Source organism: Alligator mississippiensis, chromosome 1 (assembly GCF_030867095.1).
Source record: "Alligator mississippiensis isolate rAllMis1 chromosome 1, rAllMis1, whole genome shotgun sequence".
NCBI lineage: Eukaryota > Metazoa > Chordata > Crocodylia > Alligatoridae > Alligator > Alligator mississippiensis.
The window spans coordinates 474,046,074-474,188,551 of NC_081824.1; the positions used below are offsets into that span (position 1 = coordinate 474,046,074).

General features: G+C 52.3%; 3 long non-coding RNA genes and 3 other non-coding genes across 19 annotated transcripts; 3 read left to right on the top strand and 3 right to left on the bottom strand.

The window, feature by feature from the left end:
* Positions 1-22,357: 22,357 nt before the first annotated feature.
* Positions 22,358-52,470, top strand: LOC132248750 (uncharacterized). Of its 7 annotated transcripts, none has more exons than XR_009460117.1 (5): positions 22,358-23,598; positions 26,347-26,455; positions 39,873-40,023; positions 43,053-43,130; positions 51,092-52,470. It is a non-coding gene; the product is annotated as an uncharacterized LOC132248750 (long non-coding RNA). The 7 variants fall into 7 exon arrangements; XR_009460116.1 differs by having other exon boundaries at positions 22,358-22,962; positions 23,453-23,598; positions 39,873-43,130; XR_009460115.1 differs by having other exon boundaries at positions 39,873-43,130.
* TRNAT-UGU (transfer RNA threonine (anticodon UGU)) lies at positions 31,716-31,809 on the bottom strand. Its single transcript has 2 exons — positions 31,772-31,809; positions 31,716-31,751 (listed from the first exon to the last, which is right to left on the bottom strand). It is a non-coding gene; the product is annotated as a tRNA-Thr (tRNA).
* LOC132247791 (U2 spliceosomal RNA) lies at positions 45,496-45,686 on the bottom strand. The gene has a single exon (XR_009459230.1). It is a non-coding gene; the product is annotated as a U2 spliceosomal RNA (small nuclear RNA).
* Positions 52,471-52,557: 87 nt separating the features above from the next.
* On the bottom strand, positions 52,558-77,683 carry LOC132248747 (uncharacterized). 8 transcript variants are annotated; one of them, XR_009460103.1, is made up of 4 exons: positions 77,079-77,683; positions 76,443-76,588; positions 73,586-73,694; positions 52,558-60,172 (listed from the first exon to the last, which is right to left on the bottom strand). It is a non-coding gene; the product is annotated as an uncharacterized LOC132248747 (long non-coding RNA). The 8 variants fall into 8 exon arrangements; XR_009460106.1 differs by having other exon boundaries at positions 52,558-56,992; positions 60,022-60,172; positions 76,443-77,683; XR_009460109.1 differs by having other exon boundaries at positions 52,558-54,884; positions 56,915-60,172; positions 76,443-77,683.
* On the top strand, positions 54,359-54,549 carry LOC132247792 (U2 spliceosomal RNA). Its single transcript, XR_009459231.1, has one exon. It is a non-coding gene; the product is annotated as a U2 spliceosomal RNA (small nuclear RNA).
* An 8,112-nt stretch (positions 77,684-85,795) lies between the features above and the next one.
* Positions 85,796-88,416, top strand: LOC132250308 (uncharacterized). The gene is made up of 3 exons (XR_009461987.1): positions 85,796-85,988; positions 86,584-86,649; positions 88,133-88,416. It is a non-coding gene; the product is annotated as an uncharacterized LOC132250308 (long non-coding RNA).
* Positions 88,417-142,478: the final 54,062 nt, after the last annotated feature.

Consider the following 142,478-nt stretch of genomic DNA (forward strand, 5'->3'; position numbering starts at 1 on the left):
AAAGCCGGTTGCCTCCGCCGCGCACAGACCTGCAGGGGCACAAAACCAACCGTGAGTGGCTGTGGTGCAGGACAAGGGCACCTGGAAGAAACCAGGGAGCCATACTTCTGCAGCCCACCAAAATTAATGATAAGAATAATATAATAAGTCAGGAGTAAAATGGAGATAGAAAGCCAGTAGCCTCACGTTAACAGGGCCATGCCCACAAAGTGGAGCTAACCATGGTAAAAAAATCCAAAACAGGCCAAATGTCAACAACCATCGAAAACAGCAAGCCTCCCTCTTTTTTCTTTCTTCTTACACAAAGTCGTGGCAGCCGACGCTGCCTGGATGTGCTGAGTGAGGACCTTCATTCAAAGATTGGCTGTGGCGTAGCAGCCAGCACGCTCCAAAATCTTGACTGTTCCGTCACCATAAGATCAAATTTGAGTAACAACCCCGCTTATCTGGACCTTTTAATTGGTCTCCTGTTTCGATTTGGATTCGGAGATTCTGCCGCTGAATCGGGAAGGATCTCCTCCAAATTGAATCAGCTACCAAAGCTTCACACAGCCCTAGGAATAGTGCCTGCGTGTGTGGACGTGTCCTAAGGGTGCAGAGAGAAGTGGAGCTCCCAGCTGTAACTCAGAGCAATGTTTGCAAAGCGGTCTGAGTGACAGCGTTACCCGAGACCAAACAGAAAGTCACTGTTGGTCCCGGGGGTGGGGATCTAGCTGCCTGCTGGGAGCCTGCAAGCAGGTTCCTACAGCAAGGGCCAGGCTCTGTGCAGTGTTGGCTGTTTCAGCATGGCAGGGGGGAAAGGAAGCGCAGGGAGCTCGTTCTTGGGGCTCCTCAGCTGGTGCTGAGGGGTGGAGTGGGGGAACTGGAGCCCCCCACCTTGGGAGGCCTGCAATACACTGGGCCCAGCCTGCAGAGGGGGGCTGCAAAACCCCAAGACTCAGCTCCTTCTGCTCCCTTGTCCCCTCCCACTCTGAAAACACCCACAGGCTGGGAGCCCCAGCACACGCACGTTACAGAAGATGCCTCATTTTGAAACATCTTTATCTGACACCACATGCAATGAGGGGTCAGATTTTCACCCAGTGGGCCACTTGTGCTGTTTGCAGCCATGCACTTGTGTTTGGTCACAGCTCTGAACAGCTTTCTCGGGGACAGGAGTAAATACTGGATGTGGAAAGTCTATTTTCACATAGAATACAAATATCGGCAGTTCCGCATACCCTTTTCATATTGAATACTTGGAACAAAAGCTTCCAGACCATACCTTTTTCTGAGGCTGGACTCTGGGCTGGTCCTCAGGCAGGTCCCCGGGCTGGTCCTCAGGCAGGTCCCTGGGCTGGCCCTCCAGCAGGTCCCTGGGCTGGTCCCTGGGTTGGTACTTGGGCTGGTCCTTGGGCAGGTGCCTGGGCTGGCCCTCTGGCAGGTCCCTGGGATAGCCCTCTGGCAAGTCCCCGGGCTGGTCCCTGGGTTGGGACTTGGGCTGGTCCTTGGGCTGCTCCCCAGGCTGGTCCTTGGCCTGCTCCCCGGGCTGGTCCTCGAGCTGGTCCCTGGGCTGGCCTAGATACACCAATTATTTGGAGCTAAATGAGGCGAGTGAAAATGGCTGGACCAGCCTTAGTTAAGTGTGGATATTTGATGAAAAGAAGCCACAGAAATGACATTTTATAACAATTGTTTACAAAAATCTTCTCCCCGACAACTGGAATCTCTCCTCTCGCTCTCTTTATCTTAACTTTATGGAGTCAAATCACATCTGTCAGAGCCCTTTGGAATATCTCTTGTCCCAGCCTTGCAGTCTAATCCACATGGGTGGAGGCTGCATAGAGTCGTCGAGGGGGTCTGTAGAGTTCAGGCTGCATATAGAAAGCTCCGTCTACATGTTTCTCACTAAACAAATCCCTTACAACAATGACTCGGCACCGAGTCTTTACATGTGCTCACGGAGAAGCATGATGAACTTTTGAAAGAATAAATTGTTCAGCTTTGTATAAACACAAGCAAACCTGATGAACACATAAAATAAGTGATCGCTATCAAACTGTTCCTATCGCACTCGCAAATGAGACACTGACCTGCCCTCTCCGCACTCCCTGGCACACAGACAATTTAATGTAATTACTCTCCGTTATTTCAAGATTTGGATCATTTCATTCTCATTCAAGTGAGGTGTCTGTCGCTCAAAGTTTAAGGACCTTTTTCAAATATGACTACAAGAAATAAATGCAAGAAGAACCCGGCTGGAAACTTGTGCTCACTTTGAGCAACAGTTGGATCTCAACGTAGACCTGAACATTTTCTTGGCCCACTGAAACCAAACCCAGGACACAACCTCATTAGACACCTATTAGCAACCTTGGCCATCTGAATGTTGGTAACATTAACCCCCCAAAATGCAATTCTTTAGTGAGGTTTGGGAGATTAGGTAGTGATAGCTTGAGCAAAAATATAACTTACTCTCATTTTCAACTTGTTCTCGCTGAAACGTAACCAGCAGTTGTTCTGCCTCTTTTAATGGCTGGGAGGCAGGCATGTTCCTTTCCAGGTATGCCACAACTTTGTTCAAGGTATTAAAACTTGGTGGCTCCCTAAAATCCTCCGCAAAGTTGTGCAGCCACATGGAAAACAGCAGGGCTAGTGGGCTGAAAACAAATACATTGACAAAATCCCGTCATAGTCAGGCTTTATCACAGTGATATTTGTCATTCAAACCTGTATCAAGTAGATGAATATATCCCTTCTGCTGTGAGCCAGCAAGGAATTGTGATCTGGGCACCGTTTTACCTAATCATGGTCTGATCTCACTGACACCCGTTTTACCACTCCTAATTACTGATCCAAACTAGGGAATGAATACTGAATTGTATCCTCAAGACGCAAAATATAGGACAATTATAACTTTGTTTAGCTATAGCAGCATCCTCCAATTTGGGCCAGTATTATGGCAAACAAGTAGAGGAGACACAGGCAAAACACAAACATCCTGCCCCAAACCCAACCTTTACACAACACAAATCGCCTGGCTATTCTCGCTTCCTACTTTTCTTGCTTTCTTTTTTCTTGCTACATTTGGGCCACGTTTATTAGTGTTGAATGCTTTGTTTGCTCTCCCAGAAATGATGGATCCACAAATAAAAGACTACATCTGTTCAGTTTTGGGGCAGCATCCCAGTCTCTGGCAATTCGTGTAGGCATCATACAGTTAATTCTTTCTTTATACAAATAAGGCTGGCTGTCTCTCTCTCTCTCTCTCTCTATCTAGATAGATAGATTTCTAGATAGATAGATAGAGCCAGATAGAGAGAGACAGCCTATGTAGATAGATAGATAGATAGATAGATAGATAGATAGATAGATAGATAGATAGATAGATAGAGCTGATTAAGTTTACCACATCCTCTGCATCCTGACTGAGGTTTTGCTGTACAGCAGAAAGCCACACTTACTTCCCAAGTTCTTGTCTGGCCTGGCTGGCATCTCCTGCTGCTCGTGGGATCTCCAGGTGCCCATGCCTAAATATCAAAATGGATACTTTCAACATTTATTTAAAAAACGGTCTCTGTCAGAAGAGTAAGACGGTCTACGTCAGAACCTTGCCCAGACAATGAAACATGAAGATTTCTCTAGTCAAACTATGTTAGAGAAAAAAGATGAAGAACATCGTTGTCTTTCATCCCCCTCGTCCGGCTCAACCAGGGTTTTCCCTGAAAACCAAAGCTGTCGGTCTGCTGTCTCTCCACGAGAGCAGAGCTGGGGGAGCATTGTGGCGCAGGGGGAGGAAGGGACAGCGATGCTTTGTGCCTTTAGCCCTGTGAAATCCCTCTCCTGATCCAGCAGAGCCCGATTCATGGAGCAAAGAGTTCTGCGGAGGGACAGTGACCGCCTGCATTGGTGACCGCCTGGTTTTTCCAGCTGTGTGTCCAGCTGTTCGGAGGACTGCTTGCCTCCAGCTGTCCTACCTTTCCGCTAAAGAACCAAACCGTCCATTTTACTTCTCGGTCTCCTTCTTTGATAAAGTGCTTGGATGGGGGAGGCATTTTCAACCCAGTTTCAACTGAAACACTGAATTTGTCAGGCTTGTGAGAAAAACATCCATATCATTTGGCTTCTTAATTACGCCTTCTTCAAAACTATCTGACATCATTGCTCGCAATGCCCCACCTCTCAAGGCTATTACAGCTTCCTCCACAGCTCTTGGCTCTTACCTGCTGAGGAGAAGGTCCAGGACTTGGCCTGGTGGCAGGAAGGCCCGGTAGGATTTTAAAAACCCTTCAGCATGGGTCAAATCCCTGAGGATGAGAAAGATGTCCTTCTCCAGGCTAGCTCTGCAGTCCCCCGCAGCCTGTGAAACAAAAGACCAAAAGCTTGACATGAATCAGAAAACAAGGAGAGTCCCCACTCTGAAACTCTAATTCAGTTTGGCCGTTTGAGAACACAGATGATCGGAGAGCACAAATTACAGAAGTGTCGTTATTTTGATGGCCGGTCTAGAGATGGCACCAATGGTGAACAACCGGCTCTCCTATTGGACAGTATTACCTTGACATCCTCCCTCCCCATCTCCGTAGCTAACTGCACCCCAGAGACAAGCACATCTCTCCTCTCCCAACCAGACCAGCGCTGGGACGCGCTAGCGGGGAGACACACATCCAGGACAGAGGAACCAGCACGAGTCCACAGTGGCCTCCTTTGAACCGGTGCCAAACCCCACGTCCACCCAGCGCTGGAGCGGGGAGCTCTCTTATCAGAAGTGCATGTCGGTAGAGGAGACAGAAACTAAGGCTTGACCAAGGGGAATCAAACTCGTCTTGTGAAGGAAGGGTGTTAATCCCACGAGTCCAGGCATATCCCAGAGGTAGCAATGTATTTTGTCTCCCATTGTCCCACTTCCAGTTTTACATCTAGGTACAATATTTCTTGGCACTTTTAGACGTGCCCTTGCACTGGCTGGAGCCTGATCCAAGCCCAGGCAAGTTAATGGGAACAAGCCATCATTATTACTCGAGAGGCAAATATATGTTATTAGTGGAAAATGGTCCCTGGGAGTGATTCAGTGACTTGTGTGCGACGAGAGCCGGGGTGGAAAGTTCGAGATTGATAAAAGATAGTCCCTGCTTTGGTGATGGACAAGAGGGGGCAGCTGGGAGTGCCCGTGACTGCCCTGCGAGGGCCATCCGGGCAGCGGGGGAGCCAGCTGAAGTGCCACTGGCACTTCTGGGAGCACCGCAGCCACTTCTGAGAGTGCTGCGCCCACTTTCCAGTCAGCACAATCGGCCATGGGGGGTCTGCCCCCAGGCAGCGAGATCGGCCACTGACTGGTCACTGTCGGGGCACGTGCTCCCCCTGACTAAGGTGGCACCAGTTGCATCTCCAAACTTCCTTTTCCTTTAAGGAAATTCCTTAAAGATTTTGAGCGTTGATCCGAATGATGTTTAAGTACCCTTGTGTCTATGTACCCAACTCCGTACGTGCGCATTGCCCTTTACAGAACTCGCACAAACAGGCAAGGCGACTCAAAAAGTTGGGACGTGTGGATCCACCTTTCAGGTACGAAGACATGCAGGGTCCGAATGGGAACAGGACAGGGAATCCAATCTGGAGCGCTTTGGCACTTTGTTTTCAAGTGATAAAATGACAGAAATTGCTTCGCTTTTTGTGGAGATTCACAACACATTCATCCTTGACAAATGTTGGGATAAATGGACTTCACGTCAAACTGAATAAGGCAACTAAAAATGTTATCAGGTGATTCACAAACACGAATTATAAAAATAGGACGTTTTATTCTCAGAAAACAGGTATCAGATTTACAGCTGTAAATATGTATCGGTCAATTAAAAAGAAAACTCTTTAAAAGATCATTCTTATTTTTAAAAAAACCAACCATCCATAAAGAAGGAGATTCGAAGCCAAATTTCCATTTTAAAAAACACTCTGGGGGGTCTGTAACCCCTACGGGCTTTTGCCTACTCTCACAAGTTGCTCCCACCTTTTTCTCTCAAGGCAATATTATTCTCATTGCTGGGAACGCACATTTGGAGCTCTTAGAACTTGCTCCTCCATCCTTTCCTTGCTGCCCACAAGGCCAACGTGTTAGAAACGTCCAAGAAAAGCTTAGCTCCTGCCAGTAAACTGCCTACCTTCCTCCTGAATGTAGAAAACCTTAGAGCTGCTGTAGAGAGGAGGAGAAGACGGCGGGGATACTTCCTAAGTGCCAACAGGAGACAGCAAAAGAAAAAAGAGTTCCCCGGGAGCCACGGTTGCAGAGCAGCAGCTCCGTAACACTACAGCAGCCTCACAAAGGAAAGGACCCAGATGAAAACAAGGGGCGGAGGTCACGAGTCCAGGAACCTGGGAGGACAGGCGATACGGCCGCAGCAGCAACGAGCCAGCAGCCAGCTGGCTGGGAAGCTCGCAGGAGCTATATTGAGCCGGGAAAGACCAGCTGAAGAGGCGTCTCAGGGAACACCAGGCACCAACCGGGACTGCGGCAAGGAGCTGAAGGGCTTGCCGGGGAAGGCGGCTCAACCCCAACTGCAACAAGTAGGCTTTTTTTTCAGTTTCTATTGTTTAAAGGACTTGTTGTGCCGGCGGCTACACAGAATTGCAGACTCTCAAGTCAGAACAACACGTGCACTTTCATAGATTCATAGATTCATAGATGTTAGGGTCGGAAGGGACCTCAATAGACCATCGAGTCCGACCCCCTGCATAGGCAGGAAAGAGTGCTGGGTCTAGATGACCCCAGCTAGATACTCATCTAACCTCCTCTTGAAGACCCCCAGGGTAGGGGAGAGCACCACCTCCCTTGGGAGCCCGTTCCAGACCTTGGCCACTCGAACTGTGAAGAAGTTCTTCCTAATGTCCAGTCTAAATCTGCTCTCTGCTAGCTTGTGGCCATTGTTTCTTGTAACCCCCAGGGGCGCCTTGGTGAGTAAATCCTCACCAATTCCCTTCTGTGCCCCCGTGATGAACTTATAGGCAGCCGCAAGGTCGCCTCTCAACCTTCTCTTGCGGAGGCTGAAAAGGTCCAGTTTCTCTAGTCTCTCCTCGTAGGGCTTGGCCTGCAAGCCCTTAACCATACGAGTTGCCCTTCTCTGGACCCTCTCCAGGTTATCCGCATCCTTCTTGAAGTGCGGCGCCCAAAACTGCACGCAGTACTCCAACTGCGGTCTGACCAGCGCCCGATAGAGGGGAAGTATCACCTCCCTGGACCTATTCGTCATGCATCTGCTGACGCACAATAAAGTGCTGTTAGCTTTTCTGATGGCTTCATCACACTGCCGGCTCAGAGTCCACTAGGACTCCGAGATCCCTTTCTGCTTCCGTGCCACCCAGCAGGTCATTCCTAGGCTGTAGGTGTGCTGGACATTTTTCCTCCCTAGGTGCAGCACTTTGCATTTCTCCTTGTTGAACTGCATCCTGTTGTTTTCTGCCCACTTGTCCAACCTATCCAGGTCTGCCTGCAGCTGTTCCCTGTCCTCCGGCATGTCCACTTCTCCCCATAGCTTTGTGTCATCTGCAAACTTGGACAGAGTACATTTGACTCCCTCGTCCAAGTCACTGATGAAGACATTAAACAGTATCGGTCCAAGGACCGAGCCCTGCGGGACCCAACTGCCCACACCCTTCCAGGTCGAGACCAACCCATCCACCACGACTCTTTGGGTGCGACCCTCTAGCCAATTCGCCACCCACCGGACTGTGCAGTCATCCACATCACAGCCTCTTAATTTGTTCACCAGTATGGGGTGGGATACCGTATCGAAGGCCTTCCTGAAGTCTAAGTATACGACATCCACCCCTCCTCCTGTGTCCAGGCGTTTCGTAACCTGGTCATAGAAAGAGACTAGGTTGGTCAGGCACGATCTGCCCGCCACAAACCCGTGCTGGTTTCCCCTCAGCATAATTTGCCCTGCCGGGCTCTCACAAATGTGAGCCTTGATAATTTTTTCAAAGACTTTACCAAGGATGGAGGTGAGACTGACTGGCCTATAGTTGCCCGGGTCCTCCTTCCTCCCCTTTTTGAAAATGGGGACCACGTTGGCCCTTTTCCAGTCCTCCGGGACTTGGCCCGTGCGCCACGAGCGTTCGAATATTCCTGCCAGTGGCTCTGCAATGATGTCGGCCAGTGCCTTCAGCACCCTAGGATGGAGCCCATCCGGGCCTGCCGACGTAAAGGCATCCAGTTCTTCCAAATGACTCTGCACCACCTGAGGGTCTACGCATGGAAGTCTGGCACCTTGCTGCTGCCTCTCTACAACCCCAGTGAGAGACTTGTCGTGCCCCTCGCTTAGGAACACTGAGGCAAAGAACTCGTTGAGGAGTTCAGCCTTGTCCCCCCTGTCTGTCACCAATTGTTTCTGCCCATTTAGCAGGGGTCCTATTCCTCCCTGGGCCTTCCTTTTACTCCCAATATATCTAAAAAACAATTTCTTGTTGTTTTTTACTTGGGTTGTCATCCTCAGCTCCATGGTAGCTTTGGCCCGCCTAACTGCCTCCCTACAAGCACGAGCAGAGGAGGTATATTCATCTTTAGTGATCTCACCCTGTTTCCACTTTTTATGTGCTCCCCTTTTGGCCCTTAGGCTGCCCTGGATTTCTCTGGTCAGCCATGGAAGCCTCCTGGCCCCTTTCCCTCTTTTGCCTTGCTCGGGGATCGTCTTGCTTTGTGCCCGAAGGATCGTTTCCTTTAGGCGCAGCCACCCTTCTTGGGCTCCCATCCCTTCAAATCTCCTACTCTGCAGTGCGTCCTTGACTAATCGCCTGAGTGCATTGAGATCAGCTTTCCTAAAGTCTACTAGTTACTTTACCCACTCGCCGTCTTATGTTGAATTCTATTATTAGGTGATCACTGTCTCCCAAATGGCTACCGATCTGGAGGTCCCCTATCATGTCATCTCCCGTTGCCAATACCAGATCCAGTATGGCATTCCCCCTAGTGGGACCACGCACCTCCTGTGTCAGGTGGAGGTCCTGTACACAGGTTAGAAACCTGCGTGAGCGATGGGACCTTGCTGTCTGCGTCTCCCAGCAGATGTCTGGGTAGTTTAGGTCCCCCATGACTACTGCCTCTTTAGCTTTTATGGTCTCCGAGAGTTACCCCAGCAGCCCTGCATCTATTTCTTCCCCTTGGTGTGGGGGTCTGTAGCAGACCCCTACCACCAAATCCCTTTCTCCTTGCCCCCCATGTAGCCTAACCCACAATCCTTCTACTTCCTCAACCTTGGATTCTGTCTTGATGAGGGTTGATGTATATTGCTCACTGACATAAAGTGCAACCCCCCCCCGACTTTCTCTGACTTCAAGGGGAGTTAGAGAGGATACTGCCCAGAAGGGCTACAGCCCAAGTTTCTGGTCGGGTAGTCTTGGTTTTTCTGACTTGGTAAGGGAGACTGGAAGGAAGACGTACCTGAATTGGACGTGGCCGTCGGATTACCTGGGGATATTTAATGAGCTCCAGGTCTTGTGCCCAGAGATACGTGAGGTCCTAGAATAAAGAACAAGAATTGAATAAATACAAGCTAATTCTGAAAAGAGCGAGACCTGCGAGTTTCAGTTTACATGTAGGACTGAAATCCCAGTGTCACTACGAGGGGCTACAAGGGAAGTTCGGAGCCATAGGATTCATTGTCTCTATGACCTGATGTTTAGTGGTGTCTAGAATTCAATCCTCCTGACAGAAGACTTCTTACATCAAGACGTGGCAGACGATAGTCAGGGTCACCATATCCCCGCATCTGACTGCTGGACATTCGACCTAATCTAGAGGGCTTCGAGCAGTCACACCTTCTTTCAATAGTCCAACAATCCTCACAGCGGCTCATGCTACATCTTCAGCGTTTGCAATCCCAGGCACTTGCTCTCATAATAATGTCCCACGCTTGATGTATAGTGTGTACCAGCCACCCACTGGTCACATGAGTTCCACCTACCCAAACTACCAGATCTTCCACTTTCCTCTCTCTTCATGGGCCACCTTCCCACTATTAATCAAGAAAACACCTTCAGACCGTCGTATGCGCTCTGTATCAGCTCTACACAACATTGGCTTGTATCTACCCTCCCACTCTATGCCACAAAACACACGACATATACAGCACATTACACAGATCTTGTTTCCTTGCTTAACGTCAGGCTGAGACACACTCCCACTTCGATACTATCAGATACCCACCACGGACCTTCCCCTGTACAAACACCAACCTCAGACACAAGCCAGCCTCAGCTAAAGTGCTCTAAGCACCGGCTGCTCTCCTTAAACCACCTTAGTGAGACACAAATATCACAGGAACTGGTTTTTCTGTTCAGCAGACTGAAAGGCAGAGAAGGGGAGTGCACACAGTCACTAAAGGACTCAGTAACACAATTCAGAACGGAGCCAGAGCCCAGACGCTGTATCGCCACCTGAGCCAGGTTCTCTATCCCAATCCCCCTGACACCCCAGTCTACCCCTCTGCTCCACCAACAAATGGAGAGGACAGGGGACTGGGGGTTCAAGAGCCCAAATCCACCAAACTCTGCAAGCCCCTGCACTAGACTCCTTGTTTCCTTCACCACTACACCCCCATGCCCCCTCCCCGAGTGACCTCCTACCACACCACCACACCCCCACCACTGCCCTCCCCGCACTCCCACTCTCGAGCCCATGTCAGTAAGGGAGAGGGTTTGGGGGAGGGGGGAACGGGAGTGGAGCAGCACTGGCAGCATCCTCCGTTCCTCTGCCCTGTGGGGGGAGGCGGAAAGTGGCAGCAAAGTCACCGATTGCGACAGCCTCGTGGAGATTTCCAAGTGCTCCAGCCAGGGGCCACTGCAGGGGCCGTGCAATGTCCTGCGGTGGTTCCCTTTTTGAAACAGCCCCAAGCCAGCTATGCCTGGAGACATTTCAAATGTCATGTCTGCCTGCACCTTAAGACTGAGATGCACTGTGTCATGCGTGACTTGATCTGAGTGCTCTCCACCTCGTGCATGTGCTTATATTTTAGCTGTGGAATATCAAACCGATCCAGAAGATGTTCCATACTTCAGGAGCTATTCTCTCTGATAACGGGAAGGAGCATTTTCACAGCATACAAGTTTTACGCTATGTCCACAAAATTGCCCACAGCTTACCCTGTGAGAGCACGTGTCAAAGTGCACACGTTCTAGATCAAGGATTGGCAGTCGGGGTGCCCCAGGGGACCTTTCAGGGGTGCCACAGAGGATGTCTCCAGATCACAGCTGGTAGTCATCTCTAGCAGCAGTCCTCTGGGCAGCAGGCACCAAAGAGGTGTTACTTTTAATCTATGGTGTTGGTGTGCAACAAATGGCAATGAGTTGTGATGCAAAGAAGCACCCCATTTTTGTAGCTATGGAAACGAATGACAAAAGTCTCTGTGAATAAAGACAGCATCCTTTGCAACTGCCTCCTCAGCAATCATCAAACTCAGCACTTTGCATTCAAAATGGGGCCTCAACCCTCCGCCTCAGGATGTCTCCAAATACAACTGGTTTCTGATCAAACAGGACGGTCGTGGGGGACGGCCAAATTCTGACGGCTTCTCAAAGTCTGCAACAACTTCCGATCTGGATGGGTAAAGACAGCCCCGCCGGTACTAGCTCAATTTGCCATGTGGTTGTGATGTTGAAAGAGTAATTGGTTTTCTTACCAGTTAGGCTACAAATGGACATGGTGAGTTTGGAAAGGGTTCTTCAAAAGGGAGGATAACATCTAGGATTTTGAAATGGAGGAGGTCCCAGAGTGGGCAGACAGGGGTCTAACTACTCATTTTTGCCCCCGGGGCATAGAAGGGAGGGTGGGTTGTGCGTGGGGGAGACCGAGCAGTGGATGGTCTTACCCGCTCCTGGCCTGCCTGCTGCAGCCGCAGCTGCTGCCGCCACACAGCGTCCCAGGCCCTTGACTGTGCTGTGGCAAACATCTGCTGCCCTGTCTGGCTGCCTGCTTCGGGCCTCAGCTCCTGCGTGCGGCAGTGCTCGAGGCAGGATGGCAGAGGGATGCATCTCCATCCTTGTCCCTCCTCCTGAGATGCCCTGTTGAGGAGTTCAAAACCAAGTTAATTGGAAATTATTACTTCTACTGGTGTAAGGAGCAAAGGTGATTAGGTGCTAAGCACATCTACACCGTTCGAAGTAAAACCAAAATAAAACAGAGAGAAAAAAAGAGAAAAGAATTCAAAATGCATTTGTGCCGTTTCTTTGTATGCATAAAGCGTGGCCCGATGAGCGTGCACAAACTGCGGAAAGAACAATGGGGAAGATCCTAAAGTTAAAATTAAATAAATGTATGTCCTTACTTTAAGTTCAAAAGCATGCCGTCATGGAGACATGGACCGTGAGCACACTGGCACAGAGCCATACCTCTTCACAAAAAAAGGAAGCAGGAAGGCAAGAAGAAAAGTGTTATGATATTAAGTAGGAAGTTTTAGGAGACCGTTTGCATCAACTCATTTAGAAACTGGAAATTGAAATCCAGGAGAAGCCGACAGAGCGGGTCCAGCCCCTGCACCAGGCAGGACAAGACACCGGGGCTCAAGCCACCGCGGCAAGGTGACCGTCCCGTCTGCTCCTGAAGATTTCCAGGGGAGGTGACTGCACCCCGCAGGGTCACAGTCAGGGCGGCCAGGATCTGGAACCAGCTGCCAAGGGGAGCGGTGCTGGCTCCTACCTCGGGGGTCTTTCCAAGGAGCCTGGATAACAACTAGCTGGGTCAGATGAGCTTCAGCTTACCAGGGCTCATATGAGCCCAGTATTCATTCCTGCCCAGGCAGGGGGTCGGACTCGATGATCTGCTCGGGGCCTTTCCCACCCTGCATCTATGAACCACCACTGCGGGGAGTTTATTCCAGTCTGGACACCCAATTAAATGCATAGAAATACATTTTTAAAATAGATTAAAGCAGGAAACTTGTAAGAGAAACAGTGCATCGATGGGACTACTAAGGCATTAAAGGAGAAGAAGACCCCAAAGAAGACCCTTCAAGGCTATCATCCAACACAAAACACTTTAATAATCAGGGTTTGGTTATGTAAATCCCCCAGAGTCAATGGACGGCAACCAATGAGACTGGAAGCAGAATTTCGGGGTCAGTTCAATTACCAAAAAAAGCCAACAGAAAAACTGGTATCGCTGGGTTGAGCACTTGGCCCTTTTCCTCAGCGCTCAACCAGGGCAAAGTTAGCAGCAATAGCATCTTCTCCTTCCCTAGAGTAAAGACGGGAATGGAAGTGAAGTAAGGCGTAGTTGCGTGTCTGCGGGCCTCGGGGCTCGGTCTTTCTGCACGAGCTCTCTCCGAATCCTGCGTGGAGTATATTGCCTTTTCTGGCCCTGCTCCAGCGCTCACTGCACCGCTATGCGCAGAGACCTGGCTGGGCCGTCTCCTTTCCAGCGCAGCTCCCTGCCCTTCCCCTCCCCTCCCCTCAGCACTGCATTCTTCAATTCACACCTGAATCTCTCAAATTAGACAGGGCAAAATGAGTGTGTGACAGTGAGAATTGGCATCTCTATTTGATTTACCTTCCTCTCTTTCCAAAGGATCCCATATTTTTCTCCCGGGATAAAAGACTGTCCAGTCTTCTGTGGCTGTATGAAAGAAATATTGAAGAGCAAGTTGAAACCACAACCAGTCATTCCCAGTTACTTGATGTCTGGAGCGAGGGACAGCGTCATGGCCGGGGGGCAGGGTACTGCAGTTTGGGGTGAGGGGCACTGGCAGGCTGGGGTCAGTGGGTTGGGGGTGAGGGGCAGCAGCAGGGCTGGCGGGGGCTCTGGCTCGGCACTGAGGGGCAACAGCATGGGCAGGGACAGGGCACTGGCATGTCTCTGCCCCCCACTGTCATATCCCCCGTCCCCCCTCCGCCATGTGACAGGTGTCCTGCATTTTGGACCTGGAAATATGGAAACCCTAAAGCAACCATCCGCATCCTCACTGCCTGCTCCGCTGCACCCCTCACCTTGCCTGCCCAGCCAAATAGCATCGCTCCAAGCACTCCCCCCGCCTCCCCATGTCAGGCCAGCACACCTCGTCTTCAGCCCTTGGCTTGTACTGAAGCAGACTGAAGTCATGTTTAGGAAAGAAACGAAAGCATAAAAGTGACAATTCCCCCAGCCACAAGTCACCCACCCCTAGGACGCCCCAAGTGTGGGTGCAAACACCCCCTCATTTGCCCACACTTACCCTTGCGGTCAGGGTGACACCAAGGACACAGGTGTGACCTGACTCCAAGCAGTGTTGGCTCGGGAGCAGTCCAACTGCTGTGCGCGTCTCCAGGAGCCGCACGGCGACGAGCCGGTTCTAGAAGGGGCCATTGTGATGCGCGTCACCTTCTCCGGGTCTCCCCGCGTGCACGTCTCGGCCGTGTCCGGCCGCACCGCTGCATCAGCCTCCAGGTGTGAGACAGGGCTGGGCTTGCATGCGGCCTGATGGTGCTCACAATGAGGGACTTCGCACAGGACTGGCCCCTGCCAGGGTTTCCCTCCAGGGCACTGTGACAGCGGGTGAGGAAAGGGACTCCAACACCAGGTCCTAACGAACACCATTTCTTGTCTGTGCACAAGAACAGACGGCCCAGGTCTGTCTCACACGTGCTCCCTGCGGTGACTCTAACCTCTATTTCTGGAGGCCGGGGGCTCCCGCTGCTCCGAGCTCTGCACTGGGGAATACACTGTATTACTTGCTGCCTACTGTCAGCCCTTTGACCGTGTGGGTCCTCCCAGTGTCTCAGCGTTGCACCGCTTTCATGGGCAACTTCCCCCAGTTTCTCTTCAAGCCTTTTCCCTTTCTGGAGGGAGAACTGTTTAACCAGATCTGTGCCCTGGATCTCCCTCTTCTGCCTTTGGTCAAACAGCCCTTGCACCAGAGCTGCGGCTGAAGAGGCTCTTTCATGGATATCAGGTGCTTACTGCGCCTCGAGGTAGTGCTCCTTCTCTGCCATCCTCATTTTACCTTTCCTGCCTGGTTCCTTAACCATAACCGCGCTATCTCTTTCGTTTTAGATGAACGGATTGGAAGAAGGACGGATCTTGGTTGAACGACTGTGTTGTGAGATTAGTCCTCGAGAGCTCGATGTCTTCAAATCCCTGAGCGGTGGCCATGGAGAGGACGGAGACGTGTCCTGTTTTCTTCAACCACAGAAACAGACTCAGAGGAAATCAAGAATTGCAGCAGGGGACATTTAGGTTCGATACAAGTCCTTTCGCACTATATGAGGGCAATTTTTTCAGGTATTTTTGAGCACGGAAAGGGGCTACCCGGAGAGTTGTGCAATCTCCATGCTTGCCAAGGCGTGAGAGCAGGGTTGATGCTTGGCTGGCCGGGTTTGTAGGGGTGATCCCGCCTCGAGCAGGGGTGACTGGATGGCCCCGACGTCTCTTCCAGTCCCGGGTTTGATGATTCGATGCCCTCTCGGTGTGCTACTAAAGGGACAGGAGCAGCAGCATAAGATCAGATCAAACCCCTTTTGTCACAGAAGACCCTGCTGGGCTGGGGGTGGGAGGCACATGCCCCCCTCTTCTCCCTGCTACCAATCCCCCCTCCCCCATTATGGCTAATACACACACACTCACACACAGGCGTGCACACAGACAGGCACACACTCTACTTAGCACAGGGGCGATGGCAAGGCACTGCCCACACTGCTGGCAAGGTCTGTGGGTGGTCGCTGCCCCCTGTCCAGCGCTCGCCACCTCCCCCCACCCCCCGACGGATGCCAGCGCCAGTGCCGTCTGAGGGAGCTCCCGCTTAGCCCCGCCACTCTCCCACTACCACTGCCCCGCTCCCGTCGCCGCCGTGGGCACGTGTCCTTCATGACGCACCATCTCTCTGCACATGGGCACACAGGCACAAGCATATTCTCCCTGCCATGAACACACACACATACATGCAGGCACACGCACGCACAGACACATGCACACAGAGACAGAGATGTGTGTGCGCTCTACTCACTCGCTCTGCACGTGCACACATTAACACGCTCTCCATGCCATTAACACAGATGCATGCACACGCACACACATGGACAGACATATGCACACATGTAGGCAGGCATGCACTCTACACACTCACTCTCTGCACATGGACACGCAGACACAAATACACTCTCCCTGCCATGAACACAGACACACATGCACAGACAGGCATGTGCACATGCAGAGAGGAGCACACGCACAAACACGTGTGCACATGCATACACACATGCACACAGACACATGCACATATGCATACACGCATGCACACACACTCATGCAGGCACTCACGTGCACACAGATACGTAGACATGCAGACTCATGAACAGACACACGGAGGTACATATGAATGCACACAGACATCTCTTAGCCTGACGAAGGGTTTTTGAGCCCGACAGCTTGCTTAATAACTAGTCTCCAACTATTTGGGTTGGTTTCATAAAAGATATCCAATTCACCCAAGGAACCTTGTCTGCCTGGGTCCTTAGACCAACACAGCTTCAGCCTACACCCCCACAAACATGCACGCACACACATGCACACATGCACGCACAGGCACATGCAGGCACACACACATGCACACAGACACATTCACATACGCACACAGACATGCACACATGCACACAGACATTCACACACATGCACAGACATGAAAGAACATACATGGATGCACAAACACATACACACAGACACGCACAGACACATGCATGTAGACATGCACACACATAGATACATACACCTGCACACACATGTGTGCAGAAACCCAAAAGCACACTCGTGCATGCAGACTTGTGCGTGCACACCTAAGCATGTACAGGTGCACATGCACACACACATGCACACATATGAATGCACACAGACACATGCATGTGTATGCATGCAGACATGCACGCACATACATGTAGGCACACAGACGCATGCATGCACATACATGCACGTGCACAGACACACCTGCACACACACCTGCATGCACACAGATATGTGCCTGCACACAAACACATGGACGCGCACACATGCATGCATGCAGACATGTACACGTGTGTACGCAGACATGCATACATACGGATGCAGACAGACATGCATGCACAAACACATGTATGCACACACACACACGCGCGCGCGCGCGCACAGGATCCCGCCCGGCCCTGGGGCAGGCTGGGCTGCGCAGTGGGGGGAAGGGCCGGAGCCCCCGGGGGTCCGGGGAAGAGCCCGGCAGCGTCCTGTGCTCGGAGGGGGGCTCCTCCAGCCCCTCCTCAGCCACGTGAAGGTAGGAGACTGGGGGGTCAGGTGCTAAGGCCCCTTCTCGTAGCCCTGCCTGCCTGGACTTTACAGCCAGCACACAACCGCACCATAAAACCCAGCTGCGCTGAGGGGTCGCTGCATCCAGTGCTCCCCTGGGCTGGGCTGGGCTGGAGAGCAGGTCCGTGCCGGCTTTCCTGGATGCGCATCGGGGGAACGACGCCTGTACTTCGCCACCTACTTATTCCTGTTCACCTGACGGCTCGTAGTTCCCGAGTGGTTTGCAGGACAGCACCTCCTTTCATCCAGCCCCTTTCCGTGGATGTCCAAACGTCCCTGCCCTTCTCTTCCGCAAGTGGGTTTCTCTAACCCGGGGTTTTCTCCCCCTCCTTTTGGACACTGAAGCCTGTCAGGTTCCTCCCAGAAGAAAGGTGCAGGGAAAGACTCTGGATCTGCAGATAAAAAGTGGATCGGTTTTCTAGGATGAACCTGCGCCGTACTCTGGCTTGTCCTTTGTAGCTAGGTTGGGCTGGTGTAAATGGCAATCGCCTCTTCCTGGATCTGTATTGAAGTGCAGTGTCCCTCCAGATCCTCCTTGTGAGAGATCCTTCAGGTGAGGAGTTGCTTGGTTTATCCCTGGCAGCCAAGTGTTTCTCTTTTCTTTTCTTTTCTTTTCTTTTCTTTTCTTTTCCCAGGCTGGGAGGGGTTTGCAAGCCTGGCTTGGTAAAAATCAACCAGAAGCTGTGCAGCATTTTAGCAGTGATGACTTGAAACCACGGGGGGGGAAGGAGAAGGTGGTAAGCCTCAGAGCCAGTCCCGGGACGGCCCTGCCTGAGCCTCAGCGCCCCCCAGCACAGAAAGGATGGTCCCCAGGCGCCCGGCCTCAGCTGCAGCAGAGCAGCGCGCACAGGGAGCAGGGGCCTGCTTCCCCACGTCTGCTCCCACCAAGTCACACACGTGCTTTCCCCCACACTCGGGGCCCTGCTTGAGCCCGGCCTCACGCAGGTGGAGCCTGGGGTGGGGGCAGCTGGGAGCTCAGAGCCCTAGCAAGTGCTAACAAGGGGGTCCAGCCCCGCAGGCCAGGGCATGGCCCCTGCTCCTGCCCCACGGATCCAGCCCCAGGAGCCGCTCCTGTTTCCACATGGCCTTGGATGTAGCCTGGACCGGAGCCACATCCCGGGCCAAGGACAGGCGCTGTGTCCGGGCAGCACCCACGTGTCGGGGGGGCCGTGGCACCGGGCAGCAGCACCAGGGCCCAAAGCTGCTCGTGCCAAGGGGCACTGGGCTGGGCTGGGGCCGGCTGCAGGGCTGGGCGTCCCCGCTTGCAGGGGCAGGACTGAGCCCAGGACCGTGCTGGGGAGCTGCCACATGGTGCCAGACCCAGGAGGCCCTTGCCCGGCTGCTGGGCGCTGCCTCCCCAGGGCAGCAGGGGAGAGGCCCCCCGGCCGTGGGGGTGGGCACGAGGCAGGGGCTGCCCGGCGTGGGGCTGGGGGTGCCCCAGGCCAGCTGTGCACAGACCAAGAGGGCAAGGGGCAGCCAGGCCCAGCTTCCCCTCACCCAACCACACACCTCTCCCCTGGGTCCGGACTCCCTCGGCCCTTGCACATGCAGGGCACACACCTTCTCTTCTCCAGGCCTGGACTACCCCGCCTCTTGCACACTCAGATCACACACCTTCTCTCCCCCAGGCCTGGACTCCCATGCCCCTTGCACACCCCTCCACATGAGCACAGAGCCCTGCTCCTCCTCTCCAGCCTCAGTTTCCCCAGGAGCAGGGGGTGGTGCCGGCGCAGTGGGGCTTGCACTGGAGGCAGCAGGAGCAGGCGGAGGTGACGGTCTGGTGCCCAACCCCTGCCCTCTCCCTCAGCTGCCCTTCCCCTCCCTCGGCCCCACTGTCCAGTTGCACCCACTCAGGGGCAGTCTGTGGGGGAGGGGGTGGGTGTGCACCTGTCCAACCTCCTGCACGGGGTGTGCATGTGTGTGTGCTTGCCGTCCTGCATGTGGGGGGGTTGCCCATCCTCCTGCACAGGGGTATGCACATGTGTGCCTTCCTGCACGGGGGGTATATGCATGCACACATGCATCCTTTCTGCACAGGGTGTGCATGTGTGTATATGCCCATCCTCCTGCATAGGGGGTGGGGTGCACACTGTCCTGCATCATGGAGTGGGTGTGTGTGCACACCCTTTCCAGACTGCTGGAGGTGGTGAGCTGGGGCAGAGAGGGGGAGCAGGGCCAGTCTTCCCCTGAAGTGGGGCATGATTTCTACCTGGCATCTCCTGAGTTCATCTTCTGCCACGCAGCTCCAGCAGGGCACTACCAGCCCACTCCTCCTCCTCTTCAGCCTCAGTTTCCCCTGCTGCAGCTGGAGCCCATTGTTCCTAGTCCTGTCCCTGACAGCCACAGAGAAATGCCTGTCTCCATCTTCTCTGTCGTTGCCCCAAGACTGGGGTCAAACCCCGCTCAGTCTTCTCTTCTCCAGACTCAATCCCCTGAGCTCTTCCAGCCTCTCCCCCCCACCCCTGCCTCCCAGGCCCCTCATCCTTTGGGTCCCTCTTTGCTGGCCTCTGTCCACCTGCCCACCTCCTTCTGGAAGTGCGGGGTCCCGAACCGGACACAGGACTCCAGGGGAGTCTCCCCAGTGCTGGGGGATCCCTGCCTTTGGTTTGCAAGGGGCGCTCCTCCTCATGCTGCTCAGGAGGATGCTGATTTCTTTTACCACCAAAGCACACGGCTGGCTCGGATCCAGCCCACGGCCCCTGGTTCCCCCCACCTCATCTCTGCAGGGCTACAGCCTGGCTATGCGTTCCTCAGGCGAGATCGGTGAGTGCAATTATTCCCTCCCAAGTGTGGGGTTTTGCACTGGTCGCCCACGACTCAGTTTTCCTACTTTATTGGCCACGGGATCCTGATCTGAGTGGAATGGGCCAGGAACGCATTTGAATGTGAATTGTATAAATGGGACTGACACCACAACAGGCTCCATGTGAACTGTTACCACACAGGAAAGAGACCTGGGAGTGATTGTGGAGAGTTCAATAAGAGCATCAGCTCCATGCCTAGCCACCGTGAAGAAAGCAATGGAAAATGTGAGTGCTGATGAGGAAGGGAATTGTGAACAAGATCGAAAGCATCACGATGCCCCTTTATGAACCCATGGTGCACCCACACCTCGAATCCTGTGCCCAGGTCTGGTCCCCGCACGTCCAGCAGGATCTAGGGGAACTGGAGCAGGTCCAGAGACAACGGTACGGAGGGCCTTCCCTACGAGCAGGGACTAACGAGACCGGGTCTGCTCAGGTCAGCGTCCCCCAAGGTGCTGTTCTCGGACCCGGACTCTTCAATGTCTTCATAGACGACCTGGACACCCATCCCCCTACCCCATGACAGCCCCGTCCTGCTCCCAGGGTTAGCAACAACCTCTGGATTGGGGTGGATCATTTAGAAAGGGAAGGGGCTGGGAAGTCACACAGAGATCTGCCCTGGAAAGGTTGTGGGCCCAGGTCTGTTCCCACTGCACAGCTCGGGAGAGGACACAGAGATCAACCGCAGCGGGGGCACGTCCAGTTCTGGGCTGTAGTAGCAGGGGATGCATGAGAGAGAATCCAGCGAAGGGGAGGAGGGCAGGGGAGCAGCACGCACCCCGTGGGGCACAGCTCTGCACAGGCGGAGAAGCAAAACAGGCCAAAAAGGCTCCGGGGGTGGCAGAAGCAGCTCCTTGCAGACCCCACTGGGCATGGGCAGGTCTGGGAGAGGGGTGATGTGGTGGTGAGGAAAGGCGAGGTCAGGGAGGAGGGTAGGGAATGCACTCCTCCCTGCAACTCAGGGCTCATACACCAGACCCCTGGACCAGGAGGAAGGAGAAAGCTGGGAGGCAGCGAAGAAAAGTGCCCGGGTGTCACTTGAAGTCAGCTGTGTGGGGGAGGGCAGCCTAGCGTGAACGCACTTCTTCCCCTGGGAGTACTGTTAGAGACTGATGGGGAATGCACAGGCTCCCAGGCTGATGCAAAGATCACCTCCTCCTCCGCTCCTTCCCCTCCATCGGGCTGACCTCTGCCTGAGGCGTTTCCTCTTCACCCCCTTCCCCCACAATGACACCTTGGGGGCCAGCCTCTGGGCTCGGGACTCCCGCTGTGCCCTACAAGGGACAAAGCCTGGGGGACCTCCTTCTGCAGCCCACCAGCATGAGGGTGCTTGTCTGAACGCAGCCCTGCTGGGTGCTGAGCAGGCACACATCTCCAAGCCCTTCCTGCACTGCCGGCACAACTAGGGATGCTTCTGGGTGTGGATGTGCCGGTTCCAGGCTGGGTGGGAGAGGCGGGTGACGCCTTTCCAATACTCAGAGCACCCATGTCACTTCTCCCTGTGACATGCACCGGTGCTCGGCACAGGCTGCAGGAGTAGGTGAAGCTCTTCCCACGCTCAGAGCAGTGATGTGGCTTCTCCCCTGTGTGGATGCGGTGGTGCCGGGCCGGGCCGGGCCGGGCCACGAGGGAAAGCTGCTCGAGCCCTGCTGCAGTGTGACACACAGGACACATCGGGCTCTCTAGGGGCCAGGCTGCAATGACACACACCCCCGTGCCCTGCCCGCTCCTACCCCGCGGGATGCACACCCTCTCGCAGCCCTGCTCCGACCGCCCACTACCCCTGGCCCCGCCCCTCCGCGCTGACCCGCCCCCCGCGCGTCCATCGCCCACAGCACACGACGGGGCTTCAACAGCCTCTCCGCCCCGGCCGCGCTCAGCCCGCCCACCTGCGCCGCGGCCAATGGGGAGCTTGCGCGTCACTACAGCGGGAGGGGGGCGGGGGGAGGAGCAAGGCGGTTCGCGCGTGCGCAGCGCAGCGCCGGCTGGGCGGCGGGGACGGGCCAGAGCGGCGGGAGGCGGCAGTCACGTGCCCGCGCTCAGGCCCCGCCCCGCGCCGCTGCCGGTAGGGCCGGGACTGCGTCCGTCGGCCCGGAAACGCGGCAGGAGCGGCGGGGGGCGGCGGAGGCAGCGTGTGGAGGCCGCCTCAGGCCCGCTTCCACACCCCGCCGCCCCGACACGAGGGAGGCCGGGTCTCTGCACAGTGGGGGGGGGGGGCAGCGCTGGAGTCCGGGACCGGGACTGGCCTCGTGAGAGCGGGTCGTCCTCGGCTGCGAGGGGTTGCCCACGGGTGTGTGTACGGGGGCGGGGGCGTGGACCTCCACATATACACTTGTACACGTATACACATAGGTGTGCATGTCAGTATACATACATGGAAAGAGTGCGTGTGGCAGTGCACATACATGTCTGCCTGTTTGCGCACACCTGCATGCACACACACGCAGTATGCACCTGCAGGCACGCTGTACCCTATGTGCTACAGGTGCACTGTGTGTATACACCTACACATGCAGATGCGTGTGCATGCATGTACACACACACACACGTGCATGCATGTACATGGCTGCACGGGCTCACACACCGAGTGCGTGAGTAGGGGTGGGAGTCAGTCAGCTCTGTGAGGCATGTAAACACCTGCATGCGATTCACGAGGTTTCCGGCAGGAAGCCGTAGCATCAGAAGCTGTTCGTATCTGCTGTGGCAAGAGGTAGGGGTGGGAGTCAGTCTACTATTTTTCATAATGAAAAACAGTGAAATTAATTTTTGAAAAGCAGGTGCCACAAAACTCAGGCCAGTTGCAGACGGGCGCCTGGAGCCGAAAGAGGCTGAGAAACCCCCGTACTAGGTACAGGAAGCCACGATGATCGCTTTCTCGACAGCATCTTCAGTAGCACCTGGGTATATTTTTCATGCCTGTTAATGGGGACTGATTTCAGACACGCTCCAGTGAAGACATTAAGTAGGACTGAAATTGTCTCCTTGTTTCATTCAGCGTAGGCCTAAAGGCCTCAAGTTGCAGTTAGTTGGTTACTGAACAAACTGCCGGTTTTCAGGGAGTCTCCAGCGCTCGACGCTCCTCACCTCCCGCTCCAGCGCTCGGCGCTGTCTCCCCCGGGCACTGACGCTCCTGGTTATGCCTCTGGCTTTGCTTACACAAAAAGTTGAACCAGTTTAACTCTGGTTTACTCAATCTGGTCAATTTAAGTAGTGCACACCAATTCACAGGTGGTTTTCTTGGTGTAGCTTGTGTTGATAACTTTTTAAAACCAATTTTATTTAAATAGGCACAATATCTGGCTAGGTGAGGGTTGAAATGTCATTTCCCACACCCTTTGCATAGTCATAATTCACTAATTGAGAAATTAACTTTTTTTTCTTCTTCTTTCAGCGCTACGACTTGTTGTGAAGCATTTACAGCTGCTCCACTTATGCATATTTTCCAACAGGCAGGATCTTTTGAAAACGATACCTAATGTTATGTTATTAAAATGGCTATCCATACAAGGCAGAGTGTAAAAATGAAAATGCTGACAGGTATTTTTTAATCTTTTGAGATTTTAACTAACATTTCATTGATATTTATGTTTTATTAATTATCTCTGTAAGCAAATACAAATTGACGTATTATGCATCTACGAGACAAGGGTTGCTCAATTTCCATCCCCTGGGCCAAATGCAGCCCCATGGAGCCATCACATCTGGCTTGTGGGGCTCCCCATGGGTCTGGGGAATTGGCAGCAAGCGAGTGGTGGCCATGAACACAGCCTCCCCACCACTTCCCCTGCCAAATCCCCAAGCCCCAGTACCTGCATGGCTGGTCTGAGCCAAGCTATGCCTCTTTCCCCTGTGGGCCTGGGCCACGTTCCCCCACTTCGGGATCAGGGTTGGACCGTGTCCCCTTCCTTTCCTGCAGGGCCGGGTTGGGCCAGGCCACGCACTCTTTCCCTCCCTACGGGGTCACCTGGCTAGCCTTCTTTCCCTCTTGACAAGGATGGGTCAAGCTCCTTTCCCCATCAGGGCTGTGTTGAAGCCAGTTTGTCCCCCACCTGGCCAGATGGTGCCCACCCACGTGCCAGAGCAGGAACACCTGGATCCAGCCCGTGAATGTATTGGCCACTGGCAGTCTGCCCTGCTGTGTTGGGGCTGCACTGTACTATCGGTGGTCCATTAAACCAATTTTAAAGAAACGAGTCATGGAATCACAGATTATGCGATCATAATTTTATCACTACTTTATATTTTCCTTTCAAAGGAAAAACTAGAAGTACTCTGTGACAGGCTCACAGCCACAGGGGCTGCCATGACACCCCTAGCGGCCTTGCTGCTCCTGCCTGGCTCCAGCTCTAATGTCACTCTCTCTTCATTGTTCACCAGCCGTGCCTTGCTCTTAATATTACAGGTTGATTCAAGGAGGCTGCTAGCAGGCCTTAGAGTGAGCCCGAATCCAGTAAGTTTCCCCTGGGTCTGAGGCCCCATTGGCCACTATCCAGACATCCAACCTTGGTAGGTTCCTCTCGGCCTGACTACAGGTGCCCTACAGGGACCTAGCCTTAAGGGCAAACGGTGTGGTTCCTTTTCCTCCCCTACTCCACGCCCTAAGCCTCAGAGATGTTCTCCCTTTGATTTTCCTTCTTATGCACTCTGCCCCCTTGAGCTCCCAGACCCCTCCACCGCCCAGCCCTGGACACAGGTGGCTCTGGGCCTCTTGGACCTCGTGATCTGGGTCTCAGCCTTTTTTCAGTTCTGGGACCCCTCCCTGGGTCCCACCCTCAGTGTGAGGGCTCCTGGGATACTGGCTCTCTAAGCAAGCCTTGAGTCTGCACCCCCAGGGTTCAAGGCTAAACATAAATCAATAAGAAACATCACCGCCGTCTGGCAGACACCTCAGTCTTTAGAGGTGTAACATAAAGACCACTTGCCTGTAAACCCAGTCTTCCTCAGTCCAAGAAACTTGCCTCTGTTTCCAGACCTGTAGAGTTGTTCAGCCAAAATCCAGTTCCCTTCAGGGACCCGGAGCCAGGAGTTCTGCACTGTGCAGTAGCTGGGGGGAAACGAAGAGACTGGTGCAGACTCGGGGCTCATGTAGCTCCAGCCTGAGCCCTCTTCCAGCCAGGTGAGTCCCTCATTAGCTCCCCCCTGCCCCCTAAAAGCAGCCTCTCAGGCTGCTTGCTCTCCTAAAGGGTCAGGCACATCCCAGTGCCCTGTTACATATTCTGTATACTAGATAACCATGATAGTTGATTACTGTGTTAATTATTTGTACGTCCTTCCATGAGGAGAGGTGACAATCCTGACTAAAGTTCTGTTGTAGCAGATGCTGTACAAATGCAAATAAAGACTTAGGGTGTGTGTAAATGAAATGAAAATTCCCGTTTATGTCGACGCAACTGCATTTGTCACTATGGCCTGTTTGTTAGTTCTTATCCTGAAAAGATATAGTCTGAAAAAGCTCCATTTGTATTCGAAGGCCAAGTCTGTGTGTGCATAGTTTTCGACAAATGAGCTGTTAAACTCGGTAAGACTATTAGCGCATGAGGCTAAATGTTTGCATAATCATTTGCAGAAGTGGGGTGTGAAACTAGTTTTACAAATATACAGCAAAGCTAAGGCAGGTCTTACCTTTAAAGCCGCTAATCAGTCTAGTATTATGACTTCATTTGCTTAGCTAGAGTAAACCAAACAAAGGAAATGAGACTTAATAGATACAGCATGGGATACTGGAGTTTTTACAGGTTAGTTTTATTTTGGTACTGTGTGTAGGCCACATTAGCCCACTGATTGCACTGGTTGTTGTGCAAACACACATGAGCTTCATGCTGATAAATTACAATTTTAAGCCTTGGGACCGTTCTCTTTCTCTCTTGGTTGGAGGATTTGGACCAAAAAGGAAAAACACAGGGAGGGGGGACTTTGGGGAAGTGATTGAACAGAACAAAATCTGAAAAACGATTCTGCAAGAATATCTTCTTTTACCACCTGTCATGACGTAGAAATAGGCAAGAGGTCAGTTTGGCTTTTAAATTCAGGAGCAGTGTGTAGGTCTGGGATGAAAAAAACCACCCCATTTCTTCCACCTGTTCCCTTATATACTAAGCAAATCTGATTTAGAGAAAGAAGGGTTTTCTTTTTACTAAAACTGCACTTAACCTTGACCTGGCAATCGCATAGCATCATAGCTCTTAACTTATTTGACTATTTGATTACTGTAACTTTTAAAAAAATGAAACATCTAGGAATTAAGAACTGTAAAGTAATAGGTAGTGTGTTATTTTATCATCTCAGGTTCAAGCAGGACAGTTTCAGGAAAGTATGACTTGAGAGAGGCAGCCAGACAGACAATCCAAATGCTTCAGTTGGCAGGATGAAGTGATATGCTAATGTAAGAGAAAAGGTGGGTGTACAATGGCAAGGAAATAAATACCCGTTAAAGGGATGGGAGGTCTAGGACAGTGGTTCTCAACATTTTTTGTACCAGGACCTATTTATGAAGATCAGTGGCCAGTCCCCACCTGCCTTCCCCCAGCCCTGCTAAAGGGAGCCCCCAGCTGCCCCTGTGCCATTCGGGCCGAAGTCCCGCAGTTCGTGCGGATTTCAGCGGAGAGAGTCCAGCCCCAGCACAGGCTGGAGGGAGGAGGGGAGGCCTGTGGCGGCCCCCCCCCGCCCTGGTCTGGGGCTGCCATGCCTCACTAGGCAGCCTGGTCATGGTCCCTCCAGCGCGTCCCCCCAGCAGCGTCTCCCAGTTGCTCTGCCCATACAAGTATGAGCACCAGCCCAAGTGCCACCAGCCCACCTATGCAGCTCTCCCCGATGCCTCCTTCTCTTGCTGAAGGGGCAGGCGCCTACCCCTCCCGTCCCCCCTGCCCTGATGCAGCCTTGACGCCCGGCTATCTTCCCCCATATCTGGCAGGTACCCATCCCCCCTGCCCACGCACACACAGTCCCCAAGTCCCGGACCTCCAACCCCCACTGATCATACACTTACCTGCATCCAGCTATTGGTGCTACTCCCAGGACCCTGCCTGGGTGCATGCAGGCCATGGGGATGTGTGTGCAGAGACACACGTGTGCCTGCTGCCTCCAGTCACCCAAGCAGTGACTTGCAGGCAGGCTGGAATGAAGGTTGTGTGTCTGGGGAATGACAAGCTAGATGTGTGTGGAATTAAGGGCTAGCTCTGAAGAAGATGACAGTGGGAGAGATTGGGGGTGGAGGGGAAGAGGTGGGAGAGGTGGATTCTTTGCTAGTGAGCTTCCCTGGGAGTCAGGCAGCGTGGGATAGCTAGGATCTTCCTGCGAGCCCAGCTGTAAGTGTTCGGATTCAATGCTGGCAAGCATAATAAATATTGTTATAGCGTTTTGATGATAGTGTTAGAGCACGGGTGCTCAGCCTCTGGTCCTTGGGCCAATTGCAGCCTGTGGAGCTATGATATCTGCCCCATTGGGCTCCCCACAGTTGGGAAATTTGAGGGTTTCTCACCTGTCTAAACTCTTTCTTCTGGTGAGATACCCCCCTCCCCCTCCCCCATTGCCTTTGGATTGGTTTCTTGTCATGCCCCTACCTTTCCTCCCTCCATGGGCTTCGATTGGGGCTGGCCAAAAATCCCTGTTCATGCTGGATCAGGACTGGGCTGTGCCCTACCCCACTCTGGACAGCTGGATGGGGCCCTGTTATGAACTCCTTGGGCCCCAGATTGGAACCACTGACTGCGTACTGCTTGCATATGGATTGGGCACTGCCCATCCATCTCACCAGACAAAAAGGTTGAGCACTCTTTGTTAAGAGTGGTGTTTTAGCTGTGATGATCCAGGAAGTATGCAAAAGGCAAGGATTTTTTGGGTGTGGTGACTTTTATTGGACCAACTGTATGGTTGGAATTAAATTACTCCTCAATGTCTTCATCAGCGACTTGGACGAGGGAGTGAAGTGTACTCTGTCCAAGTTTGCAGATGACACAAAGCTGTGGGGAGAAGTGGACACGCCGGAGGGCAGGGAACAGCTACAAGCACACCTGGACAGGTTGGACAAATGGGCAGAAAACAACAGAATGCAATTCAACAAGGAGAAATGCAAAGGGCTGCACCTAGGGAGGAAATATGTCCAGCACACCTACTGCCTAGGGAATGACCTGCTGGGTGGCACGGAAGCAGAAAGGGATCTCGGAGTCCTAGTGGACTCCAAGATAAACATGAGCCGGCAGTGTGACGGAGCCATCAGAAAAGCTAATGGCACTTTATCGTGCATCAGCAGATGCATGACGAACAAATCCAAGGAGGTGATACTTCCCCTCTATCGGGCGCTGGTCAGACCGCAGTTGGAGTACTGTGTGCAATTTTGGGCGCCACACTTCAAGAGGGATGCGGATAACCTGGAGAGGGTCCAGAGAAGGGCCACTCGTATGGTTAAGGGCTTGCAGACCAAGCCCTACGAGGCGAGACTAGAGAACCTGGACCTCTTCAGCCTCTGCAAGAGAAGGTTGAGAGGCGACCTTGCGGCTGCCTATAAGTTCATCACGGGGGCACAGAAGGGAATTGGTGAGGTTTTATTCACCAAGGCGCCTGGGGGGGGTTACAAGAAATAATGGCCACAAGGTAGCAGAGAGCAGATTTAGACTGGACATTAGGAAGAACTTCTTCCCAGTTCGAGTGGCCAAGGTCTGGAACGGGCTCCCAAGGGAGGTGGTGCTCTCCCCTACCCTGGGGGTTTTCAAGAGGAGGTTAGATAGGCATCTAGCTGGGGTCATCTAAACCCAGCACTCTTTCCTGCCTATGCAGGGGGTCGGACTCGATGATCTATTGAGGTCCCTTCTGACCCTAACTTCTATGAATCTATAAGTTAGATAAGCTTTCAAACACAAGATTCATAAATTAATAGATTCATAGATGCTAGGGTTGGAAGGGACCTCAACAAACCATTGAGTCCGACCCGCTGCCTAGGCAGGAAAGAGTGCTGGGGTCAGATGACCCCAGCCAGATGCCTATCCAGCCTTCTCCTAAAGACTCCCAAGGTAGGGGAGAGCACCACCTCCCCTGGAAGCCCATTCCAAATTGTGGCCACCCTTCCCGTGAAGAAAGTTTTTGTGATGTCTAGCCTAAATCTGCTCTCTGTCAGTTTGTGACCATTGTTCCTTGTTACCCCAAGAGGCATCCTGGTGAACAGAGCATCTCCGGTTCCTTGCTGCGCCCCCCCCAATGAATTTGTAGTTGGCCACAAGATCACCTCTCAGCCTTCTCTTGTGGAGGCTGAAGAGGTCCAGATCCCTTAGTCGCCCTTCATAGGGCTTAGCCTGTAAACCCTTAACCGTACAAGTGGCTCTCCTCTGGACCCTCTTGAAGCTGTCCACATCCTTCTTAAAGTATGGTGCCCAAAACTGGACGCAGTACTCCATCTGGAGTCTGACCAGTGCCGCATAGAGGGGAAGTGTCACCTCCTTGGTTCTAGTTGTCATGCATCTGCTGATGCACGATTAAGTGCAGTTAGCTTTGCTGATGATTTCGTCACACTGACGACTCATGCTCATCTTGGAGTCCACTAGGACTCCGAGATCCCTTTCCGCTTCTGCGCTGCTGAGAGGGTCATTTCCTAGCCAGTAGGTGCGCTGGATATCTTTACGTCCTAGGTGCAGTACTCTGCATTTGTCCTTGTTGTACTGCATCCTGTTGTGTTCAGACCACTTTTCCAACCTGTCCAGGTCTGCCTGCAGTCATTCCCTACCCTCCAGAGTGCTTACTTCACCCCACAATTTGGTATCATCTGCAGACTTGCACAGAGGACACTTCACGCCCACATCCAAGTCACTGATGAAGACACTGAAGAGTACAGGTCTAAGGACTGAGCCCGGTGGGAACCCACTACCCAGATGCTTCCAGGTCGATACCGACCCGTCTGCTACCACTCTCTGGGTGCGACCCGCAAGCCAATTTGCCACCTGCCAGACCGTGTAAACATCTAAGTCACAGCCTCTTAATTTATTTAAGAGAATGGGATGAGATACGGAATCGAAGGTCTTCCTAAAATAAAAAAAACCAACATCCACCTCTACTTCTGCATCAGCATTTTGTGACCTGGTTATAAAATGAAACCAGATTAGTCAGGCATGATCCACCTGCTACGGATCAATGCTGGTTGCCCTGCTGCATTATTTTTCCCGCTGGACTCCCACAAATATGATCCTTAATAATCTTTTCAAAGACTTTTCCAAGGATGGAGGTGAGGCTGACTGGCCTATAATGACTTGTATCCTCTTTCCTCCCCTTCTTGAAAATGGGGACCACATTGGCCCTTTTCCAGTCCTCTGGGACCTGACCCGAGTGCCACGAGTGCTCAAACAGCCGTGCCAGTGGCTCTGCAATGACACCGGCAAATGCCTTCAGTACTCGCGGATGCAGCGCGTCTGGGCCTGCTAACTTAAACACATCCAGTCCATCCAAGTGACTCTGCACCACGTCAGCGCCGACAGTTGGTAGGCTGGTATCCCTCTGATCCCATCTAAGAACCTGTTAGGAGACTGATCTTGACCCTTGTTCAAGGACACTGAGGCAAAAAACTCATTGAATAGCTCAGCCTTGTCCCCCCTGTCTGTCACTAATTGCTCGTGTTTCTTCAGTAGGGGTCCTGTGCTGCCCTGCGCCTTCGTTTTGCTCCCTACATACCTGACAATAGACTTCTTGTTGTCTTTAATTTGTGTTGCCAGCCTCAGCTCTGTAGTTGCTTTGGCCTTTCTAACTGCCACCCTGCAAGTGCAGGCCAAGTAGATACACTCCTCCTTGGTAGCTTCCTCCTGCTTTCACCACCTATATGCCTTCTTTTTTTTTTTTGCCCTTAGGCTCTTCTGGATGTTTGTGTTTAGCCAAGGAAGTTTTTTGGCCCCTTTCTCCCCTTTCCCTCGCACTGGGATCATCTCCCTCTGTGCCTGAAGGATCACTTCCTTTAGGAACGACCTCCCTTCCTGGACTCCCATCTCGCCAATACTCCTCTCCTGCAGTGCATCGCTGGTTAAACTGAGCACACTGAAGTTAGCCTTCCTAAAGTCAAGCACCTCCATCCTATTATTATCTTACCCACTCGACGCCGTATGATAAATTTGATTGAGTGAGTGGTGGTCACTGTCCCCAAGGTGACCACGAATCTGTAGTTCCCCTACCAGGTCATCCCCCATAGCCAACACCAAGTCCAGTGGGACCGTATACTTCCTGCGTTAGGTGAGCGGTTGGATTTGGCTGACTGCTTTTCCCAGCAGATGTCAGGGTAGTTTAGGTCCCCCATGACAACCATGTCCCTAGACTGTACGGCCTCTGAGAGCTGCCGCAAGCATTCCCAGTCTAGCTCTGCTCCTTGATGTGGTGGTCTGTAGCAGACCCCCATCACCAGGTCCCTTTCCCCTTGACCTCCGTGTGTCCTAACCCACAATGCTTTAACTTTCTCTTAAGACTCCCTTCTGTGCACTCACCTGAACACGGTCTGAAACCAATGATGCTAATGCGCAGAGTTCAGACTCCTCCTGCTCTCCCCTCAACTAAATAGGGATGGGAGAAAACCCCTTCCCACGTCCCTACAGCTGGCCCAGGTCACCTTACTGCTGCTGCTGGTTCCTTACCACGGCACAGGTGCCAAGGGCGCACACACGCTTGCTTCAGCATCCCAAGTAAAAGTCAAATGCTCTAGGTGAGGCTTGAACTCACAACCTTAGCAGCACTTCCATAGGGTTGTTTTTACAAGTACCACATGCTAACCCACTGCACCACCAGAGCTGAACTGAAAGGCTCTTTGTCACTCTTTTAGAGCATTGGTTTAAAGTAATTGTATCTCTGCTATTGGCTTTTGGATTTAATAAAGACATTTGAACTGAATTACTGACACGCTCAACCAAATTCTAACACAACATACAGGGCGCATCTACATGTGTCACTATGGCAACTTTACTGTGCTGTGTGTGTGGCACATGATTATTTTTAGCCGCTACTTCACCGTAGTGGCGCGCTATACCAGGGGGGTGTGTTGCAATGGGGAGGTAGCTGCTGTTTGCGTGTAGATGCCCATGGATGCTACATCGCCAATTTTGTTTCTTATACTGCTGTTTTTCCAAATGTTTCTAATAAATCAGAGAAAACTAGGGTCGAAAGGGGTTCCAGTAACTCATCTAGTCCAACCCCTTGCTAAAAGCAGGACCATCCTTAATTTGATCATGCCAGAGACTTGTCGAGCCGGGCCTTAAAATCCTCCAAGAGTCCACCACCCTCTAGATAAGCCGTCCCAGCACTTCACCAATCTCTTAGTCAGAAAGTTTTTCCTAATGTCCAGCTTGTTCACATCCCTTCTGTAGTAGGGGGCACAAAACTGAGCACAGTACTCCACATGTAACCTCACCAGTGCAGAAAAGTGGGGAATAATGACTTCCCTCAGTGCTGACAACACTCCTACTAATGCAGCCCAGTATGCTGTTAGCCTTCTTGGCAACAAGCACACACTGTTGGCACCTATTCAGCTTATTGTCCGCTGTAACCCCCAGGTCCTTTTCTGTGGAGCTGCTGCTTAGCCAGTTGGTCCCACGCCTGTAGCGGTGCATGAGACTGTTCTGTCTTAAGTTCAGGACTTTGCACTTCTTCTTCTGGAGCTTTGCCTTCTTCCCCTGCATGGCTGGTTTCAGGCCTGGCCATTCTTCCTTCCATGGGACTGCTGTGGGGACAGGCATGCCCCCAACCTGCCGCTGTAGTGGGGCCTCGTCAAGCCCCTTGGGCTCGGGTTGAGGCTGACAAAGCCCCCTTTCTGCGCTGTCTTGGGGCTGGCGTGCCCCCTGCCTCCCTCTGCACAGATGGATGGGGCCCTGGCATGCCTTTGTTTAGAGCGATGTTTGAGCACCCCGTGGTTTGAGCACCCGTTTGTGTAGAGTTATGTTCTACCTGTGATGATCTAGGAAGTATGCAAGAGGCAAGGATTTTTGGGTGTGATCACTTTTATTGGACCAACTGAATGGTTGGAATTAAGTTAGACAAGCTTTCAAACGCAAAACGTTCTTTGTCAGTGTTTTAGAGCAGTTGCTTAAAGCAGGTGTAGTCAATCTGGGGTATGCCTACCCCTGGAGGTAATTTGAAAGGTCCCAGGGAATGTACAGGGGCGGGCGCAGATGTAGCACACCTGCTGCCTCACAGGAGCAGGGCCAGGGCGGAGGGAGAGCGGGGCCCACAGAAGCTGCGCTGCCGCTGCTCTGCCACTCACCGTGCCCCTGCTCTGTCTGGCCCTTGCCACCCCCCGCCACGTCTGACCGTTCGCCACCCCCACCTGCTCCGCATCCGGCTGCTCCCACCCCCCTGGGGGTACACTTTTTAAAGAAGGGGCTGCCGGGGGTACACTTACTAAAAAAAAGGTTGAAAACTACTGGCTTAAACTCACTATATATCTGCTATTGGCTTTTGGATTTAATAAAGACATTTTAGCTGGATTTAATAAAGACATTTTCCTGACATACTCAATCAAACTCTAACACAACATGCAGTGTTGTTCTGGCTTTTGAAGACTGCCCAGAAACCTGTGCTTTTTTATTAATTGCTGATCATTTTACAGCTTTTAGAGAAAAAGGAAATTAGTTAAGCTCTTTCTGAGTAGTAAGATACTCATGTTTATTAAAAGCTTAATGAAATTTGGGACAATAACGAAATAATACCTTTAAAATATTTTTTAGAAGTTATGCATTTATATTAGGGGCGTACCGATAGAGATTTTTGGGGCCGATATTGCTAGCTGATCTTTAAGGAGGCATATTTGCTGATACCGATCTGGTTTCCGATACAGCTACCTCCAGCTGGTTAACTCCGGTCTGGTGGAAGGGGAAGGAGAAGGAGAAGGGGAAGGGGAAGGGGAAGGGGCGTGGCGGGGGTGCAGATCAACGCCGCCTATGGTGAGGGAGGAGGCAGAGGGAGGTGCTGCCCAGGCGGGGTGCAGGGGACGGAGCCAGAGCTCGTGATAGGGGGCCAGCTGTCACCGCTGCTTGCAACCCGGGAAGGCACTGGGGGGACATGTGCCCCCCTGGATCTGTGTGGGACGGGGCAGGCTGCAGCCAGGACCGCGTGGGGCTCTTCTCGGCAGGGGCTAGGCTTGGAGTGGGTGCCGGCAGTGCTGGGAGGATGCTGCATCCAGCCCAAATTTTGCCAGGGCTCTGCTTCCAGCGCCACCACCGCCAGCCACTCGGTGCAGCCCTGGCTCAACGCCCCACCTCCACCCATGCACCAGGAAAACCCGGGGCTGCATTGGGCTGCTGGCAGCGGTGGCACTGGGAGCACAGCGGTGGTGAAATCTGGGGTGGATGCAGCATCCTCCCAATGCCACCGGCGCCCTCTCCGAGCCCAGCCTCCACCGAGAAGAGCTCCACGCAGCCCCGGCTGCAGCCCACCCTGCCGTGCACAGATCCAAGGGGCGCGCCCCCCCCCCCCCGCCCGTGCCCTCCCAGAGTGCAGGTAGCAGTGGGAGCCACCTCCCCCCACCACAAGCTGGAGCTCCCCCTCTCCACCCTGCCTGGACAGCACCTGTCCCCACCCCCTCCATCACCAGCGGGAGCCTTGATCTGCCCCCCACATGCCGCTTTCCTCCCCTTCCACCACACTGGACTTGCCAGCTGAAGGCAGCTCTCCACGCTGCCAGATGTGCTCCTTGCTTCCTGAGTGCTGTGCTGTGACTGCACAGCACAGGCATTTATCAGCCAAATTATCAGCCCCATCGGGCCGATATCCGATACAGCCAGTTTTATTTGTACTGATACCGATCCGATATCAGACCAAGGTATCAGTGCACCTCTAGTTTATATGATCGCTCACAGCGCTGCTAAGTGGTGCAAATCACAAGCTCTCTTATTGTACCTGTAGGCTTTCATATATGACTGCAAAGTTGCTAACTTTTCTTATATACAAAAAACTAGAACTCTGGGTTCCAAAATGATACCTTTTATTAGACCAACTGGAAAATGGCAAGAAAACTGTCCTTTTCTGCAGGCTTTCGGGATCCAAGTCCCTTCGTTAGGCTCTGGGAAAAGTGTAGATGTTACAAGATGGTAAAACGTCCCCATAGGTAGGAAAGAAACTTCATTTTTGCACAGAGGGAGCTGAAGATGGAGGGCCGTCCCTCTGGGTCCTTGAGAATGTCTTTGTGAGCTGTGCTGAGTAGCTCTTTGATGTGTAGGAACTTTTCTTATAACCTTTCAAGTAAAAATGCGAATTAAACAGATGCTTGGCTTGCATGTTAACATCCTATTTGTCAAAGTTGTAGTTCTTGTGCTGCTCTTTCTCCAAATTTTCCTCATAAAGATTTTTCATAATCAGCTATTAATTAGTACTTTTGCTTTCAAGTAACAGTTCAAAAAAATCAAAATGTATTAGCTGAGAGACTGCTCATTTTCAAATAAGAACAAAAAATAATCTTGTATTTTAACTTTTTCCCCCTCCAGATATGTCAGTTGACCAGTTTAATAGTGGATGGGATTAAGTTGTCCTTTTGGTGATACCAAGCGTACATTAGGTTTGAGTGTAACCTCCTAAATCCCTGTTGTGCTGTGCTCTTAATGAATAGCTTCACCAAGGTTTTGGTGTTAACGTGCAAGACTATTTTATCAACCTTTGTTAATTATAGAGTTTTGAAATTGTGCTCTGTCACGATTGATATTTTCAAAACTGTACATGTATTCTTGATGATGTACTAGCAGTAAGATGCACCGATAAAGATGTTTTGGGCCGATACCGATGGCTGATTGTAGACCATCCATATTGGATGATACTGATCCAATTGCCAATATGCAGCCTGGCAGCTTGGAGAACGGCATTTGGCTGGTAAGTCTGTGGGGGTGAAGGGGTGTTGGGAAGGAAAGAGGCATGGGGGCGCAGATTGAGGTCCCCCGCAGTGAGAGAGGGAGTGGGGCTGGGGCAGGGGCAGGCACTGCCCAGCTGAAGTGGGGCAGGACGTGAGACGGAGCCGCAACTCATCCGAGGGTGGCAGGGAGGGAAGGGGTGGCTCCCACTCCTGCACGCGTCCCCAGGGCAGGCTTGTTTGGAGATTTTGGTGCCAGGAGATCAAGTGCTAGAATAAAGTCGTGTATTAAAGACCATTAAATCACTAGTACCACGTAGCATTCATTCAGGAGCTGTAAAGAATGAAATGACTGAGCTTGTCTTGCATTTAAAAGCTTTTCTAACTTGATCTTAACTACACAGTGGATCCAGTAAAAAATATCACCCTAAGAAACTCTTGCCTCTCTCCTAAGAAAAATACAGTCTCATTAAAATCACCTATTATAACAGAGGGTTGTAAACTATACCTTACTTTTAAAACAGGTCTGAATGGTGGTCGTGGCGATTATAAACCCATAATCCATAGACGAGTGCTATCTTCAACTGTTTGAAGAAGTAAACAGATAAAAAAAGGGGGACAAGCCAGTGCAGCTTTTGTAACGGGAAACAATTTGTCTCTAGTCTTTTCTTTCATTTGAACAAAACCGGTGGATGAAACTGCAGTGGAAGAGGTCACAGAATCAGAGAAAATGAGGGTTGGAAGGGACCTCAGGAGGTCGTCTAGTCCGAGCCCCTCATGAGGTGCAACTCCAGGTGTGCTTTGGCCCTCCTGATTTCGTCCCTGCATGCCAAGCAGTACTGTTATGCTCCTTCCTAGTCGTTGGTCCAACTTTCTACTTCTTGCACGCTGCCTTTTTGTGTTTTAGCGTGCTGAGAGTTCCCTGCTAAGCCGACCTGGTCATCTGCCATTCTTGGTAGTCTTTCTGCGCATTGAGATGGTTTATTCCTGTGCCCTCCGTCAGGTTTCTTTAAAATACAGCCAGCTCTCCTGGACTCCTTTTACTTTCCGATTGGCCTCCCAGGGGAGCCCGCCCATCAGCACTTCCTGAGTGAAGGGAAGTCTGCTTTTCTGAAGGGCGGGGCTCGTACCCTGCTGCCTGTCTGCCTCCTGATCCTGAACTCAGTCATCTCGTGGTTGGTGCTGCCCCCGGTGCCATTCACTGATTGATTCCCCACCAATTCTTCTCAGTTTGTCAGCAGGAGGTCAGGAAGAGCATGGCCCCTAGCTGGCCTCTGCACCGCTTGCACCAGGAGGTTGTCCCCAGCACTCTCCTGGTGTGCCTGTGCGCTGCTGTATTGCCTTCCCAGCAGATGTCGGGGATTGAAATCCCCCATGAGAACCGTGGCCCGTGATTGGTAAATCCGCTCGCTGTTTGAAGAAAGCCTCATCCACCACTTCCTCCTGGTCTGGTGGTCTGTAGCAGACACCCACCATGACATCACTCGTGTTGCTCTTCCCTCTGACCCGAACCCAGAGACTTCCTACAGACCTAGCTCCAGTTTCAGACCGGAGCTTTGAGCCGTTGTACAGATACTTGTGCGTGTGCAATTCCTCCGTCTCTCCTCCGCTGCTTGTCCTTCCTGAACAGTTTATATCCACCCATTGCAGTGCTCCAGCCATGCGCGCTGTCCCACCAAGTCTGTTATTCCAGTCATGTCATGGTTCTGTGACTGCAAGGACTTCCAAGTCTTATTGCTTATTTCCCAAGCTTCATGCATGTGTGTACAGACACCTGAGGACCTAGCTGATTGCTCTGCTTTCTCAGGAAGAATGAGAGGCTTTCCTTTTCCCTCATTTTCCTGCACTTCCTCCAGGTCACCTGCTTCCCCACTTACCTCAGGGCTTTGGTCTCCATCCTCCAGCGCACAGAGTTTAAATTTTAAAGCCTTCCTCACTAGGTTAGTGAGCCCGTCTGGAAATAAGTCGTTCCCTCTCTTCGTCCTGTGTCTCCCTAGCAATCCTTCTTGGAACAACTTCCCTTGGTTGAAGAAGCCAAAGCCTGCTGGTGTCACTGTCTGTGTCGCCATGCATTGATCTGCAAGATGCGTCTGCTTCCGATCAGGCCCTTCCCTTTGACCAGCAGTATTGAGGAGAACACCACCCGAGTCCCCTTCCTCTTCACCCTGGCACCCAGAGCCCTGTAGTCACTTTTGATCTGCTCAGGGTCGCCCCTGGCAGTATCACGGGTGCCGACATGGATGAGCAGCATGGAGGTAGCCAGAGCCTGGATGAGTGTGGGTAACTGCTCCGTGACCTCTCAGGTCCAGGCTCCAGGGAAGCAGCAGAGCTCCTGAGACAACAGGTCAGGCTGGCAGACGGACGCCTCTTCCCCTAGAGGAGGGAGTCTCCAGCCACCCCCACCCTTCCCTTCCTCTTGGTGGCAGTGGTCTCAACCCTCCCTCTCTTGGAAAGGCTTGGCCTGGCCTCTGCCACCGATGGAACATGCTCCTCCTCTGCTGCTGGGGCTTCACGTCTCTTCTCCAGGCAAACCGCTGCAGGTGGGCGTGAATATTTCTCCTTGCTGCAAGAGGTCACAAGCTTTCAGCTTCTGCCTTCCTTGGCGTTCAAGTCCTCTTCCTTCTCTAGTGCCGCCCTTGGCAGTCTTGTCACCACAGTAGAAGTATCCTCAAGCATCAAATTGATGAAGTTGTCATGGTGGAGGATGCTTTGGAGCCTCGCCACCTCCTCCTGTAGCTCTCTCGCCTGCTTCCCGAGGGGCACCACCTGAACGCGCGGCTCACATCACAGGCTCCCCCATCTCGCTGTCACTGAAAGGAACCTGCCAGCGGCAAACCCCGTGGGGTAGATGGTGAGCGCTCCTGCCTGGGTGGACACCTCACAGGTAGGAGCCCAGAGAGAGCTGGCAGTGGCAGTGGCTCGGGGATTTTGATGTCTTCCAGGCGTGTCGCTGGGTTTCTTAATCCGCTCCCTCTCTCTGCTCGCCCCTCTTTCCAAGCAGACCTTTCCTAGCAAACTCCCTTGTAAACTGGCCTCTGTGCTGCTCCTTGGTCCCAAAAGCTTCCCTTTCCCCTGCTAACCCGCTTCCTCTCTCCAAGTTTACGGTGAAGGAAGGTGAGGGAGAGCTTCCAGATAAATTACCTAGCAAACGCCGCCTCCAACTTCCCTCTCACTCTGGACTCCAGTTAAGCAAGGAGCACAAGAACTGGTCTAATTGCTGTGTATTAGCGACTTACACTAAATAGATGTAGATTAGGTACTCTCAATTAAAGAAAGGTCTTACATTAAAGGCTCCCCTTTAAAGAACGGGGGGCAAACTGACCTGTGAACTAACTTTAAAAAAACATATTATTTCTATATATAAATAGCTACATGTCTATATAACTGTACCTCTAACACAGTGGTTCCCAAACTGTAGGTCACAACCCCAAATGGGCTTGAAACATCAGCAGGCTGGGGTGGCAGGGGTGGGGGGCTATGGGTGGGGAGCGAGGGGTCATGCTGAGGAATGGGGCCATAAATGGATCGTGCTGAGGAAAAGTTTGGGAGGCACTGCTCTGACAGCCTGCCTTGTGACTGCCGTGGTTCGCTTGACAGTCCAAACCACACTTTTACAGTTACACCGCTCTTAGTCTTGTTACAAAGACTGTACTGTGCAGTGTGCACACCCGTCACCGTCACATTGAAACCTGCAAACTGACTTATGAACTGTTTGCAAACTGCCCCGTTTGCTGCCCCTGGTCACGCAGAGTCTCCTTTTCTCCCCTCCTGGCCCTTGTTAAGACTTTTGTCAGACAGAGGTAGCAGTCCCCCAGCTTGCAGCACTCCCAGCTCCTTAGAGCACGTGCCCAGACGTACACGCAGCCCCAGCTCACTTTCCTTCCAGGGGTTCGGGTCAGGTGCCTGGCTCCTCTTCCCTCGTCTCCTTTGCCCTGTTTGCTGCCCCTGTTCACCTTGTTTCTCTCTACTGAGCCTTTCAATGTACCTCAGTCTAACGTTTATCTTTAAATTCTCTTTTATTTAGAGCCCTTGCTTTCTGTACGTGCCTTCGTTGCATCCCAAGAAGGAAAGCTGCTGCATCATTGAACCAGTTAGTCTCCAGTGTGCCACCCTGCCCAGATTTCTTCCAAGGAAGGAGTAGTGGATGTGATCTCTGCAAAAAGAAAGCTTGTCTGGTAAAGAGCAATTTTCCTCTTTAAGTAGCTTTTGACATTAAAGCAAAGAACTCTCAATACCATATTTTATGTACTTTTGAAAAATGGGCTGTTTACTTCGTTCTGTCTGTGCGGGATATGCAGATTGAGGACTGTACTGTGTCATACACAAACATCTGCGACCCTGGGTAGAGTATGTAATGCTGTAAACGTTACAGTCCACGTGCTTGCACAGAGCATTGCATAGAAACTAGAAGAGTTTGTGCCAGAGCCAGGGGCACAGGAGTGGCTTTTTAAGAACTGTCCTTATGTCTGTTTCTTTTAGTTTGTAGAGGTTAAAACTTTCTGAAACATTATGCAAAGCTGAGGTATAGCACCCCTGCTAATACAGTATGTAAATATTCTCATTACATTTGGGGGGCATATTTCACCATTTTGACATATAGCAGTGCTATAGAGGGGCATGACAAGGAGCAATCTATACCTGCAGCAATGATGAAGCAGTTATATTTCAGACATAACATCATTCTTTGTAAAAATAGTCCTCACTCTCTCTAGGCTAAAACATCACGGCCACCTGTAAGGTTTGTTATGCTACAGTCAAAACTGCAGTTGAAAGGGATTTCTTCTTTCCTTTTAGTTTTGTTAACTTACGGAGGAGGAAATAATTTCAGTTCACTTTAGGAATCGGTCCCGTTCCTTTGCACCTGTTTTCCCTAAGTTAGTCCTTGGAACAATACCGGCTCAATTATAGTGAAGTAATATCATGCATTTTGAGCTTGTGGAATCCACAGACCGCGTAATTCTCTGCATTTCCTCCCCCTTCCTTGCATCCCACTTTTTGACAGTGTCCTTCTGCTGGAGCTATGCTGGAAAACCTTGCAACCTTGCGTGTGCGTGTGTGCGTGCATGTGTGTGCGTGTGCACACATGCTGCATGCAAAATCCTACACTTTGTTTAGTCTGCAGAACCTCTTCTGTTAGCTAACGCTCCAGGCTCCGCAAAGGTGCAGTGAGAGAGGAGCACTAGTAAGTACCTAAGGCAGAAAGCAAACAAGGGCTTTATCACTGGTCTTTAACTCCTATCAAAAGGGGAGGGAGGGAGAAGTCATTTAAACATGAGGCTTGAATGAAAATTAGCATGGATTAGTCACAGTTGTCCCAGGAGTCCTGTTATCTCAGGTCACAGGTACTTATGGTAGGGAGTGGGGTACTTTACCTGTAGGATCCCCAAGTGAAAGACTCTTGAGGGAGCCAAGAGGGGGAGGAAGAGTCCTGGGTCTGTTTTTAGCCAAAGGGAATTCCCCTTGAGGCATGGCAGGAGTAGTGTGTGTCTCCCTGTCTTTTCCCAGTGGATGAGCTCCTGGGCAGTTCATGCATGGAGGAAGGATGACTCTCTAGCCTGTTCCCCGCAGGTAAACGGCAACAAATTGAACTGATTTGGAGAAACAAGTGGGTTACGTCTGAGCAGCTTCCTTGCTTGCTAGTCAGTTGGCTGAAGAGTGGTTGATGCTGATGTTACTTAATACTAGATTTACCCTTCTGTGGCCCCTGGCAGAGAGATCGGGGCATTCATCCTCCACTTTGCACAGGCTGGAGGGAACAACCTGGCTCCCATCTTAGTTTTGAAGAACTTCATTGCTGAAAAATCAAATGCTCACGTGTTCCCTAAGGAACGTATCCATTCAAAGGCATGAAATATAAACGTATATTGTTACGTGCAAATGCTTTGCACAAGTACATTTGCTGGATGCATTTGGTATGTTCTTCAAGCAAGTAGTGTCGTTAGCTGTTAAATTCTTGACTCCTCTGTTAGGCTTGGGACAGAAATTACACACAAGCTGGTCTAAGAGATTGGAAACAGGTTCAGATCTGGAACACAACAGAAGGATGGTGCGCATAAGCCACTTTCAAGATTGCCGAAACAGGTTTAAGATAAGCCTGGATGGATGTAGTATTAGACTGAACTGATTTAGATTAAACTGGTTTATTGTACTTCTGACCCAGACCCTCTCCAGATTCATATTAACACATAGTCCCCCAGCATCCCTGGACCTCTGCCAGCCTGCAAGGGAAAAGCCACCTTTGCCCACGTTTTCCTCCATTAAAAGACAATCCACCCTTAAAGTTTGTTGATCCAGTTTTAAAGTTTGTTCGTGACCCTTTCATAGGCACTTGTGACCCCCTTTTGGGACACAACCCGCGAACTGAGAACCGCTGCGGTAGAGCAGCAGGGTCGGTCGCGGAGCGCGCTGCTGCGGAGCGGAGGGGCAGTGCCGCTCAACCCTGTGAGACGGGTCCCACGTACCAGATCAGACCTCTTTGTGGGCCAGATTAAGCCTGTGGGCTGGAGATTGCCACCCCCTCTTATAGCTCCTTTTCAGCTGGGGCTTTGTAGATGCTCCTGTTACCTTGTTTCTACATCGAAAGACTCGTGCTACACGGCAGGGTAGGCTTTCACCTCGTAGACTAAGTCAATCAGAGGTGCGTAAGCTTTTGTAAGCGAGCTCGCTTCATACCCCTTTCTTTTTCCTCCCTTCCCTACCCTTTGTTTTCCAGTAACTGCTCTCTGTTTAGAACCGCTGCTTCCTGAAACGTCTTGTTTGACAACAGAGCCGTCCAATTTCTGAGTGGCTGGGGCTGCAGCCCCCCTATCCGCATGCTGTAGGGGCTGCATGCCCACCAGAGCCGCCTCCTGCACGAGCTGAAAGGGGTCTGCAGGACCTCCCCAGCCACAGACTCCCTTGCACCAGGACTGTGCCGCCCTGCCTTGGCCCTAGTGCACAAGGGGTGGCGGGGGGAAGTGGGCACGCAGGAAGCAGATGCTGGGCTAGGGAAGGGGATTTTGGTGGGAGCAGCAGCAGCGAAGCGATGGGGCAAGCAGACTCGGGACTGGGAGTTTGGGAGCTGCACGCAGCCCACAGGCCGCCAGTCGGATGCCCGTAACTGGTTGGCTTTCTGTGGTTTACTCTCCTTATGTGCTGTCCCTATATTCATTTTAGTTCTCGTTGAGTTTTCCTTTTCTTACTCCTTCTTCGAAACATCTCCTAGGTTGATCCTGACGGTAAAACAAGCGTACCCGTTAAGATGACTGCGGGGAAAGTATCCTGTTTTCATCTACGCAGCCTGGTGAGTTCCACGATTTACATTTGAAAAGTACCTCTTACAGCACATGTCCTTAGAGCTGATTTTTTCTATTATATGATAAGCTTCTCATGGCTTTTCCCTCCCCCGATACGTGTGAAGTGGGTCTAGACTTTTGGGAGATCGCATGTTTTTCTGTCGAAAAACCACAGGGCGGGTCAGCACTGCTACTTAGGACGCCGTAACGTGCGACTTCTCGGAGCGTGTGACAAAGAGTTCCCGTTGACGTTACACGGTATTTAGTATTGCCAGCCCCACAACCAATGCTAGTTGTGCCATTGCATTGCTGCTGCGGCTGTTGCATTGGTTAGCAGCAGCCCCCGAACTGACAAGCTCCACACGTCTTCAAGGCTCCCAGGAGGCAGTTTCCGGACTGGTGTTATCACCGACCGACCGTGCTGGGCATGGCTTATGGCGCTAGCAGTGCCGCGGTGCTTGCAGCGGGCATGCTGACAGCCTCTTATCCCACGGAGAGCTCCTGACAGTCGGTCCGTTCCCGCTGGGGATTTAACAAGGCCTTGGTTGGCAGCGCCTTCCAAGACGGGCAGTTTTCCTGTGCGGGGACAGCCTCCCGCGTCCATCCCGCGTCTCCCTGGACGGAGCAGGGCCGGGCAGAAGCCACGCGCTACGGTTCGGAGGAGAGCAGTGCCGGGGCAGGGTTCAAGTCAGGATGTCGTCGTCACGCTGGGGCGTTTCTCCACCTTCCTGCCGAGAGCGTCTCGTCTCCGCTTCCTGTGCTCCAACAGCCAGCGCGGAGGCGAGAGAGGCAGGGAGGCGGTGAGGGGACGGGAACATGAGCAAGGCAGATGCCAGTGCTGTGGGCCCCACGGGGGGTGGGTGGCGTTGCCAGAGGGAGTTTTCCCTGGGGCCGGAGGCTGCTTGTGACAGCCGAGGGAGCGGGGCTCTCGTCTGACGGTCGGGTGCGAGCACGCTGGAACGATTCAAACGAGGCAAAGCACAGGCTCCGCGCCCCAAACTGGAAAGGTGTCGCTGCATTCGAGTTGTTCCTGCGCAGCGTTGAAGCGTGTTCACGCTCGGTGACGAAGCTCGTTCACCCTGCGTGATGAAGTACGTTCACACGCAACAGCGAAGCACGTGGACACGCAACGAAATGTGTGCACACAAACAGCGAAGCCTGTTCACGCGCAGCAGCGAGCGGTCTAACTGTTGTTAGGCGTGAGCTCGCTGAGAGCAACCGAGATGAAGCAGAGGAGAGGCCCCACACGCCAAACTGGAAAGGTTTTGCTCTGGTTCAATCCTCAGCTCGTTCACAGGCAGCAGTTAAAGCGTGTTCACGCTCAATGATGAGGCGTGTTCAAATGCAATTAGGTGCGTTCACACTCAGCGATTTAATAGCGTTGAAACGCGTTTACACGCAGCGTTTAAGCACATTCGCATAGACGAGTGACGCGCCTTCCCTTCCTCCTCAGGATTAGAGCTTAATAGCAGCTGCCCCTTTGAACCCTGCCCCTGGGGAAGGACTCCCAGCGTGCCTGTGTGCCGCTAAGAGCGCTGTCGCTGGGAGCAGGGCCCCGCTGGACTGGAGAGGGTTGATGCGAGACGCTGCCATCGTGGGGCTGAGGCTTCCTTGCAAAGGTGTGGAGCCTCTCAGTTGTTCACAGCTAGTTCACACCCAACCACGAGAACAATGCTTTTGCGTATGGCCACCAGCCACGAGGCGCCAGGCAAGCTGTTGTAGGGGGCAGTCTTGACTAGGAGCCTTGGGCCGGGAGACGGGGCTTGTGCGTCTCCCCTGCCCACGGGGGGCGCTCCTCCCACCGCACCGTCCATCTCCCCCTGCTCCAAGGCCACGCGACGACAAAACGATGCATGCGCTCACCACGTAGTTGGTGTGTAGCGCATCGTGCTCCAGAAGCCTCGCCTTGGTGTTGTGGCGGCCTCTGGCTCTTCCCAGGCCTTCCAGCTTTCAGTTGTGGCTCGCATCTGACCTCTGAGACGTACCGTACCGTACCGTACCGCCTGTGTTCAGTTTGGTTCGTTTTGCTTCATAACAGTGTGACGACAACATCCACAGCTTTCCAGCATCCTAAAGCCCCCGATTTCTGCTGTGACAGAGGATTTCCGTTGTAACAGAGCTGTTCGCAGGGGGTCACCAAGCAGGCTGCCCCTGACACCCCCCCCCTCAGCTGCACGCTGCTGACCGCGCTCTTCATCCAGGTGCAGGCAGAGGGACCGCTTTCCTCCGGGCAGGCCAGCCACCCCGTCCTTCTCGGACAAGTAGTAGCCTGCCTGCCAGACTGCCGGGGGCCCCTGCCCGGCACCAGCCCCCCCAGATGTCTCTGACGAAGCGACGAGATCTACTTTTTGACAGCAGCAAGTTCTCCCCGAGGGGAGGTGCACCGCTCCTGGAGGCACTGCAATACCAGGCCGATGCGTGGAGTGGATGGAGCAAGCTCCGAGTCCATCTCCCAGTTCCAAAAATCCATTTAATATAAAGTCCTCACATCGAGGACATATCAGATATTAAACTGATAAGAACAGATACTACACTTGATCTTAGCCAAAAGGCCGAGAAGCGATACCGTGAGCCCCTCGGAAACCTCGGGGCCCCCACGGGCAGCCCCCCCAAACACACCGCAAGCTGCCACGGAGGCCCCTCCGCTCACAGTCGTCACCTGCAGCTTCTGGCACCAGAAACCCACACGGAAAAGTCCTTCCGCAATATCTCGTGCCCAACTGGTCCGAAGCACCCCCCCCACCCTCCCCCACGTAGCCCAAAGGCCCCCCCATTCATGCCCTCTCAACACTGCCCTGCCTCTCGCCTCCTCCTCGCTGGCCATGAGAGGAGAGATGATTTGCTCAAAGCCGGAGTGAGCGCGATGACGACAGCGTCTCGCGGGGCGTTCCTCCAGCCCTGATCTCCCCGCCAGCAGCAGCACAGCAACAGCAGCAGCAGCAGCAGCAGCAGCAGCAAGCCCCTGAGCAGAGACGGGTACACTGGGAGCCCTTGTCAAAGGGGCAGGGATCAAAAGGGCAGCTGCTGATCCCTGAGGGGGAACGGGCTCTAATCCCCGAGGGGCAATGCGCTTCACTGGTCGGTGCCACCGTGCTTAGTGGCAGAGCGGGAATGTGCTTCAGTTGTGCTTGAACACAGTTAATCACTGAGTGTGAGCCCAACCGGTTGTATTTGAACAGGAACACCCTTAATTGTTGCCCGTGAGTGTGATTGTGCTTCAGTTGTGCTTGAACACCCGTTGATCACTGAGTGTGAGCCCACGCACCAGTATTTGAACGGGAACACCCTTGTTGCCTGTGAGACTGTGATTGTGCTTCAGTTGTGCTTGAACACCCGTTGATCACTGAGTGTGAGCCCACGCACCGGTATTTGAACGGGAACACCCTTAATTGTTGCCTGTGAGACTGTGATTGTGCTTCAGTTGTGCTTGAACACCCGTTAATCACTGAGTGTGAGCCCACCCACCAGTATAATGGGAACACCCTTAATTGTTGCCTGTGAGAGTGTGAATGTTTGCAGTTGTGCTTGAACACCCGTTAATCACTGAGCGTGAGCCCACCCACCGGTATTTGAACGGGAACACCCTTAATTGTTGCCTGTGAGAGTGTGAGTGTCTGCAGTTGTGATTGAACACCCGTTAATCACTGAGCGCAAACCCACCCACTGGTAGTGGAACAGGAACACCCTTAATTGTTGCCTGTGAGAGTGTGATTGTGCTTCAGTTGTGATTGAACACCCGTTAATCACTGAGCGCGAACCCACCCACCGGTAGTGGAACAGGAACACCCTTAATTGTTGCCTGTGAAGGAGCTGCAGACGACCGAAAGAGAGCAAAACCTTCCTTTCCGGTTTCGGCTGCGGCGCCTCTCCTTTGCTTCGTCTTAGTTGTTCTCAGCTAGCTCACAGCTAACAACTAGAACAGGCTTGCACGTGATTGCGCTTCACTGTTTCTGTGCACACGCTTAATTGTGTGTCAGTGGACATCCCTGTTGCGTGAAAATGCACTTAATTGCACAGAGCGAAGGCTGAGTGAACACGCTTAACGGCTGTGCAGGCACGAGCCGAGAACGATTTGAAGGTGGCAGCTCCTTTCCAGCTTGGGGCGCGGAGCCTCTGCTTTGCCTCATTTGAGGCGTTCTCAGCGTGCTCGCACCCCGCCGTCCCAACGGAGCTGCTGCTCCCCTTTGGAAAAGGCCCCTTTCCTCTCGGCTCTCACGAGCAGCCTCTGGGCCCAGCAACCTGGGGAGAAATCCCTCTCGCAACACCGCCCTCGGCACTGGCGTCTCCCTCGCTCGTGTATCCCAAAGATTCCTGCCCCCTCAACGCTTCCCTGCCTCTCGCCTCCTGGCTGGCTGCGTGAGGAGAGGAGACGAGACCGAGACAGAGACACGCAGGATCTGCATGAAGGCAGTGCAACGCCCCAACGTGATGACGACATCCTGACTTGAACCCTCCCCTGGCGAGGGGACGTGCCTCTGGCCGCCCGCCCTCTCCTCTGCCCGGCCCTACTTCCTCCAGGAGCAGGTGCGACACGAGCAGGGGACCGACCCCACGCAGGGACCCTGTGCTTACTGGAAGGCGGTGTCAACGCAGTGCGCGTTAAATACAAAGCTGGAACTGACAGTCAGAAGTCTTCAACGGGACGGGAGGCTGTCAGTCTCCCTGTACGCTGCACATACCGCGGCACTGCCAGCACGGTAAGCGGGGCCCGTGAAATGCCCAGAGCTGTCAGCGATAACACCAGTTCAGAAACTGACTTTTGGGGGCCTCGAAGTTTCGCGGAACTCGTCACTTCAGGACCTGCCAGCAAACGTCACAACCACAGCAACAAAAATAACAACAATTCACAGATTCATAGATGTTAGGGTCGCAAGGGACCTCAATAGATCATCAAGTCCGACCCCCTGCCTAGGCAGGAAAGAGTGCTGGGTCTAGATGACCCCAGCTAGATGCCTATCCAACCTCTTCTTGAAGACCCCCAGGGTAGGGGAGAGCACCACCTCCCTTGGGAGCCCGTTCCAGACCTTGGCCACTCGAACTGGGAAGTTCTTCCTAATGTCCAGTCTAAATCTGCTCTGTGCTAGCTTGTGGCCATTATTTCTTGTAACCCCCGGGGGCGCCTTGGTGAATAAAACCTCACCAATTCCCTTCTGTGCCCCCGTGATGAACTTAAAGGCAGCCACAAGGTCGCCTCTCAACCTTCTCTTGCAGAGGCTGAAAAGGTCCAGGTTCTCTAGTCTCTCCTCGTAGGGCCTGGCCTGCAAGCCCTTAACCATACGAGCGGCCCTTCTCTGGACCCTCTCCAGGTTATCCACATCCCTCTTGAAGTGCGGCGCCCAAAACTGCACGCAGTACTCCAACTGCGGTCTGACCAGCTCCCGATAGAGGGGAAGTATCACCTCCTTGGATCTGTTCGTCGTGCATCTGCTGATGCACGATAAAGTGCCGTTAGCTTTTCTGATGGCTTCATCACACTGCCGGCTCATGTTCATCTTGGAGTCCACTAGGACTCCAAGATCCCTTTCTGCTTCTGTGCCACCCAGCAGGTCATTCCCTAGGCTGTAGGTGTGCTGGACATTTTTCCTCCCTAGGTGCAGCACTTTGCATTTCTCCTTGTTGAACTGCATCCTGTTGTTTTCTGCCCACTTGTCCAACCTGTCCAGGTCTGCTTGCAGCTGTTCCCTGCCCTCCGGCGTGTCCACTTCTCCCCATAGCTTTGTGTCATCTGCAAACTTGGACAGAGTACACTTCACTCCCTCGTCCAAGTCGCTGATGAAGAGGTTAAAGAGTATCGGTCCTAGGACCGAGCCCTGCGGGACCCCACTGCCCACACCCTTCCAGGTCGAAACCGACCCATCCACCACGACTCTCTGGGTGCGACCCTCTAGCCAACTCGCCACCCACCGGACCGTGCAGTCATCCAAGTCACAGCCTCTTAACTTGTTCACCAGTATGGGGTGGGATACCGTATCGAAGGCCTTCCTGAAGTCTAAGTAAACGATGTCAACCCCTGCTCCTGTGTCCAGGTGTTTTGTAACCTGGTCATAAAAAGAGACTAGATTAGTCAGGCACGATCTGCTTGCCATGAACCCGTGCTGGTTTCCCCTCAGCAGAATTTGTCCTGCCGGCTCTCGCAAATGTGAGCCTTGATAATTTTTGCAAAGACTTTGCCGAGGATGGAGGTGAGACTGACTGGCCTATAGTTGCCAGTATAGTATTGCGGGGCTGGTATTAATACTGCGTGACGTCAAAGCGAACACCTTGTTATACGTTCAAAAAAGTCGCACCTTCCTGTATCCTATAGAGAAGCACTGACCACCCTCTTATCTGCTGAGCACAAATCGTGACAGAAAAATCTGGTCTCCCCAAAAGTCAAGGCCCAATTCAGAAATAGGGAAAAAACCAAAAAAGCTACAAAAAGTCTCTGGTATAAATAAAAGTATGAGGTCTACGGAGATGAGGTGTAAGAGGTGCTTCTGAACAACTGGACAGCCCTGCTGGAAAACACGATACGTTTCTGAAAGTCTTTTAAAAACACAATGCACATATTAAGTAATCAACAGCACCCATTTCTAAGGCGCGGCTTCGTCAAGTAACCAGAGTATGAGCATCCACCGTACTCTGATATGCCGTGGCATCAGGTTTCACTCTGGCCTGCAGACCTAAGGGCCTGCCTTCGGCCTGCTCCTTTAAGGATCCGAGCAGGGAGAGGAACTGGCCGCGCTAGCCTGGATTCAGGGAAGATTTGCAGTGCGGATCTGCCCTTCCTAGAGTCACTAAACCAGGGATGCATCAGCTTTCGCAAGCAGCAGCTTGCTTCCTCGGATGCTGAGATGCAGCTGGAGGAAGCAATGATGCTAAACCGAAAGCAGGGATTGGAATACCAAAGGGTAGGGAAGGGGAAGGACAAAGAAAGCGGGGCCGCGAGCCCCGCTGACTGACACCTGCAGGGTACCGCAGGCCCTGCCGGCACCTGCTTTTTCCTCCCCTCCCATTCTCATCACCGCTCGAGACAGAAGTGCTGCTTCCGGCACTCCCGTCTGACCAGCCGATGAACAGGGCCTCTGATGAAAAACAATTCCCCAATTTTCAGTTAAAAAAACACTAACCTCGAACCCCCACATTTTCCCATTATGATTAAAATGAAACCCCGCTATATAAAAATATAAATATAAAAATATAAATATAAAAATCGGGGATTTTTTTATAATTGGAGAAAACCTGGATCCCTGCTGATGAAGTGAGCTAGCTTACAAAAGCTCACGTGCCTCTGATTTTCTTAGTCTGCAAGGAGTCTGTTTCACTCACAGCCGTTATAGTCTTTGCCCGTGGCCACCGGGCTCCTGGGACGGGGTACTCACTCAGACCTCCATGCCCCTGGGCTTCTGTCCTTGAGCCAGCGTTCAGCACAGACGGGTGGGATGGGAGACAGCTTTATCTTTATTAGGAACAGGATTCAGCAATGCACGTGCTCACAGCTTGCGGGGAGAACAACAACAACCCACCACCCGCACACCGCACCCACTGGGCATCGGGGGGAAGGACTGGAGCGTGCCACCGCAGGCCCCTTCCAGGCGCACGCCGTGGACCGCATCCCCCTTCTGCACTCTGGGAGCTCCCTCTCCCGTAGTTGAAAGTCCCTCAGCGGCTACTTTAACTGGGAACATTTCAGGACCGCGGAGCTAGAGGTTGCTAGCACTTGGCTCACCAAAGGGGTCTGGATCCCATTACATAAACCTTCTACTTCACAGGCAACCTCACCTCCCATTCACTCTTTGTTTCCGTGGTGCCATCAGGTGTCTCCGTGGGTACTGGTGGATCCTCTGAAATGTAACGAAACTCTTGCTCTTGGTGATCTGGTTTTACTTCCGATGCTTGTTCTGCTGCCGTCTCCTGGGGCGCATCAACTTGTTCTGCTGCTGCTACTGAGGACTGATCTTTCCTTAAGTGTCTTCTGTTTCTCCTGTAGACATTACTGCTGGGAGTTTTTGCCACGTAGGAACGCGGTTCATCTGCGACCATGTGGATTCCTGGAACGTCCCCAAAAGCACTCGCGGTTCTTCTGTGGGAATTCTTCGCTAGGCGACTCGACACCAAAGGGAAGGCGACTGAAGTGGCACGCAGCTCGGCTGATTCCTTGCCTGGTTTGACTTGCCTGTAGCCGTCCTCTTCATCAAGAACGGTGAACAGCTTTTTACCTGACAAGCTCTTTTGCACATCCTCTACAGCGGGAATAGAACAGTGCTGCCTCGATACTGCCTCGTTGAGGTCTCGCGGGTATAAACCAAGCGGTAGCGAACCATCCTTCTTTTGTGCCATCACGAGGCTATTGACCCAGGGTGCGTGGGCTTAGTCAACTTCGTAAGGACTCTCACAGCTTCCAGCGTTTCGAGGGCAGTCTTCTACGTGCCTAGGGTTGCACAGGGAATTTTTCTACACCCGTACACCGCTGGTGGTACTGCCGGGTCGACACAGATGTGGTAGGTACCGGGAAATAGGCCCACCCCTTCGAAAACGTCCGGACATAGTTTGAGAAGGTCCGCCTTGGTTGCGGGTATTGTCGGGGCCATTCCGTGGACTCGTCTGATGAGGTCCGACGTGGTGCAAGCCACCCTACTAGGTCTTGGTGGGTCACTATTGTCAGTTAGGTAGAAAGGTACATCAGATTCATTAGCACCAGATTTGCAGCCTGCAATGCCTGCACCTTTTGGTTTCATGGGTGCACCGCCAAATGCGACTAATGTAACATGAGTTTGAGCCTTGCATAGTTTTCCCTGCAAAGCTTTTGCTACAGCTACTGGAATAGCGTTTGCCTCTGCTCCACTATCTAACTTCAAATAAGCTGGCAAGCCAGCGGTCATCACTGTGCTATACCAGGGGTGTAGGTTGTAGCCGTGTTGGTCTAAGGACCCAGGCAGACAAGGTTCCTTGGGTGAATTTGATATCTTGTATTAGACCAACCCAAATAGTTGGAGAATAGTTATTAAGCAAGCTTTCGGGTTCAAAAACCCTTCGTCAGGCTAAGGAGGTTTCAGCACTTGGTGTGCGCTCTTCCTGGATGGGATGAAAAGTCAAGAAGCCAGGGGCTGGGCTGGGCTGGGCTGGGCTGGGGAGTCAGTGGCCAGGCAGACTGTAACGTATCAAAACTCCTGTGCTATACCTGCGCTATCCCAGGCACTCTGCTTATCAACGGTGGGTGAGTGCTGCTTGGCAGACACTACGCCCATACAGAGGGTACTGACTCCTTTTGCAGATTTTGGAGCCCCTCCCTTTGATTTGCACATTTCTGCAAAGTGGTTCGCTCCAGAGCATTTGTAACAGGTTTCTCCAAAAGCTGGGCAGGATCTAGGCTTGCGTGTGCTTCCGCATCGTTTGCAAACTTTGCCCTTTGCAGCTTGATGGCCCTCCTGTGGAGCAAACTGCACCGGTGGTTTGCTTTGCTTTTGCAAAGTGCTATGGCAGCTTTGCTTTTGCTCAACTGTATGCAAGCTTGCTTCTGTAGAGAGCCTTTGGTCTGCCTACTCCGACAGGTCACTTCTGACACCATACAGTGTTGGCCTTGGCCACGGGGTCCCTGGGACGGGGTACTCACTCAGACCTCCACGCCCCTGGGCTTCTGTCCTCGAGTCAGCGTTCAGCAGAGCGACTGGTGGGACGGCAAACAGCTTCATCTTTATTAGCAACAGGATTCAGCAACACACGCTCACAGCTTGCGGGGGGAGAACAACAACAACCACCACCCGCACACCACACCCACCGGGCATCGGGGGAAGGACCGGAGCGTGCCACCGCAGGACCCTTCCAGGCACAACAGGGATGTCCACTGACACACAATTAAGCGTGTGCACAGAAACAGTGAAGCGCAATCACGTGCAAGCCTGTTCTAGTTGTTAGCTGTGAGCTAGCTGAGAACAACTAAGACGAAGCAAAGGAGAGGCGCCGCAGCCGAAACCGGAAAGGAAGGTTTTGCTCTCTTTCGGTCGTCTGCAGCTCCTTCACAGGCAACAATTAAGGGTGTTCCTGTTCCACTACCGGTGGGTGGGTTCGCGCTCAGTGATTAACGGGTGTTCAATCACAACTGAAGCACAATCACACTCTCACAGGCAACAATTAAGGGTGTTCCTGTTCCACTACCAGTGGGTGGGTTTGCGCTCAGTGATTAACGGGTGTTCAATCACAACTGCAGACACTCACACTCTCACAGGCAACAATTAAGGGTGTTCCCGTTCAAATACCGGTGGGTGGGCTCACGCTCAGTGATTAACGGGTGTTCAAGCACAACTGCAAACATTCACACTCTCACAGGCAACAATTAAGGGTGTTCCCATTATACTGGTGGGTGGGCTCACACTCAGTGATTAACGGGTGTTCAAGCACAACTGAAGCACAATCACAGTCTCACAGGCAACAATTAAGGGTGTTCCCGTTCAAATACCGGTGCGTGGGCTCACACTCAGTGATCAACGGGTGTTCAAGCACAACTGAAGCACAATCACAGTCTCACAGGCAACAAGGGTGTTCCCGTTCAAATACTGGTGCGTGGGCTCACACTCAGTGATCAACGGGTGTTCAAGCACAACTGAAGCACAATCACACTCACGGGCAACAATTAAGGGTGTTCCTGTTCAAATACAACCGGTTGGGCTCACACTCAGTGATTAACTGTGTTCAAGCACAACTGAAGCACATTCCCGCTCTGCCACTAAGCACGGTGGCACCGACCAGTGAAGCGCATTGCCCCTCGGGGATTAGAGCCCGTTCCCCCTCAGGGATCAGCAGCTGCCCTTTTGATCCCTGCCCCTTTGACAAGGGCTCCCAGTGTACCCGTCTCTGCTCAGGGGCTTGCTGCTGCTGCTGCTGCTGCTGCTGCTGTTGCTGTGCTGCTGCTGGCGGGGAGATCAGGGCTGGAGGAACGCCCCGCGAGACGCTGTCGTCATCGCGCTCACTCCGGCTTTGAGCAAATCATCTCTCCTCTCATGGCCAGCGAGGAGGAGGCGAGAGGCAGGGCAGTGTTGAGAGGGCATGAATGGGGGGGCCTTTGGGCTACGTGGGGGAGGGTGGGGGGGGTGCTTCGGACCAGTTGGGCACGAGATATTGCGGAAGGACTTTTCCGTGTGGGTTTCTGGTGCCAGAAGCTGCAGGTGACGACTGTGAGCGGAGGGGCCTCCGTGGCAGCTTGCGGTGTGTTTGGGGGGGCTGCCCGTGGGGGCCCCGAGGTTTCCGAGGGGCTCACGGTATCGCTTCTCGGCCTTTTGGCTAAGATCAAGTGTAGTATCTGTTCTTATCAGTTTAATATCTGATATGTCCTCGATGTGAGGACTTTATATTAAATGGATTTTTGGAACTGGGAGATGGACTCGGAGCTTGCTCCATCCACTCCACGCATCGGCCTGGTATTGCAGTGCCTCCAGGAGCGGTGCACCTCCCCTCGGGGAGAACTTGCTGCTGTCAAAAAGTAGATCTCGTCGCTTCGTCAGAGACATCTGGGGGGGCTGGTGCCGGGCAGGGGCCCCCGGCAGTCTGGCAGGCAGGCTACTACTTGTCCGAGAAGGACGGGGTGGCTGGCCTGCCCGGAGGAAAGCGGTCCCTCTGCCTGCACCTGGATGAAGAGCGCGGTCAGCAGCGTGCAGCTGAGGGGGGGGGTGTCAGGGGCAGCCTGCTTGGTGACCCCCTGCGAACAGCTCTGTTACAACGGAAATCCTCTGTCACAGCAGAAATCGGGGGCTTTAGGATGCTGGAAAGCTGTGGATGTTGTCGTCACACTGTTATGAAGCAAAACGAACCAAACTGAACACAGGCGGTACGGTACGGTACGGTACGTCTCAGAGGTCAGATGCGAGCCACAACTGAAAGCTGGAAGGCCTGGGAAGAGCCAGAGGCCGCCACAACACCAAGGCGAGGCTTCTGGAGCACGATGCGCTACACACCAACTACGTGGTGAGCGCATGCATCGTTTTGTCGTCGCGTGGCCTTGGAGCAGGGGGAGATGGACGGTGCGGTGGGAGGAGCGCCCCCCGTGGGCAGGGGAGACGCACAAGCCCCGTCTCCCGGCCCAAGGCTCCTAGTCAAGACTGCCCCCTACAACAGCTTGCCTGGCGCCTCGTGGCTGGTGGCCATACGCAAAAGCATTGTTCTCGTGGTTGGGTGTGAACTAGCTGTGAACAACTGAGAGGCTCCACACCTTTGCAAGGAAGCCTCAGCCCCACGATGGCAGCGTCTCGCATCAACCCTCTCCAGTCCAGCGGGGCCCTGCTCCCAGCGACAGCGCTCTTAGCGGCACACAGGCACGCTGGGAGTCCTTCCCCAGGGGCAGGGTTCAAAGGGGCAGCTGCTATTAAGCTCTAATCCTGAGGAGGAAGGGAAGGCGCGTCACTCGTCTATGCGAATGTGCTTAAACGCTGCGTGTAAACGCGTTTCAACGCTATTAAATCGCTGAGTGTGAACGCACCTAATTGCATTTGAACACGCCTCATCATTGAGCGTGAACACGCTTTAACTGCTGCCTGTGAACGAGCTGAGGATTGAACCAGAGCAAAACCTTTCCAGTTTGGCGTGTGGGGCCTCTCCTCTGCTTCATCTCGGTTGCTCTCAGCGAGCTCACGCCTAACAACAGTTAGACCGCTCGCTGCTGCGCGTGAACAGGCTTCGCTGTTTGTGTGCACACATTTCGTTGCGTGTCCACGTGCTTCGCTGTTGCGTGTGAACGTACTTCATCACGCAGGGTGAACGAGCTTCGTCACCGAGCGTGAACACGCTTCAACGCTGCGCAGGAACAACTCGAATGCAGCGACACCTTTCCAGTTTGGGGCGCGGAGCCTGTGCTTTGCCTCGTTTGAATCGTTCCAGCGTGCTCGCACCCGACCGTCAGACGAGAGCCCCGCTCCCTCGGCTGTCACAAGCAGCCTCCGGCCCCAGGGAAAACTCCCTCTGGCAACGCCACCCACCCCCCGTGGGGCCCACAGCACTGGCATCTGCCTTGCTCATGTTCCCGTCCCCTCACCGCCTCCCTGCCTCTCTCGCCTCCGCGCTGGCTGTTGGAGCACAGGAAGCGGAGACGAGACGCTCTCGGCAGGAAGGTGGAGAAACGCCCCAGCGTGACGACGACATCCTGACTTGAACCCTGCCCCGGCACTGCTCTCCTCCGAACCGTAGCGCGTGGCTTCTGCCCGGCCCTGCTCCGTCCAGGGAGACGCGGGATGGACGCGGGAGGCTGTCCCCGCACAGGAAAACTGCCCGTCTTGGAAGGCGCTGCCAACCAAGGCCTTGTTAAATCCCCAGCGGGAACGGACCGACTGTCAGGAGCTCTCCGTGGGATAAGAGGCTGTCAGCATGCCCGCTGCAAGCACCGCGGCACTGCTAGCGCCATAAGCCATGCCCAGCACGGTCGGTCGGTGATAACACCAGTCCGGAAACTGCCTCCTGGGAGCCTTGAAGACGTGTGGAGCTTGTCAGTTCGGGGGCTGCTGCTAACCAATGCAACAGCCGCAGCAGCAATGCAATGGCACAACTAGCATTGGTTGTGGGGCTGGCAATACTAAATACCGTGTAACGTCAACGGGAACTCTTTGTCACACGCTCCGAGAAGTCGCACGTTACGGCGTCCTAAGTAGCAGTGCTGACCCGCCCTGTGGTTTTTCGACAGAAAAACATGCGATCTCCCAAAAGTCTAGACCCACTTCACACGTATCGGGGGAGGGAAAAGCCATGAGAAGCTTATCATATAATAGAAAAAATCAGCTCTAAGGACATGTGCTGTAAGAGGTACTTTTCAAATGTAAATCGTGGAACTCACCAGGCTGCGTAGATGAAAACAGGATACTTTCCCCGCAGTCATCTTAACGGGTACGCTTGTTTTACCGTCAGGATCAACCTAGGAGATGTTTCGAAGAAGGAGTAAGAAAAGGAAAACTCAACGAGAACTAAAATGAATATAGGGACAGCACATAAGGAGAGTAAACCACAGAAAGCCAACCAGTTACGGGCATCCGACTGGCGGCCTGTGGGCTGCGTGCAGCTCCCAAACTCCCAGTCCCGAGTCTGCTTGCCCCATCGCTTCGCTGCTGCTGCTCCCACCAAAATCCCCTTCCCTAGCCCAGCATCTGCTTCCTGCGTGCCCACTTCCCCCCGCCACCCCTTGTGCACTAGGGCCAAGGCAGGGCGGCACAGTCCTGGTGCAAGGGAGTCTGTGGCTGGGGAGGTCCTGCAGACCCCTTTCAGCTCGTGCAGGAGGCGGCTCTGGTGGGCATGCAGCCCCTACAGCATGCGGATAGGGGGGCTGCAGCCCCAGCCACTCAGAAATTGGACGGCTCTGTTGTCAAACAAGACGTTTCAGGAAGCAGCGGTTCTAAACAGAGAGCAGTTACTGGAAAACAAAGGGTAGGGAAGGGAGGAAAAAGAAAGGGGTATGAAGCGAGCTCGCTTACAAAAGCTTACGCACCTCTGATTGACTTAGTCTACGAGGTGAAAGCCTACCCTGCCGTGTAGCACGAGTCTTTCGATGTAGAAACAAGGTAACAGGAGCATCTACAAAGCCCCAGCTGAAAAGGAGCTATAAGAGGGGGTGGCAATCTCCAGCCCACAGGCTTAATCTGGCCCACAAAGAGGTCTGATCTGGTACGTGGGACCCGTCTCACAGGGTTGAGCGGCACTGCCCCTCCGCTCCGCAGCAGCGCGCTCCGCGACCGACCCTGCTGCTCTACCGCAGCGGTTCTCAGTTCGCGGGTTGTGTCCCAAAAGGGGGTCACAAGTGCCTATGAAAGGGTCACGAACAAACTTTAAAACTGGATCAACAAACTTTAAGGGTGGATTGTCTTTTAATGGAGGAAAACGTGGGCAAAGGTGGCTTTTCCCTTGCAGGCTGGCAGAGGTCCAGGGATGCTGGGGGACTATGTGTTAATATGAATCTGGAGAGGGTCTGGGTCAGAAGTACAATAAACCAGTTTAATCTAAATCAGTTCAGTCTAATACTACATCCATCCAGGCTTATCTTAAACCTGTTTCGGCAATCTTGAAAGTGGCTTATGCGCACCATCCTTCTGTTGTGTTCCAGATCTGAACCTGTTTCCAATCTCTTAGACCAGCTTGTGTGTAATTTCTGTCCCAAGCCTAACAGAGGAGTCAAGAATTTAACAGCTAACGACACTACTTGCTTGAAGAACATACCAAATGCATCCAGCAAATGTACTTGTGCAAAGCATTTGCACGTAACAATATACGTTTATATTTCATGCCTTTGAATGGATACGTTCCTTAGGGAACACGTGAGCATTTGATTTTTCAGCAATGAAGTTCTTCAAAACTAAGATGGGAGCCAGGTTGTTCCCTCCAGCCTGTGCAAAGTGGAGGATGAATGCCCCGATCTCTCTGCCAGGGGCCACAGAAGGGTAAATCTAGTATTAAGTAACATCAGCATCAACCACTCTTCAGCCAACTGACTAGCAAGCAAGGAAGCTGCTCAGACGTAACCCACTTGTTTCTCCAAATCAGTTCAATTTGTTGCCGTTTACCTGCGGGGAACAGGCTAGAGAGTCATCCTTCCTCCATGCATGAACTGCCCAGGAGCTCATCCACTGGGAAAAGACAGGGAGACACACACTACTCCTGCCATGCCTCAAGGGGAATTCCCTTTGGCTAAAAACAGACCCAGGACTCTTCCTCCCCCTCTTGGCTCCCTCAAGAGTCTTTCACTTGGGGATCCTACAGGTAAAGTACCCCACTCCCTACCATAAGTACCTGTGACCTGAGATAACAGGACTCCTGGGACAACTGTGACTAATCCATGCTAATTTTCATTCAAGCCTCATGTTTAAATGACTTCTCCCTCCCTCCCCTTTTGATAGGAGTTAAAGACCAGTGATAAAGCCCTTGTTTGCTTTCTGCCTTAGGTACTTACTAGTGCTCCTCTCTCACTGCACCTTTGCGGAGCCTGGAGCGTTAGCTAACAGAAGAGGTTCTGCAGACTAAACAAAGTGTAGGATTTTGCATGCAGCATGTGTGCACACGCACACACATGCACGCACACACGCACACGCAAGGTTGCAAGGTTTTCCAGCATAGCTCCAGCAGAAGGACACTGTCAAAAAGTGGGATGCAAGGAAGGGGGAGGAAATGCAGAGAATTACGCGGTCTGTGGATTCCACAAGCTCAAAATGCATGATATTACTTCACTATAATTGAGCCGGTATTGTTCCAAGGACTAACTTAGGGAAAACAGGTGCAAAGGAACGGGACCGATTCCTAAAGTGAACTGAAATTATTTCCTCCTCCGTAAGTTAACAAAACTAAAAGGAAAGAAGAAATCCCTTTCAACTGCAGTTTTGACTGTAGCATAACAAACCTTACAGGTGGCCGTGATGTTTTAGCCTAGAGAGAGTGAGGACTATTTTTACAAAGAATGATGTTATGTCTGAAATATAACTGCTTCATCATTGCTGCAGGTATAGATTGCTCCTTGTCATGCCCCTCTATAGCACTGCTATATGTCAAAATGGTGAAATATGCCCCCCAAATGTAATGAGAATATTTACATACTGTATTAGCAGGGGTGCTATACCTCAGCTTTGCATAATGTTTCAGAAAGTTTTAACCTCTACAAACTAAAAGAAACAGACATAAGGACAGTTCTTAAAAAGCCACTCCTGTGCCCCTGGCTCTGGCACAAACTCTTCTAGTTTCTATGCAATGCTCTGTGCAAGCACGTGGACTGTAACGTTTACAGCATTACATACTCTACCCAGGGTCGCAGATGTTTGTGTATGACACAGTACAGTCCTCAATCTGCATATCCCGCACAGACAGAACGAAGTAAACAGCCCATTTTTCAAAAGTACATAAAATATGGTATTGAGAGTTCTTTGCTTTAATGTCAAAAGCTACTTAAAGAGGAAAATTGCTCTTTACCAGACAAGCTTTCTTTTTGCAGAGATCACATCCACTACTCCTTCCTTGGAAGAAATCTGGGCAGGGTGGCACACTGGAGACTAACTGGTTCAATGATGCAGCAGCTTTCCTTCTTGGGATGCAACGAAGGCACGTACAGAAAGCAAGGGCTCTAAATAAAAGAGAATTTAAAGATAAACGTTAGACTGAGGTACATTGAAAGGCTCAGTAGAGAGAAACAAGGTGAACAGGGGCAGCAAACAGGGCAAAGGAGACGAGGGAAGAGGAGCCAGGCACCTGACCCGAACCCCTGGAAGGAAAGTGAGCTGGGGCTGCGTGTACGTCTGGGCACGTGCTCTAAGGAGCTGGGAGTGCTGCAAGCTGGGGGACTGCTACCTCTGTCTGACAAAAGTCTTAACAAGGGCCAGGAGGGGAGAAAAGGAGACTCTGCGTGACCAGGGGCAGCAAACGGGGCAGTTTGCAAACAGTTCATAAGTCAGTTTGCAGGTTTCAATGTGACGGTGACGGGTGTGCACACTGCACAGTACAGTCTTTGTAACAAGACTAAGAGCGGTGTAACTGTAAAAGTGTGGTTTGGACTGTCAAGCGAACCACGGCAGTCACAAGGCAGGCTGTCAGAGCAGTGCCTCCCAAACTTTTCCTCAGCACGATCCATTTATGGCCCCATTCCTCAGCATGACCCCTCGCTCCCCACCCATAGCCCCCCACCCCTGCCACCCCAGCCTGCTGATGTTTCAAGCCCATTTGGGGTTGTGACCTACAGTTTGGGAACCACTGTGTTAGAGGTACAGTTATATAGACATGTAGCTATTTATATATAGAAATAATATGTTTTTTTAAAGTTAGTTCACAGGTCAGTTTGCCCCCCGTTCTTTAAAGGGGAGCCTTTAATGTAAGACCTTTCTTTAATTGAGAGTACCTAATCTACATCTATTTAGTGTAAGTCGCTAATACACAGCAATTAGACCAGTTCTTGTGCTCCTTGCTTAACTGGAGTCCAGAGTGAGAGGGAAGTTGGAGGCGGCGTTTGCTAGGTAATTTATCTGGAAGCTCTCCCTCACCTTCCTTCACCGTAAACTTGGAGAGAGGAAGCGGGTTAGCAGGGGAAAGGGAAGCTTTTGGGACCAAGGAGCAGCACAGAGGCCAGTTTACAAGGGAGTTTGCTAGGAAAGGTCTGCTTGGAAAGAGGGGCGAGCAGAGAGAGGGAGCGGATTAAGAAACCCAGCGACACGCCTGGAAGACATCAAAATCCCCGAGCCACTGCCACTGCCAGCTCTCTCTGGGCTCCTACCTGTGAGGTGTCCACCCAGGCAGGAGCGCTCACCATCTACCCCACGGGGTTTGCCGCTGGCAGGTTCCTTTCAGTGACAGCGAGATGGGGGAGCCTGTGATGTGAGCCGCGCGTTCAGGTGGTGCCCCTCGGGAAGCAGGCGAGAGAGCTACAGGAGGAGGTGGCGAGGCTCCAAAGCATCCTCCACCATGACAACTTCATCAATTTGATGCTTGAGGATACTTCTACTGTGGTGACAAGACTGCCAAGGGCGGCACTAGAGAAGGAAGAGGACTTGAACGCCAAGGAAGGCAGAAGCTGAAAGCTTGTGACCTCTTGCAGCAAGGAGAAATATTCACGCCCACCTGCAGCGGTTTGCCTGGAGAAGAGACGTGAAGCCCCAGCAGCAGAGGAGGAGCATGTTCCATCGGTGGCAGAGGCCAGGCCAAGCCTTTCCAAGAGAGGGAGGGTTGAGACCACTGCCACCAAGAGGAAGGGAAGGGTGGGGGTGGCTGGAGACTCCCTCCTCTAGGGGAAGAGGCGTCCGTCTGCCAGCCTGACCTGTTGTCTCAGGAGCTCTGCTGCTTCCCTGGAGCCTGGACCTGAGAGGTCACGGAGCAGTTACCCACACTCATCCAGGCTCTGGCTACCTCCATGCTGCTCATCCATGTCGGCACCCGTGATACTGCCAGGGGCGACCCTGAGCAGATCAAAAGTGACTACAGGGCTCTGGGTGCCAGGGTGAAGAGGAAGGGGACTCGGGTGGTGTTCTCCTCAATACTGCTGGTCAAAGGGAAGGGCCTGATCGGAAGCAGACGCATCTTGCAGATCAATGCATGGCGACACAGACAGTGACACCAGCAGGCTTTGGCTTCTTCAACCAAGGGAAGTTGTTCCAAGAAGGATTGCTAGGGAGACACAGGACGAAGAGAGGGAACGACTTATTTCCAGACGGGCTCACTAACCTAGTGAGGAAGGCTTTAAAATTTAAACTCTGTGCGCTGGAGGATGGAGACCAAAGCCCTGAGGTAAGTGGGGAAGCAGGTGACCTGGAGGAAGTGCAGGAAAATGAGGGAAAAGGAAAGCCTCTCATTCTTCCTGAGAAAGCAGAGCAATCAGCTAGGTCCTCAGGTGTCTGTACACACATGCATGAAGCTTGGGAAATAAGCAATAAGACTTGGAAGTCCTTGCAGTCACAGAACCATGACATGACTGGAATAACAGACTTGGTGGGACAGCGCGCATGGCTGGAGCACTGCAATGGGTGGATATAAACTGTTCAGGAAGGACAAGCAGCGGAGGAGAGACGGAGGAATTGCACACGCACAAGTATCTGTACAACGGCTCAAAGCTCCGGTCTGAAACTGGAGCTAGGTCTGTAGGAAGTCTCTGGGTTCGGGTCAGAGGGAAGAGCAACACGAGTGATGTCATGGTGGGTGTCTGCTACAGACCACCAGACCAGGAGGAAGTGGTGGATGAGGCTTTCTTCAAACAGCGAGCGGATTTACCAATCACGGGCCACGGTTCTCATGGGGGATTTCAATCCCCGACATCTGCTGGGAAGGCAATACAGCAGCGCACAGGCACACCAGGAGAGTGCTGGGGACAACCTCCTGGTGCAAGCGGTGCAGAGGCCAGCTAGGGGCCATGCTCTTCCTGACCTCCTGCTGACAAACTGAGAAGAATTGGTGGGGAATCAATCAGTGAATGGCACCGGGGGCAGCACCAACCACGAGATGACTGAGTTCAGGATCAGGAGGCAGACAGGCAGCAGGGTACGAGCCCCGCCCTTCAGAAAAGCAGACTTCCCTTCACTCAGGAAGTGCTGATGGGCGGGCTCCCCTGGGAGGCCAATCGGAAAGTAAAAGGAGTCCAGGAGAGCTGGCTGTATTTTAAAGAAACCTGACGGAGGGCACAGGAATAAACCATCTCAATGCGCAGAAAGACTACCAAGAATGGCAGATGACCAGGTCGGCTTAGCAGGGAACTCTCAGCACGCTAAAACACAAAAAGGCAGCGTGCAAGAAGTAGAAAGTTGGACCAACGACTAGGAAGGAGCATAACAGTACTGCTTGGCATGCAGGGACGAAATCAGGAGGGCCAAAGCACACCTGGAGTTGCACCTCATGAGGGGCTCGGACTAGACGACCTCCTGAGGTCCCTTCCAACCCTCATTTTCTCTGATTCTGTGACCTCTTCCACTGCAGTTTCATCCACCGGTTTTGTTCAAATGAAAGAAAAGACTAGAGACAAATTGTTTCCCGTTACAAAAGCTGCACTGGCTTGTCCCCCTTTTTTTATCTGTTTACTTCTTCAAACAGTTGAAGATAGCACTCGTCTATGGATTATGGGTTTATAATCGCCACGACCACCATTCAGACCTGTTTTAAAAGTAAGGTATAGTTTACAACCCTCTGTTATAATAGGTGATTTTAATGAGACTGTATTTTTCTTAGGAGAGAGGCAAGAGTTTCTTAGGGTGATATTTTTTACTGGATCCACTGTGTAGTTAAGATCAAGTTAGAAAAGCTTTTAAATGCAAGACAAGCTCAGTCATTTCATTCTTTACAGCTCCTGAATGAATGCTACGTGGTACTAGTGATTTAATGGTCTTTAATACACGACTTTATTCTAGCACTTGATCTCCTGGCACCAAAATCTCCAAACAAGCCTGCCCTGGGGACGCGTGCAGGAGTGGGAGCCACCCCTTCCCTCCCTGCCACCCTCGGATGAGTTGCGGCTCCGTCTCACGTCCTGCCCCACTTCAGCTGGGCAGTGCCTGCCCCTGCCCCAGCCCCACTCCCTCTCTCACTGCGGGGGACCTCAATCTGCGCCCCCATGCCTCTTTCCTTCCCAACACCCCTTCACCCCCACAGACTTACCAGCCAAATGCCGTTCTCCAAGCTGCCAGGCTGCATATTGGCAATTGGATCAGTATCATCCAATATGGATGGTCTACAATCAGCCATCGGTATCGGCCCAAAACATCTTTATCGGTGCATCTTACTGCTAGTACATCATCAAGAATACATGTACAGTTTTGAAAATATCAATCGTGACAGAGCACAATTTCAAAACTCTATAATTAACAAAGGTTGATAAAATAGTCTTGCACGTTAACACCAAAACCTTGGTGAAGCTATTCATTAAGAGCACAGCACAACAGGGATTTAGGAGGTTACACTCAAACCTAATGTACGCTTGGTATCACCAAAAGGACAACTTAATCCCATCCACTATTAAACTGGTCAACTGACATATCTGGAGGGGGAAAAAGTTAAAATACAAGATTATTTTTTGTTCTTATTTGAAAATGAGCAGTCTCTCAGCTAATACATTTTGATTTTTTTGAACTGTTACTTGAAAGCAAAAGTACTAATTAATAGCTGATTATGAAAAATCTTTATGAGGAAAATTTGGAGAAAGAGCAGCACAAGAACTACAACTTTGACAAATAGGATGTTAACATGCAAGCCAAGCATCTGTTTAATTCGCATTTTTACTTGAAAGGTTATAAGAAAAGTTCCTACACATCAAAGAGCTACTCAGCACAGCTCACAAAGACATTCTCAAGGACCCAGAGGGACGGCCCTCCATCTTCAGCTCCCTCTGTGCAAAAATGAAGTTTCTTTCCTACCTATGGGGACGTTTTACCATCTTGTAACATCTACACTTTTCCCAGAGCCTAACGAAGGGACTTGGATCCCGAAAGCCTGCAGAAAAGGACAGTTTTCTTGCCATTTTCCAGTTGGTCTAATAAAAGGTATCATTTTGGAACCCAGAGTTCTAGTTTTTTGTATATAAGAAAAGTTAGCAACTTTGCAGTCATATATGAAAGCCTACAGGTACAATAAGAGAGCTTGTGATTTGCACCACTTAGCAGCGCTGTGAGCGATCATATAAACTAGAGGTGCACTGATACCTTGGTCTGATATCGGATCGGTATCAGTACAAATAAAACTGGCTGTATCGGATATCGGCCCGATGGGGCTGATAATTTGGCTGATAAATGCCTGTGCTGTGCAGTCACAGCACAGCACTCAGGAAGCAAGGAGCACATCTGGCAGCGTGGAGAGCTGCCTTCAGCTGGCAAGTCCAGTGTGGTGGAAGGGGAGGAAAGCGGCATGTGGGGGGCAGATCAAGGCTCCCGCTGGTGATGGAGGGGGTGGGGACAGGTGCTGTCCAGGCAGGGTGGAGAGGGGGAGCTCCAGCTTGTGGTGGGGGGAGGTGGCTCCCACTGCTACCTGCACTCTGGGAGGGCACGGGCGGGGGGGGGGGGCGCGCCCCTTGGATCTGTGCACGGCAGGGTGGGCTGCAGCCGGGGCTGCGTGGAGCTCTTCTCGGTGGAGGCTGGGCTCGGAGAGGGCGCCGGTGGCATTGGGAGGATGCTGCATCCACCCCAGATTTCACCACCGCTGTGCTCCCAGTGCCACCGCTGCCAGCAGCCCAATGCAGCCCCGGGTTTTCCTGGTGCATGGGTGGAGGTGGGGCGTTGAGCCAGGGCTGCACCGAGTGGCTGGCGGTGGTGGCGCTGGAAGCAGAGCCCTGGCAAAATTTGGGCTGGATGCAGCATCCTCCCAGCACTGCCGGCACCCACTCCAAGCCTAGCCCCTGCCGAGAAGAGCCCCACGCGGTCCTGGCTGCAGCCTGCCCCGTCCCACACAGATCCAGGGGGGCACATGTCCCCCCAGTGCCTTCCCGGGTTGCAAGCAGCGGTGACAGCTGGCCCCCTATCACGAGCTCTGGCTCCGTCCCCTGCACCCCGCCTGGGCAGCACCTCCCTCTGCCTCCTCCCTCACCATAGGCGGCGTTGATCTGCACCCCCGCCACGCCCCTTCCCCTTCCCCTTCCCCTTCTCCTTCTCCTTCCCCTTCCACCAGACCGGAGTTAACCAGCTGGAGGTAGCTGTATCGGAAACCAGATCGGTATCAGCAAATATGCCTCCTTAAAGATCAGCTAGCAATATCGGCCCCAAAAATCTCTATCGGTACGCCCCTAATATAAATGCATAACTTCTAAAAAATATTTTAAAGGTATTATTTCGTTATTGTCCCAAATTTCATTAAGCTTTTAATAAACATGAGTATCTTACTACTCAGAAAGAGCTTAACTAATTTCCTTTTTCTCTAAAAGCTGTAAAATGATCAGCAATTAATAAAAAAGCACAGGTTTCTGGGCAGTCTTCAAAAGCCAGAACAACACTGCATGTTGTGTTAGAGTTTGATTGAGTATGTCAGGAAAATGTCTTTATTAAATCCAGCTAAAATGTCTTTATTAAATCCAAAAGCCAATAGCAGATATATAGTGAGTTTAAGCCAGTAGTTTTCAACCTTTTTTTTAGTAAGTGTACCCCCGGCAGCCCCTTCTTTAAAAAGTGTACCCCCAGGGGGGTGGGAGCAGCCGGATGCGGAGCAGGTGGGGGTGGCGAACGGTCAGACGTGGCGGGGGGTGGCAAGGGCCAGACAGAGCAGGGGCACGGTGAGTGGCAGAGCAGCGGCAGCGCAGCTTCTGTGGGCCCCGCTCTCCCTCCGCCCTGGCCCTGCTCCTGTGAGGCAGCAGGTGTGCTACATCTGCGCCCGCCCCTGTACATTCCCTGGGACCTTTCAAATTACCTCCAGGGGTAGGCATACCCCAGATTGACTACACCTGCTTTAAGCAACTGCTCTAAAACACTGACAAAGAACGTTTTGCGTTTGAAAGCTTGTCTAACTTAATTCCAACCATTCAGTTGGTCCAATAAAAGTGATCACACCCAAAAATCCTTGCCTCTTGCATACTTCCTAGATCATCACAGGTAGAACATAACTCTACACAAACGGGTGCTCAAACCACGGGGTGCTCAAACATCGCTCTAAACAAAGGCATGCCAGGGCCCCATCCATCTGTGCAGAGGGAGGCAGGGGGCACGCCAGCCCCAAGACAGCGCAGAAAGGGGGCTTTGTCAGCCTCAACCCGAGCCCAAGGGGCTTGACGAGGCCCCACTACAGCGGCAGGTTGGGGGCATGCCTGTCCCCACAGCAGTCCCATGGAAGGAAGAATGGCCAGGCCTGAAACCAGCCATGCAGGGGAAGAAGGCAAAGCTCCAGAAGAAGAAGTGCAAAGTCCTGAACTTAAGACAGAACAGTCTCATGCACCGCTACAGGCGTGGGACCAACTGGCTAAGCAGCAGCTCCACAGAAAAGGACCTGGGGGTTACAGCGGACAATAAGCTGAATAGGTGCCAACAGTGTGTGCTTGTTGCCAAGAAGGCTAACAGCATACTGGGCTGCATTAGTAGGAGTGTTGTCAGCACTGAGGGAAGTCATTATTCCCCACTTTTCTGCACTGGTGAGGTTACATGTGGAGTACTGTGCTCAGTTTTGTGCCCCCTACTACAGAAGGGATGTGAACAAGCTGGACATTAGGAAAAACTTTCTGACTAAGAGATTGGTGAAGTGCTGGGACGGCTTATCTAGAGGGTGGTGGACTCTTGGAGGATTTTAAGGCCCGGCTCGACAAGTCTCTGGCATGATCAAATTAAGGATGGTCCTGCTTTTAGCAAGGGGTTGGACTAGATGAGTTACTGGAACCCCTTTCGACCCTAGTTTTCTCTGATTTATTAGAAACATTTGGAAAAACAGCAGTATAAGAAACAAAATTGGCGATGTAGCATCCATGGGCATCTACACGCAAACAGCAGCTACCTCCCCATTGCAACACACCCCCCTGGTATAGCGCGCCACTACGGTGAAGTAGCGGCTAAAAATAATCATGTGCCACACACACAGCACAGTAAAGTTGCCATAGTGACACATGTAGATGCGCCCTGTATGTTGTGTTAGAATTTGGTTGAGCGTGTCAGTAATTCAGTTCAAATGTCTTTATTAAATCCAAAAGCCAATAGCAGAGATACAATTACTTTAAACCAATGCTCTAAAAGAGTGACAAAGAGCCTTTCAGTTCAGCACTGGTGGTGCAGTGGGTTAGCATGTGGTACTTGTAAAAACAACCCTATGGAAGTGCTGCTAAGGTTGTGAGTTCAAGCCTCACCTAGAGCATTTGACTTTTACTTGGGATGCTGAAGCAAGCGTGTGTGCGCCCTTGGCACCTGTGCCGTGGTAAGGAACCAGCAGCAGCAGTAAGGTGACCTGGGCCAGCTGTAGGGACGTGGGAAGGGGTTTTCTCCCATCCCTATTTAGTTGAGGGGAGAGCAGGAGGAGTCTGAACTCTGCGCATTAGCATCATTGGTTTCAGACCGTGTTCAGGTGAGTGCACAGAAGGGAGTCTTAAGAGAAAGTTAAAGCATTGTGGGTTAGGACACACGGAGGTCAAGGGGAAAGGGACCTGGTGATGGGGGTCTGCTACAGACCACCACATCAAGGAGCAGAGCTAGACTGGGAATGCTTGCGGCAGCTCTCAGAGGCCGTACAGTCTAGGGACATGGTTGTCATGGGGGACCTAAACTACCCTGACATCTGCTGGGAAAAGCAGTCAGCCAAATCCAACCGCTCACCTAACGCAGGAAGTATACGGTCCCACTGGACTTGGTGTTGGCTATGGGGGATGACCTGGTAGGGGAACTACAGATTCGTGGTCACCTTGGGGACAGTGACCACCACTCACTCAATCAAATTTATCATACGGCGTCGAGTGGGTAAGATAATAATAGGATGGAGGTGCTTGACTTTAGGAAGGCTAACTTCAGTGTGCTCAGTTTAACCAGCGATGCACTGCAGGAGAGGAGTATTGGCGAGATGGGAGTCCAGGAAGGGAGGTCGTTCCTAAAGGAAGTGATCCTTCAGGCACAGAGGGAGATGATCCCAGTGCGAGGGAAAGGGGAGAAAGGGGCCAAAAAACTTCCTTGGCTAAACACAAACATCCAGAAGAGCCTAAGGGCAAAAAAAAAAAAGACATATAGGTGGTGAAAGCAGGAGGAAGCTACCAAGGAGGAGTGTATCTACTTGGCCCGCGCTTGCAGGGTGGCAGTTAGAAAGGCCAAAGCAACTACAGAGCTGAGGCTGGCAACACAAATTAAAGACAACAAGAAGTCTATTGTCAGGTATGTAGGGAGCAAAACGAAGGCGCAGGGCAGCACAGGACCCCTACTGAAGAAACACGAGCAATTAGTGACAGACAGGGGGGACAAGGCTGAGCTATTCAATGAGTTTTTTGCCTCAGTGTCCTTGAACAAGGGTCAAGATCAGTCTCCTAACAGGTTCTTAGATGGGATCAGAGGGATACCAGCCTACCAACTGTCGGCGCTGACGTGGTGCAGAGTCACTTGGATGGACTGGATGTGTTTAAGTTAGCAGGCCCAGACGCGCTGCATCCGCGAGTACTGAAGGCATTTGCCGGTGTCATTGCAGAGCCACTGGCACGGCTGTTTGAGCACTCGTGGCACTCGGGTCAGGTCCCAGAGGACTGGAAAAGGGCCAATGTGGTCCCCATTTTCAAGAAGGGGAGGAAAGAGGATACAAGTCATTATAGGCCAGTCAGCCTCACCTCCATCCTTGGAAAAGTCTTTGAAAAGATTATTAAGGATCATATTTGTGGGAGTCCAGCGGGAAAAATAATGCAGCAGGGCAACCAGCATTGATCCGTAGCAGGTGGATCATGCCTGACTAATCTGGTTTCATTTTATAACCAGGTCACAAAATGCTGATGCAGAAGTAGAGGTGGATGTTGTTTTTTTTTATTTTAGGAAGACCTTCGATTCCGTATCTCATCCCATTCTCTTAAATAAATTAAGAGGCTGTGACTTAGATGTTTACACGGTCTGGCAGGTGGCAAATTGGCTTGCGGGTCGCACCCAGAGAGTGGTAGCAGACGGGTCGGTATCGACCTGGAAGCATCTGGGTAGTGGGTTCCCACCGGGCTCAGTCCTTAGACCTGTACTCTTCAGTGTCTTCATCAGTGACTTGGATGTGGGCGTGAAGTGTCCTCTGTGCAAGTCTGCAGATGATACCAAATTGTGGGGTGAAGTAAGCACTCTGGAGGGTAGGGAATGACTGCAGGCAGACCTGGACAGGTTGGAAAAGTGGTCTGAACACAACAGGATGCAGTACAACAAGGACAAATGCAGAGTACTGCACCTAGGACGTAAAGATATCCAGCGCACCTACTGGCTAGGAAATGACCCTCTCAGCAGCGCAGAAGCGGAAAGGGATCTCGGAGTCCTAGTGGACTCCAAGATGAGCATGAGTCGTCAGTGTGACGAAATCATCAGCAAAGCTAACTGCACTTAATCGTGCATCAGCAGATGCATGACAACTAGAACCAAGGAGGTGACACTTCCCCTCTATGCGGCACTGGTCAGACTCCAGATGGAGTACTGCGTCCAGTTTTGGGCACCATACTTTAAGAAGGATGTGGACAGCTTCAAGAGGGTCCAGAGGAGAGCCACTTGTACGGTTAAGGGTTTACAGGCTAAGCCCTATGAAGGGCGACTAAGGGATCTGGACCTCTTCAGCCTCCACAAGAGAAGGCTGAGAGGTGATCTTGTGGCCAACTACAAATTCATTAGGGGGGGCGCAGCAAGGAACCGGAGATGCTCTGTTCACCAGGATGCCTCTTGGGGTAACAAGGAACAATGGTCACAAACTGACAGAGAGCAGATTTAGGCTAGACATCACAAAAACTTTCTTCACGGGAAGGGTGGCCACAATTTGGAATGGGCTTCCAGGGGAGGTGGTGCTCTCCCCTACCTTGGGAGTCTTTAGGAGAAGGCTGGATAGGCATCTGGCTGGGGTCATCTGACCCCAGCACTCTTTCCTGCCTAGGCAGCGGGTCGGACTCAATGGTTTGTTGAGGTCCCTTCCAACCCTAGCATCTATGAATCTATTAATTTATGAATCTTGTGTTTGAAAGCTTATCTAACTTATAGATTCATAGAAGTTAGGGTCAGAAGGGACCTCAATAGATCATCGAGTCCGACCCCCTGCATAGGCAGGAAAGAGTGCTGGGTTTAGATGACCCCAGCTAGATGCCTATCTAACCTCCTCTTGAAAACCCCCAGGGTAGGGGAGAGCACCACCTCCCTTGGGAGCCCGTTCCAGACCTTGGCCACTCGAACTGGGAAGAAGTTCTTCCTAATGTCCAGTCTAAATCTGCTCTCTGCTACCTTGTGGCCATTATTTCTTGTAACCCCCCCCAGGCGCCTTGGTGAATAAAACCTCACCAATTCCCTTCTGTGCCCCCGTGATGAACTTATAGGCAGCCGCAAGGTCGCCTCTCAACCTTCTCTTGCAGAGGCTGAAGAGGTCCAGGTTCTCTAGTCTCGCCTCGTAGGGCTTGGTCTGCAAGCCCTTAACCATACGAGTGGCCCTTCTCTGGACCCTCTCCAGGTTATCCGCATCCCTCTTGAAGTGTGGCGCCCAAAATTGCACACAGTACTCCAACTGCGGTCTGACCAGCGCCCGATAGAGGGGAAGTATCACCTCCTTGGATTTGTTCGTCATGCATCTGCTGATGCACGATAAAGTGCCATTAGCTTTTCTGATGGCTCCGTCACACTGCCGGCTCATGTTTATCTTGGAGTCCACTAGGACTCCGAGATCCCTTTCTGCTTCCGTGCCACCCAGCAGGTCATTCCCTAGGCAGTAGGTGTGCTGGACATATTTCCTCCCTAGGTGCAGCCCTTTGCATTTCTCCTTGTTGAATTGCATTCTGTTGTTTTCTGCCCATTTGTCCAACCTGTCCAGGTGTGCTTGTAGCTGTTCCCTGCCCTCCGGCGTGTCCACTTCTCCCCACAGCTTTGTGTCATCTGCAAACTTGGACAGAGTACACTTCACTCCCTCGTCCAAGTCGCTGATGAAGACATTGAGGAGTAATTTAATTCCAACCATACAGTTGGTCCAATAAAAGTCACCACACCCAAAAAATCCTTGCCTTTTGCATACTTCCTGGATCATCACAGCTAAAACACCACTCTTAACAAAGAGTGCTCAACCTTTTTGTCTGGTGAGATGGATGGGCAGTGCCCAATCCATATGCAAGCAGTACGCAGTCAGTGGTTCCAATCTGGGGCCCAAGGAGTTCATAACAGGGCCCCATCCAGCTGTCCAGAGTGGGGTAGGGCACAGCCCAGTCCTGATCCAGCATGAACAGGGATTTTTGGCCAGCCCCAATCGAAGCCCATGGAGGGAGGAAAGGTAGGGGCATGACAAGAAACCAATCCAAAGGCAATGGGGGAGGGGGAGGGGGGTATCTCACCAGAAGAAAGAGTTTAGACAGGTGAGAAACCCTCAAATTTCCCAACTGTGGGGAGCCCAATGGGGCAGATATCATAGCTCCACAGGCTGCAATTGGCCCAAGGACCAGAGGCTGAGCACCCGTGCTCTAACACTATCATCAAAACGCTATAACAATATTTATTATGCTTGCCAGCATTGAATCCGAACACTTACAGCTGGGCTCGCAGGAAGATCCTAGCTATCCCACGCTGCCTGACTCCCAGGGAAGCTCACTAGCAAAGAATCCACCTCTCCCACCTCTTCCCCTCCACCCCCAATCTCTCCCACTGTCATCTTCTTCAGAGCTAGCCCTTAATTCCACACACATCTAGCTTGTCATTCCCCAGACACACAACCTTCATTCCAGCCTGCCTGCAAGTCACTGCTTGGGTGACTGGAGGCAGCAGGCACACGTGTGTCTCTGCACACACATCCCCATGGCCTGCATGCACCCAGGCAGGGTCCTGGGAGTAGCACCAATAGCTGGATGCAGGTAAGTGTATGATCAGTGGGGGTTGGAGGTCCGGGACTTGGGGACTGTGTGTGCGTGGGCAGGGGGGATGGGTACCTGCCAGATATGGGGGAAGATAGCCGGGCGTCAAGGCTGCATCAGGGCAGGGGGGACGGGAGGGGTAGGCGCCTGCCCCTTCAGCAAGAGAAGGAGGCATCGGGGGGAGCTGCATAGGTGGGCTGGTGGCACTTGGGCTGGTGCTCATACTTGTATGGGCAGAGCAACTGGGAGACGCTGCTGGGGGGACGCGCTGGAGGGACCATGACCAGGCTGCCTAGTGAGGCATGGCAGCCCCAGACCAGGGCGGGGGGGGGCCGCCACAGGCCTCCCCTCCTCCCTCCAGCCTGTGCTGGGGCTGGACTCTCTCCGCTGAAATCCGCACGAACTGCGGGACTTCGGCCCGAATGGCACAGGGGCAGCTGGGGGCTCCCTTTAGCAGGGCTGGGGGAAGGCAGGTGGGGACTGGCCACTGATCTTCATAAATAGGTCCTGGTACAAAAAATGTTGAGAACCACTGTCCTAGACCTCCCATCCCTTTAACGGGTATTTATTTCCTTGCCATTGTACACCCACCTTTTCTCTTACATTAGCATATCACTTCATCCTGCCAACTGAAGCATTTGGATTGTCTGTCTGGCTGCCTCTCTCAAGTCATACTTTCCTGAAACTGTCCTGCTTGAACCTGAGATGATAAAATAACACACTACCTATTACTTTACAGTTCTTAATTCCTAGATGTTTCATTTTTTTAAAAGTTACAGTAATCAAATAGTCAAATAAGTTAAGAGCTATGATGCTATGCGATTGCCAGGTCAAGGTTAAGTGCAGTTTTAGTAAAAAGAAAACCCTTCTTTCTCTAAATCAGATTTGCTTAGTATATAAGGGAACAGGTGGAAGAAATGGGGTGGTTTTTTTCATCCCAGACCTACACACTGCTCCTGAATTTAAAAGCCAAACTGACCTCTTGCCTATTTCTACGTCATGACAGGTGGTAAAAGAAGATATTCTTGCAGAATCGTTTTTCAGATTTTGTTCTGTTCAATCACTTCCCCAAAGTCCCCCCTCCCTGTGTTTTTCCTTTTTGGTCCAAATCCTCCAACCAAGAGAGAAAGAGAACGGTCCCAAGGCTTAAAATTGTAATTTATCAGCATGAAGCTCATGTGTGTTTGCACAACAACCAGTGCAATCAGTGGGCTAATGTGGCCTACACACAGTACCAAAATAAAACTAACCTGTAAAAACTCCAGTATCCCATGCTGTATCTATTAAGTCTCATTTCCTTTGTTTGGTTTACTCTAGCTAAGCAAATGAAGTCATAATACTAGACTGATTAGCGGCTTTAAAGGTAAGACCTGCCTTAGCTTTGCTGTATATTTGTAAAACTAGTTTCACACCCCACTTCTGCAAATGATTATGCAAACATTTAGCCTCATGCGCTAATAGTCTTACCGAGTTTAACAGCTCATTTGTCGAAAACTATGCACACACAGACTTGGCCTTCGAATACAAATGGAGCTTTTTCAGACTATATCTTTTCAGGATAAGAACTAACAAACAGGCCATAGTGACAAATGCAGTTGCGTCGACATAAACGGGAATTTTCATTTCATTTACACACACCCTAAGTCTTTATTTGCATTTGTACAGCATCTGCTACAACAGAACTTTAGTCAGGATTGTCACCTCTCCTCATGGAAGGACGTACAAATAATTAACACAGTAATCAACTATCATGGTTATCTAGTATACAGAATATGTAACAGGGCACTGGGATGTGCCTGACCCTTTAGGAGAGCAAGCAGCCTGAGAGGCTGCTTTTAGGGGGCAGGGGGGAGCTAATGAGGGACTCACCTGGCTGGAAGAGGGCTCAGGCTGGAGCTACATGAGCCCCGAGTCTGCACCAGTCTCTTCGTTTCCCCCCAGCTACTGCACAGTGCAGAACTCCTGGCTCCGGGTCCCTGAAGGGAACTGGATTTTGGCTGAACAACTCTACAGGTCTGGAAACAGAGGCAAGTTTCTTGGACTGAGGAAGACTGGGTTTACAGGCAAGTGGTCTTTATGTTACACCTCTAAAGACTGAGGTGTCTGCCAGACGGCGGTGATGTTTCTTATTGATTTATGTTTAGCCTTGAACCCTGGGGGTGCAGACTCAAGGCTTGCTTAGAGAGCCAGTATCCCAGGAGCCCTCACACTGAGGGTGGGACCCAGGGAGGGGTCCCAGAACTGAAAAAAGGCTGAGACCCAGATCACGAGGTCCAAGAGGCCCAGAGCCACCTGTGTCCAGGGCTGGGCGGTGGAGGGGTCTGGGAGCTCAAGGGGGCAGAGTGCATAAGAAGGAAAATCAAAGGGAGAACATCTCTGAGGCTTAGGGCGTGGAGTAGGGGAGGAAAAGGAACCACACCGTTTGCCCTTAAGGCTAGGTCCCTGTAGGGCACCTGTAGTCAGGCCGAGAGGAACCTACCAAGGTTGGATGTCTGGATAGTGGCCAATGGGGCCTCAGACCCAGGGGAAACTTACTGGATTCGGGCTCACTCTAAGGCCTGCTAGCAGCCTCCTTGAATCAACCTGTAATATTAAGAGCAAGGCACGGCTGGTGAACAATGAAGAGAGAGTGACATTAGAGCTGGAGCCAGGCAGGAGCAGCAAGGCCGCTAGGGGTGTCATGGCAGCCCCTGTGGCTGTGAGCCTGTCACAGAGTACTTCTAGTTTTTCCTTTGAAAGGAAAATATAAAGTAGTGATAAAATTATGATCGCATAATCTGTGATTCCATGACTCGTTTCTTTAAAATTGGTTTAATGGACCACCGATAGTACAGTGCAGCCCCAACACAGCAGGCCAGACTGCCAGTGGCCAATACATTCACGGGCTGGATCCAGGTGTTCCTGCTCTGGCACGTGGGTGGGCACCATCTGGCCAGGTGGGGGACAAACTGGCTTCAACACAGCCCTGATGGGGAAAGGAGCTTGACCCATCCTTGTCAAGAGGGAAAGAAGGCTAGCCAGGTGACCCCGTAGGGAGGGAAAGAGTGCGTGGCCTGGCCCAACCCGGCCCTGCAGGAAAGGAAGGGGACACGGTCCAACCCTGATCCCGAAGTGGGGGAACGTGGCCCAGGCCCACAGGGGAAAGAGGCATAGCTTGGCTCAGACCAGCCATGCAGGTACTGGGGCTTGGGGATTTGGCAGGGGAAGTGGTGGGGAGGCTGTGTTCATGGCCACCACTCGCTTGCTGCCAATTCCCCAGACCCATGGGGAGCCCCACAAGCCAGATGTGATGGCTCCATGGGGCTGCATTTGGCCCAGGGGATGGAAATTGAGCAACCCTTGTCTCGTAGATGCATAATACGTCAATTTGTATTTGCTTACAGAGATAATTAATAAAACATAAATATCAATGAAATGTTAGTTAAAATCTCAAAAGATTAAAAAATACCTGTCAGCATTTTCATTTTTACACTCTGCCTTGTATGGATAGCCATTTTAATAACATAACATTAGGTATCGTTTTCAAAAGATCCTGCCTGTTGGAAAATATGCATAAGTGGAGCAGCTGTAAATGCTTCACAACAAGTCGTAGCGCTGAAAGAAGAAGAAAAAAAAGTTAATTTCTCAATTAGTGAATTATGACTATGCAAAGGGTGTGGGAAATGACATTTCAACCCTCACCTAGCCAGATATTGTGCCTATTTAAATAAAATTGGTTTTAAAAAGTTATCAACACAAGCTACACCAAGAAAACCACCTGTGAATTGGTGTGCACTACTTAAATTGACCAGATTGAGTAAACCAGAGTTAAACTGGTTCAACTTTTTGTGTAAGCAAAGCCAGAGGCATAACCAGGAGCGTCAGTGCCCGGGGGAGACAGCGCCGAGCGCTGGAGCGGGAGGTGAGGAGCGTCGAGCGCTGGAGACTCCCTGAAAACCGGCAGTTTGTTCAGTAACCAACTAACTGCAACTTGAGGCCTTTAGGCCTACGCTGAATGAAACAAGGAGACAATTTCAGTCCTACTTAATGTCTTCACTGGAGCGTGTCTGAAATCAGTCCCCATTAACAGGCATGAAAAATATACCCAGGTGCTACTGAAGATGCTGTCGAGAAAGCGATCATCGTGGCTTCCTGTACCTAGTACGGGGGTTTCTCAGCCTCTTTCGGCTCCAGGCGCCCGTCTGCAACTGGCCTGAGTTTTGTGGCACCTGCTTTTCAAAAATTAATTTCACTGTTTTTCATTATGAAAAATAGTAGACTGACTCCCACCCCTACCTCTTGCCACAGCAGATACGAACAGCTTCTGATGCTACGGCTTCCTGCCGGAAACCTCGTGAATCGCATGCAGGTGTTTACATGCCTCACAGAGCTGACTGACTCCCACCCCTACTCACGCACTCGGTGTGTGAGCCCGTGCAGCCATGTACATGCATGCACGTGTGTGTGTGTGTACATGCATGCACACGCATCTGCATGTGTAGGTGTATACACACAGTGCACCTGTAGCACATAGGGTACAGCGTGCCTGCAGGTGCATACTGCGTGTGTGTGCATGCAGGTGTGCGCAAACAGGCAGACATGTATGTGCACTGCCACACGCACTCTTTCCATGTATGTATACTGACATGCACACCTATGTGTATACGTGTACAAGTGTATATGTGGAGGTCCACGCCCCCGCCCCCGTACACACACCCGTGGGCAACCCCTCGCAGCCGAGGACGACCCGCTCTCACGAGGCCAGTCCCGGTCCCAGACTCCAGCGCTGCCCCCCCCCACTGTGCAGAGACCCGGCCTCCCTCGTGTCGGGGCGGCGGGGTGTGGAAGCGGGCCTGAGGCGGCCTCCACACGCTGCCTCCGCCGCCCCCCGCCGCTCCTGCCGCGTTTCCGGGCCGACGGACGCAGTCCCGGCCCTACCGGCAGCGGCGCGGGGCGGGGCCTGAGCGCGGGCACGTGACTGCCGCCTCCCGCCGCTCTGGCCCGTCCCCGCCGCCCAGCCGGCGCTGCGCTGCGCACGCGCGAACCGCCTTGCTCCTCCCCCCGCCCCCCTCCCGCTGTAGTGACGCGCAAGCTCCCCATTGGCCGCGGCGCAGGTGGGCGGGCTGAGCGCGGCCGGGGCGGAGAGGCTGTTGAACCCCCGTCGTGTGCTGTGGGCGATGGACGCGCGGGGGGCGGGTCAGCGCGGAGGGGCGGGGCCAGGGGTAGTGGGCGGTCGGAGCAGGGCTGCGAGAGGGTGTGCATCCCGCGGGGTAGGAGCGGGCAGGGCACGGGGGTGTGTGTCATTGCAGCCTGGCCCCTAGAGAGCCCGATGTGTCCTGTGTGTCACACTGCAGCAGGGCTCGAGCAGCTTTCCCTCGTGGCCCGGCCCGGCCCGGCCCGGCACCACCGCATCCACACAGGGGAGAAGCCACATCACTGCTCTGAGCGTGGGAAGAGCTTCACCTACTCCTGCAGCCTGTGCCGAGCACCGGTGCATGTCACAGGGAGAAGTGACATGGGTGCTCTGAGTATTGGAAAGGCGTCACCCGCCTCTCCCACCCAGCCTGGAACCGGCACATCCACACCCAGAAGCATCCCTAGTTGTGCCGGCAGTGCAGGAAGGGCTTGGAGATGTGTGCCTGCTCAGCACCCAGCAGGGCTGCGTTCAGACAAGCACCCTCATGCTGGTGGGCTGCAGAAGGAGGTCCCCCAGGCTTTGTCCCTTGTAGGGCACAGCGGGAGTCCCGAGCCCAGAGGCTGGCCCCCAAGGTGTCATTGTGGGGGAAGGGGGTGAAGAGGAAACGCCTCAGGCAGAGGTCAGCCCGATGGAGGGGAAGGAGCGGAGGAGGAGGTGATCTTTGCATCAGCCTGGGAGCCTGTGCATTCCCCATCAGTCTCTAACAGTACTCCCAGGGGAAGAAGTGCGTTCACGCTAGGCTGCCCTCCCCCACACAGCTGACTTCAAGTGACACCCGGGCACTTTTCTTCGCTGCCTCCCAGCTTTCTCCTTCCTCCTGGTCCAGGGGTCTGGTGTATGAGCCCTGAGTTGCAGGGAGGAGTGCATTCCCTACCCTCCTCCCTGACCTCGCCTTTCCTCACCACCACATCACCCCTCTCCCAGACCTGCCCATGCCCAGTGGGGTCTGCAAGGAGCTGCTTCTGCCACCCCCGGAGCCTTTTTGGCCTGTTTTGCTTCTCCGCCTGTGCAGAGCTGTGCCCCACGGGGTGCGTGCTGCTCCCCTGCCCTCCTCCCCTTCGCTGGATTCTCTCTCATGCATTCCCTGCTACTACAGCCCAGAACTGGACGTGCCCCCGCTGCGGTTGATCTCTGTGTCCTCTCCCGAGCTGTGCAGTGGGAACAGACCTGGGCCCACAACCTTTCCAGGGCAGATCTCTGTGTGACTTCCCAGCCCCTTCCCTTCCTAAATGATCCACCACAATCCAGAGGTTGTTGCTAACCCTGGGAGCAGGACGGGGCTGTCATGGGGTAGGGGGATGGGTGTCCAGGTCGTCTATGAAGACATTGAAGAGTCCGGGTCCGAGAACAGCACCTTGGGGGACGCTGACCTGAGCAGACCCGGTCTCGTTAGTCCCTGCTCGTAGGGAAGGCCCTCCGTACCGTTGTCTCTGGACCTGCTCCAGTTCCCCTAGATCCTGCTGGACGTGCGGGGACCAGACCTGGGCACAGGATTCGAGGTGTGGGTGCACCATGGGTTCATAAAGGGGCATCGTGATGCTTTCGATCTTGTTCACAATTCCCTTCCTCATCAGCACTCACATTTTCCATTGCTTTCTTCACGGTGGCTGGGCATGGAGCTGATGCTCTTATTGAACTCTCCACAATCACTCCCAGGTCTCTTTCCTGTGTGGTAACAGTTCACATGGAGCCTGTTGTGGTGTCAGTCCCATTTATACAATTCACATTCAAATGCGTTCCTGGCCCATTCCACTCAGATCAGGATCCCGTGGCCAATAAAGTAGGAAAACTGAGTCGTGGGCGACCAGTGCAAAACCCCACACTTGGGAGGGAATAATTGCACTCACCAATCCCGCCTGAGGAACGCATAGCCAGGCTGTAGCCCTGCAGAGATGAGGTGGGGGGAACCAGGGGCCGTGGGCTGGATCCGAGCCAGCCGTGTGCTTTGGTGGTAAAAGAAATCAGCATCCTCCTGAGCAGCATGAGGAGGAGCGCCCCTTGCAAACCAAAGGCAGGGATCCCCCAGCACTGGGGAGACTCCCCTGGAGTCCTGTGTCCGGTTCGGGACCCCGCACTTCCAGAAGGAGGTGGGCAGGTGGACAGAGGCTGGAAGAGCTCAGGGGATTGAGTCTGGAGAAGAGAAGACTGAGCGGGGTTTGACCCCAGTCTTGGGGCAACGACAGAGAAGATGGAGACAGGCATTTCTCTGTGGCTGTCAGGGACAGGACTAGGAGCAATGGGCTCCAGCTGCAGCAGGGGAAACTGAGGCTGAAGAGGAGGAGGAGTGGGCTGGTAGTGCCCTGCTGGAGCTGCGTGGCAGAAGATGAACTCAGGAGATGCCAGGTAGAAATCATGCCCCACTTCAGGGGAAGACTGGCCCTGCTCCCCCTCTCTGCCCCAGCTCACCACCTCCAGCAGTCTGGGAAGGGTGTGCACACACGCCCACCCCATGATGCAGGACAGTGTGCACCCCACCCCCTATGCAGGAGGGTGGGCATATACACACATGCACACCCTGTGCAGAAAGGATGCATGTGTGCATGCATATACCCCCCGTGCAGGAAGGCACACATGTGCATACCCCTGTGCAGGAGGATGGGCAACCCCCCCACATGCAGGACGGCAAGCACACACACATGCACACCCCGTGCAGGAGGTTGGACAGGTGCACACCCACCCCCTCCCCCACAGACTGCCCCTGAGTGGGTGCAACTGGACAGTGGGGCCGAGGGAGGGGAAGGGCAGCTGAGGGAGAGGCCAGGGGTTGGGCACCAGACCGTCACCTCCGCCTGCTCCTGCTGCCCCCAGTGCAAGCCCCACTGCGCCGGCACCACCCCCTGCTCCTGGGGAAACTGAGGCTGGAGAGGAGGAGCAGGGCTCTGTGCTCATGTGGAGGGGTGTGCAAGGGGCATGGGAGTCCAGGCCTGGGGGAGAGAAGGTGTGTGATCTGAGTGTGCAAGAGGCGGGGTAGTCCAGGCCTGGAGAAGAGAAGGTGTGTGCCCTGCATGTGCAAGGGCCGAGGGAGTCCGGACCCAGGGGAGAGGTGTGTGGTTGGGTGAGGGGAAGCTGGGCCTGGCTGCCCCTTGCCCTCTTGGTCTGTGCACAGCTGGCCTGGGGCACCCCCAGCCCCACGCCGGGCAGCCCCTGCCTCGTGCCCACCCCCACGGCCGGGGGGCCTCTCCCCCGCTGCCCTGGGGAGGCAGCGCCCAGCAGCCGGGCAAGGGCCTCCTGGGTCTGGCACCATGTGGCAGCTCCCCAGCACGGTCCTGGGCTCAGTCCTGCCCCTGCAAGCGGGGACGCCCAGCCCTGCAGCCGGCCCCAGCCCAGCCCAGTGCCCCTTGGCACGAGCAGCTTTGGGCCCTGGTGCTGCTGCCCGGTGCCACGGCCCCCCCGACACGTGGGTGCTGCCCGGACACAGCGCCTGTCCTTGGCCCGGGATGTGGCTCCGGTCCAGGCTACATCCAAGGCCATGTGGAAACAGGAGCGGCTCCTGGGGCTGGATCCGTGGGGCAGGAGCAGGGGCCGTGCCCTGGCCTGCGGGGCTGGACCCCCTTGTTAGCACTTGCTAGGGCTCTGAGCTCCCAGCTGCCCCCACCCCAGGCTCCACCTGCGTGAGGCCGGGCTCAAGCAGGGCCCCGAGTGTGGGGGAAAGCACGTGTGTGACTTGGTGGGAGCAGACGTGGGGAAGCAGGCCCCTGCTCCCTGTGCGCGCTGCTCTGCTGCAGCTGAGGCCGGGCGCCTGGGGACCGTCCTTTCTGTGCTGGGGGGCGCTGAGGCTCAGGCAGGGCCGTCCCGGGACTGGCTCTGAGGCTTACCACCTTCCCCTTCCTCCCCCCGTGGTTTCAAGTCATCACTGCTAAAATCCTGCACAGCTTCTGGTTGATTTTTACCAAGCCAGGCTTGCAAACCCCTCCCAGCCTGGGAAAAGGAAAGGAAAGGAAAGGAAAGGAAAGGAAAAGAGAAACACTTGGCTGCCAGGGATAAACCGAGGAACTCCTCACCTGAAGGATCTCTCACAAGGAGGATCTGGAGGGACACTGCACTTCAATACGGATCCAGGAAGAGGCGATTGCCATTTACACCAGCCCAACCTAGCTACAAAGGACAAGCCAGAGTACGGCGCAGGTTCATCCTAGAAAACCGATCCACTTTTTATCTGCAGATCCAGAGTCTTTCCCTGCACCTTTCTTCTGGGAGGAACCTGACAGGCTTCAGTGTCCAAAAGGAGGGGGAGAAAACCCCGGGTTAGAGAAACCCACTTGCGGAAGAGAAGGGCAGGGACGTTTGGACATCCACGGAAAGGGGCTGGATGGAAGGAGGTGCTGTCCTGCAAACCACTCGGGAACTACGAGCCGTCAGGTGAACAGGAATAAGTAGGTGGCGAAGTACAGGCGTCGTTCCCCCGATGCGCATCCAGGAAAGCCGGCAGGGACCTGCTCTCCAGCCCAGCCCAGCCCAGGGGAGCACTGGATGCAGCGACCCCTCAGTGCAGCTGGGTTTTATGGTGCGGTCGTGTGCTGGCTGTAAAGTCCAGGCAGGCAGGGCTACGAGAGGGGGCCTTAGCACCTGACCCCCCAGTCTCCTACCTTCACGTGGCTGAGGAGGGGCTGGAGGAGCCCCCCTCCGAGCACAGGACGCTGCCGGGCTCTTCCCCGGACCCCCGGGGGCTCCGGCCCTTCCCCCCACTGCGCAGCCCAGCCTGCCCCAGGGCCAGGCGGGATCCTGTGCGCGCGCGCGCGCGCGTGTGTGTGTGCATACATGTGTTTGTGCATGCATGTCTGTCTGCATTCGTATGTATGCATGTCTGCGTACACACGTGTACATGTCTGCATGCATGCATGTGTGCGCGTCCATGTGTTTGTGTGCAGGCACATATCTGTGTGTGTGCAGGTGTGTCTGTGCACGTGCATGTATGTGCATGCATGTGTCTGTGTGCACATGTGCATGTCTGCATGCACGTGTGTGCATGTGTGTTGTGCATGCATGCATCTGCATACATGAGCTTGTGCTTACATGTGTCTGCCTGCTTGCATATGTCTGCATGCATGCATACGTGTGTGCATGCACGCGTCTGTGTGCCTACATGTATGTGCGTGCATGTCTGCATGCATACACATGCATGTGTCTGTGTGCATGTGTGTGTGCATGTGCACCTGTACATGCTTAGGTGTGCACGCACAAGTCTGCATGCACGAGTGTGCTTCTGGGTTTCTGCACACATGTGTGTGCAGGTGTATGTATCTATGTGTGTGCATGTGTACATGCATGTGTCTGTGCGTGTCTGTGTGTATGTGTTTGTGCATCCATGTATGTTCTTTCATGTCTGTGCATGTGTGTGAATGTCTGTGTGCATGTGTGCATGTCTGTGTGCGTATGTGAATGTGTCTGTGTGCATGTGTGTGTGCGTGCATGTGCCTGTGCGTGCATGTGTGCATGTGTGTGCGTGTATGTTTGTGGGGGTGTAGGCTGAAGCTGTGTTGGTCTAAGGACCCAGGCAAGCAAGGTTCCTTGGGTGAATTGGATATCTTTTATGAAACCAACCCAAATAGTTGGAGACTAGTTATTAAGCAAGCTTTCGGGCTCAAAAACCCTTCGTCAGGCTAAGGGATGTCTGTGTGCATTCATATGTACCTCCATGTGTCTGTTCATGAGTCTGCATGTCTACGTATCTGTGTGCATGTGAGTGCCTGCATGAGTGTGTGTGCATGCGTGCATGCATATGTGCATGTGTCTGTGTGCATGTGTGTATGCATGTGCACACGTGTTTGTGCGTGTGCTCCTCTCTGCATGTTCACATGCCTGTCTGTGCATGTGTGTCTGTGTTCATGGCAGGGAGAGTGTATTTGTGTCTGCGTGTCCATGTGCAGAGAGTGAGTGTGTAGAGTGCATGCCTGCCTACATGTGTGCATATGTCTGTCTATGTGTGTGCGTGTGCATGCATCTGTGTTAATGGCATGGAGAGCGTGTTAATGTGTGCACGTGCAGAGCGAGTGAGTAGAGCGCACACACATCTCTGTCTCTGTGTGCATGTGTCTGTGCGTGCGTGTGCCTGTGTGTATGTGTGTGTGTTCATGGCAGGGAGAATATGCTTGTGCCTGCGTGCCCATGTGCAGAGAGATGGTGCGTCATGAAGGACACGTGCCCACGGCGGCGACGGGAGCGGGGCAGTGGTAGTGGGAGAGTGGCGGGGCTAAGCAGGAGCTCCCTCAGACGGCACGGGCGCTGGCATCGGTCGGGGGGTGGGGGGAGGTGGCGAGCGCTGGCCAGGGGGCAGCGACCACCCACAGACCTTGCCAGCAGTGTGGGCAGTGCCTTTTAGTAGGGGGTGCACCGCCACGCTCAGGGGGCACATGTGCACCTGTGTGCACCCCCACACATCGCCCCTGTGCTAAGTAGAGTGTGTGCCTGTCTGTGTGCACGCCTGTGTGTGAGTGTGTGTGTATTAGCCATAATGGGGGAGGGGGGATTGGTAGCAGGGAGAAGAGGGGGGCATGTGCCTCCCACCCCCAGCCCAGCAGGGTCTTCTGTGACAAAAGGGTTTTGATCTGATCTTCTTATGCCGCTGCTCCTGTCCCTTTAGTAGCACACCGAGAGGGCATCGAATCATCAAACCCGGGACTGGAAGAGACGTCGGGGCCATCCAGTCACCCCTGCTCGAGGCGGGATCAAACCCTACAAACCCGGCCAGCCAAGCATCAACCCTGCTCTCACGCCTTGGCAAGCATGGAGATTGCACAACTCTCCGGGTAGCCCCTTTCCGTGCTCAAAAAAACCTGAAAAAATTGCCCTCATATAGTGCGAAAGGACTTGTATCGAACCTAAATGTCCCCTGTGCAATTCTTGATTTCCTCTGAGTCTGTTTCTGTGGTTGAAGAAAACAGGACACGTCTCCGTCCTCTCCATGGCCACCGCTCAGGGATTTGAAGACATCGAGCTCTCGAGGACTAATCTCACAACACAGTCGTTCAACCAAGATCCGTCCGTCTTCCAATCCGTTCATCTAAAACGAAAGAGATAGCGCGGTTATGGTTAAGGAACCAGGCAGGAAAGGTAAAATGAGGATGGCAGAGAAGGAGCACTACCTCGAGGTGCAGTAAGCACATGATATCCATGAAAGAGCCTCTTCAGCCGCAGCTCTGGTGCAAGGGCTGTTTGACCAAAGGCAGAAGAGGGAGATCCAGGGCACGGATCTGGTTAAACAGTTCTCCCTCCAGAAAGGGAAAAGGCTTGAAGAGAAACTGGGGGAAGTTGCCCATGAAAGCGGTGCAACGCTGAGACACTGGGAGGACCCACACGGTCAAAGGGCCGACAGTAGGCAGCAAGTAATACAGTGTATTCCCCAGTGCAGAGCTCGGAGCAGCGGGAGCCCCCGGCCTCCAGAAATAGAGGTTAGAGTCACAGCAGGGAGCACGTGTGAGACAGACCTGGGCCGTCTGTTCTTGTGCACAGACAAGAAATGGTGTTCGTTAGGACCTGGTGTTGGAGTCCCTTTCCTCACCCGCTGTCACAGTGCCCTGGAGGGAAACCCTGGCAGGGGCCAGTCCTGTGCGAAGTCCCTCCTTGTGAGCACCATCAGGCCGCGTGCAAGCCCAGCCCTGTCTCACACCTGGAGGCTGATGCAGCGGTGCGGCCGGACACGGCCGAGACGTGCACGCGGGGAGACCCGGAGAAGGTGACGCGCATCACAATGGCCCCTTCTAGAACCGGCTCGTCGCCGTGCGGCTCCTGGAGACGCGCACAGCAGTTGGACTGCTCCCGAGCCAACACTGCTTGGAGTCAGGTCACACCTGTGTCCTTGGTGTCACCCTGACCGCAAGGGTAAGTGTGGGCAAACGAGGGGGTGTTTGCACCCACACTTGGGGGGTCCTAGGGGTGGGTGACTTGTGGCTGGGGGAATTGTCACTTTTATGCTTTCGTTTCTTTCCTAAACATGACTTCAGTCCGCTTCAGTACAAGCCAAGGGCTGAAGACGAGGTGTGCTGGCCTGACATGGGGAGGCGGGGGGAGTGCTTGGAGCGATGCTATTTGGCTGGGCAGGCAAGGTGAGGGGTGCAGCGGAGCAGGCAGTGAGGATGCGGATGGTTGCTTTAGGGTTTCCATATTTCCAGGTCCAAAATGCAGGACACCTGTCACATGGCGGAGGGGGGGCGGGGGATATGACAGTGGGGGGCAGAGACATGCCAGTGCCCTGTCCCTGCCCATGCTGTTGCCCCTCAGTGCCAAGCCACAGCCCCCGCCAGCCCTGCTGCTGCCCCTCACCCCCAACCCACTGACCCCAGCCTGCCAGTGCCCCTCACCCCAAACTGCAGTACCCTGCCCCCCGGCCATGATGCTGTCCCTCGCTCCAGACATCAAGTAACTGGGAATGACTGGTTGTGGTTTCAACTTGCTCTTCAATATTTCTTTCATACAGCTACAGAAGACTGGACAGTCTTTTATCCCGGGAGAAAAATATGGGATCCTTTGGAAAGAGAGGAAGGTAAATCAAATAGAGATGCCAATTCTCACTGTCACACACTCATTTTGCCCTGTCTAATTTGAGAGATTCAGGTGTGAATTGAAGAATGCAGTGCTGAGGGGAGGGGAGGGGAAGGGCAGGGAGCTGCGCTGGAAAGGAGACGGCCCAGCCAGGTCTCTGCGCATAGCGGTGCAGTGAGCGCTGGAGCAGGGCCAGAAAAGGCAATCTACTCCACGCAGGATTCGGAGAGAGCTCGTGCAGAAAGACTGAGCCCCGAGGCCCGCAGACACGCAACGACGCCTTACTTCACTTCCATTCCCCTCTTTACTCTAGGGAAGGAGAAGATGCTATTGCTGCTAACTTTGCCCTGGTTGAGCGCTGAGGAAAAGGGCCAAGCGCTCAACCCAGCGATACCAGTTTTTCTGTTGGCTTTTTTTGGTAATTGAACTGACCCCGAAATTCTGCTTCCAGTCTCATTGGTTGCCGTCCATTGACTCTGGGGGATTTACATAACCAAACCCTGATTATTAAAGTGTTTTGTGTTGGATGATAGCCTTGAAGGGTCTTCTTTGGGGTCTTCTTCTCCTTTAATGCCTTAGTAGTCCCATCGATGCACTGTTTCTCTTACAAGTTTCCTGCTTTAATCTATTTTAAAAATGTATTTCTATGCATTTAATTGGGTGTCCAGACTGGAATAAACTCCCCGCAGTGGTGGTTCATAGATGCAGGGTGGGAAAGGCCCCGAGCAGATCATCGAGTCCGACCCCCTGCCTGGGCAGGAATGAATACTGGGCTCATATGAGCCCTGGTAAGCTGAAGCTCATCTGACCCAGCTAGTTGTTATCCAGGCTCCTTGGAAAGACCTCCGAGGTAGGAGCCAGCACCGCTCCCCTTGGCAGCTGGTTCCAGATCCTGGCCGCCCTGACTGTGACCCTGAGGGGTGCAGTCACCTCCCCTGGAAATCTTCAGGAGCAGACGGGACGGTCACCTCGCCGCGGTGGCTTGAGCCCCGGTGTCTTGTCCTGCCTGGTGCAGGGGCTGGACCCGCTCTGTCGGCTTCTCCTGGATTTCAATTTCCAGTTTCTAAATGAGTTGATGCAAACGGTCTCCTAAAACTTCCTACTTAATATCATAACACTTTTCTTCTTGCCTTCCTGCTTCCTTTTTTTGTGAAGAGGTATGGCTCTGTGCCAGTGTGCTCACGGTCCATGTCTCCATGACGGCATGCTTTTGAACTTAAAGTAAGGACATACATTTATTCAATTTTAACTTTAGGATCTTCCCCATTGTTCTTTCCGCAGTTTGTGCACGCTCATCGGGCCACGCTTTATGCATACAAAGAAACGGCACAAATGCATTTTGAATTCTTTTCTCTTTTTTTCTCTCTGTTTTATTTTGGTTTTACTTCGAACGGTGTAGATGTGCTTAGCACCTAATCACCTTTGCTCCTTACACCAGTAGAAGAAATAATTTCCAATTAACTTGGTTTTGAACTCCTCAACAGGGCATCTCAGGAGGAGGGACAAGGATGGAGATGCATCCCTCTGCCATCCTGCCTCGAGCACTGCCGCACGCAGGAGCTGAGGCCCGAAGCAGGCAGCCAGACAGGGCAGCAGATGTTTGCCACAGCAGAGTCAAGGGCCTGGGACGCTGTGTGGCGGCAGCAGCTGCGGCTGCAGCAGGCAGGCCAGGAGCGGGTAAGACCATCCACTGCTCGGTCTCCCCCACGCACAACCCACCCTCCCTTCTATGCCCCGGGGGCAAAAATGAGTAGTTGTACCCCTGTCTGCCCACTCTGGGACCTCCTCCATTTCAAAATCCTAGATGTTATCCTCCCTTTTGAAGAACCCTTTCCAAACTCACCATGTCCATTTGTAGCCTAACTGGTAAGAAAACCAATTACTCTTTCAACATCACAACCACATGGCAAATTGAGCTAGGACCGGCGGGGCTGTCTTTACCCATCCAGATCGGAAGTTGTTGCAGACTTTGAGAAGCCGTCAGAATTTGGCCGTCCCCCACGACCGTCCTGTTTGATCAGAAACCAGTTGTATTTGGAGACATCCTGAGGCGGAGGGTTGAGGCCCCATTCTGAATGCAAAGTGCTGAGTTTGATGATTGCTGAGGAGGCAGTTGCAAAGGATGCTGTCTTTATTCACAGAGACTTTTGTCATTCGTTTCCATAGCTACAAAAATGGGGTGCTTCTTTGCATCACAACTCATTGCCATTTGTTGCACACCAACACCATAGATTAAAAGTAACACCTCTTTGGTGCCTGCTGCCCAGAGGACTGCTGCTAGAGATGACTACCAGCTGTGATCTGGAGACATCCTCTGTGGCACCCTTGAAAGGTCCCCTGGGGCACCCCGACTACCAATCCTTGATCTAGAACGTGTGCACTTTGACACGTGCTCTCACAGGGTAAGCTGTGGGCAATTTTGTGGACATAGCGTAAAACTTGTATGCTGTGAAAATGCTCCTTCCCGTTATCAGAGAGAATAGCTCCTGAAGTATGGAACATCTTCTGGATCGGTTTGATATTCCACAGCTAAAATATAAGCACATGCACGAGGTGGAGAGCACTCAGATCAAGTCACGCATGACACAATGCATCTCAGTCTTAAGGTGCAGGCAGACATGACATTTGAAATGTCTCCAGGCATAGCTGGCTTGGGGCTGTTTCAAAAAGGGAACCACCGCAGGACATTGCACGGCCCCTGCAGTGGCCCTTGGCTGGAGCACTTGGAAATCTCCACGAGGCTGTCGCAATCGGTGACTTTGCTGCCCCTTTCCGCCTCCCCCCACAGGGCAGAGGAACGGAGGATGCTGCCAGTGCTGCTCCGCTCCCGTTCCCCCCTCCCCCAAACCCTCTCCCTTACTGACATGGGCTCGAGAGTGGGAGTGCGGGGAGGGCAGTGGTGGGGGTGTGGTGGTGTGGTAGGATGTCTCTCGGGGAGGGGGCATGGGGGTGTAGTGGTGAAGGAAACAAGGAGTCTAGTGCAGGGGCTTGCAGAGTTTGGTGGACTTGGGCTCTTGAACCCCCAGTCCCCTGTCCTCTCCATTTGTTGGTGGAGCAGAGGGGTAGACTGGGGTGTCAGGGGGATTGGGATAGAGAACCTGGCTCAGGTGGCGATACAGCGTCTGGGCTCTGGCTCCATTCTGAATTGTGTTACTGAGTCCTTTAGTGAATGTGTGCACTCCCCTTCTCTGCCTTTCAGTCTGCTGAACAGAAAAACCAGTTCCTGTGATATTTGTGTTTCACTAAGGTGGTTTAAGGAGAGCAGCTGGTGCTTAGAGCACTTTAGCTGAGGCTGGCTTGTGTCTGAGGTTGGTGTTTGTACAGGGGAAGGTCCGTGGTGGGTATCTGATAGTATCGAAGTGGGAGTGTGTCTCAGCCTGATGTTAAGCAAGGAAACAAGATCCGTGTAATGTGCTGTATATGTCGTGTGTTTTGTGGCATAGAGTGGGAGGGTAGATACAAGCCAATGTTGTGTAGAGCTGATACAGAGCGCATACGACGGTCTGAAGGTGTTTTCTTGATTAATAGTGGGAAGGTGGCCCATGAAGAGAGAGGAAAGTGGAAGATCTGGTAGTTTGGGTAGGTGGAACTCATGTGACCAGTGGGTGGCTGGTACACACTAGTACATCAAGCATGGGACATTATTATGAGAGCAAGTGCCTGGGATTGCAAATGCTGAAGATGTAGCATGAGCCGCTGTGAGGATTGTTGGACTATTGAAAGAAGGTGTGACTGCTCGAAGCCCTCTAGATTAGGTCGAATGTCCAGCAGTCAGATGCGGGGATATGGTGACCCTGACTATCGTCTGCCACGTCTTGATGTAAGAAGTCTTGTGTCAGGAGGATTGAATTCTAGACACCACTAAACATCAGGACATAGAGACAATGAATCCTATGGCTCCAAACTTCCCTTGTAGCCCCTCGTAGTGACACTGGGAATTCAGTCCTACATGTAAACTGAAACTCGCAGGTCTCGTTCTTTTCAGAATTAGCTTGTATTTATTCAATTCTTGTTCTTTATTCTAGGACCTCACGTATCTCTGGGCACAAGACCTGGAGCTCATTAAATATCCCCAGGTAATCCGATGGCCACGTCCAATTCAGGTACGTCTTCCTTCCAGTCTCCCTTACCAAGTCAGAAAAACCAAGACTACCCGACCAGGAACTTGGACTATAGCCCTTCTGGGCAGTATCCTCTCTAACTCCCCTTGAAGTCAGACAAAGTCGGGGGGGGGGGGGGGTTGCACTTTATGTCAGTGAGCAATATACATCAACCCTCATCAAGACAGAATCCGAGGTTGAGGAAGTAGAAGGATTGTGGGTTAGGCTACATGGGGGGGCAAGGAGAAAGGGATTTGGTGGTAGGGGTCTGCTACAGACCCCCACACCAAGGGGAAGAAATAGATGCAGGGCTGCTGAGGTAACTCTCGGAGACCATAAAAGCTAAAGAGGCAGTAGTCATGGGGGACCTAAACTACCCAGACATCTGCTGGGAGACGCAGACAGCAAGGTCCCATCGCTCACGCAGGTTTCTAACCTGTGTACAGGACCTCCACCTGACACAGGAGGTACACGGTCCCACTAGGGGGAATGCCATACTGGATCTGGTATTGGCAACGGGAGATGACATGATCGGTAGCCATTTGGGAGCCATTTGGAGGGGACCTCCAGATCGGTAGCCATTTGGGAGACAGTGATCACCTAATAATAGAATTCAACATAAGAGGGCGAGTGGGTAAGGTAACTAGTAGGGTGAAAGTGCTAGACTTCAGGAAAGCTGATCTCATTGCACTCAGGCAATTAGTCAAGAACGCACTGCAGAGTAGGAGTTTTGAAGGGATGGGAGCCCAAGAAGGGTGGCTGTGCCTAAAGGAAACGATCCTTCGGGCACAAAGCAAGACGATCCACAAGCGATGCAAAAAAGGGAAAGGGGCCAGGAGGCTTCCATGGCTGACCAGAGAAATCCAGGGCAGCCTAAGGGCCAAAAGGGGAGCACATAAAAAGTGGAAACAGGGTGAGATCACTAAAGATGAATATACCTCCTCTGCTCGTGCTTGTAGGGAGGCAGTTAGGCGGGCCAAAGCTACCATGGAGCTGAGGATGGCAACCCAAGTAAAGGACAACAAGAAATTGTTTTTTAGATATATTGGGAGTAAAAGGAAGGCCCAGGGAGGAATAGGACCCCTGCTAAATGGGCAGAAACAATTGGTGACAGACAGGGGGGACAAGGCTGAACTCCTCAACGAGTTCTTTGCCTCAGTGTTCCTAAGCGAGGGGCACGACAAGTCTCTCACTGGGGTTGTAGAGAGGCAGCAGCAAGGCGCCAGACTGCCATGCGTAGACCCTCAGGTGGTGCAGAGTCATTTGGAAGAACTGGATGCCTTTAAGTCGGCAGGCCCGGATGGGCTCCATCCGTGGGTGCTGAAGGCACTGGCCGACATCATTGCAGAGCCACTGGCAGGAATATTTGAACGCTCGTGGCGCACGGGCCAAGTCCCAGAAGACTGGAAAAGGGCTAACGTGGTCCCCATTTTCAAAAAGGGGAGGAAGGAGGACCCGGGCAACTATAGGCCAGTCAGTCTCACCTCCATCCTTGGTAAAGTCTTTGAAAAAATTATCAAGGCTCACATTTGTGAGAGCCCGGCAGGACAAATTATGCTGAGGGGAAACCAGCACGGGTTTGTGGCGGGCAGATCGTGCCTGACCAACCTAGTCTCTTTCTATGACCAGGTTACGAAACGCCTGGACACAGGAGGAGGGGTGGATGTCGTATACTTAGACTTCAGGAAGGCCTTCGATACGGTATCCCACCCCATACTGGTGACCAAGCTAAGAGGCTGTGATGCGGATGACTACACAGTCTGGTGGGTGGCGAATTGGCTAGAGGGTCGCACCCAAAGAGTCGTGGTGGATGGGTCGGTCTCGACCTGGAAGGGTGTGGGCAGTTGGGTCCCGCAGGGCTCGGTCCTTGGACCGATATTGTTTAATGTCTTCATCAGTGACTTGGACGAGGGAGTCAAATGTACTCTGTCCAAGTTTGCAGATGACACAAAGCTATGGGGAGAAGTGGACATGCCGGAGGACAGGGAACAGCTGCAGGCAGACCTGGATAGGTTGGACAAGTGGGCAGAAAACAACAGGATGCAGTTCAACAAGGAGAAATGCAAAGTGCTGCACCTAGGGAGGAAAAATGTCCAGCACACCTACAGCCTAGGGAATGACCTGCTGGGTGGCACGGAAGCAGAAAGGGATCTCGGAGTCCTAGTGGACTCCGAGCCGGCAGTGTGATGAAGCCATCAGAAAAGCTAACAGCACTTTATTGTGCATCAGCAGATGCATGACGAATAGGTCCAGGGAGGTGATACTTCCCCTCTATCGGGCGTTGGTCAGACCGCAGTTGGAGTACTGCGTGCAGTTTTGGGCGCCGCACTTCAAGAAGGATGCAGATAACCTGGAGAGGGTCCAGAGAAGGGCCACTCGTATGGTTAAGGGCTTGCAGGCCAAGCCCTACGAGGAGAGACTAGAGAAACTGGACCTTTTCAGCCTCCGCAAGAGAAGGTTGAGAGGCGACCTTGTGGCTGCCTTTAAGTTCATCACGGGGGCACAGAAGGGAATTGGTGAGGATTTACTCACCAAGGCGCCCCCGGGGGTTACAAGAAACAATGGCCACAAGCTAGCAGAGAGCAGATTTAGACTGGACATTAGGAAGAACTTCTTCACAGTTCGAGTGGCCAAGGTCTGGAACGGGCTCCCAAGGGAGGTGGTGCTCTCCCCTACCCTGGGGGTCTTCAAGAGGAGGTTAGATGAGTATCTAGCTGGGGTCATCTAGACCCAGCACTCTTTCCTGCCTATGCAGGGGGTCGGACTCGATGGTCTATTGAGGTCCCTTCCGGCCCTAACATCTATGAATCTATGAATCTATGAAAGTGCACGTGTTGTTCTGACTTGAGAGTCTGCAATTCTGTGTAGCCGCTGGCACAACAAGTCCTTTAAACAATAGAAACTCAAAAAAAAGCCTACTTGTTGCAGTTGGGGTTGAGCCGCCTTCCCCGGCAAGCCCTTCAGCTCCTTGCCGCAGTCCCGGTTGGTGCCTGGTGTTCCCTGAGACGCCTCTTCAGCTGGTCTCTCCCGGCTCAACATAGCTCCTGCGAGCTTCCCAGCCAGCTGGCTGGTGGCTCGTTGCTGCTGCGGCCGTATGGTGTGTCCTCCCAGGTTCCTGGACTCGTGACCTCCGCCCCTTGTTTTCATCTGGGTCCTTTCCTTTGTGAGGCTGCTCTAGTGTTACGGAGCTGCTGCTCTGCAACCGTGGCTCCCGGGGAGCGTTTTTTTCTTTTGCCGGCTCCTGTTGGCACTTAGGAAGTATCCCCGCCATCTTCTCCTCCTCTCTACAGCAGCTCTAAGGTTTTCTACATTCAGGAGGAAGGTAGGCAGTTTACTGGTAGGAGCTAAGCTTTTCTTGGACGTTTCTAACACGTTGGCCTTGTGGGCAGCCAGGAAAGGATGGAGGAGCAAGTTCTAAGAGCTCCAAATGTGCGTTCCCAGCAATGAGAATAATATTGCCGTGAGAGAAAAAGGTGGGAGCAACTTGTGAGAGTAGGCAAAAGCCCGTAGGGGTTACAGACCCCCCAGAGTGTTTTTTAAAATGGAAATTTGGCTTCGAATCTCCTTCTTTATGGATGGTTGTTTTTTTTAAAAATAAGAATGATCTTTTAAAGAGTTTTCTTTTTAATTGACCGATACATATTTACAGCTGTAACTCTGATACCTGTTTTCTGAGAATAAAACGTCCTATTTTTATAATGCGTGTTTGTGAATCACCTGATAACATTTTTAGTTGCCTTATTCAGTTTGATGTGAAGTCCATTTATCCCAACATTTGTCAAGGATGAATGTGTTGTGAGTCTCCACAAAAAGCGAAGCAATTTCTGTCATTTTATCACTTGAAAACAAAGTGCCAAAGCGCTCCAGATTGGATTCCCTGTCCTGTTCCCATTCGGACCCTGCATGTCTTCGTACCTGAAAGGTGGATCCACACACCCAATTATTTGAGTCGCCTTGCCTGTTTGTGCGAGTTCTGTAAAGGGCAATGTGCACGTACGGAGTTGGGTACATAGACACAAGTGTACTTAAACATCATTCGGATCAACGCTCAAAATCTTTAAGGAATTTCCTTAAAGGAAAAGGAAGTTTGGAGATGCAACTGGTGCCACCTTAGTCAGGGCGAGCACGTGCCCCGACAGTGAGCAGTCAGTGGCCGATCTCGCTGCCTGGGGGCAGACCCCCCATGGCCGATTGTGCTGACTGGAAAGTGGGCGCAGCACTCTCAGAAGTGGCTGCGGTGCTCCCAGAAGTGCCAGTGGCACTTCAGCTGGCTCCCCCGCTCCCCGGATGGCCCTCGCAGGGCAGTCACGGGCACTCCCAGCTGCCCCCTCTTGTCCATCACCAAAGCAGGGACTATCTTTTATCAATCTCGAACTTTCCACCCCGGCTCTCGTCGCACACAAGTCACTGAATCACTCCCAGGGACCATTTCCCACTAATAACATATATTTGCCTCTCGAGTAATAATGATGGCTTGTTCCCATTAACTTGCCTGGGCTTGGATCAGGCTCCAGCCAGTGCAAGGGCACGTCTAAAAGTGCCAAGAAATATTGTACCTAGATGTAAAACTGGAAGTGGGACAATGGGAGACAAAATACATTGCTACCTCTGGGATATGCCTGGACTCGTGGGATTAACACCCTTCCTTCACAAGACGAGTTTGATTCCCCTTGGTCAAGCCTTAGTTTCTGTCTCCTCTACCGACATGCACTTCTGATAAGAGAGCTCCCCGCTCCAGCGCTGGGTGGACGTGGGGTTTGGACCCGGTTCAAAGGAGGCCACTGTGGACTCGTGCTGGTTCCTCTGTCCTGGATGTGTGTCTCCCCGCTAGCGCGTCCCAGCGCTGGTCTGGTTGGGAGAGGAGAGATGTGCTTGTCTCTGGGGTGCAGTTAGCTACGGAGATGGGGAGGGAGGATGTCAAGGTAATACTGTCCAATAGGAGAGCCGGTTGTTCACCCTTGGTGCCATCTCTAGACCGGCCATCAAAATAACGACACTTCTGTAATTTGTGCTCTCCGATCATCTGTGTTATCAAACGGCCAAACTGAATTAGAGTTTCAGAGTGGGGACTCTCCTTGTTTTCTGATTCATGTCAAGCTTTTGGTCTTTTGTTTCACAGGCTGCGGGGGACTGCAGAGCAAGCCTGGAGAAAGACGTTTTTCTCGTGCTCAGGGATTTGACCCATGCTGGAGCGTTTTTAAAATCCTACCGGGCCTTCCTGCCACCAGGCCAAGTCCTGGACCTTCTCCTCAGCAGGTAAGAGCCAAGAGCTGTGGAGGAAGCTGTAATAGCCTTGAGAGGTGGGGCATTGCGAGCAATGATGTCAGATAGTTTTGAAGAAGGCGTAATTAAGAAGCCAAATGATATGCATGTTTTTCTAACAAGCCTGACAAATTCAGTGTTTCAGTTGAAACTGGGTTGAAAATGCCTCCCCCATCCGAGCACTTTATCAAAGAAGGAGACCGAGAAGTAAAATGGACGGTTTGGTTCTTTAGCGGAAAGGTAGGAGAGCTGGAGGCAAGCAGTCCTCCGAACAGCTGGACTCACCGCTGGAAAAACCAGGCAGTCACCAATGCAGGCGGTCACTGTCCCTCCGCAGAACTCTTTGCTCCATGAATCGGGCTCTGCTGGATCAGGAGAGGGATTTCACAGGGCTAAAGGCACAAAGCATCGCTGTCCCTTCCTCCCCCTGCGCCACAATGCTCCCCCAGCTCTGCTCTCGTGGAGAGACAGCAGACCGACAGCTTTGGTTTTCAGGGAAAACCCTGGCTGAGCCGGACGAAGGGGATGAAAGACAATGATGTTCTTCATCTTTTTTCTCTAACATAGTTTGACTAGAGAAATCTTCATGTTTCATTGTCTGGGCAAGGTTCTGACGTAGACCGTCTTACTCTTCTGACATAGACCGTTTTTTAAATAAATGTTGAAAGTATCCATTTTGATATTTAGGCATGGGCACCTGGAGATCCCACGAGCAGCGGGAGATGCCAGCCAGGCCAGACAAGAACTTGGGAAGTAAGTGTGGCTTTCTGCTGTACAGCAAAACCTCAGTCAGGATGCAGAGGATGTGGTAAACTTAATCAGCTCTATCTATCTATCTATCTATCTATCTATCTATCTATCTATCTATCTACATAGGCTGTCTCTCTCTATCTGGCTCTATCTATCTATCTAGAAATCTATCTATCTAGATAGAGAGAGAGAGAGAGAGAGACAGCCAGCCTTATTTGTATAAAGAAAGAATTAACTGTATGATGCCTACACGAATTGCCAGAGACTGGGATGCTGCCCCAAAACTGAACAGATGTAGTCTTTTATTTGTGGATCCATCATTTCTGGGAGAGCAAACAAAGCATTCAACACTAATAAACGTGGCTCAAATGTAGCAAGAAAAAAGAAAGCAAGAAAAGTAGGAAGCGAGAATAGCCAGGCGATTTGTGTTGTGTAAAGGTTGGGTTTGGGGCAGGATGTTTGTGTTTTGCCTGTGTCTCCTCTACTTGTTTGCCATAATACTGGACCAAATTGGAGGATGCTGCTATAGCTAAACAAAGTTATAATTGTCCTATATTTTGCGTCTTGAGGATACAATTCAGTATTCATTCCCTAGTTTGGATCAGTAATTAGGAGTGGTAAAACGGGTGTCAGTGAGATCAGACCATGATTAGGTAAAACGGCGCCCAGATCACAATTCCTTGCTGGCTCACAGCAGAAGGGATATATTCATCTACTTGATACAGGTTTGAATGACAAATATCACTGTGATAAAGCCTGACTATGACGGGATTTTGTCAATGTATTTGTTTTCAGCCCACTAGCCCTGCTGTTTTCCATGTGGCTGCACAACTTTGCGGAGGATTTTAGGGAGCCACCAAGTTTTAATACCTTGAACAAAGTCGTGGCATACCTGGAAAGGAACATGCCTGCCTCCCAGCCATTAAAAGAGGCAGAACAACTGCTGGTTACGTTTCAGCGAGAACAAGTTGAAAATGAGAGTAAGTTATATTTTTGCTCAAGCTATCACTACCTAATCTCCCAAACCTCACTAAAGAATTGCATTTTGGGGGGTTAATGTTACCAACATTCAGATGGCCAAGGTTGCTAATAGGTGTCTAATGAGGTTGTGTCCTGGGTTTGGTTTCAGTGGGCCAAGAAAATGTTCAGGTCTACGTTGAGATCCAACTGTTGCTCAAAGTGAGCACAAGTTTCCAGCCGGGTTCTTCTTGCATTTATTTCTTGTAGTCATATTTGAAAAAGGTCCTTAAACTTTGAGCGACAGACACCTCACTTGAATGAGAATGAAATGATCCAAATCTTGAAATAACGGAGAGTAATTACATTAAATTGTCTGTGTGCCAGGGAGTGCGGAGAGGGCAGGTCAGTGTCTCATTTGCGAGTGCGATAGGAACAGTTTGATAGCGATCACTTATTTTATGTGTTCATCAGGTTTGCTTGTGTTTATACAAAGCTGAACAATTTATTCTTTCAAAAGTTCATCATGCTTCTCCGTGAGCACATGTAAAGACTCGGTGCCGAGTCATTGTTGTAAGGGATTTGTTTAGTGAGAAACATGTAGACGGAGCTTTCTATATGCAGCCTGAACTCTACAGACCCCCTCGACGACTCTATGCAGCCTCCACCCATGTGGATTAGACTGCAAGGCTGGGACAAGAGATATCCCAAAGGGCTCTGACAGATGTGATTTGACTCCATAAAGTTAAGATAAAGAGAGCGAGAGGAGAGATTCCAGTTGTCGGGGAGAAGATTTTTGTAAACAATTGTTATAAAATGTCATTTCTGTGGCTTCTTTTCATCAAATATCCACACTTAACTAAGGCTGGTCCAGCCATTTTCACTCGCCTCATTTAGCTCCAAATAATTGGTGTATCTAGGCCAGCCCAGGGACCAGCTCGAGGACCAGCCCGGGGAGCAGGCCAAGGACCAGCCTGGGGAGCAGCCCAAGGACCAGCCCAAGTCCCAACCCAGGGACCAGCCCGGGGACTTGCCAGAGGGCTATCCCAGGGACCTGCCAGAGGGCCAGCCCAGGCACCTGTCCAAGGACCAGCCCAAGTACCAACCCAGGGACCAGCCCAGGGACCTGCCGGAGGGCCAGCCCAGGGACCTGCCTGAGGACCAGCCCGGGGACCTGCCTGAGGACCAGCCCAGAGTCCAGCCTCAGAAAAAGGTATGGTCTGGAAGCTTTTGTTCCAAGTATTCAATATGAAAAGGGTATGCGGAACTGCCGATATTTGTATTCTATGTGAAAATAGACTTTCCACATCCAGTATTCACTCCTGTCCCCGAGAAAGCTGTTCAGAGCTGTGACCAAACACAAGTGCATGGCTGCAAACAGCACAAGTGGCCCACTGGGTGAAAATCTGACCCCTCATTGCATGTGGTGTCAGATAAAGATGTTTCAAAATGAGGCAATTTCTGTAACGTGCGTGTGCTGGGGCTCCCAGCCTGTGGGTGTTTTCAGAGTGGGAGGGGGACAAGGGAGCAGAAGGAGCTGAGTCTTGGGGTTTTTCAGCCCCCCTCTGCAGGCTGGGCCCAGTGTATTGCAGGCCTCCCAAGGTGGGGGCTCCAGTTCCCCCACTCCACCCCTCAGCACCAGCTGAGGAGCCCCAAGAACGAGCTCCCTGCGCTTCCTTTCCCCCCTGCCATGCTGAAACAGCCAACACTGCACAGAGCCTGGCCCTTGCTGTAGGAACCTGCTTGCAGGCTCCCAGCAGGCAGCTAGATCCCCACCCCCTGGACCAACAGTGACCTTCTGTTTGGTCTCGGGTAACGCTGTCACTCAGACCGCTTTGCAAACATTGCTCTGAGTTACAGCTGGGAGCTCCACTTCTCTCTGCACCCTTAGGACACGTCCACACACGCAGGCACTATTCCTAGGGCTGTGTGAAGCTTCGGTAGCTGATTCAATTTGGAGGAGATCCTTCCCGATTCAGCGGCAGAATCTCCGAATCCAAATCGAAACAGGAGACCAATTAAAAGGTCCAGATAAGCGGGGTTGTTACTCAAATTTGATCTTATGGTGACGGAACAGTCAAGATTTTGGAGCGTGCTGGCTGCTACGCCACAGCCAATCTTTGAATGAAGGTCCTCACTCAGCACATCCAGGCAGCGTCGGCTGCCACGACTTTGTGTAAGAAGAAAGAAAAAAGAGGGAGGCTTGCTGTTTTCGATGGTTGTTGACATTTGGCCTGTTTTGGATTTTTTTACCATGGTTAGCTCCACTTTGTGGGCATGGCCCTGTTAACGTGAGGCTACTGGCTTTCTATCTCCATTTTACTCCTGACTTATTATATTATTCTTATCATTAATTTTGGTGGGCTGCAGAAGTATGGCTCCCTGGTTTCTTCCAGGTGCCCTTGTCCTGCACCACAGCCACTCACGGTTGGTTTTGTGCCCCTGCAGGTCCGTGCGCGGCGGAGGCAACCGGCTTTCCGTCGCATCTTCTCAAGAATTTTTTCTTGTTTCCAGGTCCCGGTAAGTACGGAGACTCCTCGGCACCTCAGAAGGAGAGAGCTTCCTGCTCTCATCCTTTTCCCCTCCGGGGCATCGTCCCTGTTTTCTTTTCTCAACCCACTTCCTTTGAGCTCTCTCCGCGCCTCTCTCTCTCCTCCTCCTTCTTCCTTCCGGTTGTTGCTGGGGGCGGCTTGTCACTGCTCTCCGTCCCGCACCAGCCACCCCGAACTGACGGGAACTGATGAATCTGGGCGTCTTTCATCCTCCCGCATCCCAAGCTCTCACTCCTGGTTCGTCAGGCGAGAAGTGGTTGTGCTTGGAGCGCCTGCTCCGGCACTCCTTCTTGTCTTCGGGGTACTTCTCCTGGGTCCCTGTAATCTCCTCTTAGCAGGCAGCGTGATCTTCGCTGCCAGAGACCAAATCAAATAGGAAGCCTCCAAATCGATTCGGAAAAATTTCGGCCCAATTTGGAGATTCGGCCATAAACTAAAGAGGCAGCAGTCCTCAAGGATGCTGGGCACATCTGCCTCCAGCTGGTGAGTCTGTTGTGGTGGGATGAGTGGGTAGGGAAAGGGCACGGGGGGGGGCAGATCAATGCCCCCACTGTGCGGGAGGGATTGGGGCTGGGGCTTGGACAAGCTTCCCAGCCGGGGCGTGAGGACGTGTGAGTCTGAGATGGGGGTGAAGGGTGAAATGGCTTGCTCCAGGCAGACGGGGGCAAGCAGCAGCAGGGCATAACCCCACATCTATTACTACCACGCCCACATCCTGTGCCCGCACCACCCCGGCTGGGCAAGCAGCAGCAGCGCCCATATCCGGTGCTCCCCACCCTCTGCCTGGGCAAGAGGCAGCAGTACCTGCATCCCACGGCCCCCACACCCTGTATGTGCATGGCCCTCTGTCTAGGACCTCTGGAGGTTTCTAGATGCCAGAGATTGGCAGGTGGGGGTGGGAGGTCTATGTTGTGTCAGGGCTGACCGTTTTCTTATGTAGAGCTGAGAGGAGAGTTGCATGGGATGGTTTAGATAGAGCTGCTCATGCTTCAGGCGGGGGGTGGATTAGATGGTCTCTGGAGGTCCCTTCCAGCCCTGCTTCTCTAGGACTCTGTCTGTGACTCTGTGGTCCCAGCTCACACCTTCCAATGAAGTGAGCCGCGCTCTGTATGGGCAAGGCTCAGAGTGGAAACTTGAGGAAATTTAAAGGGCAACCAACAGGAAAAATAGCAAAAGACAGAGGAGTCTGCAAACACAAAGGAGTGGAGGAGATGGAAGCAGAGCGTCCAGTGGTTTGGAATATTGGCTTGACTTTTCAGATCACGAGACAGCCCATTTCCTTGGGTGAGGAGCCTTGCCCAATATGTAATAATAGAGGACGGTCAGTAGGCACATCCGCTCTGCAGGAGCTCCTTCCTGAGCAAAGCACATTGTGGAGCCTGGAAAGCCACTCTTTTGTTCAGCAGACGAGGCTCTTTGGGTACAAGTGGTATCTTTTATGACACCAACTAAATATCCATTGCAAACAGGAAAATTCGGTATCCTCCAAGTTTCAGGGGTGTTAGTTGTAAGTGGATGTCTTGATATGAATACTTCATTGCAAAGACCAAGTTCCTCCTGTAGGTAGGACACCACCACTTACAACATCGCAGAACCAGGTATAGACCCCGAAATGCCTGCTTGTGTTTGTGCTGTTTTGTTCCTACTGCTTGCATCATGTTTCTGACTTCTTCTTTTCATTTATTTTTTATTCTTTACCTCTCTCACTGCTCATCACCGTGTTCATCTGTACCTCCATGGACACACCTTGTGCACCGTGACATCAACTGCATCTGCATTTTACTACCAGCAAAACAAAGACACCCGCATTGTGCGGTGCATTATAAATGACAGCGAAGGCGCTGAAAGCAAAATCATGGTAAGTGATGTGGAAGAGTTGTGTAAATTTATTACTGGATGTATTTTCACTCTGGATGACAATGTAGATGTGAAAGCGCACACCACTGGTAGGAATGGGCGTGTGTGCACAGGTAGGCAGACAGATACACTGCAGACCAGCTTGAAGGCAAGTCACTGAAAGATGCTGTATAGCAATAGATAGTATGTAGTTATACAAGGATCCTCAAGGGCATGAACTTCTAGATATCCTCATGTATTCTCCTTCAGTTTCTCTTCTAGAAAAGGAGAGCTGGAAGGGACCTCAGGGGGTCATCTAGTCTAACCCCCTGCTGAAGGCAGGACCAGTTCTGCTTCAACCTTCCCACTCAAGTTATGTCTAAGCTAGTCTTAATCCTGCACAAACCAACCTCCCACACAACCACTATTCCCAGTGCCCCAAACACCAAGGGTAGCTGTAACCTGCTACATAAATGACATACAGGAACAGTTGTAGTTCGCAGTATTTTTTGGCTGCAGTTTTAAAGACCTGAATCCCTGCAAGTGAACTATGGGTCTGACCCAAATCCTGTTGAAGGTGGGAAGAATCTTTCTGCTGATTTCAAAAGGGATTGCATTGAGCCCTGTGCTTTTTCACAACCCACTGCACTTCCACAGGAGCGTGGAAGCAAGAAACAAGGCCAAAAAACTTCACAGGTGTCAAAGAAAGTATTTGCCACCTCAGACTGTAACTCAGTTGGTGCCTGGGAGCAACATATAGGACAAGGATTTACGTGGAAGGGGATGGCTAGGAAGACGGGCACGTCACGTCTCCAAATGTTTGGTCGAGGGAATGACTCTGAGTTGCTGGTGCCCCAGCTAGTGCATGCCCTGTCTTTTTGAATGCAAACATACTGCACTGTCAGGTGTAGCGCAGTTTTCTGCTCAGCGGCAGCTACAAAGTCATTCCAAAAACATGACCTTTTCTCACTACTCTGAAACTTAGGGCCAGATCCAAAGGTCAACTGAAAACAGACTTCCATACACAAAGAAGCAAAATCATTCACTGCAAAATCCCTTTTCCAGCTGACTTGCCAGGACAGGACGGCAGACGTAATTAAAAAAATCTTGGAGGCGAACAACCGAGGAATGGAGGACTTGGCCAACTACGAACTTGTGCAGGTGCTGTCAAAGGACAAAGGTAAGAAAGGAAAACTTTTTACCAGTGAAAATAGCCTGCTTGTGCTTGCAGAAGAACATGCATATGACTCCATTTCAGAAAGAGTGGGCTGTTTTCACCTCCAAGCCAGGTGGAGGAGACCTCCCTCTTGATTACCTGGAGGAGTCAGCACACCTCTACTCCCCTTTGGGATGGCACGGGTGCAGGTGGGGAAGACTTGCAATGGGAGATCCAGTGCTGACGTGTCCAGGTGTCTGAAGTCAGGGCCAAATGACAAAGAAGAGAGAGCTGGGAGCATCACCCATACACTGACTGGTGCCCAGAAAGCCACAGGGACGACACAGGCCAGATCCACTCCCTGAAATCCATCCTGCTTCGAAACTCGACGCCCTCTGCACCAGGACTTTGGGATGACTTGTGTCATCTCAGCATCGCAGCATTCATTGTGGTGCAGCACAGTACAGCCTCCCTCTCCTCCACTTAGTTTAGTATTGGCAGAAGCCAGTTTTGGTCCTGATATGTCCAGTGCCCTTGTGAGTTATTCTGTCCTTGACTTCAACAACTTCCTGGACAAGACTGAAGTTTCCTAGATGTTTGCCATGGGCATGGCTTCTTTCTTGCCCGTGCAGGTGACCTGGGTCACAGGGCTATATCCCACTTCACCTCGTGTGCCTGAACATGCTCATCGGGGCAGGCTCTCCCTCTTGCTAGTACACTGTTTGGCACGCAGAGCTCCCTGGTTGCTTTCCAGCTCATTTTCTCCATGAAGTAACTTCTTAGGGGCTCAGTCTAGAAAGTGCTGGCAGCATCCTTGGCGCTGAAGATGGGGCAGTGCTTGTCATGAGAAACAGTCCTTGTGGCTAGTCAAAGCTACCCAAGAAGAGACCCGTCAGGGTTTCATTTAGGCCTGGATTTTCCAGACAAACATTGACTGATTGGCACTTAAACACTACCTGTCCTTACTGGGGACAAAGGTTGCACAAGCTCTCTCAGTCATCTGTGTCGGGACTTCACCACCTGCGAGTTCGGAAGTATTTCCTCGTTTCCAGCTTCAATGTCCCCTGTTGGAAAGTAAGCCCGTTACTGTACCGCTACAATCACAGAAAACTAAAGATCCTCTTTACAAGTAACAACCCTTTTGGAAGATTTCTAACACCCGCTCCATTTTCTCAGGATGACATAATCCAGGTCTTCCAACTTTTCCTGTCTAGGAAAATATTAGACCTTTCCTCGTTGTTGTTGCTCTTCTCCGGACTCCTTTTAGGTTGTCGGTTTCTCAGGAAGCATGATGCCTCGAACTGGCCCCAGTTCTCCAGCTAAGGCCTCCCCGATGCTGAACATAATTGAAAACCGGCTCACCTCCTTTGCATACAACATGCATATTAACACAGCCCCACACGCTCTTGTTCTTGTTTGGGTTTTGTAACAATATTACAGGGATGACTGAGATTTAGCTTGTGCTCTACTCCTGTAACTACTATATTCTTCTTTCATTACTGTAAGACCATTTTCCTTAATATTCCCTCGAAGGTACAACCAATTTCCCCAATTCCTTTTTCCTTTAAACTTACGTTCCATGGGACCCTGGCCACCAGTTGTTTGAGCCTGTGCATGCCCCTGCTAATCTTTACTATTTATTTGAACTATTGTCATGCCAAAAGCCATACTTATGGTCAAAGACCCTACTAGGGAAAGCACTGTATCAATCCAGAGCATTACCCACAGAACAGCTTCACCTTCACAGAGGGCTACTGGATTGTAGGAATTGCACTTGCAGTGTTTGGCAAGCCCTAAGCCTGCTGGGTATCTTGAGTGGCAGGAGGAGAGTCTACCATCAATCCCTGACCATTGCGAGGTCAAAATATCATCACCATCAAATCAGCAGCAGTATCAGGCCTTGCCCTGGGTTTACCAGCCCTCTTTCAGAGCCAGTGAAGAGAGGGAGGATGCAAAGGGAGGGGAGAAAGCCAGGCTGAGCAGGCTTCTTTCTGCTCACCTCTGGTACCCAGCAACCCAGCGCCCCAGTGTGCCGCTCCCCACACACACCCCTCTCCAGAAAACAGCTGTCTCCCATTGCTAGCAGACAGGGACCTGTGAGCTCCGGGAGCAGCAATCTCCTCTGCTGCCAAAAGGCAAAGTCCAACCCCTGTTCTTGGTGCATGAGGAGGTAAAGGTGTTGTCTCAGCTGAATGGAAAAGAATTTGTCTTGCCCTAGTTGTTGAATAAAGAACCCAACACGTGCAAGCTGTAGACAACCACACATGGAAATGATGCATTAAGGAAGCAAATCAAATGGTTGTCTTTCAACCTACACGTACAGCCCTGTGTGTATACATCGTGCTACTGTCTGTAGTCAGTGATCTCCGAGCCAGAAAACGGTTTCATTTAGTGCACAGGTAAGTTTGGTGTTCTCAGACTTCCAGACGCATGACTTTGGATGGTCCAACATCTTCTCATACTTTTGCTGCTGGTGGGAAAGGAGGTGTTATAACTAGTAAAAACCCAATTAAAGAACCTCATTTAGACTTCCAAGTGGCACGTGCCCAGCCAGAATGCACCTCTGAACGCTCCCCCATTTTTGCTTGTAGTGTTACTATCCAGAGTAAATCACTCGATGCTTCTTTGCTTTTCTCTTTCTGCAGAGCTCGTCTTCCCAGAAAGAGCCAATGTATTTTATGGAATGAGCAGCAAATGCCCTGCAGCCCTTTCACTCAAAAAAAAGGCACGTTTCAGTTTGTACCATGCCCAACAAAAAAGAGGCAGCACCTACAGAGATGATTCAGAGTCAGAATCCGATGAAGAACTGCCATAAATCCTGCTGTCAGGCTGGGGGACCCTGGGAACCTGCGGGGGGTTGGGGTGCAGGCATGGGAGGGATAGGGGGAAATGGGAGGGAGGTTTGTTTGAAGCGGGGGATGGGGTTAGGGTTTGCAATTGCAAAGAAGCAGACACCCGGGTGGGGGAAGGGGTATATGCCCTTCCCTCTGCCCCCCCAGCCCTGCTGGTGCCCCTCACTCCCAACCCACAGCCCCTTTCTCACCCCCACATACCTCCTGGTGCTCCTCCCTTGTCCTGCAGAGAATGAAAGAGGACATCAATCTCTTCTGCCATTGCCCCGAACCCCTGCCGCCTGCTCACCTCTGCCTGGAGCCCCCTCTCCTGCCCCTCTAGGGCCTCAATCCGGGCACGGGTGGGACAGGTAAGGGACCCCCGGCCCCCACGCTACCCCCAGTCCTGAGAGGTCCCTCCAGGCACCTCCCGCAGACAGGGGTCTGGGCACTGTTGACCCACCCAAGGGGCCTATCTGGGTGGACGCCTCCCAGGAGCTGCTGGCTGGAGGCAGCAGCAGGGCAGGGGCCTTGGCTGCACTCCGTGTCACCCCATAATAACACCCCTCCTCCTTCACTTACCTGAAGTCTCTGTCATAAGCCCCCACGTGCTCCTGCCCACGACTGGCCTGGAAACTGCCGCAAACTGCTCCCCTGTTGCAGTCCCTGTTCGCTGGCTGCCAGCTTCCATTGGCGTGCTTGTTTTCAAAATGATTTAGGAACGCTTCTGGGGTATCTCCGTGTTGGTTGTGAGAGAAGATTGGGGTGTTCGGGCTGAGGGGAGCAGCTGGGGCTGGCTAAGCTCCTGCAACTCCAGTGTTTGACTGCATGCTGAGTCCGGCGAGACCGTGTTTGCACTTGAACCTGGCCTCTCAGGCATCATGCTCACGTTGGCGCTGGGCCTCGTTGTGCTGGCACTGGGCCTCCTTCTCCACCATCTCCATTCGCTTCAGCTCTAGCTCTTGCTTGGGCTTGCACTCCTCAGCTTCCAGCTGTAGCTGGGATTTGCAGAAGTCCCACTCAGAGGATGGCCCCTCGGGTTCTGCATGGACACGTGGAGGTGAACTTGCGGCCCGATCATCATCACACAGGATCTGAATCAGGTCTTCTCTCATTGGCTCCTTTCCCTCTCTTTCATCACCTCTTTCAAGTTGAGCACAGTCATGTGGTCATACTTGTCAGCCATTCCAGCTATCTACACTGCCCACTTGACCCAATGCCAAATTAGAGATTGTTTGCTCCAGGGTTTCCAGCGACTCTGTTCCCTTCCCCAAATGATGACTTCAAGACATCAGGATGTCAGATCCCACAACTTTCATGACACGTTGTGGGCCAGTAGATGGTGCTTCACATTGAGCCATCCACCTCACTGCGCCCAACCACCTTCCAGGCTGCAAGTGCCTCCGTGGGGGCACCTCACGTCCAGCCGACCCCACTCCTGGAGCACACCTGCAAGCCTGGGGGTCATGAAGCCACCATCCATGATCTAGACTGATCTTGGCCCTGCTCCCCATGGAAAAAACAGGCCTAGTAGTCCTTGACGGTATTTGATCCACTGCAAGAACTCAGGGTGCTTCCCTGTCTGAAGCAGAAATAGTGGGTTCCCTTATTCCCCTGAACCAAGGGGATCCCAAGGCATAAAGTACACCCTCTCCCAACGAGTCTCCCACGCTTGGTACACAGGAGAAATGTATTGGTTACAAGGAGTAGGCTTGGAATAAGGCACAGGATAGCACAGTATCAGAGAAATCCCTTCGAGCATTCGGTGGCATGGTAGGCTTTGATCACACATCTGGGTTAATGCAGGCTATATATTTCGTTAGTAGGGCTGTGCACATTTTTCCCAGGTCTTTCATTTCAAAGCTGTTTCAATGCGTTTTGAGCTCAAAAGAGTGACATTGAAACAAAACAAAAGGATTTGAAACAGCTTCAAAAGGAAACGAGGGAACTCAAAACATTTAGACAGTTTCAAAGTCGTTTGAGTTTCGAAGCTGGGCTTACTTGGCTTCAGCACCGGTCTCAGGTGACAGGGCAGCCTCCTTTCATGGGGCTCACAGATCTGGGGCTGGCATCCCTGGAAGGAGTCCGGCACAGCGTGGCAGCCTTCCCGGGGGTACAGGCTGCACCCAGCATTGGAGATAAATGCTGCTGCCTCCTGTCCCAGGCAGCAGCTGCAGCCTCCCCTCATCCGGCACAGATACAGGAGCTTGCACCCCCAGGAGTAGTGTGGCACAGCCCAGCAGTCCTCCCAGGGGTGCAAGCCCCTGGATCTCCACCCTGGGCGAGAGGCTTCTTCTTTCATTTGGAATCCTTTTGTCTTGTTTCAATCTCACTCTTTTCAGCTTGAAACACTTTGAAACAGCTTTGAAATGAAACACCCCATGACATTTCTCACAGCCCTATTAACTAAATACGTTGCGTGCAGTGACTCAGATGTGTGATTAAAGGCTACCATGTCACAGTTTGCTTTAAGGGCTTTCTCTGATATTGCTCTATCCTGTTCCCTATCTAAATCCTGCTCCTTGTAACCAATAAAGTTCTCCTCTGCACCTAGCATGGGAGACACATTGGGAGAGGGTGTACTTTATGCCTTGGGATCCCCTTGGTTTGGTTGAGTAAGGGGGACCACAATTTCTGCTTCAGACAGGGAAGCACCCCAAGTTCTTGCAGTGGATCAAATACCATCAAGGACTACTAGGCCTGTGTTTCCCATGGGGCACAGGGCAAACATCAGTCCAGATCGTGGATGGTGGCTTCATGACCCCCAGGCTTGCAGGTGTGCACCAGGAGTGGGGTCGGCTGGACGTGAGGTGCCCCCATTGAGGCACTTGGAGCCTGGAAGGTGGTTGGGCGCAGTGAGGCAGATGGCTCAACACAGGAATACCTGCTACCGGCCCACCACGTGTCATGGTAGCTGTGGGATCTGACAACCTGCTGTCTTGAAGGCATCATTTGGGGAAGGGAACAGAGTCGCTGGAAACCCTGGAGCAAACACTCTCTAATTTGGCATTGGGTCAAGTGGGCAGTGTAGATAGCTGGAATGGCTGACGAGTATGACCACATGACTGTGGTCAACTTGAAAGAGGTGATGAAAGAGAGGAAGGAGCAGAGGAGAGAAGACCTGATTCAGATCCTGTGTGATGATAACCAGGCCACAAGATCACCTCCGCGCGTCCATGCAGAACCCGAGGGGCCGTCCTCTGAGTGGGACTTGTGCAAATCCCAGCTGCAGCTGGAAGCTGAGGAGTGCAAGCTCAAGTATGAGCTGGAGCTGACGCAGATGGGGATGGTGGACAAGGAGGCCCAGTGCTAGCACCAGCATGAGTATGATGCCCAAGATGCCAGGCACAAGTGCAAACATAATCTCTTAGGAGTCCAGCAAAGCTCGGTAGCCCTCCCGGTGGTGTGATCCCCTGGATCTGTGCCCTGGACGAGAGGAGGCTGCTCTGTCACGTGGGACCAGCACTGGGCATGGGGCGCAGCCAGCACCAGCGATAATTGCTGCTGCCGCCTGTCCCAGGCAGCACCTGCAGCCTCCCCTCTGCGATCCCTGCCAGGTCATATTGCCCACTAGGAGCCGGCGGGCTAGCTCCTCCTGCTTGTTCCCCATGCTCTTGGCACTGGCGTCCAGGCAGCTGAGGCCCCAGCTGACCCCCTCGATGTCCTGAGACGCTGTGAGAGAACCAGACCGTTAGCATTTTGAAAAGAAGTTTTGTTCGTGTCCTGCACAAGGGAGCTTTCCTGGGTGCAAGTCCCCGGGCAGACCTCTCGGGCTAAGGGGTCCGGACGGCAGATAGGTCCCTCCGTGCCCCTCAGGAGAGATTTCCCCCCACCCAGCGTGCCCTCCTCTGGGTGGGAATACTTACCCCCTGAGCACTTACCTCCTCCTCCGGTGTCTCCGTCGGAGTCTCCTGCTTGGGGCGGGGAGCTACCTGTAGTGCAGTGCCAGGGAGGAGTGGCCCAGCTCTGCGTGCGCTGGACCTGGAGACGACTGTTTTCCAGGTAGCTCCAGGGGGGTTTTGTGGCCAGTCTTCTTCGTGGCCACCTCCTCCCCCTTCTCCTCCCCATCCTTATTCTCTGTGCCGTTTCCCTGGAGTAGGGCCCGGCGGTAGTTGTCCATGTGGTCTTCATAGGCCCCGATGTGCACAGCTGGCGTCCCTCCTGCTCAGGCTACTGCACTCGGCCCTCCAGGGACTCCAGCAAGGAGCACATCCCACAAGTGGGGGAGCGCCGCTGCCACCCCAGGCACCCCCGCCGTGCAGGGCCAGGGCTGCACGCTCTGTCTGCCTGGGGTCTGGGTGCGGGGAAGCTGAAGCTGACAGGCACGGTGAGCCACTGCCACGGCTGCGAACTACGTCTTGTACTTACCTGGTCTCAGCAGCTGCTCTTCAGGCCCGTGGGCTCAGGCCGCTTGCTTGGAGCAGCCCTCTGGGCGCCCTGTACGTGCCCTTCTGCACAAGCTCCTGTGCAAACCGCTGCTCCCCAGTTGGGCTGCACCTGTTCGTGCGCTCTGTTCCCGGGGCTCCCGGGGGGGCTCAGCTAAGTAGGGAGTTGCGGGGGGGGTTCCCTCCCGGGCTCCACTCAGCTGACATGTCCTGCCCAGCATGGCCCCAAACACACACGTGCACACACTCACTGACGCACACACTCACACTTCCTCATGCTGTACAAGCACCCCTGGGCTCACTTGCCCCCTCTCACGGCCGAGCTCCTACCTCCTGGCTCTTCGCTGGGGCGCCCGCGTGTTCGGCTCCCAGGGACACAACAGGCATGAACCCATGTGTCCCACTGGGGAGCAGACCCAATAGCAATATTGACTAATGGAGGCCACTGGATGTTCCCCACCTCCCGTGTCTGGGACAGCACCGCACCTACTGCCACGTTGGAGGCATCCGTATGCAATAGAAATGGTTTGGGGAAGTCGTGTGTGTACGCCCCTGGCTGGGTGCACAGAGCCTTTTTAACTGAGAAATGCCTGCTCCAGCTCAGGTGTCTCAGGTGTGCAGCCCCCCGCTCCCTCCCAGCCCTACCGGCATCCCTCACTCCTGACCTCCCCCAGCCCTGCTGGTGCTCCTCATTCCCAACCCACATTTCCCTGCTCCCCCCGGTAACCCTAGATAGGGGGGCATCGGCAGAGGGGCAGGGGGCAGGGGATGTCTGCAGGGGAAGGGGGTGGGGGGTGCAATGCATGGGGGGTTGGGTGGGGAATGGGTAGGCACAATCTGGGAGGGTGGAGGGTAAGCACAATCCGCGGGAGGGATTATGGGTATGCAGGATCTGCAGGGGATTTCTGGGCTCCGGGAAGGTTTGGCAGGATCAGGTTTTTAGCCCCCAGCCTGGGTCAGTTCCGGTTTTCATCTACATGTGGCAAAAGCATGGACGTGCATCCAGACAGGGTCTGCAGAATGGCTGCGCAACCTCCATTCCTGAGATGGCCAACTGTATATAGTTAAAACATTTCTGTTTCTATTATTTAATGCAATAAAATATTTATCAGTTAAACAGTCTGGTTAAAGGTCATCTTTTTCAACAGTTGCACTCTCATGAACAAGGTGTCTTTTCAAAGGTCAGAGTGCTTCTTAACAAGATGTATTTGCAACTCTACTGCTCCTCTTTCTTCCTCCTCCCTTTGATTAAGCATTCATTAATATTGTACTGAAATTATGATAACATTAGGAGTTAGCTGGTGTTTTGTGCGTGGCTGGCCCTGGGATGTTCAGGCAGCCGCCAGGTGTTCAGACATCCCTCGGGGAAGTGAAAGTCATTGGAGTGAAAGCAGACACTTGGCTCTTGGACGGCTCCGGCGTCAGGACCCCAGCCTGCTGCTCAGAGCATGGCAGTAGGAAATGAAGAAAACTGAGAACCGTTTTCACAATTTGTTCCTCATCACATTTTTCAGAGATAACACTTGGTATTTGGGAAACAAGTACAGCAGAAAGCGGCATGGAGAACGAGCAGCCTCCTTCTCAGACTCTTGAGGGAAACCAATACCCAACGATTTCCAATTAGTTCGAGTTTTCTCCATTATTCTTCGGGCCATTATGGATGAGATAGATCTAGATACAGATATAATCAAGGATTGAGAAGGGTACGACTCCCAGCAGGAACACAGCTTTACAAAGTAAGACCTCGTTTTGGATTGTGTACAACCGCCACCTCCCCTTTCTTCTGTCCCCACCACCCCGTGGCCCTTTCTCATCTCTGAAGTGTCTGGAGTGGACATGTTGAACTCTTAAGTCAGCTCAAAGTTCAGCTTACCTCTGAAGTGTGGCCTGGTAGCTGCACCCACCCACAATTTCCACATCCATGTACTCTTACCTGCAAAAAGGCTCATCCTTGATGAACTGCGGTGCTTACACGAAGGTCTCTAATGACCAGAACCACAGGTCCAGGCCCCAAAGACTTGCACACCATCTTGATGCATTAAGCAGATGTTTGAACACAGTGCCCTGTGCCTCAGCACAGCTATAGACCTAGGTCCGTTTGAGCTAGTTGCAGCCAGCTCAGGTCTGAGTTATGACCTGTGAGTGCAGCCAACAGGAAAGTGCCGTTTTCTCCTCTCACACATGGACACAAAACCAGGGGAGCTAAACTCACTGACCATTTCCAGGAACAGTATTTATTTGTTGGTGAGATGAAGCATGAGCACTTTTAATCTGGAAAGAAAAAGTGTTCCAAAGTTAAGAGGAAGTGAAAAAGGGACGGTGAAAGAAGTGGTTATACCAGATACTGCAGGGCGATATCTTCTATTAGACCAAGTATAGTTGCAAAAAAAGTTATTATTTGCAAGCTTTCGGGCTCCCTCACCCTCCCCCAGGCAAAGGAGAAGGCACCGATTGTCCCACTTCTCCCAGGTAGAAATGTCTCTGTCCTGGATCCTGGCACTTCACCACCACTGGAGATGTCCCTGTTCCCACTCAGCTAGTAGATGAACAGGGGAGAATTGCATGAGGTTTGCTGAGGTTTGCCTGGGCTACGAGGGGTATGTGACAGTCTTAGATGCTGCAAGTGAGGCCCTGATCATCACTTTCTCAGCTACTTTCCTCCTCTCGTGGGTCTGGGGCCTGGGCACTGCGCTGTGCTGAGCAGGGCTTGGGACATGCGTGGCTGCTCTGGCACCAGTGCATGCAGGGTTGGAAGCAGCACAGGGCCAGGACAGTCCAGCTCAGCCATGTGATGCTGGTGCCTGGGGACGTGCACTGCAGACTTGTGCCTGTGGGGGCTGCAGGGAGCCCTGCACAAGCCCATGTAGCCCAGGGTTGGCAGTGCTGGGCTCTGCCCTTTCCTCCTCTGCTGGGAATCGCCCCCTGGACGTAAGGGCATCAGCAGGGCTGTGGTGGGTCAGACCAGTGGTCAGTCTCCCCCAAGCTCCTGCCTCCCACAGTGGCAAGCAGCGTATGCTTTAGAGCGGGGGTGGGCCCACTGACCACCTCGGGGTGGGGCTGCAGGTGGGTGGGAGCTGGCATGGGCACGGGCAGCAGCTTCAGCAGGAGCAGCTCAGCCACGGGGGTCCACCCCCACCAGCCCTGCCTCTGGGCCACTACCCCGAAGAGCGGCTTGGGCAGACGCCCCGATCCCCAGCAGAAACCTGCCAGTTGCATCCACAGGTGATGCCAGCGCCCGCCCAGCGCTGTTTCTGGCACACGGGCTGGGAGCTGGTGGAAGCTGTGGAGACGCGCTGTAGGTGCTTCATGGTTCAGGTGCAGCGGGGAGGGGGAGACAGAGGCAGCCCTGCCCACCCCCTGCCCATGAAGAGCTGGGGCTGTCCTGTGTCTCCTCCCCACCACCACTGCCCCGAGGGCCCAGGGTGGTCTGGAGGTGGTGCTGGCGGCAGTGGTGGGGAGGAGCTGCAGGGCAGCCTCAGTGTGGGCTCTGGGCAGCCACAGTCAAGCATGCCTGATGCCAGGTCCTGCTTTTTCCCAGCACCAGTTGCCACTGTGCCTCGTGGGCAGGGCCGCCTGCCTCTGTCTCTGCCTCCTTCCACCTCCCTCCCCCCAACAAAGTGTCCCGCACCTACAATACGTCCCCACAGCTTACACCAGCACTGGGAGTGTGTTGGCATCAGCTGTTCCCGCTGGGGATCAGGACATCTGCCCAGGTCTGCAGCTTTTACTGCTGCATTAGGGCATCAGCTGCAGCCCCGGGCAGCGGCCCTGATCCGCACCCAGCACCTGCCAGCAGCATCTAAAGCTGATGCTGGTGCAAGCCCAGTGCTGATTCTGGGGCATGGGGCAGGAGCTGGCGTAAGCTGCTGACAGGTCTGGCACATGCCCGCCTGCCTGGCACAATGCAATAACCAGAGCTGCCGGCTTCCTGTGGGTCAGATCCCATGACTTCGCAGCTGCCCACCAGCAGGCCAGATGCAGCCCACGGGCCATATTTTGCCCACCCCTGCATTAGAAAGAGAACACATGGACGGGGCATGTCTCGAGTGACTCACCCCCTGGCAGACCTTCAATGACGCAGGGAGGTCACCCGCCTGATGGGAGCCACGGGCTTGGGCAGTGTGACCCTGGAGCCAAGCACACACTTGAGGAAAGGAGAGTTGCCCCATGAGAATTTAGGGCTGTCCTGTCAGGGCTGGTCTGTTTAGGAAAACCTTGTCCACTTTCCCCGCAGCCCTGGACCCATTCCTGGACCCAGTGGCATCCCCGGGGCCTGAAGCAGGGAGCCGAGCAGCCTAGAGCTGGGTCAGAATACAAGGGGGTCGGGGGGAAGGGGTCTAACGGTGGGGGTCTGCTACAGACCACCTAACCCGGGAGAAGAGCTGGACCAGGAATTTGCAGCTCAGCTCACGGAGGAAGTTAAGTCAAGGGATGTGGTCATCATGGGTGACCTAAACTACCCAGACATTTGCTGGGAAGAGCAGTCAGCCAGGTCTGACCGCTCGCATAGGTTCCTAGCCGAATTGGCTGGAGGGCCGCACCCAGAGAGTGGTGGTGGACGGGTCATTTTCGACCTGGAGGGATGTGGGCAGTGGGGTCCCCAGGGCTCAGTCCTCGGGTCAACACCATTTAATATCTTTATTGGCGATTTGGACGAGGGGGTGCAAAGCACCTTGTTCAAGTTTGCAGATGACACTAAGATGTAGGGAGAAGTGAGCAAGCTAGAAGGGAGGAATAGGCTGCAATTGGACCTAGACAGGTTACAGGGGTGGGCGGATGAGAACAGGATGGGTTTCAACACTGACAAGTGCAAGGTGCTGCACCTGGGGGGGAAGAACCAGCAGCATACCTACAGGTTGAGGAACTCCCTTCTCGCCAGTGCAGAGGCAGAAAAGGATCTTGGAGTCATTACTGATGCCAAAATGAACATGGGCCGACAGTGTGGGGACACGGTCAGGAAGGCCAGCTACACCTTGTCATGCATCCACAGATGCATCACGAGCAGGTCCGAGGAGGTGATCCTCCCCCTCTACGTGGCACTGGTCAGGCCGCAGTTGGAGTACTGCGTCCAGTTCTGGGCGCCGCACTTCAGGAGGGATGTGGACAACATGGAGAGGGTCCAGAGTAGGGCCACCTGCATGATTAGGGGCAGCAGGGCAGGCCCTAAAAGGAGAGGCTACAAGACCTGAACCTGTTCAGCCTCCACAAGAGAAGGCTGAGAGGGGACCTGGTGATCTTCTATAAACTGGCCAAGGGAGACCAGCAGGCAATGGGAGAGTCCCTGTTCCCCCGAGCACTACCAGGAGTAACGAGGAACAACGGCCATAAGTTGACTGAAAGTAGATTCAGGCTACACAAGAGGAGGCGCTACTTCACTGTCAGGGCGGCTAGGATCTGAAACCAACTTCCAAGGGAAGTGGTGCTTGCCCCTACCCTGCGGGTCTTCAAAAGGAGGCTAGACAGCCACCTAGCTGGGGTCATTTGACCCCAGCATCCTTTGCTGCCCAGGGCAGGGGGTCAGACTAGATGATCTGCTTAGGTCCGTTCCGACCTGACCAACTATGAAACTATACCCGAGCAGTGCTCTTTTAGTCCTCCCTAGTTTTTGTCCAAACTTCCACTTCTTGAAAGCTTCCTTTTAGTGTTTAAGTTCACTGAAGAGTTCTCTGCTAAGCCCGACTGGTCACCTGCCAGACCTGCTAGTCTTCCTGCACATCGGGGTGGTTTGTTTCTGCACCTTCACTAAGGTTTCTTTAAAATACAACCAGATCTCCTGGAGTCCTCTCCCCCTCAGACGGGCCTCCCAGGGGATCCTGCCCATCAGTTCCCAGAGGGAGTCCAAGTCTGCTTTTCTGAAGTCCGGGGTCCTTACTCTGCTGCTCTCCTTCCTTCCTTCCTTTCCTTTCACGATCCTGAACTCAGTCGTCTCATGCTCACTGCTGCCCAACTTGCCATCCACTTCCACCAGTTCTTCCTTGTTTGTGAATAGTATATCAAGAAGAGCTCAACCTCTAGTTGGTCTCTCCAACACTTGCATCGGGTAAGTTGTCTTCAACGCTCTTCAAAAGCTTCCTCTGTGCATTATCTGAAGTGACTAGCTGCCCACCAGTGGATTGAGCTCCTCCTCCTCTGTTGCTAGAGCTCCGTATCTGTTCTCCAGGCAAACCACAGCACACGAGGATGACGACATTTTCTTGCTGCCAGAAGATACAAGCTTCCAGCTTCCACCTTCCTGGGAGTGGATGCCCTCTTCCTTTTCTAGCACCACCTCTGGCAGTCCTTCCTCCACAGTCCTAGAGGTTTCCTCCAACACCGAATCGATGAAGTCCTCATGGCGGAGGATGCTTCATAGCCTTTCTTACCTCCTCCTGTAGCTCTCCTGCCTTCTCCCTGAGGGACACCACCAGAAGGCACTGCTCACATTGCAGGCACTTCCCTACTTGGTTGACACTGGAAGGAGTTTGCAAGCCACAGTTTGCATAGCACCAAGCCAGGACCCGTGTGGGAGTCTCGACGGCGTGCAGTCCTGTTTGGACAGACACCTTGCAGGTGGAAGTAGAGGAAGAGCTGGACATGGCGGTGGCTCTGGGAGCGCAACATCCTCCAGCCATGTCTCTGGGTCTTCATTCTGCTGCCTCTACTTTGTGTCTCTCTTTCCAAGCAGAGAAACCAAACCCTACCAAACTCCTCTGTAGCTGGCCTGTTTGCTGTTCCTTCATCTGAAGGGTTCCCTTTTCCCTGTCCTGTTTGCTTCCCTCTGTTTGCTGCTCCCCTGGTCGGTTGGACTGCCTCCTTACATACCTCTCCTGGGTCTGATGGCAAGTATATGGGTGAAATTAGAAAGCAAGTACACACCAGCACGAGCTATCTCAGAAAAAAATACGAAGGACAGGGATACATGGACACAATTAGGAGCACGTTCCTCACTGTCTTCGTGCTCAAGGAAACTCTGCCTAACACCTTTAAAAGGCCAACTTGGGAGCAACAATTCATAAGCTGGCTGGACACTAGGAACCAAGACTTAGCACCTCTATTGGTTTTATGGCACATTATAACCCACCTGCTTCCCTGGGAATTTCTAGTTCCCCTCACCTTTCACAACTCTACAGACAGCTTTTTACTATTGCTGGGCTTGCTTTTCTCCTCAGACCTGAAGAAGGATGTCTTGCATTCAGAAACGTGTCTAACTATCCTAACTATGCAGTTGGTCCAATAAAAAAATATCACCCAAAGAAATGATGTCCTCTGCTACAAGAACTTTAAGTTAGTGTAGCTATCAGTATATATGTGTGTACCTCATTAATACAGCTTCTGGGCAGCAAGTGCTTAAACCAACTTCTCATGCTTAAAATTGTACCTAAAAAGTATTTAAAAATGGTTTCCCCCTCCTCCATGAAAAAACAATATTTTCTTACATCTGTTACAGTATATTTAAATATATGCAAACTATAGGTAACAGTAACATCAAGACTGAGAAGTTTATCTTGTTAAAAAGTGCATAGAGTGAGGGTATCCCATCAAAAATAGCATGTGGGGAGTAGACAATTTAGCATGCAGCTCTCAGATTCAGTATCATACTAGTATGAGTTTCCAAGGTGAACTTTCTGTATTCACTGAAGAAAGAAACTTAACAGCATTGATTTTAATAGGTTACATTAAAGATTCAGAGATCCTTTTTCTTCCATGCTGCAAAGTATCATTCTGTTCCTTTCTTTTTACTACAGAAATGTGTCAGATAGAAGGAATAATCTTGTTAGCCAATGATCATTTCAAGCCATTTGGGTATCCAGCATAAAAATACAGGTTCAGCCTCATTAATCATAATTCAGACAATGTAATTTAATTGGCATCCAGATATGCGGCATGTCCACTTAATGGGAATAATTGTCAGGGAACTGATTCTGTGCAATGCATTTTAATACTTCTAACAGCTGCGACAATTCTGGTTACACGGTATCTCTGGTTAGCGGTGGACTTCCCTTTGAGCTCTCTATTTGAAAGCCTTACCTCCCCATTGCCACGTTCCTCAAAGTTTGGGTAAATGTTACATGTAACTACCCTCTGAGTCCGTTTTTACAAAGCCACTCTTTACTTTGGCACGCTGTAGGTTTGATGCTGGCTATTACAGGCCTGTTCACAGCATTCAAGAGAATGCTGCTAGCATAACTTGGTCCTTTTTTCACCTTGTGCTGGTTCTTATGAGCATGGGCCAGGTACAGAAGTTACACTTATTGTGTGGTAGGTGGTGAAAAAATGAACATCTGTACCACCTCCATGAGTGACTGGTGCCTCCTGAATCTGGGGGTGCACTCACAGAAGCTGCTGATGGTGGCGGTCCTGTTAGAGGGGGCACCAGCCCTACCGACAGCATCAGTGTCGGCTGTTGGGGAGGGCGCCGGCCCTGTCGGGGGGCACGTGCATGCCCGTGCACCCCCTACCAGTCACCTATGACCGCTTCCCATCCTGACTCAGGGTAGGTCACATTCTGCCAACATCTCGTGGAGCATTGTAGCACCCCACTCACCCCTCCTTGCAGAGCCGCGGTTTAGCTTAGGCTAGAGCTCATCTCCTTTGCCCAAGTGTCAGGTTGGCCCTATGCCCAGGTTATCACTGACAAGAGTTAGCAAAGCCTCTGTCCTCAGGCCTGCCTGCATCCTCCCTCCAGGTAGCATAGATTCATCCACACAAAGAAAACGACTTATTGCTGAATTTCTCTTATTGCAGGAGTGGGCAAAATACAGCCCGCAGGCTGGATCCAGCCCACCAAGTAATTGTATCTGGCCTGTTGCAGGTCTTTTGGCACGGGTGGCAGCCCCAGCCTTGGTGCAGCCAATCCTGCCACCCCGGGCATAGAGGTGCTGCCTGGCATGGAGGACAGCCCACCCTATCCCCACACTTGGTTGTTGGGCATGCCAGGAGCTGTAGTCTGCAGGGCTGGGTGGTGTGGCGCAGATGGCATGGTGACCAGACTCGACTTTCCAGCAGCCCCCGCAGTGGCAGCTCCTTCTGGCTGCTGCTGCCAGTGTCTCTGCTACTGTCACCAGACACAGTTGTGACCCCATTGCCTGGGCACAGTGGGCTGTCTCCCCCACATCCACAGCCGGGGACACTGGATGGATGGGCAGGCAGGTGGGCAGGGTCTCCATGGGGAAGAAGGGGATGCTGGGATGCTCATCCCTGTGATGGACGCTAGTTCTGCAGGCAGCAACTGCCCATGGGACTGGCGCCCATCGCAGGGACATGGAGGGAGCAGATCATGGCTCTGCCCCAGGACCCAGCCCTGCACTGTCACTGCCCTGTGATCCCAGCCCTGGCTGCCCATCCCGCTCCCGGATGCTGCTCCTTGCCCACTCACAGCCCCATCCCATCTGGGCAGCCGAGCACCCCTGCCCCTGGGGGTCCTGGGCTGGTTTCCAAGGAGACTGACTACTTTCCTGCTTCATCCAGCACCCCCAGTGGTGGGCGTGGGGCAGATGGGCCCCGGGGCTGAATAGGATCAATTGGCATCTCCTCTTCTCTCCCATCCTCCCACCATGCTAGGTATTATAAATAGCCATGGGCCTTGAGGCAGGGTCAGCCCCCACCACAGCCCTCAACAGCTCACTAAAACTCCTTCTGCAGCCCTCCAGCCCAAATAATTGCCCACCCCTGTCTTCCTGCATATTGCCATGGGTGCATGTTGTGACAGCTAAAAAGTGTGCCCGTGTGATACAGGTGCTTGCTGAAGGCTCTATGAAGATTAGACCAAGTGTTTTTCTGTATTTGTTTAGATATTAAACTATATGTTGTTGCTAAAAGCCTAATTCAAGTTTAAGATGTAGTGAAGCCTTGTATAAAGGAAAGCCTAGTCAATTTAGCAAAGCCTAAAAGTGTAAGACCCTGTGGCGCAGTTAAAATGACCTTATCAAAGAAATGCAAAGCTTGTACTGCTAATTGGTCAGTCTAAGGACAGTTGAAGTAAAAGGAATCTGAGCAATCATTCGTTATCAGTATCATTCAGAAGCTATAAATGCGCTGGAATATTTGGAAACCATTCAGAAGGAAGATACAGCTCTGTGAAAAGGATTAGTTAGCTGTTGCCTAGATCAGTGGGCCTGTGGACCTCGAGGAGCCCAAGGATTGCATTCCAGGGTCCTTCACGGCACCCTTCAGACAGTGTCGTTCAGGGACACCTGACTTCGCTGAACTTTGTGGAAAAGAAGCTTGCTGTGTATCAGGCACCAGAGGAGACTTGCTGACGCGAATTGCTTTTGTCTGTCATTGTTTGTTTTGTTACTACGCGTAGTTGTGTTTGTGTGAAGTCAATAAATCTTTCTTACCTTTCTACCCCCGACCACACTCTCAATCCCAAACCCTCCGCAGGCTGCTGCTGGGACATAAATTGGTGTCATGAACAGGATTGAGAGGCTCTGATCCGGAGAGAAAGGGCAGAATGGAGGGAGTTGCATGGGCCCTGTTAGTAGCTTTGCTTAAGGAGGTAACGGGGATGCAGAATCCCGGGTGGGATAACGATAGTTTGAGACCTGCCTGGAGTGACCCAGGAACTGTACCCGATCATTGGGCTAGGTTTGCTGCTGCTTCCCTAGCCCAAAAAGGGGTGTCTGTCATGGCTGCTGGCAACATGCCTGTGGTTAGGGGCTGAAGAAGTCGCCCAGCTCCGGGACAAGGTCACCCAGCTGCGTAAAGAGTTAGAAGACATGAGAGAGTCTAACAGCATGGCGTGCGAGGAGACGCGGGCCGCTCAGAGCCGCTTGGACACTTTAGAAAGGATGGAGAGGAAAATCATGATCGCGCATGTAGCCGCTTTCCTCCAGAAGAGGGCACAGTTGGCTCAGACTGTGGAGCCATCCTTCCACAAGATCAGACAATGTCTTTAGGAGCAGAGACCAGAAGTTGAGCTCTGGGAAGAGGGAGAGGAGGAGACTGGTGATGAGCCTGATGTTGAACTGCCACCGTATGTCCCTGCCCAGAGGGAGGAAACTAGCCAGGCCTTCCCTGTGGTATTAACCCGTTTAGGGCCTCAAGGAGGGAATCCCCGAACAGAGCTACGTTCATTTACCTGGGTGGAAATAAGAGATATACAGGAACAACATAAGTCCAAGCCAGGAGAACCAGTGATAGACTGGCTAGTTCGAATGTATAGTGAAGGAGCTTCTGCAATTTCAGGGAGTAGGGCCGAAGCAGCCCAAATCATTCTGCGCCCCGAGCTCCAGTTAAATCAGTTTGCAAGAGGTGATGAAAATGTTATTTTGTTTTCTGCTGCACTCCAAGCCACTGCAGCCAGCTATGGTAATATGAAAGAAGAGCTTAGCCCTGCCCCTCGGGCATGGAATAACTTAGAGGAGGCTGTCCGCTGCTTGTATCAATTGGCATTAACTGAAATCATTCGTGCAGCGGTTTGGACTCGCACGCCAGATACAGAGGTTGTGACAGCACCGCTGTGGAGGAGGTTTTGCCGACGAGCACCAACAGAGTGCACCTCGGCCTTGTTGGCCTTGGAACCAGAGGCAGTAGATCACCCGGTAAGAGATGCAATACAGTGATTAGTGCAGCTTCTACCCATTTTGCAGAAGCCAGGGCTGGCTAAGTCGACAAAAACTGCTAAGGCCATGGCGGTGGCCTCAGCAAAAGACAAACCTCCTGATCCCCCTGAATTGTTGGGAAAAGCTGGAGAAGGTGGGCCCAAGACCCCGCGAGCAAAATTGTGGAAAGACTTGTTAGCTGCCGGTTTTAATAAAGTGCAAATTGATGGAGTGTCCACCAACGTTTTGCGAGGGCTGTGGGCTAAACACTGCAGTGAAAAAGCAAGCGAAAAAGCAGTTCAATTAGGTAAAAGTAAAAGGTCAATTGATATGCTGTTAGACACTGGTGCCCAGATTTGTATTTTAGATTCCACAGACTGGAAGGGGGAGAAAGGAACCCCTAATCAAGTAATTGGAGTTGGAGGCACCACACGACCAGGACATCTAGTCCAAGCAACCTTCGCATTACCTAATGGCTCTAAGGTAACAGCGGCCGCAGTAATACTTAAAAGGGGACCAAGCTTACTGGGACTTAATGTATTAAGAGGACAGCAGTTTGCCCTTGAACAAGAGAACTGGCAGTTTGGGTGTGCAGTGCCTCACTGAGAAACAAAAGAAACGGCTATAACAGCTGTAACTCGATGTAGCATGATCCCACTAACCCTGCCTCCCATGAAAGGAGTACACAGACCCCAGTGTCGAACTCCCCCCGAGGCCACCCAACCCATCCAGTGTATCATAAGTCAGCAGTTAGAAGTGGGACTATTATCCGAACCCACTCCCCGCATAACAATCCAGTGTGGCCAGTGCGCAAGCCAAAAGGAGGGTGGCGGTTGACTATTAACTTTCGAGCTTTGAATGCTTATACTGACCCCTTAACAGCTGCTGTCCCATCGCTACCAGCCTTGACGGAAAGCATCTGATGTTATGGACTCGTGTGGATGGGATCCGTTGATATCAAAGACATGTTTTTTCCTATTCCCATCCAGGAGAGTCACTGGCCAGTATTTGCGTTTACGTGGCTAGGGCAGCAGTATACCTACACCGTGTTGCCCCAGGGATGGATACACAGCCCCACCCTGGCTCATGGAGTTTTAGCTACAATAGTTCATGAAGTTCAAGAAAAGTACCCTGACGTATGCATATGGCCATACATAGATGATGTCATGGTAAGCAGTCAAGACAGAGAGGCTGCCCTCAAGGCCTTTAAATCATTGAAAGAGAAAGTGCTTACCTTTGGATTCACACTGTCTGAACAAAAAATCCAAAGGGTCGGGCCCCAGTGTGAATTTCTAGGAATAAAATGGCAGAATGGGGGGCCACAATACCAGCTGAGGAGCTGAGAAATATAGTAGAGACCTCGATTCCCACTAATGTGAAAGAACTGCAAGCCCAATTGGGAGCACTCAATTTTTAGCGTATGCATGTTCCTGAGTTCAGCGTATTGGCTTGTCCCTTGTATAATCTATGTAAGAATAGAACTAAATGGGAATGGAGTCCTGAGTATAAATATGCCTTACAAGCCCTTAAAGAAGCAGTAACTGTTCATGCCTCTGTAGCAGCATGACGTCCCGAAGGAGAGCTTTGGCTCCATATAGGTGTCTCGGAAGGAGGACCACACTGGAGCCTGTGGCAGAAGGGGTCCTCAGAAGCAGAAGGAAAACCCCTTGGATTGTGGAGCCGAGGCTGGAGAGGGGCAGAAGCAAGGTATACTCTCTTAGCCCAGATGTTGTGTGCAGCAACAGCAGCCCTGGAAGCCACAGAAGCACTGAGAGGGGAATTACCCACAGTTATCACTACTCCAATACCTATCCTTGGAATAGCTGTGTCAGATCGCCAGCTACCACCTGGGGGGAGAGTCCAAGATACCATGGTCCAAAAGTGGATTTATTACATTTTGAGCCAAGTCCAACGAGTAACCCCAAAGGGACGCCCTGCATTAGTTAAAAGATTCACTGAAAGTACAATTAATGCTTATCCTGATCAAACAAGCTGCAGTGAACCTTCACCCATCAAAGAAGCACCTCCTTTCTAGCCTGAAATGGAGACCTCAGCCGATGTTGAAGTCTGGTTCACAGATGGGTCTGCTCAAGGTCATGCCTGGAGAGCAGCTGCCTTGAGGATTCGAGATGGCAAGCAAGCAGTATCACACGGCCTCGGAAAAAGCACGCAGTATGCCGAGCTCCAAGCAGTGCTCGGTGTGGCTGTGTGGGAATTAACAGAAGGTCCACATCCTAGAAGGCCCATCTATATTTACAGCGACTCCTGGATAGTAGTAGAAGGATGTACTAAATAGCTACCCCTATGGAATAAAGAGGACTTTAAAAGACAAGGACAAGACATTTGGAGCCACGAAGAGTGGAAAGCCTTATGGGAGTTAGCCCAAGATAAACTTCCTCTACACATCCGACATGTGAGTGCAGCACATGGAAATAAGGCAGGAGAAGGCCCAGAGGCAATGTGGAATAGGCGAGTTGATCAGCTAACAAGAGAGGAGAGCGCTGAAACCTTGTATGTTGAAGAAAAAGATAAAGTGGCTAGTCCATCATGACCCAATTCCTCCTCTCACTGTACACCTGGGGAACGAGCCGCAGAATGGCTACATCAACAACATGGACACCCCGGGCGTGATGGAACCGCCCTCCTGGCTGCATCTTGGGACATTCATGTAACTAAGAAAGAAGCACAAGAAATAGTCGATGCATGCATCACTTGCCGTGAGGTAAAAATGCAATTAAAACCCTGCCCGACTGTCCCGCTGTCATTATGTGAAGGAAAGGTAGTGTGGCAGGTATGGCAATGTGATTTCATAGGCCCCCTCCCTCGGACTTCCTGAAAGCGACAGTATGTGTTTGTAGCTGTAGAAGTTGTCACAGGAATGATGTTTGCCCGCGCCTCAGCAAGAGCTACAGCCCAGGACACTTGTGCAGCACTGGAAACTTTGCTAGCAGAACTACAAAGCGATAATGGCCCCCACTTCCGCAATCATCTTGTGTATGACTGGACCGCGAAACATAGCATGTTATGGACATATCACATCCCATACCATCCGCAGTCTAACGGATTGGTAGAGCGAGCCAATGGCATCCTCAAATGCAATTTGTGGTTGGCCGCTGGCCCGGCTCTTAAAGACTGGGACTTGCACCTGGATCGAGCTATCAATTGGGCCAATAACCGACCCCGTCTGGGAGGTAGCCCTTTGTAGCAGACCTTTGGATTGGGTGGTCCCCGCGAGTCGGCAGTAGAGTGACCTAGGGATGGTGACCCAGGAAAGCTCCAGGCAGGAGGTTGAGTAGTAGTGAAGCATCCTCAAGGAGATATATGGGGGGGGGGGGGGCGCTATTAGCAAAAGGTATGCATAATACATGGTGGGTATTTAAGTCAGATTCACCTAACGGGAGCCAGGCTCCTTGTTCTCTTGTTCCCACAGATTGGATGGCCTTCACGTGGTCCAGCTGCAGTATCCATACTGGAAAATCCTGCCACCCCGGAGCAAGTGACATCCTGGTCTCTGAGTAGAAGAAACAGGATAGTTGACTGGCAAGGTGGTAACTGTCAGTGCACCTGTGGCACCAGTTATTATCTTGGGTTCATTCCCTACCTGAAGGCTGGAAAGACTAACTGTGGGAGGGGAGGTGATAGTTGTAGCTCTGCTCGTTTGGGAGTTTGTTGTTACACACTTCCTGAGGAGAGCCCCGTTGAGCTCAATGCCCCTGAGTTTGTGTCCCCAGTAGTGCATTCTGCATCTGTGCAGCCTCTCGAGCCACTGCGATGATGGGAGGATCTGCCCCCTTCCATTCCTATGGCTGACAACACTCTCCAATGATGGTGTGAGGCCCACCAGGTAGGAAAGCGCATTACAGGTTGCAACAAAGTTATTACACGGTTTGTGAATCATACCTACACAGAGGCGTGGTGGAATGGTACCCATTTCAATACAACCAGTTGGGGGGGCTGTATCCGCAAGTCTCCACCACTTATCCTTATCCTTTTATACCAGTGGGGTTGCTAAAGCAAATCAGTGCTATGATCCTGCCCGGACAATGCCCATTTATTACCCCGATACAGCATTGTTCCCATGAGCGACAGTGGGAGCTCTTTTGCTCTCTGGGAGGTGAAGCATGGTTACAGGCTCTCAAAGTAAGAAGAATAAATGTGATCTGTGAGAAAATGGGGTGTTCACTACTATCTCTGGCCGTTCCCCCACGGGAGGCCCCGACACCGCCCGTGTATAACTCCACACCCTGGTGGAGGTCACAAGTTAAAATCCCAACCCTCCTAAATGCTTCGTTGTTCACTGCCCGAATATTGTTCAGACCAGAACAATGTACGTCTGAGCTACTTTTCCAAACTGTTCAGCAGGAGCTCGGGTAGCTGAAGGGTTGTTTAGATGGGAATGGCCAGTCATTTTCTGTTCCATAAGTGCACTTAAGTCCCGCAGATGAAGAGATACTCCAGGTTATCTTTGGAACGGACTGAACTCCGCTATGAATGTGTGGAACTTGGATAAATCCCAGAAAAACACTGAAGGAGTAGCCAATCTCTGACAGGTGGTAGGGCTGCTCACTAGGGGAGGCATGCTCGAAGGAAAAACCTTAGAGCACACTGACGAATTGCTAACTGATGTAGGATTAGAGACTGCCCGTCTTGCCCAACTCGTGATGGACACTGCTTTTAAAGCAGACTTGGAGTACTGCGTGTGCACAAGTCCAGTTATCATTAAATATGCATTTTCCCAGATAATAAACAACGTTAAAAATAGAGAATGGCCCCCTGGCTTAGAGCATCATGGGATGCCTGCAACATTGAAAGAGAGATACCCCTATCAAAGTACCTGGATTACCACTTGGGAAGGCTGTGATAAAGGAAAAAGTTCATTCCTGGTGCAGGGGGTAAAAGAGGGAAACTGGCCCACTGCTTATTTGCTAAACATGGGGCTAGGAGGAGGATGCCTTTGGGACTGGAATCTGCATCGCCCCATCTGAGAAATAGTTACCTCCGATGGCTCTTGGTATGTAGCACAGTCTCCCTTAGTTCCAATTAGTAGCACCTTGATTGGATTAGGGACCCTATGGAGAGGCTGGCCTCCTAGCCCACCTAACATGACCTGCGTATACAAGTTACCTAATGTGTCATATGTAACAATAGGGCAACGTGTTTGTTGGGAAGAACCAGGTCGTTTACTGCATTGAAATGGTACCACCTGAACTTTATGCAATTCGTGTTGCTTAGGAGCTAAAAGTGGAGCCGTCGCTCTACTGCAATTAAGTAACCATACTACTGCCCTAAAATGGCCAGAAATTTCCTCTGAGATTATACCTCTCAACTTTATGATACCTACTGCATGGGTATCAGATGTAGACACGCCACGATTAAAAAACTAGAATGAAGTAAAAAATAAGCTGCAAAGCCTTGAGGCAAAGGCTTGGCAAGGCACTCAGTTGGCTCTCCTTGCTTGAGAGGGTGGACGAATCATCAGTCTAGTTGTCAACATGCCCGAGCCTTGTAAATGGTATGATGTAATCTGTACTATTTGTGTGTCACCAAGTGTCACTTCAACTACGTGGCTAACCATCTTGAGCATCATAGTATTCTGCATTGCCCTAGTGGCAACAGCTAAATGGTGTTTCAATCATTGTTGTTGTAAATCTGTTCATGCTATGCAAGTTAAATTTATAGATCTCACCCCATTTACTGATGTAGCGCATGTAGCTTTAGCATCTCAATTGTAGCTGTCATAGTGCTTCAGCAAGCAAGGGGTGGAGCGTGACAGCTAAAAAGTGTGCCTGTGTGATACAGGTGCTTGCTGAAGGCTCTATGAAGATTAGACCAAGTGTTTTTCTGTAATTGTTCAGATATTAAACTATATGTTGTTGCTAAAAGCCTAATTCAAGTTTAAGATGTAGTGAAGCCTTGTATAAAGGAAAGCCTGGTCAATTTAGCAAAGCCTAAAAGTAGTAAGACCCTGTGGCGCAGTTAAAATGACCTTATCAAAGAAATGCAAAGCTTATACTGCTAACTGGTCAGTCTAAGGACAGTTGAAGTAAACGGAATCTGAGCGATCGTTCATTATCAGTATCATTCAGAAGCTATAAATGAGCTGGAATATTTAAAAACCATTCAGAAGGAAGATACAACTCTGTGAAAAGGATTAGTTAGCTGTTGCCTGGGTCAGTGGGCCTGTGGACCTCGAGGAGCCCAAGGACTGCATTCCAGGGTCCTTCACGGCACCCTTCAGACAGTGTCGTTCAGGGACGCCCGACTTCGCTGAACTTTGTGGAAAAGAAGCCTGCTGTGTATCAGGCACCAGAGGAGACTGACAATAAGTTGCTGACGGGAATTCCTTTTGTCTGTCATTGTTTGTGTTGTTATTATGCGTAGTTGTGTTTGTGTGAAGTCAATAAATCTTTCTTACCTTTCTACCCCCGACCAGACTCTCAATCCCGAACCCTCCGCAGGCTGCTGCTGGGACACGTGAATGTGGGTGCAGGTGAATGCGGGTCTGCTGCTATTTTGCTTCTGCCCATAGTGAACCTGTCTTAAGAACTGATTCTTCTGCACTGATTTCTGGCAGTGGGCAAGTTCCCTAATAGAAGTAAAAAAATCTACTTGAACATGCTTGAAATCTACCTCAGCACACCTATGCATATATACTAATATGTAGCATCACGACTTATCTGGGGAAACCAAATGCATGTGTAAAATGTAGACTGTGAGAAGTACTTACACTGCCTGCGCTTAATACAGGATGCAGGACCAGAAATCCCTGAGTCCTGCTTACAGATATAACGTCCCAGAAACTTTGGATGCATTCAGCGGCCCATAAAGAAGCAGTGACTGTTTCTCTGCTCTCATGTCTTAAAACCAGTTTCTAATAATCCTGGGCACCTGGTTTGGAAGCATTTGCAGCTAGCTGTTTTTTGTCAAGTCCTGCATGGTTTGTTTTATTAGCTACTGTTGTTTAATTGTTGCTTTTCCTGGCTATATGAACAGTAATATCCAGCGGTCTGGCTAACCTTCATGTAGTGTTCCCTTACTAGAGCAATCTCACAATAAAAAAAGAATAACCCTCTGGGATACAGTGTCTATGATGTTCCCCTTAGGAAAAAAACTTCACATTTTTCAATGGGAGGAGAGGAAACTATTTCCCCACCTTCCCAATCTACTGCCTGCAAAGGCAGCAATGATTTGACTTTCCCTTCTGAACCTAGTTGATTTCCTAAACTCTGTACAGGAGTTTGCAAACCACCAGACAAACAGGGTCACTCTTCTGAAGCTCTCCTGATGAATCAGGCCACGTGCGAGGACACTGTGCAACCCGTGATGGTGCGGTTCGCCACAGCTCCACGTGACCATGGCAGGGACTCAGGTCCTGGCGGAAACAAGGGAGGGGGGAAGGAAGGGGCAGTGGGGGGGATATGAGGCTGCCACAGGCCACCCCCTGTGGTTATAGCCCTCTCTCAGGCCATTATGGCTGAGAAGCCCACCACGGGGCTGGGGCCAGAAATGCTGGGGTGTCGGGGGAGGGTGAATTGCCCGCTTCTCCCCCCTGCCAAAGCCTGGAGCCTAGCCAAGGTGCCAGTCCTCGCCCCCCCCCCCCCGCCCCCGCTTAAAGTGCTTAAGATTGCATGTCCCAGTCAGTGGGATCATAAATCTGCATGGACATGTCCCTGCCATTTCTGTCAGGGCCATGCTGTACTCCACAGGAGACTTGAGCCTAAGCACAGATACTCCGAATACTTGCATGTAAGCTGCTCCCTCTCCCCCCAAGGCACTCATGGAAAAGCATTGATATCCTTTATCGAGCTCAGCAAGCAGAAGGGTAAACAGCAGTTTTTTTCAGAGATCACCCCCAGGTCAGGGACAGGACAACCACTGCAGGAACAAGAGAAAATGCCCTCCTTGTCAAAAGCTGCCCTCCCTCATTCCCTCCCTCCCTCCCTGCCACTTCTGGAAAGGGACACACGTGGCAGAAGGATTCCTGCATCTGGCTGCCAGGCGGACTCCTGGGTCTGGACCTGGACAGGCTGGCAAGCAACTTAACAGCACTTTTTCCCCCTCCTGATCTGATGCATGGATGGGGTCCAATGGGCGCTGGCTGATTGTGATGGGGCAGGCTATGCACCATGGACTCCTGTTGCCACGGGCTGTGATAAAGGTAGAGGGACAAATCGGATGGGGAAAATGGACAGGCCACAGGGTGCTTACGCCCAGGCTGCTGAGTCATATGACTGGGTGCTCCCGATGGCCACCCGCTGTTTGGAGGAGACACCCTGAGAGAGTCGCAATGCCAGAATAAGGAGTTAATGCACGTGGTTCTGGACCACTGCTGGTTGCCCAGTAGGCACAGGCCCCCCAGGTGGGTCCAGGCCAGTCCTGAAGGGGTGCAGCAGTGCTCAGAGCATGTGGGAGATCACAGCCCAGCAGCTCACCAGGCCAGGTGGTCACTGGGGCAACTTGTGAAAGCAAAGCCCAGTGGCCCCAGCTTATCTACTGGGAGAACTGGGGGTGAAGGGAGGAGCTCTTCCTTTCCCCATGGCCCCACTCCTGGTCCAGGCTTTACCGTGGGGGAGAGGGACAACCGCGGCAGGCATAGGCAACCCCATGGCTTGGTGTGGCTGCCTGACACGAGCCCCAGGCATTGGTGAGGGCTGGGGGTCCACGGTCCTTGAAGGGGGAGAAATGGCCAGCGGCCTTCTACGTCTGCTGCACCAATGCCTTCCAGCCTGCAGCTCTCTCAGAGAGACACTGAGTCCAGGATAGCACAGCTGTCCAGGTCCACAGGCGCTAACATGTGCTCTGCTTCTTCCTGACCTAAACAGGGTGCTTAGAGTAAAGCTCAAAAGTTAGAGCGCTTCCACTGTGGGCTTCTTGAACGCCTGTACTTAGCGATGATGAATGCTTAGGAGTCAAACTACTGCACCTACATTAAAACGTGATCCTACACAGGGAAGGACTTGTAAAAAAATGAGCTCCTTGGTCTGCATGCTATTTCCTAGCATATCAGTTCTGCTCAATTTAAAATATTTTTCAAACTTCCAGGCCTACAAACACAACTAGAGCTGAAGAATCAAGTTAGGTCTCTTCTTCCTCCTGTATCATCACTGGTAAGAAAAGTTTCAGAGCTCAGATTCTGTCTTCAGTTATATCTGTCTTCAGATAATGCTATTAGTAGTATAGTTGCAATCCTGTTGCTTTCAACTGGCTTACACCTGGTTGCATTACTTTTAAAAGTGTTTCAGGCATCATGGTTTCAGACTTAGTCTGGAGAGGATCTACATCAGTGATTCTCAATCGTGGTGCGGGGCCCTGTGGGGTGCTCTGGGATCCTTTTAAGGGTGCCACAGGGTGCTGCGTAATACTAGCACTGTTAGGTGTGGAAACACCTAACATACAATTCACAAGATAAATCCAGATAGTTCATATAGAATTGCACAGTGGCAAAAATATTCTGACCTGAGTTCTTTGCAGCAGACAAATTGCTCTAGTGTTTTTTTGTAGTCAAACATGAGTGAAAGCTAAGAGTTGGCATTTTCTGAGGGGGGCCTTGAGTCTAACAAGGGGTGTCTTAGTCTAATGTGGTTGATAACCACTGGTCTAAATGCTAAATTATCCTCTGTAGGCATTTTTGCAATAATTCCACAACACAGTGTGCCCCTTGTTTCTCTTTCACACTTCGAAACAAATTGCAACTCAAACAGTCCAAAACGTTCCATTTTGAATAGTGGCACCTATGCAGAAATATAGTTAAATGTGATTGTAAACCCATAAAAATGACCAGAAGAACACCAAGTACATTAATTGGATTTTGAGACATCAGTATTCATTTCAAGACTATTTTCCAAAATATCAAATAGACAGAACTATAGAAAAGACCTGATCCTACACACACTTTTTATGAGGCACAGTCCCACGGTGTTGCAGACAATCATACACACTGTGTATTTCTTTGCTCATGTGGTTTCTGGCTGACAGACAGTGACATACAACGCAGTCCAAGAAAATGCAATTATTTTGTGAAGATTGGAGCGAATAGCACAAAACCGCATTTTTTGTTCTTTTCAATGAAAATTAGATTTTCGTGCTGTGCTGTTGAAAAATAAACTGCTACCAGAATGTATTTAATATGCTTTTACAACTATGGCTCGAACAATGAGAGGATACGTGCATCAAACAGCATTAACTCCTTTTAATATGCTCATTGGGTCATCTGGGCCAGGATCGTGGGGCAGTGACAGTGCAGGGCCCAGAGCCTCAATTTGCTCCCTGCATGGGCTGGGATATGCAGGGAGCAGATGGCAGCTCTGTCCTGGGCAGTCACTGCCCTGCAATCCTGGCCCTGCCTGCCTGTCCCACTCCTGGACGCTGCTCTGCACCTGCCCTTGGGCCCGTCCCATCCACCCCGCTGAGTGTGCCCTGCCTGTGGGGGTCCCAGGCTGGTCTTCATGGAGACCCTACCCACCTGCCAGCTACATCCAGTGCTCCCAGCAATGGGTGCAGAGCGGACTGGTAGTGGCAGCCAGGCAGAGTGAGCCACTGCTGTGGGGGCTGCTGGGATGGCAAGGCTGACTGCCCCACTGCCCCCTCCCTGACACAAACCTGGGGGCAGCAGGACTGGCTGCAAGCACCAATGCCTGGCTGCCCCACACTCCTGAGCTGGGAAGGGCTGAGGTACCCACCATGGGCTGGATAGAAACCTTTGGTGGCTGGATCTGAGCTGTGGGCTGTGTTTTGCTCACCCCTGCTGCAGATCCATCTAGGCAGTGTCCTTGTCATGTCATATAGCGGCAGAGAATGGCTGCTGAAACGGAGAGTGAGCTGGGTCTGACCAGGGTTTTTTTTTCCATTCCCTCTCCCACTTGCAGCCTCCAGCATTTAAGGTCTAGGAAGTTGTGACTCAATGGCTAACTCCCATGCTCAATAGCTACTGATGCCCCTTTTCTGCAAGACTTTGTCCAATCCATTTTTGAACCTGGCTAAGCTGGCAGTTTGCACCGCATCTGGTAGCAACGAGTTCCACGCTTTAATGAAAAAAACCTAAACCCTTTCTTGTATTAATTTTAAACTGACCACTGACAAGTTTCATTCGGTAACTCCTAGTTCTTGTATTGGGAGAGAGTCAACAGAAAATCTCTTTGCCGTTTAGTCTTTTGTAAACCCGTATGAAGTCCCCCCTCAAGCATCTCTTTTCTACGCTGAGAAGGCCTAGCATCTTTAGTCTCTGCTCATATGGGAGCTTCTCAGTACCCCTGAGCAGCTTTGTTGCTCTTCTCTGAGCTCAGCCCAGTTAGTGCAGGCTACAAGAGCCTCGTGCGTGCAGCGAGCTGTACAAGCTCCCCAACTGGTTGGTGTGAACTCTGGCCCACAGCAACTTGCTGCAGCTCCAGAGCTGGGGAGCGAGTGCCAGCACCTCTCATCCCATCTTTCCTCGTGCTGCTGAAGTCAGCAGGGAAGGAAGCAGAAGGCGAACAGCAGCAGCACCCCCCGCCTCCAGATCCGCCCTTGTGTTCGTGGGATCGAAGCCCATTCTTTTGAAAACGTACGTTCTCAGCTCCGACCGGGAAGTTCACAGCGCCACGGTGTGCGCTATGATGACACGGGGTCCTGGGTGCCACAGACTGGTTACAATACAAAACGGACATGTTTTCCTCAAGTACAAAACAGCCAAAATGAGCTCATCTCCAAGTAAATGAGTGACTGCCACTTGTCTCTTCTTGAAGGCAGCTGAGATCAGGCTGGCTGTCTTATTCTTCCTTCCATGGTCTCATCTGAATTGAGCCGGGAGAATAGGGCCTTTTCAGTTCAGGAAGCTTATCTGTGGAGCTGACTCCCTGTGGACGCCTGCCATGGTTTCTCTGTAGCTGTCTCGTCTTTTTTTGTTCAGCTCAGTAGCTCTCTCACAGTTTTGGCTTCCCTTTGATAGTTCAGTTTTCTACAACGTCTGAGAGACTAAATAATAACATTAATTGCATGAAAATAAATAACACAGTGGGATAAATTCATCCTGGTGTGATTCCACCAAGCTCAGAGGAGTTCAATCTGCCCCGATTTTGGTGCAATGTGTGTGGCAAAGATGTGACTGACGTGAGAGTTTGGCAAACCCGGTGAATCTTTGCTGCAAAAGTGAAACTTTCTTTTCTAATTGAAGTAACGAAGTCATCCCACACCAGGGCAAACTTAAGTTTCATCAGCTGCCCACTCACATGATTCAGTAAGAGCTGCTGCTCACACTTCAGAGGCTCATTTAGTTATGTAAGGCAGAAGTGCTGCTGTGGATGTTGCTAATGACTCTTTTTTGGTGCTGCCATAAAAGGTGATACCGCAGCAAACAAAAATAGGGGGTAAAGCAAGCAAAAAAGTGTTCCTTTGCAATCAAAGTGCAAATATGGGTACTAATGATGCGGCCATGGGTACTAATGATGCGGCCAGGAGAGCCCCCGAGCACCTGATGGCGGACTACAGTGCTCTGGGCGGCGTGCTGAAGGAGTTCGGTGCACAGGTGGTTTTCTCTTCCATCCTACCAGTGAGCGGACGAGGAAGACGGCAGGAGAACTGTATCCAAGAGACCAACTGGCGGCTTCGGCAGTGGTGTCTCGAGGCACGCTTCGGCTTCCTGGACAATGACCCGCACATCATGACGAGGGACATGCTCAGCTGGGATGGGCTTCACCTGTCCCCCAAAGGTAAGTGTGTGTTCTCTTCTAGGTTGGCGGATCTCCTCCAGTGGGATTTAAACTAGGCTTGCCAGGGGGAGGGGAAGATGAGGGCGGGAGAAGCTGTGGACCACCAAACCATGTGGCATCCACAAGGACAGCCCAGCCTGAAGAAAGAGAGCACTGGGAACCTGAAAGCCATGGGGAGGCCAGCACTACGGCACAGGTAAGAAACGAGAAGGTAAGAATCAAAGGGCCCCTTGGGACTCGGAGCGGGGGGGCAGCAAAGGCACCAGTTGCAGGGCTCAAGTGCCTATATACTAATGCTAGGAGCATGGGGAACAAGCAGGATGAACTAGCGCTCCTGCTTGCACTAAACACCTATGACTTAGTGGGGCTAACGGAAACCTGGTGGGATTCATCCCATGACTGGGCGGTACATATTGAGGGCTATAGATTGTACAGAAAGGACAGGTCGGGGAAGAAAGGGGGGGGGGGGGGTTGCACTTTATGTCAGTGAGCAATATACATCAACCCTCATCAAGACAGAATCCAAGGATGAGGAAGTAGAAGGATTGTGGGTTAGGCTACATGGGGGGCAAGGAGAAAGGGATTTGGTGGTAGGGGTCTGCTACAGACCCCCACACCAAGGGGAAGAAATAGATGCAGGGCTCCTGAGGCAACTCTCGGAGACCATAAAAGCTAAATAGGCGGTAGTCATGGGGGACCTAAACTACCCGGACATCTGCTGGGAGACGCAGACAGCAAGGTCCCATCGCTCACGCAGGTTTCTAACCTGTGTACAGGACCTCCACCTGACACAGGAGGTGCGTGGTCCCACTAGGGGGAATGCCATACTGGATCTGGTATTGGCAACAGGGGATGACATGGTAGGGGACCTACAGATCGGTGGTCACCTGGGGGACAGCGATGGCCTAATAATACAATTCACCATAAGACATCGAGTGGGAAAGGTAACTAGTAGGGTGAAAGTGCTAGACTTCAGGAAAGCTGATCTCAATGCACTCAGGCGATTAGTCAAGGACGCACTGCAGAGTAGGAGATTTGAAGGGATGGGAGCCCAAGAAGGGTGGCTGTGCCTAAAGGAAACGATCCTTCGGGCACAAAGCAAGACGATCCCCGAGCGAGGCAAAAGAGGGAAAGGGGCCAGGAGGCTTCCCTGGTTGACCAGAGAAATCCAGGGCAGCCTAAGGGCCAAAAGGGGAGCACATAAAAAGTGGAAACAGGGAGAGATCACCAAAGATGAATATACCTCCTCTGCTCGTGCTTGTAGGGAGGCAGTTAGGCGGGCCAAAGCTACCATGGAGCTGAGGATGGCAACCCAAGTAAAAGACAACAAGAAATTGTTTTTTAGATATATTGGGAGTAAAAGGAAGGCCCAGAGAGGAATAGGACCACTGCTAAATGGGCAGAAACAATTGGTGACAGATAGGGGGGACAAGGCTGAACTCCTCAACGAGCTCTTTGCCTCAGTGTTCCTAAGCGAGGGGCACGACAAGTCTCTCTCTGGGGTTGTAGAGAGGCAGCAGCAAGGCGCCAGACTGCCATGCATAGACCCTGAGATGGTGCAGAGGCACTTGGAAGAACTGGATGCCTTTAAGTCGGCAGGCCCGGATGGGCTCCATCCGAGGGTGCTGAAGGCACTGGCCGACATCATTGCAGAGCCGCTGGCGGGAATATTTGAACGCTCGTGGCGCACGGGCCAAGTCCCGGAGGACTGGAAAGGGGCCAATGTGGTCCCCATTTTCAAGAAGGGGAGGAAGGAGGACCCGGGCAACTATAGGCCAGTCAGTCTCACCTCCATCCTTGGTAAAGTCTTTGAAAAAATTATCAAGGCTCACATTTGCGAGAGCCCGGCAGGGCAAATTATGCTGAGGGGAAACTAGCACAGGTTTGTGGCAGGCAGATTGTGCCTGACCAACCTAGTCTCTTTCTATGACCAGGTTACGAAACGCCTGGACACAGGAGGAGGGGTGGATGTCATATACTTGGACTTCAGGAAGGCCTTCGATACGGTATCCCACCCCATACTGGTGAACAAGTTAAGAGGCTGTGACTTGGATGACTGCCCGGTCCGGTGGGTGGCAAATTGGCTGGAGGGTCGCACCCAGAGAGTCGTGGTAGATGGGTCAGTTTTGACCTGGAAGGGTGTGGGCAGTGGGGTCCCGCAGGGCTTGGTCCTTGGACCGATACTCTTCAATGTCTTCATCAGTGACTTGGACGAGGGAATGAAATGTACTCTGTCCAGGTTTGCAGATGACACAAAGCTGTGGGGAGAAGTGGACACGTCGGAGGGCAGGGAACAGCTGCAGGCAGACCTGGACAGGTTGGACAAATGGGCAGAAAACAACAGGATGCAGTTCAACAAGGAGAAGTGCAAAGGGCTGCACCTAGGGAGGAAAAATGTCCAGCATACCTACTGCCTAGAAAATGACCTGCTGGGTGGCACGGAAGTGGAAAGGGATCTTGGAGTCCTAGTGGACTCCAAGATGAACATGAGCCGGCAGTGTGATGAAGCCAGCAGAAAAGCCTATGGCACTTTATTGTGCATCAGCAGATGCATGACAAATAGGTCCAAGGAGGTGATACTTCCCCTCTATCGGGCGCTGGTCAGACCGCAGTTGGAGTACTGCGTGCAATTCTGGGCGCCACACTTCAAGAGGGATGTGGATAACCTGGAGAGGGTCCAGAGAAGGGCCACTCGTATGGTTAAGGGCCTGCAGACCAAGCCCTACGAGGAGAGACTAGAGATACTGGATCTTTTCAGCCTCCACAAGAGAAGGTTGAGAGGCGACCTTGTGGCCACCTATAAGTTCATCATGGGGGCACAGAAGGGAATTGGTGAGTATTTATTCACCAAGGTGCCCCCGGGGGTTACGAGAAATAATGGCCACAAGCTAGCAGAGAGCAGATTTAGACTGGACATTAGGAAGAACTTCTTCACAGTTCGAGTGGCCAAGGTCTGGAACGGGCTCCCAAGGGAGGTGGTGCTCTCCCCTACCCTGGGGGTCTTCAAGAGGAGGTTAGATGAGCATCTAGCTGGGTCATCTAGACCCAGCACTCTTTCCTGCTTGTGCAGGGGGTCGGACTCAATGATCTATTGAGGTCCCTTCCGACCCTAACATCTATGAATCTATGAATCCCGAGAAGCGAAGCTGTGCGGTCTGTGGCGCTGCAAACATATCTGCAGCACCACACGCTGCACACTCAGGTGTCCTTGCTGCAAGGGCACACTGCCCGTGTGTGCGCTGCTCTGCTCTTTTTTTGACCCCTGCATATTCAGGGGTCAAAAAAAAATTTGGAAAAAAAATGCAGAGCAGCACACATGTAGGCAGCATGCGCTGCTGAGAAGTGGAGCATCAGGACCCCAATTAAGGCCCCAGTCTCCCCTACCCAACCCAGGTCACTTGCCGCACGCCAAAGCACGCGTGGCACAGGCCTTCCCCCGGGACAAGTGTCTCAGACAGCCGGAGCCAACTTGAGGTGATCTAGAAATTGCTCGGTTATTGGGCGGGCTGGTGAATGGAGAGGCAGACAAAACGTATTGGTTGCAAAAAAGCTTTACTTACGCCGCTAGTAGCCGCGACGCAGGTGGTCTGGTCGCTTAAATAATTACACGAGTTACTCCAGCTGGCAAGACTCAGGCCAGCGAATCCGTAAACGAACTAGGCATGCAGGAAAAAGGGTACGTCGAGGGATGGCGCTCAGCGACGGGGAGAAAAATCGATAGTTGATCAGGCTATCGATTAGCTCAGCCACAAATCAGGAATCTTCAAAGTCACTCTGCAGCGTGCTCCAAGTTCTCCGACGTGGGCGGAAGTCGCACAGAATTGTATACGGCCAGCAAGCCAATCGCTAGCCGCCACGTAGGAATAATTTAGAACTGGCCAATAGTGGGACACAAATTTGCATACGAATGGCAGGAACTCTCTTGCACCGGAGTTTTCTATTGCAACAGAAAACTTTTGCTGTGCAAGAGACTCTCATGGGGCGGGAAAATTCCACCGTGCCGAGGCACCAAAATCATTGGGTTGTGACATGCCCCCTTGCCGACGGCACAACTGGGATTTTAGACACATGACCATGTTATAAGGAATTTTTCGTTTAAGGACTCATTGGCCTTACAAAGCTCAAGCAACCAACAAATATATATATATATACAAACAATTTCTACAGACCGGTCTTTTTAACAAACTACAAAATACAATAACTTATACATAGAACAACAACTATTGGTCATCATCTGATGGGAGAACATCTGTTTGGGACTCCCCACTCTTATTAGCTAGTGAAATGCGGTTCATAACGAAGTACTCGTCGCAAAACGTCCGTCTTCTCCCATAGCAGACAATGCCAATTAAAATACTTCCCAGTACTAGAAAGAGACTTACCCCTACTGCACTACCGATGATGGTACCCCGACTGCGTCCCTGCATTACTGTTAAGGTTAATGTTGATGCTAAACCCGTAACGCTATTAGTTAAAGGATACCATGAAACCGTGGGTGATCGCGTGGTAGTGATGGTGGAGAGATCTAATACGTAAATAGTCTTTTGATTGCTTCTTTGACCAAGGGAATTTGTCACCCTCCAAATGTCAGTCCCGCCATGATTGTGGGTTAGTGGGCTATTGAAATGCAGAGTATTGTTTACAGACAGTAAACCTTTAGGCCATTGTCCATCTAATCTGGCCCAGGCAAACTTTAGAGGTGGTGGATTGGAATTAGTTTTGCACTTAAGATGAATATTTCTTTGTCCAACAAACCAATTTTTATCATAGCCAGTTATTGACACTTCAGGTGCATATTGGATGTCTAGTACGTGAGAGTATCTTATTTCTTTGTTTAAAGCTGGGTGTTTCACGATACAAGTTATACGTCTTCCCCTCGCAAATTTAGTGGGAATGATTTTATATCAGCTTATAACTGTTACCGTTCTATTTGGAAAGGAAATTGAACTACACTCCATTTTACCAAAGTCTCCTTCCCAACTTATATTTGCAGCGGGTTTCCTAGTGGCTGCTGTACAAATGGCTGCCACTGCCCACTTTCCATCATCTATTAGAGAATTTGGCCCCTTGGTAAAACTTACAGTGGGCTCAACCAGTAGTTACAATTGTTAACGATTGTGTATTTCCCAATGGGAATGTACTTACTTTGCATATATACTTTCCTTCACCATAGAAACTCACATTGTGCAGACTGATCGTCGCATCAATGGGCGAAGAACTAGATAACACCCTCCCGTGGTATTTTCTTTGAATAGAGGGGGTAGGTGTGGGTGGATTGTGGGGGGGACTGCGGGTGAGTGGGGACTGTGTGAGGGGGCTGCTCAGGAAGGGTGGGTCCTCTGCCCCCCAACAGGGCACAGCCCCCCCCGCACATGGACTGCTGCCCCCAGGACCACAGCCTTCCCCCCCTGCCAGGCCCAGATACCTGCACGCACATCCCACTGGGAGCAGCAGTGAGCACTGGGGCACTTGGGACCTCCTGGCACATCCCCCCACGCGGCACGGAGCAGCGCGGCTCGGCACTGGCGGCTTCTCTGCCACATCACCTGGGCCCACTCACGGAGACCACCTGTCATGCCGGACCATGTCCAGTGTGCACGAGCACCACGCACCATTGGGCTGGGCCTGTTTCATGCACGCAGGACCCATCCCAGCTCAACAAGCGGAGCGGCACAAGGTACTGAGTGACAGCGCAAGTGACCCAGAGCCACCCGAAAGCACACAGTGCCACACTCAGCTGGGCCAGGCCCATGCGATGGGCCATACGCAGTGACAGGTGCCTGGCAGCCAAGGTCGAGTTGCACTGCCCCCCACCTGCATCCTGTACTCCCCCCACCCGGGCTGGGCAACCGGCGGGCGATGCCCTGCTGCCACCTACCCAGCCAGGGCAGGGAGGCATGGGATGTGGGCATGGCAGTGCTGGGAGTGGGGTCTATGCCCTGCTAGTGCTTGCCCCCTTCCGCCCGGACCAAGCTGCACTTGCATTGTGCCCCCGCCCCCCGCCAGTTCTGGCTGGGCAAGAGGCAGCAGGGCATGTCCCCCACTCCCAGCATCCTGGGCCACCCTGCCCTCCTCCCCATGTCCCAAGGCCCCCTCCCCAGCTGGGCAAGAGTCAGAGGAATCTGCAAACACAAAGGAGTACAGGACATGGAAGCCGAGTTTCCAATGGTTTTGAATATTAGTTTACTTTTCATATCACAAGAGAGCCCGTTTCCTTGGGCGAAGAACCTTGCCCGATAGGTAAGAGCAGAGAAAGGTCAGTGGGCACGTCTGCTCTGCAGGAGCTCCCTCCTGGGCAAAGCGCATTGTGTGGTCGGTGTGGTACAGATACGGGGGGGTGTGATTGATTAACCCCTGGATCCGAGCAGGCCGGGGACGAAAGGGTTTGGAATCTCGTTTCCCTTTTCCTTTACTCTTCCCGCCCAAGAAGAACCCGAAGGCAATATAACAAATGAATGCTTTACTCACACTACGGAAGTACAGGGACTCGCGCTGTCGATGTAGAGTGTCGGCACCTTCAGTAAGAGTTACACCGTGGAGCACGTAAATGCTCCGTTCACAGTTCCGCGCCGGCAGTTCCCTTTTACAATAACTTCCAAAACACAAACCAAACCGTAGGGGACCCGAGAGCTCGTCTAGCATCCAAGAGATGCAGTTAACCGATATAGGGGCGTCCAGGGGGAAGGGAGCCGTGGACGCAGGACCTCGGCGAGGGTGATCAAGCCTCTCCGATGTCATTTTTTTATCTACCATACTGGCGTTTGGTCACCCTTTCTTTATCACAGTTGGGAAAGCCACCGTTTCTTTCAGCAGGCAAGGTTCTTTGGGTAAACGCGCTGTCTTTTATTAGACCGACTAAATACCCATTTCATATCCCCGTCACCGACCCAAGGGGACCTAGCACACCCCCACCCCACGCAAGTACCCGCCCGCCGACTAGGGCTCCTAAGGCCCCGAACCCCGCGCCGTGGCTCTCGGCGGAGACATGGTGACGAGGATGGGATCCGGGGAAGATGCAAGGGAGTTGGAATTAGTTAAAAACTGCCCATGGCGCAGTGGGGAGCGCCTGACGTCCGATTCGGATGATCTATGGGCACACATTGCCTACCATCAGGCTGGGGGAACAGGACCAAACGCAGTTACCGGTTATTTCTCTCTGAGGGGCGAAGCGGGAGAAGGAAAAGAGTGGAGCGCTAAGCTCGATGTAAGGGCCCTGGGCTGTGTTGTGGGCAGAACAGGGGTCGTGTATAGACCCTGGGACGAAGCGGGAATCCTGTCCCTACATCGGGTAAAAGCGGTGAGCGTAGCGGACCCGACCCCTCCCCAGGAGTTTGCCCGCTGCATCCGCCACGTAGGGGAGGGCGGGGAAGGAACACCTCCCGACAAGTTTAACTGCCCGACCATGGTACCCCAGTCACGCAGTCACGAACTGTTCACTCAGGTCCGTAAAACTTTAGAGACGGAGGGCCGCACCGCGACCAAATGGGCAGGCCCCAAATGGGACAAGGGAAAAATGATTAATGTTTTATTCCGCGCATTTGTCAATGCAACGCGTGATATTGAAAATCTAAGCAGCCAGTTAATAACTGTAGGCAAGGCCGCAGCAGAAGCAGCAGCGGTGGAACCCCTTAAGCAGCCGCTAGAAAATGGCACCGAGAAAAAAGTGAGTCGCCCGGAGGACCCGGAAAAGAAGGGCGGAGCTTTGAAAGAACAGGCGGGAATCCAGGCGACGGCCCCGCCCCCCGGGGAGGCGCCGTCCCCAACGGTTCCACCCCCTTTTTGTAACTGCAACCGAA